The following is a 144,179-nucleotide window of genomic DNA, read 5'->3' on the forward strand; positions in this document are numbered from 1 at the left end:
AATAATAAAAAAATAATAAAGGTGGTTCTGAGTACCTCCTTCCAGACACATGATGTCTCCTCAAAGCCTAGAAGGACTAGGTGAAGTCCTAGCCTAGGGTCAATCACATTGCCATGCTGGGCCATACTGAAGCCTCGGGCCGAAAAACAATCAGCAATACTAAGCCTGCTTTCATTTAAAATGTTGATATTTTGTTCATGATGGATTTGGATTTTTTGGCCTTAGATTTTTTTTCTAAATATTGCACTAAAATATTATTTTGTCTCAATAACAGTTATTTTGGGGCGCCCCTTAAATTTTGCATCCAAAGCGAGTGTCTTATTTGCCTCATCTGCCTTTTACAGAAGAGCATTTCTACATTTCTTGATAACATTTCAGAGTTTTGAAGTTTTATGGGGGAAAAATGTTTCACACTCAAAGATGTCCATTACCTCTTTATTCAAAAGAGTGAAAAACTAGCAATAACTTTAATGTTCAACAGAGTGGAGTTGGTTAAAAAAAATGACAGTACATCAAATGAAGAAAGTGTGTACCATTAAAAGGATACTGACAAAGAGGTGTTGAAATGATGCTTAAGTAATAATGTAACGTGAAAAAAATTAATTTATATTTGCAGCATGATTTCAACTATGCTTTAAAAATAGAAGGGAAAAAAAAAGAAAAGAAAACACTGAGGGGGGAAAATGTAGCAAAAGGTAATGGTAGTTTTCCCTGAGGGAAACTCCAGGTGATTATTTTTTCTTTCTTCTTAAAGATAGGGTGGTGTCCTGAAAAAAATCAAAAATGGGCTTTGGAATCAGATACCTCTATGCTTGAATTCTGACTTCACTGTATACTTTGGGCAAGTCACTTAACTCCTTCCTGCCTAAAACTATCTACCTCAGAGATCTGGCATGAGGGTTATATATCTGTGTGTGTATGTGTAATATGTAAACACACACACGTATAATGATTTGCACAGTGCTGAGTAAATGTGACACTCAATAAGTCGTGGCTTATTAAATGTTATTTATACTTTTCCAGTAGTTGCCAAATTTTGATAAGGAACAAACATGATTATTATAATCAGAAGAAAATAAACAACAGAAAAGATTTTGAAAGCCCCTGATAAAAGAAAATCCCCTTGGTAGAGTCAGCTCTCATTTAGTGCTTTCACAGGATACACATCCTGGAGGGAACAGTCCATGTTGGAAGAGCCTCCAGACACCGTGGAGGGGAGGATGTGGGGATGGGAGGGGAGCAAGAACCCAGCAAGCCTACAGCCTGGCTCCTTAGCTATGAGCAGGCACCAGCTCTTCCTTTTCTTACAAGAAACGTTAGGTACCTTGTCCTGTTTCGGGAGCAGGTAGATGCTTTTCTCACCACCCCCACCCCAGTTGAATCCAGGTGGCCCTCCCTTTCTACTGACTAACAGCAGAACCCAAATAGAATTCACTTGCCCATCTCACTCCAGCTACTCCTGTAGCATTCAGGTCCCTGAGCCACTGGAGGAAGGAACAAAGACTGAGCTTTGGAAATTTAAAATGAGGATGAAAATGAGAAATTCTATTATTATGTAGCTCTGCTACCCCCACCCCAAGGATGACCAACGTGTCACTAAACCAGGGATCACAACCTACAGCCTAGGGGTCACATCTCACTCACTGCCTGTTTTTATAAATAAAGTTTTATTTGAATACAGCCACGAACATTCACTTACTGCCCACAGCTGCTTTCACTCTACGCCAGCAGAGACCACCTGACCCTCAAAGGCAAAAGTATTTACTATCTGGCCTTTTACAGACAATGTTTGCTGAGCCCTACACTAAACCAATGAATAAGTGAACGAAGTATAGTTTAAATGTTTTTATTATTTGGTGGTAAGCAATACACTGAATACATAAAGAAATTCATTGCTCGTTTCTTCTAAGACTGATCTTCTAAGAAAGACCACAGAGCAGTTGGCATTTTGTTTACAAAACACAAGGCCACATGTTAAGCCAATCATGATGGAAGTAAATGTGTCATTCACCTATAACAGTAAAGAATAGCACGAATTTTAGTCTATTCCTGTTAGTAATCCTATTTGGAAGACTTACTCATGTTTCAGTTGAGGATCCTGACCTCAACTGTGTTATTACAATGTGGTCAATACAGGAAAATACTGACTGAGCCTCAGTCCCTAATTGAAATTTACCTTAGTTTATGTGATTAAACCCATTGTCATTTCCTGTCTGGATTAATGACAATTACACAGACAGGAAGCCTGAGTTCAAACAAAGATTAACACTAACAATAAACTGAACAGACTAGGTCAAGGGTTTGCAGACTTCTGTAAAGGGCCAGAACATAAATATTTTTGGCTCTGCGGGCCATGTGGTCTCTGTCACAACTACTCAAAGTAGCACAAAAGCGGCCACAGAAAATATGTGCGTGAATGGGCATGACTGTGTTCCAATGAAACTTCATTTACAAGAACAGGTGGCGGGCCACCTTTGGTCTGCAGGTCATAGTTTGCCAACCATAGGAGTAAGGTTGCAAAATCAATTTTCCACAAGGTCCAGAAAAGTAACACACAAATGAAGTGAGTTTGTGTTACACAGCTGGAAATGGAGAGACTGTGGTGCCCTGGGGAGCACATGCCCTCTCCAAGGAGGGTGGCTTCTACTCGGTCATGGGGGATATGGACTTAGTGTTGCCAGATCCTTCTGATGCTTTCTAAAAAGTCTTGATTTCCTGCTTCATATGTGAATTGCTGGCAATTCATTCAAATTAAAAAACAAAAGCAAAGGGCTTCCCTGGTGGCGCAGTGGTTGGGAGTCCGCCTGCCGATGTAGGGGGCGCGGGTTCGTGCCCCGGTCCGGGAGGATCCCGCATGCCGCGGAGCGGCTGTGCCCGTGAGCCGTGGCCGCAGGACCTGTGTGTCCGGAGCCCGTGCTCCGCAACGGGAGAGGCCGCAGCGGTGAGAGGCCCGCGTACCGCAAAAAAAAAAAAAAAAAAAGCAAAAACGAAACTTGAGAGGATCAAAACAAACATGCTTAGGACTCAGAGTTTCTCAACCTCAGGAATATTGACATTTTCGCCTGGATAATTCTGTATTATAGGGGGGCTGGCCCTCCCCACAAACTGTGATGACCAAAATGTCTTTAGACTTTTCCAAGTGTCCCTTAAAAGGCAAAAGTGCCCCCTGTTGAGAACCCCTGTGACAGCTGAGCCTGGCCACAGGGCACCTCTTGCAAACTTGGATAATTATTAGTCTCTGCGTGGTCTTCATCTCTAAATATTGGCCTCCGCACCATCCTTTACCTTTTAAATATGTTTTGCCTTGCTTTGCTTTCAGTTCCTTTTTGAAGAGGAAGAAAATGAGAACAGGATGAAAGGCACAACAACAACAAAGGAAAAAAAACAGAAAAAATTGGGAGAGATCAAGATGACATGAAGGACTAGAGAGGAGAACTAAATGACAGTGGAAAATTGGAGATTCATGAGGGAAACTTAGAAGCCGGATGTTAAACACCCTAATCTCAACATATTAGACCCAAATGATCATAGGGAAAAACCCAGCCAAGAGAATTAAACTTTTTTTTTAATTTAAAATAACTCTGAGACCCTCACATTAAAACCTGGACACACATTCTTCATATAGTGATTCACTACTAATGAAATTGGGGAAAAGCAGTATTTGGATGCACCTTTATGAGGTTTCAGACAAATGCTATATAGATCATTCTCTATTCATCCTTCTTTATATCAATCACAAATTCATTTCTGCACTCAAAACGTTCTTGCTTTGCTTGGGAGCATTCATGACGCTTATTTAATATCACTGTTGCTCTTATATTGAAATACTCCATTTCTGCACTACATTTCAAACACTACAACCAGATGAACTATTTCAATTTTCCCAATGGTTGGCCAGTATCAAACAGCTTTCCCTCTCTTTCTGAACCCTGAACTTGCCTTACAAAACAAAGCTGTTGAGTTCTCACTATGAGAGCTGAATTCTTTCAAGGTGGAACTCACAGTCTTACTTTTTGGTGTTAGAAGAAGAAATCCCATCAGACAAACTACTGCATTCTAATGCAGGGGGTAAGAATTTTGAAATGTTACGTGAGGTTGTGTTTAATTCCTAGCAATTTATTCCTCACTCATATGGCTCTTCTCCATAGAGTTTGACATATCTAGTCCCAAACTAGGTTGATCATAGAGGACCTGAGAGACAAAGGTATCAGACTCTCAGGTTTTGAGTTTCCAAGGTCTAGGAAAAAAAAAACATCCTGGGCTTCCCTGGTGGCGCAGTGGTTGAGAGTCCGCCTGCCAATGCAGGGGATACGGGTTCGTGCCCCGGTCCGGGAAGATCCCACATGCCACGGAGCGGCTGGGCCCGTGAGCCATGGCCACTGAGCCTGCGCGTCCGGAGCCTGTGCTCCGCAACGGGAGAGGCCACAACAGTGAGAGGCCCGTGTACTGCAAAAAAAAAAAAAAATCCTAAGTCATAAAAGAACCCATGAGGGCTTCCCTGGCGGTGCAGTGGTTGAGAATTTGCCTGCCAATGCAGGGGATACGGGTTCGAGCCCTGGTCTGGGAAGATCCCACATGCCGCGGAGCAACTGGGCCCGTGAGCCACAACTACTGAGCCTGCACGTCTGGAGCCTGTGCTCCAGAACAAGAGAGGCCGTGACAGTGAGAGGCCCACGCACCATGATGAAGAGTGGCCCCCGCTTGCCACAACTAGAGAAAGCCCTTGCACAGAAACAAAGACCCAACAAAGCCAATAAATAAATAAATAAATAAATAAATAAATAAAATTTTTAAAAAAGAACACATGATTAGGTAGAGCAAGTTTTTCCCACCCAGTTAGAGGCTGGGGGAGAAAGAGCCAAAACAAAAAGCTTTACATGGTAGTGGAACTGTAGGTCCCTAGAAAGGGTCCCCAAATCCTAGGCCCACTTACCCACACACAGACATATCCCAGAATAGCCCCAACATGGATGGAAATGATAGAAACCCTAGAGAATTTCCAGGGGTCCAAAAAAGAGAGGGTGCTGGACTTTGTTCTCCAGGTGAAACTTAAAGAGATGGTGAGCTTTGTGGAGAAATTCTTAATACAGCTGGAGTGAGGGCCATGGAGTCAAACTGGTTAGGCAAGTCCCCAAAAGTCAGATGGGACCGGGGAATCTCCCAGTATGGTTCATGCCAGTGTGCCCAGAATGATGCAAATGAGGCCAACAGAGCAGATGAACCAGCCACATGGGTCAGGACAAACAGACTACGGAAGCAGTATGTGTGAACTGGACAACCAGAAACCAAGCAGCAGTATTAAATATTTCATCCACTGACAGCCTGGATACACAATGGAGATTTGATTCGATGTTCTGTCCTCACCCCAACCACCCACTGACTCTGGAGTCATATTTAGGTCGCTTTAGAAAGTACATGCATCTCCAGGATGTTATGGGCTGAACTGTGTCCCCTCAAATCCAGATGTTGAGGTCCTAAGCCCCAGCCCCTCAGAGAATGTGACTGTATTTGGAGATGAGGTCTTTAAAGTAATGATTAAGTTAAAAAATGAGCCCGTTGGGATAAACCCTGATCCACTCTGATTAGTGTTTTTATAAAACAAGGAATTCTGGACACATACACACTGGGGACACACACACACACACACACACACATAGAGGAAAGGCCGTGTGAAGACACGGCGAGAAGGCGGCCGTCTGCAAGCCAAGGAGAGAGGCCTCAGAAGAAGCCAAACCTGGCAACATTTCGATCTTGGAGTTCTAGCCTTCAGAACTGTGAGAAAATTAATTTCTGTTGTTGAATCCACCTTGTCAGTGGTATTTTGTTACGGCAGCCCGAGAAAACCTAATACACTGGGAGAAAGAGTCTGAAGCAGAGAAGACCCTAAGAAAATTCAGTGACAGAAAATTCGGTATATCAGTCAGGATAAACTAGGCTATGCTGGGATAACAAACCTTAACAACTGGACGGGAAGGTTTATTTCTTGTTCATGAAAAGCCAGCTACACGTCCAGCCAGCTCTCTGGGGCAGCTGACCTCCACACAGCAGCAGAGTACTTGAAGACATTTCCATCTTGCGGTATCTATGTATCAACACATCCGTCCACAACTGGAAGAAGAGAGAACATGGATAATTACGTATCAACTCCTAAATGTTTCCACCCAAGAGTGACCCATGCCTGCTCACATTTCATTGGCCAAAAACAGTTCTATGGTCACAACTAACTCCAAGGAGGTGGGGAAGTGCCATCCTCCTGTGCACCCAGGAGAGAAGAACTGGAAATAGTGGTAAATAGATGTAACATCTACCGTAAACATATTGACCCAGATCACCTGGTGTTAACCGAGAGTTAAATAACTAATCTCCCACCTCGTGATGGAATGGGGGCTCAGAAAAGGAAACAAATTTAGTCAAGGAAAATTAAAGTTACATTCCTTTAACACCTGGATTTGCCATCTGTGATTTAGGGATTGCAGGCACAAAATTAGGGTGAGAACAGTTAGAATTGCAGATTTATAGAATCTCCATCTTATATCACTATTTCCATGATAATCTTGTATAACAAAAAAACACAAGCCCGGTGGCTTAAAGCCATACCCATTTATTTTTAGCTCACAAGTCTGTGGATTGGCTTAGCACATCTTCTGAGCTTGGTTACGCATCTTGGTCAGCTAGCAGCTGGGTCGGGGGCTGGATGATCCAGGACGGCCTCTGTAGGAATGCAACTCTCTCCCATGTGAATGTTCATCTTCTGGCGAATTAGCCTGGGCTCATCTCATGGCTGTGGCGGGACCTGAGAAATTGAAAGAGGAGACAGAAAGAGAGGGGCAGTGCAGGGAGAGAGAGAGGTGGAGACAGAGACAGACAGAGAGAGAGAGCGGTAGGGGAGAACTGAGTGGCTTGGAAATAGCACCCATCATTGCTGCTACATTCTATTGGCCAAAGCAAGATGCAATGGGAGCAAATATTCACGGGTTGAAGAAATAAACTCTACCTCCAAAAAGGAGGAGCTTGCAAAAGGTATGAATACAACCAATGGAAAATTGGGGTCAGTTTTATACCAATCTACCACATGTGGAAGGAGAGCTAGTCCAAGCTCCGGTTGTTTTCAAGGTTTAGCATGCATCAGAGTCACCTGGCGCTCTTGCTCAAAACCACACTGCTGGGGACCATCACAGGTTTCTGACTCAGTAGGTCTGGAGTGGGGCCCAAGAACCAGCATTTCTAATTAGTTCCCAGGTAAAGTTAAGGCGGATGCTGCTGATCAGGGGATGGCCCTTTGAGAATCACTACAATAGCCCCACTCGCAAATCAGGGAAACCTGAAAACGTAAAAAAGAATTGCCTGGGTTGCATAGCAGGCCCACATCTCCAGCCTGGGCTTTCTTTCCATGACACCTCGCTCAACTGGATGACCCATTGCCTTGCCTTTGTGCACCTCTGCCTGGGATATTGTCATTATTTTTATTATCATCATTAGTAATGATTAAGAAGATTGAGGCACGACAAGGTGTTTAATATTCTGTCCAAGGCATATTAAAAGCTCTGGGACCTGCCTGAGAGGCAAAGTCTCAATCACAGCCAGACATGCAACACTCTGGCTGAGAACCCCCATAACATGACTGAAATTAAGCAGTCCCTGTCAACCAAGCCATTAATCTACACACAAGAGGTCAAACGTGTCCCTGTGAATCACCATGGGAGCTCAGTGTTCCCGGGTGAGAGCTCAGCCAGTCCATCCACATATTCCCCAGTCTAGACAGACGGTTTTCAGGCCTCTCATTGGCCAATGCAAGAGACAATCTCTGTAAAAATGACATGACATTCATTTCTGTAAGTAACTACAGAGCAGATTCTCTTAATTATTTCCTTGTTATTGGGCCATGGGACCTTTACGGAAACCCCTCACTGAATTGCTTTAATGGTGTTAATGTTCTTGGTTTTTCTTGAATGATACTACAAGGTAGTATCCCATGAAAATCACCATCTTATTTGTTACTTAATTCATCGATCCCTCCATACTCCTATGTCAGATGTCTTTACAAATACAGGTTTATGAAATGCTTGTATCTCCTAAGGATTAGAAATATTTTAGATTTCCTAGGTAATGAGGAATTATGAAACTAGTTGTGCTACCCACACCCTTTTTCCTTTGGCCACCAAAAGCTCAGAGCCAAATTTAAAACTCAGTTTTAGCTGAGCTTGGTGATATGCTTACTAAACTCTTTTTTATTTGTTCTCTATGTCATATTACATTTTCTATTTTCCCGGATCCTAAATTTCTATATTTACTTACGTCTATTATTTCACTTTGTTTACTACTTTGTGTAGTATAAACGCATTCTCCATTATCCCAAGTAAAATAAAATATTGATTAGACACTAACCACTAAACTTAAATCCTAAGTTAAATTTCTTGGCATGTGGGGGGAAATAGACACCTCTTTTGCGGGGTGGTGTGGAAAAGAGCTAAAGAAAAAAAACTTTTATTTTATAGGACTCAGAACATTTAGAAAAGCAAGAAGTCGGCACTGGAAGTAAGTCCATGTGACTCTGAAGCCCCTCTCTGCACCACGGCATGACTGAGGACTCACTGGAGGTGCTCCAGAAACCCCACAGGGTGTCCTACAGGCTCTTCCCCAGCCAGAGCTCGGAGGCTTTCTACCTTCCACGGAACTGCCAGTTGCCAAGATTCAGTGCCAGATCACTCAAAAAACAAAATGTTCTGGTTAAGAAGCAGTGTACAGTGTTATATTACCCAGATGCAAGATTTATGAAGTGCTTATGAGGTTAATTGGGAACAGACCCAGAGGAAAGAGAAGAGAAATAAAAAACAAACACCTTTATTGACACTTTAATGAAATCCAAAGAAGAACGAGGGGTTTTTTGGTCAAAATAATACTTTAGATAATCTTGCATGAAAAAAGTGAATATTTTAAGTACTGGATACTCTTATGATGGTTCCCTTTTAGATGAAAACAGTGACCACATGTCCGGAAGGTCAAACAGCCTGTGATTTTGGACCATCTAAAACTATTTATGTGCTTATTGGACCATTTAGTATGTGAGCCTTTCAAACATATTTCTCTCTAAACCTCACTCTGCCATTTCTCTGAAGATGGACAGATGATGACAGCCATGGAGTGAGGTAACCAGTGTGGAGCATCTCGGGGCGATGGAAAGAATGCAGATACTGCAAGCTGTGGGCTGGGAGGGGCCATCATTTCTGCAGGAAGAATGCGTACAAACATGCCCGGGGTGCTCATAGAAACTGCTTCCTTTTCATGTTACAATCCCTTTGGCTCATCCCAGCTGGGAATGCAGAATCACAGAACAAGACGTGATCAGCTTCCCCTTTCTGATGAAAAAGTCATTTTTGAAGCATTTCATTAAGAAGTGGAGGAGAAAAACTTCCCTCCCATTAAACATGATAGGAAGGGTTTAAGACAGCCTTTTTCCACTCACCTTCTCATTATAAGAAATGCTGCAGCCAGTGTCACTCAGATGTAAACTAAAAGGTCAGTTCTACAGCAAGGAGGGTTTGTAACAGGTTAGAAAACAGCATTGATACCACCCAAAGCAAACTCTGGACCCTCACTCGGGCTGGCCCACGGCTTCTGTATCTCTGCTCTCAGCAATGGAATTGCAATGGGACAAATGTTTCTCTTTTTTCTCATCGTTTAGATTCTTTCTATGCTTAATATCAGAAAACGCTAACTCCATCTCATCCCTGACCCAAGAGATCCAGCCTCATCTAAGCCCCACAGCACAGGTAGGCTAATTCCCACCATCTGTGCCTAAGTTTACCACCTCCACGGAACTTTCTCAGGCGCTCTCTTCAGCCTTCCTCACAGACTGCCAGAAGCCATTCTCCTGTCTCTGAATTTTTAAACCCCCAACTTGATACGCCAGTATGTTACCTGCATGTGTGTGTACAGATGAGTGAAAGTGGATGCAGGTAAGTGAAGGTGGGTACAGGTCTTGCCTCAGAATACTCATCCATTCATTCTATAAATGAATATTTATCGACTGCTATTTGCTAGCACTTTCCTAAGAGCTGAGGACACAGGTAAATAAGTGATACAGGAAGCTCACTCTTGGAAGCTTACAAACTATCAGAGGGGTTAGGCGTTATACCAGGTACTCAGTTATGTTAGTTATTTGCAGATGTAAGAAGTGCTTCAAAGGAGAACAAAAGCCTTGAGAATGTGTCCCAGCAGAACCCGATCTAGTCTCACGATGGGGGTCAAGGAAGGCTCCCTTGAGGAAGTATCAGATGAGCACGTGTTAGATGGTAAAGGGAGAGAAAGGAATGTTAGTGCACACAGCATGTGCAAAAGCCCTGGGGCAGCAAGAAGATGGAATTTGTTTTAAGACTTCAAAAACCAGGCGTGCTGAAGCAAAGAGAAATTGACTGGTAGAAGCTACATAGAGGTTCCAAATTCAAGTCACATTACTTGGAAAGTAATTGGAAGTCACAGAAAGTTTTGATTACTGATGTGATGTGATTATTGATAAGAAAACCAAATGTAGGAATTTAAAAGACATTTCCAAAATGTGAAGAATCACCTGGCTCTGGCTTAGCTTTTGATCTCATCTCTCCAATTTCACTCACTATGCTCACTTATGCCAGCCCCTCACTCTTCCTTGAACAAACCAGGGCCTTTGCACATGCTATTCCCCCACACCCTCAGATAGCCACATGGCTTCATTTACCCCTTCACTCCATTCACGTTTCTGCTCAAATGTCCCCTCTCCAGACAGGTCTCCTCTGAGGACCTGATCCAAAGAAACACCCACTGCCATTTCCTATCCTTTACCTTCCTCTGTTTCTCCAGAGCATCCACCCCTTCTTGGTATTAGAGTATATATCCACTTATTTATCAGTTGTGTTTGTTTTGCTAGACTCTGAGCCCCACCAAGGGGTGTTCCTTGTCTGACCTGTTCACTGCTTTAACACCAGTGCCCCAAATGCTGGCCCCCAGTGGTCAATCAGTGACCATGGTAGAAAAGTGAATTCATAGAGAATGGGTCAAACTGGGACCAGGCTGGTTTCAGGGCATCCATTCAGGAGGTGATTTGTAGTAATTGAGTCAAAAAGGATTTGATAAAGAAAAATCATTTCATACAACAAAGTTCCATCATGCTTTACTCCAATGCCAAGTACTGGGCTGGATCTAGAGATAAAACAATAAAAGGCAGAAAAGATTCCTGTCACAACAGAGTTTGCAGCCTAGGAGTTTATAATATGATGTCATATGACAGGATAGTGATATGAAATGATATGATAGGAAATGACAGTTTCGTTCATTGAACAACTTACCAGGCTTGCTGTCCCATGGAGTCACCCCTTTAACTTGGTGCATATATCAACTTTATCTCCATTTTACAGAAGAGGAAACAGAGGCACAGAGGTGAAGTCCCTCGAGCGGAGGAAAGAGGATTTAGAGCTAGGCTTCTATGGCTCCAGAATCCATGCTCTTAGCCATGACTTCTCCGTCCCCCAGGACAGCCTCAGGAAGGGGCTGCACCTTGTCCACGTGTGAGTCACCCGTGGCACAATTTCTGGCAAACAGATTCCCACTGATGTGACAGGCGTATGAACTGACAGTGGAGCTCTACAATCTGTCATCATAAACCCTTTTCAGGGGAGCTTCAATGCCTGAAAAAATAACACAAGTCTACATTTTCTCTTCCCAGGAACAACTAGAGTAGCTAGCACTAGTCAGGCACTTACCATCTCAGCGCTATGCTAAGGATTTCACATGGATTATCTCATTTAATTTTCTCAACCATCCCCAATCCCAAAGCAGGAGAACTACTACTATATCAGTAATGATTTTGATTTTTTTTTTTTTTCAGATTCAAGGGACTGAACTTGAATTTAAACTGGCTTACTGGGGGCGGGGGGAAGGAAACGCTTCAAAAATGACTTTTAAAGAGATGAAAAGTATTGGCTAACAAAACTGAAAATCCTCCATACAGCTGGCCTCAGGCAGGGATGGATGGGGAGCTTCCAACAACAGCATGAGACTCTGCCCATCTCTCAGCTCTGTTCCCCTCCACACTGGCCTCCCCCCAGCCCTGTTCCGTCTACCTGGTGCTCCCCAGCAGCTCCTGGGTTCAGCCAAAAGATCAGATCTCTTTTCTTCCCGACACTGGGATAAAAGTTCTAGAACTGCATCCCACTCTGCCCCAGATTGGCTTCCTGTGCACACAACCCCCCAACCAGTTGCTGAGACTGAGGGAAATGGGACACGTGATTGGTCAGGACAGGGCACATGTGATGTAAACACATCACAATGTCCAGGAAGGAGCTGATGATCTGATCCACTAGGCTCCGGGTCCCCTAGAATGGAGACAGAGTCAGTCCCAGCCAAACCCTGGGGAGAGGAGGGGATGGCAGTTCCAAGGGAAAACAGGCTTTGTCATGAGCTGAAGAGGAACAGGGAATATAGAGCAGGTAAAGCCGGAGATGTTCGTTCTACATCCTGTTCCCCTTTCACAAGTGAGGAATCTGGGACTTTTTTAAAATTTAAGATTCATAGCCATTATTTTAACATGAAAATCCAGGTTTCAGGGTTCTCTCAAAAAAGCAGAATCCCAGAGAATGCTGAGCCCATATCCCCACACGGCAACCACTGGCTTGAATTGAGGGCTCCTCGTTTTAGCAGGGGCCTGTCACCAGCTGTCCTGCCGTGGCCCCTGGGGGCTTTGGAGTCTGCAACCCCTGCTTTAATACTTCTGTATACATCGCGTGCTTGGGAAAAGGTTCTAGCTACTTTCGTCTGACTTTGCAGGGGAGCAGAGGTGACTGCCCACTGCATCTCCCACAAAAAAAAAAAAAAAAAAAGACCAGCTTTCTTGGACTCAGCTTCTTTCCAACCTCGGGGTACAGTGGCAGCCACCGTGCCGATACCCCAGATCCAAATACCCTGTGCTTTTGTACAGGACAAGGTGCCACCATTCTTGGTTCACCCCTGATGTCGTCTAAAACCCTGCTGACCTTCTGTTTGCCACTACCACTCAATGGCCCAAGGGTTTTGTGTTAAAGAATATTCAGTGCGTACAGAACCACAGGATAAAAGTACTGCTCTCTGTCTTCCTCTCAATCGTTCTAATGTCAACAGAGGTTGCCCAAAGTAACCCTCAGGGGCCTGGCTGTCTTGCTTTATCTTCCTATCTTTATGATACCAGGCCTCCCAAACACACACATTTGCCTCTTCACTGTAATCCACTGAGATGGCTCTTAACTGCTACCTGCAAACACGCAGGTGCTGGAGATGAAGCAGCTCTAGTTAAAACGTTTGTAATTTTAGGCCCGTGTGGAAGCCTACAATCAGATAATCGGGCCCGTGTGGAAGCCATCTTCGGGGCTGTGCATCTCAGACGTGAAAGGACAGGAATCACCCGAGGGTCTTGTAAAAATGCAGATTCTGATTTGGCAGGTCTGGGGTGGGGCCTGAGATTCTCCCAGGTGATGCTATTGTTGAGAGTCACGGAGGACCAGCTACATAATTCGTGAGGCCCAGTGCAAAATGAAACCATGGGGTCCTCCCCATACAAAAAGGACATAATCTTCTCCTTTCTTCTCTTGTCCCTCTTTCTGTCGGTCATGTTTTCTAATTTGTGTTTTAATGTTGTGCCCGCTTGAGCATGGGGATAACTCGTGGGGTGAGCCCACCGGGGTGAGGGGCAGCGGCCATCATCGGGCCGCGCCTGGAAGCGGGCCGCCAGATCCCACCCGGGGAGGCAGACAGGCAGCAGGAGCAGGAACTAGTGTAACAGCCGAAGCTCCAAGTCCCTGACGCGAGTGATGTCCCATCAGACTTACAAAACACAAATTTAAAGATAAAATTAAGGATTTGAATATGGTGGCCAAGAACATTAAACCTCAAGCACGGGGCCCCCCTCGGAGTGTAGAATCTTCTGGCTCTGCCCTGGTTACATGCCCAGGAAATGACCTCAAACCATTAGCATCCATAAAGACAAAGCATGCTCTGCTTTGGTTACTGATCCAACAAGGGCCACTTTGACAAATCAAAAACATTATCTTCTAGGGCTTCCCTGGTGGCGCAGTGGTTGAGAGTCCGCCTGCCGATGCAGGGAACACGGGCTCGTGCCCCGGTCCTGGAAGATCCCACATGCCGTGGAGCGGCTCGGCCCGTGAGCCACGGCCGCTGAGCCTGCGCATCCGGAGCCTGTGCTCCGCAACGGGAGAGGCCACAGCAGTGAGGGGCCCGCGTACCGCAAAAAAAAAAAAAAAAAAAAAAAAAAAAACCATTATCTTCTATAAAGGAGTCTTTATAGGTACTTGAAAGGCTGGAATGACTTTCTTATATGGAATAGCATTATCTGCACTAAGAGAAAAGGAGGTAATGTAGAATAGTGGCTAAATTTACTGACTCTAGAGCAGGTAGGCTGGGTTCAAACCCTGTTTCTATCACTATTAGCAGTGTGACCTTGACCAAATTACTTAATTTCCTTGTCCCTCAACTTCCTCATTGGTAAAGGTGTGTGATGAGGCTATCAACATACCTACACCTAAGATCCTTATTATGATTAATAAATGAATTGCCATAGGACTAACTATGAGCTTTATTAAGAGAGAGATGGTAGAGCAAGACTGACAAACTCTGGGCCCATAGCCTACCACCTGTTTTTGTAAATAAAGTTTTATTGGAACACCACCTTGCCCATTTGTGTACTTATCGCCTATGGCTGATTTCATGCTACAATGGCAGAGCTGAGTAGATGCAAGGCTAAAATATATACTCTCTGGCCCTTTACAGGAAATGTTTGCTGGGAGAGCATAGAGAGTGGTTTTCAAGATGTGGTCTTCAGGAGTCATGGGTTTCACGTAGGTGATTTAACCTGCAATTTGTTTAAATTATATCTAAGTCCTCTTAAAGTTGTAAAGAGCGAACACGCACTCTCAAATATGTTGTAGATCATCCTTTAACACCACTGAGGCCACCGTCTTTCTAATTTGAACAGCCAGAATAACTCAATTTTGTGCAGACCTTGGAATAAATCTTCTAACTCTGGGAACATATTTGGAAGTCCTTGTAAAGGCAACCTTGTTTGAGAAGGCTGTAACTCTGCCCTGCTCTTTTTCAAAAGTTCTGAGCTGCACATGTCCACCCCTATAACTTCGTACCAGTGAATGCACTGGCATGGCACGTGTAGGACATCAGGAGTTAAATGCCAGGCGAAGGTCAGGTGCACCTGCTCAAGGTGGGCACAAGGGTACAGGTAACAAGCCATTCAGAAGGAATAGTGTTACCTGCTTGTTATAGCTAAGGTGCTCATCAGACCACCACCAACTTGATAATATATAAATATTATTATCATCCCCGTTTTATACACGAGGAAGCCAAGGATCAGAGAGGTTATGTAATTACCCGAGGTTACTCAGCTGGTAAATGGTAAATTCAAGGTTGGAACTGGCAGTCTGACACCAGGAAAAACTCTCTAACCCAGGAGTTTGCAAATGTTTTCTGTAAAGGGCCACCACATAGTAAATATTTTCAGCTCTCCATGTGGTCTCTGCCACAACTCCTCAACTCAGCTGTTGTAGCAGAAATCAGTCACAGACAATATGGAAATAAATGGATGTGACCATGTTCCAATAAAACCTTCTTGACAGAAACAGGTGACAGGCTGGATTTGGCCCACTGGCCGTTGTTTGCTCATTCCTACTCTACCACTGCTGCTGATATGCATATTAGAACAAATAATCATTAATAGTATTGACTCCCATTATGAAAATAAGAACAACTGTGCGTGTCTCTGATTGCACAAAAACAGCCAACTCAAGCTGTCTTTTTTTCTTCCAGAGCTACATGCATATCTGAACTGAAAGGCCTCTTTATTTAACTTCATCTTGACGCCATCCAAGAGGGGGAAGCTACAACAGAATCCTCCTCTCCGATGGGATTTAGTCAATCACATCGACAATACAGCTTGACCTCTGCTTTCAACTAAGGCAGCTGTGGACATCTGGGACTGCTCTTGGGGCACACGGCACAGCAAGCTGCTGCCATGCCCCAGGCAGTCGTCAGCTCGTGGATTTCAACCCAACTCCTGGGGACTGGGGATGCCAAAGTCTGCCCCAAAATACCTGTCAGCAATTAGGAGCACAGGACACAGGGATCAGCTTTCCTGGGTAGGGAGATCTTTTAAGCATCAGGAAGGTTGGCAAAACCCATACAAGAAGGCCTGGTGTAGGGGTAGCAGAAGGGTGACCCATAACCCATCAGACGGCAGAGCCCAGTTTGCTCCATTAGGATGATGTGACGCATGCCTTCGTAAAGAGGGACCACGTGTAACAGGAGCCGATAGAAATTGAGAAAAACTTATTTTCAGATTGAAAAGCAGTGATCAGTCTCGACAGGGTCCCTTCAACTCAATTTTACCCCCTGAGCTTTCCGGAAGCAAACGCCAGCCAGCAGTGTATTCTCCTTCCCCCGAAGTTCAAAGGGTGAGCTGTGAACACAGCCAGTAAAAAGCCCTGAATGTCTGTGGCTTGTAGGGGTCGTAATTCTTTCCCGCAAAGTTACCTTTCCTGTTTCTATGAATTACTCTTACATTCTTGTAAGAGATATGGTTTGAGGTATTTATGGGGCATTCAATTCTGCTATCATTGATTTATTGAACGAAACCAGCTCAGGGATATGATGGAAAGGCCCTAATTCCAAAAACTCTTCCATCTCGGCACAAAGAGCGTTTTCTGCCCTGCTGGCCTCCTGCAGATGACCAGCGGAGATAAACAGAGGGCACTCCACTCCCTGTTGCAATGTGCGTGGTGATGTGAAGGAATCAATCAGACAAAAGCAGATTATTACAGTGTCTGAGAGAGATCAAACAGTGCTAGCATCCGCACCCACACACGCCTGATTTACAGGCTGGCTGATGAAGTGCTGCAGCTCACTGTCAGGAGAACATGACAACTCCTTGAGCACTGTGGATAAATTATTGCTGAAGCCCATGATAACATTTCTCCACCTAGCAACCAAACATAACAGGATGTGGCTTTTAGTACTAGGAGCCAAATGATACAAAGACGAGAGGCCCGGGAGCTCTCGAAGCTCTGAAAGCATATTCTAAGACGGAATAGGAAAATAGCAGCCTCATGAAAACATACATGAAATCTATGAGTAATTAATAACTCTGCAGACGATTTGCAGACCTTTCCCATCCAGGCAGGTGCACAAACGAACATGTTCTGTTTTATGATGAATATTCCTATAACCAAAAGGTACATTTGTTGATCATTCGCTCTGTGCCAGGAACAGTGCTGAGTGTATAATGTTGCATCCAAGTGGCGACTCCAAAGGTGGACCACATATGCCCGGTGGAGTCAACCTTGACCACAGAATTGAGCAACACTAACTCCCACACTGAGAAAAGTTACCCCTTTTCTGCTTCTCTATCCTGTTCCCAATTACATCGAGGAGAGACCTTGTATGGTACTAGGCTGTCTCAAACACCTAACAACTGAACATTTCTTTTTTGAACAAAGAAAGGGCAAACATATCAAGCTAGGTTCTGTGAGGCCAGCATTTATTGTTTTGCTTTTACTATTTTCATTTTAAATCTGCATCTTTTTCAACAGAAACAGACTCACAGACATAGAGACACACATAAAGACCACAATAGATTTGTGGTTGCCAAGGGGGAGAAGGGGTAGGGGAGGGATGGAGTGGGATTTGGGGATTAGCAGATGCAAATTACTACACACAGAATGGATGAACAACAAGGTCCAACTATATAGCACAGGGACTAACTACATTCAATATCCTATGATAAACCATAATGGAAAGAATATGAAAAAGAATGTATATATACATATAACTGAATCACTTTGCTGTACAGCAGAAATTAACACATCTGTCCGTCGATAAAATAAAATTTTAAAAAGTAATAAATAAATAAATCGTCATCTTTTTCAAGTGATATTGGTTTTTCAATTGATGGAGGTGATATCAGGAATCACCCTCATGGAGACATGCGCTCCATGAGGGCAAGGAGTTTTGTCTTATTTGTTCACCTCTGTATCTCCCAAACCTCAACAGTGCCTAGACAAGTAGACAATTGGTAAATGTTTGTTTAATGACATTAATTAAATAAAAATAATAAGCAGATGATAGCATAAGTGGTACCTAAATATAGCAAAATTTGCGATGAGTTTGCAAGATGGTATGGAGATAGAGCAAAATATGTGAAAGTGATATTTTAACAAATAATGTTTACTATAGCAAACAATTCACTATAATCCTACAAGATAGAAACTATTATTTACTTTTTGGGTAAGGAAAATGATGGCCCAAGACATTAGGTAACTCATTCAAAATCACAAACCTATATGCGGCAGAACCTGAACTCTGTCTGAGGGCTCCGTCTCAGAAGTGAGCTGCTCCATCCAACTTCTTCCTTTTCACTTACAGAACTACATCATGAGACAGCTGCCATTATCCTTTTTCCAAATGAAAGATAACTGATTTCAAGGAACCTGCCCAAAGTCATGCAAGGGTGCAGCAGCACTGGGATTCGAACCCAGGTCTGCTTGGCTGACCACTCTCCCCTATGTGACCCTGTCTCCAAAGAAACTTGTTCCAAATGATGATGCAAACTGCTGGAAATTAGATTTTAAGTGGAAGCTAATTCAGATTTTGGGTCACACTTGCCCTGGATGCTCTAAATATATTCCAGAGAATAGAACCATCATTTGGTCGGTGAAACAGAATATTAGCTCAGCACCTAAATGCATTTGAGATATCACTTACAATCACCAGGGACAGTGGCCAAAGATAAAATAATAGCCTCAATAGTGTTTACTTTAGAAACAAACAAACATACACTTGCATAAATGAAAAGATCGAGTTCTTTCCTTAACCTTTGTCCTGCAAGTATCAAGATAAGCAACCGTTACTGGTAAAGAGGAGGGAATTGTGCCATCCTTGGGAGTGAAGAAATGAACCAAAGGGCTAGGAATCCCATTAAAGATTAATCTTCAAAAAGCTGAAAGCATGACTGACATACAAGTATAGAATAAACATGTGTCAAAATTTTTACTCAACTTGTTAATGAGGGAACCAAAATGATGGCAGAGTGGTTCAAAGGAGGAGGCAAGGAATGCAGGTTTATACTGTAAGTTGTTCAAAAGGAGCCGACACGAATTTGCTAAGAGATTCAAAACGGGGCAAAGTCCTACAGTCACTAAACCGTAACTGTTTGGGGTTCTTTTTCTTTTTCTTTTTTAAACATCTTTATTGGAGTATAATTGCTTACAATGGTGTGTTAGTTTCTGCTTTTTTAACAAAGTGAATCAGCTATACATATACATATATCCCCATATCCCCTCCCTCTTGCGTCTCCCTCCCACCCTCCCTATCCCACCCCTCTAGGTGGTCACAAAGCACCAAGCTGATCTCCCTGTGCTATGCGGCTTCTTCCCACTAACCATCTATTTTACATTTGGTAGTGTATATATGTCCATACAACTCTCTCACTTTGTCCCAGCTTACCCTTCCCCCTCCCTGGTCCTCAAGTCCAATCTCTACGTCTGCGTCTTTATTCCTGTCCTGCCTGTAGGTTCTTGAGAACCTTTTTTTTTTTTTTTAGATTCCATATATATGTGTTAGCATATGGTATCTTTTTTTCTCTTTCTGACTTACTTCACTCTGTATGACAGACTCTAGATCCATCCACCTCACTACAAATAACTCAATTTCATTTCTTTTTATGGCTGAGTAATATTCCATTGTATATATGTGCCACATCTTCTTTATCCATTCATCTGTTGATGGACACTTAGGTTGCTTCCATGTCCTGGCTATTGTAAATAGAGCTGCAATGAACATTGTGGTACATGATTCTTTTTCAATTATGGATTTCTCAGGGTATATGCCCAGTAGTGGGATTGCTGGGTCGTATGGCAGTTATCTTTTTAGTTTTTTAAGGAACCTCCATACGGTTCTGCATAGTGGCAGTATTAATTTACATTCCCACCAACAATGCAAGAGGGTTCCCTTCTCTCCACACCCTCTCCAGCATTTATTGTTTGTAGACTTTTTGATGATGGTCATTCTGACTGGTGTGAGGTGATACCTCGCTGTAGTTTTGATTTGCATTTCTCTAATGATTAGTGATGTTGAGTATCCTTTCATGTGTTTGTTGGCAATCTGTATATCTTCTCTGGAGAAATGTCTGTTTAGGTCTTCTGGCCATTTTTGGATGGTTTTTTTTTTTTTTTATATTGAGCTGCATGAGCTGCTTGTATATTTTGGAGATTAATCCTTACTCAGTTGCTTCGTTGGCAAATATTTTCTCCCATTCTGAGGGTTGTCTTTTCATCTTGTTTATGGTTTCTTTTGCTGTGCAAAAGTTTTAAGTTTTATTAGGTCCCATTTGTTTATTTTTGTTTTTATTTCCATTTCTCTAGGAAGTGGGTCAAAAAGGATCTTGCTGTTAGTTATGCCAAAGAGTGTTCTGCCTATGTTTTCCTCTAAGAGTTTTATAGTGTCTGGCCTTACATTTAGGTCTTTAATCCATTTTGAATTGATTTTTGTGTATGGTGCTAGGGAGTGTTCTAACTTCATTCTTTTACATGTAGCTGTCCAGTTTTCCCAGTATCACTTATTGAAGAGGCTGTCTTTTCTCCCTTGTCTGTTCTTGCCTCCTTTATCAAAGATAAAGTGACCATAGGTGAGTAGGTTTATCTCTGGGCTTTCTATCCTGTTCCATTGATCTATATTTCTGTTTTTGTGCCAATACCATAGTGTCTTGATTACTGTAGCTTCGTAGTATAGTCTGAAGTCAGGGAGCCTGACTCCTCCAGCTCCATTTTTCTTTCTCAAGATTGCTTTGGCTATTCAGGGTCTTTTGTGTTTCCATACAAATTGTGAAATTTTTTCTTCTAGTTCTGTGAAAAATGCCATTGGTTGTTTGATACGGATTGCATTGAATCTGTAGATTGCTTTGGGTAGTATGGTCATTTTCACAATGTTGATTCTTACAATCCAAGAACATGGTATATCTCTCCATCTGTATCATCTTTAATTTCTTTAATCAGTGTCTTATAGTTTTCTGCATACAGGTTTTTTGTCTTCTTAGGTAGGTTTATTCCTAGGTATTTTATTCTTTTTTGTTGCAATGGTAAATGGGAGTGTTCCTTTAATTTCTCTTCCAGATTTTTCATCATTAGTGTATAGGAATGCAAGAGATTTCTGTGCATTAATTTTGTATCCTGCTACTTTACCAAATTCATTGATTAGCTCTAGTAGTTTTCTGTTGGCATCTTTAGGATTTTCTATGTGTAGTATCATGTCATCTGCAAACAGTGACAGTTTTACTTCTTTCCAATTTGGATTCCTTTTGTTTCTTTTTCTCCTCTGATTGCTGTGGCTAAAACTTCCAAAACTATGTTGAATAATAGTGGTGAGAGTGGGCAACCTTGTCTCACTCCTGATCTTAGTGGAAATGGTTTCAGTTTTTCACCATTGAGAACAATGTTGGCTGTGGGTTTGTCATATATGGCCTTTATTATGTTGAGGTAAGTTCCCTCTATGCCTACTTTCTGGAGGGTGTTTATCATAAATGGGTGTTGAATTTTGTCAAAAGATTTTTCTGCATCTATTCAGATGATCATATGGTTTTTATTCTTCAATTTGTTAGTATGGTGTATCACACTGATTGATTTGTGTATATTGAAGAATCCTTGCATTCCTGGGATAAACCCCACTTGATCATGGTGTATGATCCTTTTAATGTGCTCTTGGATTCTGTTTGCTAGTATTTTGTTGAGGATTTTTGCATCTATGTTCATCAGTGATATTGGCCTGTAGTTTTCTTTTTTGTGTGACATCTTTGCCTGGTTTTGGTATCAGGGTGATGGTGGCCTCGTAGAATGAGTTTGGGAGTGTCCTCCCTCTGCTATATTTTGGAAGTTTGAAAAGGATAGGTGTTAGCTCTTCTCTAAATATTTGATAGAATTCATCTGTGAAGCAATCTGGTCCTGGGTTTTCTGTTGTTGTTGGAAGATTTGTGTGTGTGTGTGTGTGTGTGTGTGGTACGCAGGCCTCTCACTGTTGTGGCCTCTCCTGTTGTGGAGCACAGGCTCCGGACGCGCAGGCTCAGTGGCCATGGCTCACGGGCCGAGCCACTCTGCGGAATGTGGGATCTTCCCAGACCGGGGCACGAACCTGTGTCCCCTGCATCGGCAGGCAGACTCCCAACCACTGCGCCACCAGGGAAGCTCCCATCTCCTTTCTTATACTTCTGGACATGTACTCATTTGGGAACGTATTGGTGGAATAAGCCACACGCTTTAAATTGTCCTCACTCTCATACTCTGTCTTTTGTTCTGAGCACTTGTCGATGAATTTAAGAAAGTTAAAAGCATTCAAGAAGGGATGAGAGTAGCATTGACACATATACACTACCAAATGTAAAACTGCTACTGGGAAGCAGCTGCATAGCACAGGGAGATCAGCTCGGTGCTTTGTGACAACCTAGAGGGGTGGGATAGGGAGGGTGGGAGGGAGGGAGGTGCAAGAGGGAGGAGATATGGGGATATATGTATACATATAGCTGATTCACTTTGTTATACAGCAGAAACTAACACATTATAAAGCAATTTTACTCCAATAAAGATGTTAAAAAAAAATGGCCAGTTTAACTCATTTAAACCAGAGCTATGGGGAAGTATTTCAGTTAAATACACTGTCACTTGCAAGAAATGAAAATTTGGACCCAAGCTGGTTTCAAGAATGAAGAAGTTTTAACCACAGAAATAGAAGAGGTAATGTGGGTTCTAGGGTGGGTTGAGTCTGCTCAGTGATGTCTGTATTAACAAGGTAGAATCTGTCCATTTCTCACTTCTCTGCATCCCCATGGGGCTATTGACAAGATGGGCCTAGCAATTCCATGTCACTTCCTGGTTCAATATATAGAGGAATAAGAGAGGATTCCTATTCTGTGAAGTGTGTCTTCTCATAGGACTAGAGAATTCTTTTCCAGAAACTCCACCCACCCCCAACCCAACAGACTGCCCACAACTCATTGGCCAGAATTATATCAAGTGATCATTCCTGAGTCAATTGTTGGCACGTGGGATTTGAATAGAAAACCTTACACCAATCAGGTTTACTGAGAAACTGGAATGGGGCTGGCTTCCCCTAAGGCAACTGGTTGAATGAAGAAGGTATGGATATCTGAACAAAACTAGGATTCTACAGAAGAGAAGTAGAGGTGGCGATGGTGAGGAAAATAGATCAGCAACTAACAGGGTCCAGCATTAGGTGAGTTTAAAAGAATTACAATCAGCATCTTAAAATCAGGTTGCATTAAAGATGTGTGGGAAGTTGCCTTAATGCCCTGGTAACCTCCAAGCACATTGCCAGGGAAGCTAATCCAGTTATCACAGAACACGAAGGTTCACAGACCAAAGTAAGATGCTTGAATCACAGTTTAATAAATCAATTGAAAACACATATCCAGCAGTGAGGGTGGGGGTGGAGGAATGAATACTTGGAGCACAGAGGATTCTTAGGACAGTGAAACTACTCTGTATATACTGCAACAGTAGATATGTGTCACCATACAACCTGTCCAAACCCACAGAATGTACAACACCAAGAGTGAACCCTAATGTAAACTATGGGACTTTGGGTGAAAATGATGCATCAGTGTAGGCCCATTGATTGTAACAAATGTACCACTCTGGTGGGTGATGTTGAGGGGGAAGCTTTGCATGTTTGGTGATAAGGGATATATGGGAAATTGCTGTGACTTCTCTCTCAATTTTGCTATGAAAGTAAAATTTCCTTGAAAAAGTAAAGTCTTTTTTAAAAATTAATTTTTTAAGAAAAGAAGAAAAGGGAAAGAGATGGGGTATCACACAGAATAAAATGCAAGCAAGTGGAAGCACCACACCACTTTAGTCATAGATTAGGAAACATTCATGCATCCTGTGTCTCCCTCCTGCATCAGCCTCGCCCAAGCCCATAGTGGGGTTATAAGGACCAAAGTTGAGGTCTGAGCAAGGGGACCACACAAATGGAGGATGCTTGCGACCAATGACACACACTTGCTCTATCCTGGCGAATACATCTGTCCACAGCTATCTCTAGCCAATTAGCCTGCTGACTCACTATGGGTTTTATCCGCATTTCTAGGTAGAGCACATGCAGGGACAGAGCAGGACCCTACTGGGGGTCTCCAATGGGGGCTGATTTAAGGATGACATAGCTGTCGACCCAGAGCTGTCATGATCATTCATTCTGACTTGGTCTTTCTGTCCATTTCTGTCTATAAGTGAGACTCTTGTTTGTTCCACAAAGCATTCCATCTATTCCATGTCTATCATCCTTATGGATTACCAATTTACTCTCTATATTTAGCATATCTCATGAATTCTACCTTTGTTCCATAAGATTCTTCCTTACTCATTATTCATTCTTAACACAGCCTGGGAGTATCACCTATACCTCATAAGGCACTAGATTACTTATCATCAATGCTTAAAATTTCTTATGAGTTTCATCCATCCCATTTGCTTTCTTGTCTTGTCTAGCAGATTTGAATATACTCAAATAATACAGCAAACCTACATTACAGAAGACCTAAAGTGTTGTGATGAGGGTGAAAGAAAGAGAGAGAAATGACTAATAGATTAAAAGAAATCTAAGAGAAATGGTAATCAGATACAATTTCTTAAAAACTATGAGACGGGCTTCCCTGGTGGCGCAGTGGTTGAGAATCCGCCTGCCGATGCAGGGGACACGGGTTCGTGACCCGGTCCGGGAAGATCCCACATGCCGCGGAGCGGCTGGGCCCGTGAGCCATGGCCGCTGAGCCTGAGCGTCCGGAGCCTGTGCTCCACAACGGGAGAGGCCACAACAGTGAGGCCCGCATACCACAAAAAAAAAAAACCAAAAAAACTATGAGACAACTGGGGGAATTGAACTCTGGCTGGATACTTGATACCAAGAAATTATCATATATTTTAGGTGTGAAAATTGTATTTTTAGGTATGAAGAAATAAAGAGTTTTTATGTTTTAGAAATGCATACTGAGGTATTTATGGATCAAATTACATGATATCTGAAGTTTGCTTCAAAATAAGCCAATATTTTACAATTCGGATCAACAAATAGTTCTTGAGCTTATGCTAAGCACAGTTTTGCAAATTGAGAATCATGAGTCATTAGTAAGTTTTTTTGGTGGGCTTTGTCCAGAACATGTGAATAATGAATAGAACAGAATAGAAAATATCAGAGTGTGTGGCATTCTGTCATAGTAAATTTTGTTCCATGAAACTTTTGTTTCAACTATGTGTGTGTGTGTATGTTATGAACATATATTGTATTTCTTACTGTGAGGTTACAGTTAATGAGGTTTGAAGATCACAGCTGAAAGCAGAGTCCTGATCACTGATGGACACAGAAGATACAAGAAGAATAAGACATGGTTTCCACTTTCCTGAAGAGACAGACATGAATAGGCAAACAATGTGGAATGCTACGAGCTCTGCTAGCAGTGAGCTCCGAGGACTGTGGGAAGACAAAAGAGGCATTGACTAACTCTGGCATAGGCTTCACAGAACAGGTAATATGTGAAATGATTGTTGAGGGATGAAAAGGATGGAAAAGGGTGAAAATGGCATCTCTCAGGAAGGGAACAAAGTAGCACAGAGTTGTAAACACACAAGTGGTATATTTAGGCAAAAGAAAGTAATTTGGTAAGGCTGTGATCTGGCTAAGAAATGATGGTGGCTTGGAACAGAGCAGTGGATGAGCAAATGGGTTCTGAGTGTTTCATTCTTCCTAAAAATCCAGTGGTCATGACTCATCATCTCCTTCCCAGGACCCCTCCCAAATTCCTTTTCTCTTTCAATGAGATGTATAGGTCAAAGCACTCAAGTCACCTTGATGCTTTATTTTTGGTGATGGACACGGTTGGCACTGCACACAGATGTCCTTTTGTCGTTTCTGTGCACTTGTTCCCTGGCTTATGGGTGCTGTAGCTTCCAGGCTGTCACCTCTACTCTTGACTTCAGAAAGCTGGATGTGCTGGAATGTGGCAGCCCTTTGACAATGATTGGCTGGTGTAGGAATGTCAAAGCCCAGCTCCCTTAGTTCAAACTGAGATCGACTTGGAAGTATGACCTACATTCCATGGTTTCCCAAACTGAAGTGGGGTCAGGCTTCAGCTTCCCTCTGGGGGACTTCACCTGAAATCTCTCCTTGTTTCACCTGGAAGCACATCCCTAACAAATCACTTGCCCTTGAACTCTTGTCTTGGGGTACTTCTCCAGCAGACCTGGAACTAATGCATATCCCATATACAAAGAGCCACGAATATGTATAACTGATTCACTTTGCTGTACACCTGAAACTAACACAACATTGTAAATCAACTATACTCCAATAAAATTTTTTTTAAAAAAGAAAGTCATGAATTTCTTTTAACTCTCCATTTTCTACTTGCAGTAAAAAAAATATATATATATATATATATTACTGTATAGTTTGCTGCAGCAGAGCTCTAATTTGGTTTCATTTATTTATTCAGAAAACAGTATTGTGCCTCTCCTGTAATCCAGGCACCACTGCTTTCTACTTAAACTCATCTTCCATTTATCTGTCTTGAAACATCATTTTCACGAGGCCCCTTTATTGATCAAAACCTTCCAGGGGCTCCCCAATCACCTCAAGAGGTTTTTCCTTAGGCTCAAGTAGTCTCCTTTATAAAGGAAAATATATATACTCTCACGGACCCTCAATGTAATTTTAAAAATTCATTATAATTTAATTTCAATATGTATAAACCTAAAACTAGTTATCAACTCCTTATGCTGACAGCTTTGATATAACTATAAATCCAGAATAAATTTTCAAATTACATTCAAACACAACTACAAAACCAATAAAAATTAAATTCCCAGCATTAATTTCATGTGACAGATTATGTTATTTGGCTGGAACAAAAATCACTGATACTTGGTTTAATAGCAGAAGTATGTAATCTCGGGTTTGTTTGTGTATTTCATCTGTTTCTGTATTTCAACTTCAATAATGCTAATGTAAGGAATAGCCATTCTCACAAGCATGCTGTCTAAAACTGTATTAATGGCTGTAATTTTTATTTCTAATTCAGGATAATCAGAACCCAAATCTAAGAATAACCCTTGTATGTCAGTTGTATTAAGGCATATATTGATAACTCAGCAGAACTATTTTGTTCACTTAAAGATAAGGTTAGTATTGTGTTCTTCTGGGAATCTTCATCAAATGAATATTTCTTCCAAATGCTTTGGAATCAGGATCAGGCTAGGTTGCCTAGAAGCAAACCTGAGACAAAGATTTGGATACAGGGGTTTGTTTCGGAACTGATCTTAGTAAGCAGTGGTAAGCAAAGTGGGTACGTGATACAGAGAAGGAAGGGAGGTTAATACAGCATATGCAGTGATAGGCAGGTTACTGCTGCAGGCGACTGGGGCTCAGTGGCAACTGGAAACCTCAGAACTGACCCACCAAGAAGGGAGGCGACTGGGGTATTTATCGTCCAATTCCCATTTGTCATTGGTGGATGGCTGCTCCCCAAATTAACTCCCCAACACATCTGGCCTGGCAAGAGAAAGCCCCTAAGACTCAGAGGTGTTTGTAGCTGGACACCTGGGCACATGCAAGAAGAGTGAGTGCCAACCAGCTATGCGCAGGGCACCAACAGCATCTGTCTCAGAAGCAAGTTAATCCTTCCTTGGGTGTTAACAACTGTACTGTCCAATATTGAAGGGTTTCAAGTTGGTAAGTTCCATAATGAGATCTGCTCACACAGGTAGGACACTCACTCTGTAGGAGAAGTCTGGTATGTCCATCCTACTGCATGTTGTGTACAGATTCAGTGGCCACAACTTTCCTCTATTCAAACAACTGCAAGATTCTGATGCATGCGGCTGCTGTGACATCGTTTAGCCTCCACTTGGTAACACCGTCACGAGATAGTGCACAGTGATAAGGTTGGTCTTCTACCATATGCTTATAATATGTTCTAATTATCATTAAAAATTTAGAAAATAAAAAGTAAAGTTTCACGTGGAACTTCATAACCCCTGACAATGTGTCGGGACCCCCAAGGTGGTGGGGCAGGGGGTGGGGGGATAAAGGAAGGTCCAGAGAAAAACTGACCTCCGACATAAAAGTGTAGATAACCTGAAATTCAAGGTCCATTGAAGTCTACCCTCAAGCTTCCTTCACAAACTTTTCATAGTCAAACAGGTCTATTAGCAATGTGATAAGCATACCTTGCGTTTATCACCCACAAGATTCATACCTTTCAGCCTGCCTACAATTCACCTGGACCTATTTACTTAAGTCTTACAGAGAGACCAGGCCTTCCCAGATTGCTCTGGTTCATAACAAGTTCACAGCTCCTAACTCTCACTTGTCAATTAACCACAGCCTGCATTCTCCTCATGTCCTTGGTCTTGTATTCCTTCTTTTTTTTAGATTTGTTTTTATGTGGACCATTTTTGAAGTCTTCATTGAATTTGTTACAATATTGCTTCTGTTTTATGTTTTGGTTTTTTGGCTGCGAGGCATGTAGGATCTTAGCTCCCTGACCAGGGATTGAACCCACCCATCCCCTGCATTGGAAGGCAAAGTTTTACCCACTGGACCGCCAGGGAAGTCCCTTTATTGCTTTTTAACATTGCACATGTTCATGTCATATATCCCCAACAAGGCTGTGACACCTACAGTGAGACTGAGCCAACACAGCTCAATAGAAGAATACAGATTCGCAATCTACCCAACTGTTCACGGATGTGTGCTCAGCTGTGTACTAGCTGTGGTCTTGAACCTCCATTCCTCCATCCGTAAAAGAGAGACCCTAGTACCTTCCTCACAGTGTTGTTGAGTGGATAAATATCTGAAAGCATTTTGCAGAATGTCTACAGTTGAGCAGGTACCCAACAAAAGGAGTTCCCTTTCTTACTTTGCAAACACAGTTCTTTCCAACAGCCTTGAGAAATTTCCCATATCATCTTGAAGGTCTGGCCCTTGTGATGAGTTGAGAGACCTTTAGTTGCACTGTGGTTTGCTAATAATCTAAACAGCCTGAAAACATATTTTTATAAGACACTATTCTAGGGAGAGAACATCTGGATCTCTCTCATCTTTCTCTTAAAAATTTTCCTGTCTGTGTCTGTAGAAAGATAAAGAATTGATAAAAAAGATTCTCATGGACATGGTTACATTTTGTTGATAGGAAAGTTCTTTATTTGGCTGAAACAGATGTTCAGCTAAGAATTTTTTTTGCCAGTACTAACACTATCCCACAAGCATGTTATTGATTCTATGTAGCCGGGATCATGTAGACTTAGGTCTGTCCTCATCATGGGCAAGTAGAATTAAGAAACTTGGTTTCTATGACCCTGACTACCAATGGCAAGTGTTAAAAATTCTATGAAGTTGACTCAGTTATCAGTCATGATTTTTGTTTTCTATTTAATATAGACTGTTCACTTTTGTCTCATCTTGGTCTTATTCACAAGGCCAAGACCTAGGGCTCTACCTGTTGTATCCCAAACCAACCATTCACTGAGTGCACCATCTGCTGAGGTGTGCTGAAGGAAAACATTTTAAAGTCATTTGTGGGGACTTCCCTGATGGTCCAGTGGGTAAGACTCTGTACTCCCAATGCAGGGGGCCCGGGTTTGATCCCTGTTTGGGGAACTAGATCCCACATGCATGCCGCAACTAAGAAGTCCACATGCTGCAACTAAAAGGTCCCTCAGGCCGCAACGAAGATCCCACATGCTGCAACTAAGACCTGGTGCAGCCAAAATAAATTAAAAAGAAAAAAAAATAAATCTTTTTTTAAGTCATTAAAAAAATAAAGTCATTTGTGTTTCTTAAAAGGATCAATAATAAAACTACAATTAATAACAGGGAACTTTTAAGAGTAAGATTCTCCTTGCACAAATGAGTTTTTAAATCTGCAGTATGGGGCTTCCCTGGTGGCGCAGTGGTTGAGAATCCGCCTGCCGATGCAGGAGACACGGGTTCGTGCCCTGGTCCGGGAAGATCCCACATGCCGCGGAGCAACTAAGCCCGTGAGCCATGGCCGCTGAGCCTGTGCGTCCGGAGCCTGTGCTCCGCAACGGGAGAGGCCACAACGGTGAGAGGCCCGCATACTGAAAAAAAAAAAAAAAAAAAAAAAAAAAAAATCTGCAGTATGTGACACAGTCTCCTTTTCTTTTGAGATGAAAACCAGAAACAGCAAGAGGTGTCTATAGATCACTGAGTATTTATATCATTTAAACTGCAAACAAAAAAAATTCCTTCTCAATGGAATGAGCCTTAGAAGTTGGGGTTATTAGGACTTACAGGTGAACTGCTGTATGATCAGCAATCAAGGTCTATTCATGAGGCTCTAAGTACAAGGCATTATGTTAACACTGCCACTTCATCTGGGGCCAGTAGCTGAAAAGGAGCAGAGCACTAAATGCCAGAGGTGAATTTTTGTTTTAGAATAATGGTATGGACCCCTAGAGTTCCTTCTATTCTTGACACTCTCCCAATATCCTCTTCCAATATTCTCCCAAACCTTACAAAGAACTTTCATGGACATATACTTTGAAAATATATGCTTTTAATATGCTGAATAAAACATGGTCCAATAGGATACATCAGTGTCCATTGCAGCACAATTTACCATAGCCAAGACATGGAAACAACCTTAATGTCCATTGACAGATCAATGGATAAAGAAGATGTAGTACATATATACAATGGAATGTTACTCAGCCATTTATAAAGAATGAAATAATGGGATGGACCTGGAGATTATCATACTAAGTGAAGTAAGTCAGACAGAGAAAGACAAATACCATGTGATATCACTTATATGTGGAATCTAAAAAAAATGATACAAATGAACTTATTTACAAAACAGAAACAGACTCACAGACTTAGAGAATGAGTTTATGGTTACCGGGAGGAACAGTCCAGGGGAGGGATACACTGGGAGTCTGGGATTGACATGTATACACTACTATATTTAAAATAGATAACAAACAAGGACCTACTGTATAACACAGGGAACTCTGCTCAGTGTTCTGTAATAATCTAAATGGGAAAAGAATTTGAAAAACAATAGATACATGTATATGTATGTATAACTGAATCACTTTGCTGTACACCTGAAACTAACACATTGTTAATCAACTGTACTCCAATACAAAATTAAAAAAAAAAAATTTTCAAAAGAAAATGCATGCTTTTATATGACCAGTCTTGTTAACAAAATTTGTCCTGACGGAGCTAGCTCCACCCTGTGGCACAATTTTCTTCTTTTTATTTTTAAATAATGCCTGTGTATTGATTCGAAAAGTGTTTAGCTGCAAGTAACAAAAAAATCAAATAACACACAGGTCTATTTTTTTTCAGGTAACAAGAAATTCAAAGGTAGACAATTCTGAGCTGCTTCAGTTGCATGTGTATATCAGCAAGGATCAAGGCTTCTACACCTTGCTTCTTCATTCTTAGAGTGTATGTTTTACCCTCATGGCTGCTGAATCTCCAGGCATCATATCCGTGTTCTAGGCAAAGAATAGGGGCAAGGGCCTATAAAGAATGTGCCAATCAGGTCTAAATCTTTTTGCAAAACCTTTCCCATAATCCCTGCTGCCTATATCTCACTAGATAAAACTGGGTCAATTGGCCGTCCCTTGCTTCAAGGAGGTCTTGGTTTTAAGTATTTTTTAGCTGGGCATATTTCTTCCCCAAAGAAAATCAGAGTTTTATTAGTACAAAAAAGAGACTATAGGTAATATCCAGGCGACCAGCAATATCTACTATATCTGGGTCTAGGGATGAGAGTCATCTCTTAATAGAAAATCACTTGCATTAAAAATACTAAAACCTCTTTTTCTGGAGACAAATCTACTTTTAACAAGATCATAAGCAGAGTTAGCCAAAACATCAAAACAGGAACACTAACTTGGTTGAAATCAATGAGGCTTGACCATCAGTGAAGTAATGAACTTTGGATTGTATCGCCTTTCCTAGAGTCATAAATATATTTCTGAAAATATTTTAATTTAAGTTGGTCTTTTCTATCATAAAGCAAGTTCTTTCCTAAAACCACTCGCTTTAAAAGCAAGATCCTCTGTGTTACATCCTATCATCCTGCTGTCTTCCATTTTAAAATTAGAGCTCCATTCTTCTAAAACGTATGTTGGCCACCTGCAATCACATCCAAGAAAGAAGCAAACTTCAAAAATCACACTTTCTTTTCTGTTTTCCCCCACTAGATTATTAAATTCATTAGAGAAAGAACCATTTCTTTGTTCTCGGTTGTATTCCAGACATTCACCACAGGATCTGAATATAGAAGATAGTCAAGAAGTGCTTTTTAAACAAGTGTTACATATTCAAAATAAAAATTATTGTTTGCCTAAAAGCATTATTATTGGAGCACAAAATAATTTTAAAATACAAATATAAACCATAAAAACATCAGAGTTTCAATCATCTTAATCTGAAGAGACATTAGATAAAATTCAGAATGAACTTCTGAATGAACAGTAACAACTAACTCTTAATAAACTTGAGATAAAAGTGAACTTCTGAAACCTAATGAAGAATATTATCTCAAATCAACAGAAAAAGAATATACTTTAGAACGACTAAAAGCCATTCCATCAAAGCCAGAAGCAGGACAGAAAAATAAAAGACTCTCTTCTTGCCAATATTATTCAATTTTTAACCTGGCTAATAAAATTAGACTAGAAGATAATTCTAAGTAAAATTAGTGGAAAGGGTAAGACAAAAATGTTGGCTGATTGTATGACCATCTTGTAGAAAACTCAAGAGGATCAATGGAAAAGCAATTAGAAATAAAATTTCAGTAAATTGATGAGTTACAGAATAAATGCTGAAAATATACCAGCAATGATCAGAAAATGTTTGTGACATAATGTTGAGGGAAGAAAATGCGGGCTTTAACACACACAAACGTCTATCTCTATTTGACATAAAAATGGAAATAGATTTATAGATATTGACAGATGTAAGTAAATTACTTAACCTCTCCAGTGTCGGACAGGCAGCACTAAATTAAGAAATCTCTGCTTCTGTTCACCTGTGAGCATTCCATAGAGTAGCCCATGTAAGAAAATGTAATCAAAATAATCAACACAGAGCACAGAAGCGTGTATAACTGAGACGTTCAGCCAGGGACCCATATTTCCATGTTTCCTCTGCCCGTGATATCTTAATAAATATGCATCTCTCTTAGTCAATGCTCACTCAGCTGTACATTCTACCAGAGTTTCAACTCTCCTAAACCATGACCACCAGCTTTGTTGAGCTGTCCTTCAAAAATGGATTTTGTAAATGGTACATAGTCTTTATTTTATGGGAGGTCATCCTAAATCCACCCTCCAAATCTGGTTTAAATCAATCCAGACCAAGAGTCGGAACCTTAATTTTATTTCCATCGATAGATGAACGTTTAAGAGGAAATACACTAAGGTATTTTTAATGGGATAAGAGGGTTTTTTATGCTTTTATTATATCTTCAGATTTTCTACAGTGAATAGGCATTACTTTAGTTGTTGTTGTTTTTTAATCTTGATTCAACACTTTTCCAAATCCTTCACTTCCTATCTCCCAGTAAGTCTTTCTAGGAAATATCTCAAACCTCAAATCTGCAAAATATATCTCAAGTCTGGGCCAGTGCTTTTCTCTATGGCTACCAGCCTCATCCAAGACATTGCCATTTCCTTCCTGGGTAACTGTACTACATCCCAGGTTCATCTCCTGCTGCAATCAGTTCTTCATCCAACATAGATCAAAAGAGGCCCCATGCAGGACATCCGTATAAGTTGATAGGAGGTAATCTTAGTGAGTGGGCAGCTGGGGCAGCTGTAGGTAGAGCAAGGACGATCAATTCTGCCAACAGATGGAGTGTGAGACCCAGGGAATGGTCACGACCAATTCAGTTCCAACTCCAAGCCACTGTCACCCTCCTCATCTATTCCCTCATTCCCGGCATAATTTCAGTACACCTCTGAGCCCAGTAAAATCAGTCTAGAAGAATAAGGCAATGAGCAAAGACCAGATGTCCTTGAAAATAGAAGAGTAATAAGTGAGTACAAAGAATAATCTGAGGTGACAGTTGTTATCGGGTCTGAATAGGCATCCCATGAACAACTATAGGCTATGGAAGAAGTTAGTGTACAACTAGGCAACATTTAAATCATTTATCCAGTAAATGTACCTGGGGAAATTGGGAAGAGGAGGCAATTTCAAGTTAAATCCATTCAGTAAAACAAATTTGAGATTTTTTGACTTTTAATTTATATTTATTTTAAAATTTATAATTGTGTGATTTGACTAATTAAAGAAGTATATGTCAAAAATACCGTAAGTAAAAATAAAATGCAAACTGCCAGGTATTAAATGGCATTGCAATATTGTGATAAAGATTATGATCTTAATAAAAAGGGTACTCTCCCTCATCATCAACTAGAAAAAGAATGCCTCCCTTTGAAAAATGAGTAAAGAACATGAGCAGACAATTTATAAAAGAAAAAACACATGTGGCAAATAAACAGGGAAAAGCTCAATTTTATCTGTAGTCAATAATTACAAAATAAAAGAATGTGAATAAAATTGTCATATCTGAACAAAAATGATATTTATCACTGTTGAGGGTGCCATAGTGAGACAAGTATTCATGCTCTACTAATGGAAGCATAAATTGGAACCATAATTAAGTATCACTTTCCTTAAAACATGTTAAAATATTTATATCCACTCCTAGAAACTTGTGTGTGTCCCACACGCACAAGGATTATTCACAAAGATGTTTATTGCAACATTACTTCTAATGGTAAGAACCTGGCAACAATCAACAAAATTAGTTAATGAGACCATTTGAAATATTCTAAGTCTATTTAATGACATTGGAAAATTATCATGAATAATTTGTTGGATTTTCAAAACAGCTTACAAAATAAAAAATTTAGTATGATGCCAATTTCATTAGGTTTTATGCATTCCTATGATGATAGAAAAAACTTGGATAGAAATAAAATATTACCAACGGCTATGTGGCGATATCATGGGTAAATATTGTATTTCTCGTATTCTTTCTCATTTTTAATAAAAGTAACACATGCTCATGATAACCCAGGAAAAACACTACAGACACACATGGGTGTATATATGTGGGTGTATGTATGTATGTATTCCTCTAAAAATCAATAGAAAAGATTGTTGGGAATGGTCTCGTGAAGATCAAATAAAGTTAAGAAGTTTTTGTTTAAAAAAAACAGCTTTGTTAAAATTCTCTCCCATACTCCTGACCCCCTCTTATTTTATTTTTAAAATTCTTTTGATGTGGACCATTTTTAAAGTCTTTATTGAGTTTGTTACAATATTGCTTCTTTATTGTATGTTTTGCTATCTTGGCCGCTAGGCATGTGGGATCTTAGCTCCCTTAACAGGGATTGAACGCACACCCCCTGCACTGGAAGGCGAAGTCCTAACCACTGGCCACCAGTGAGCTTTGCCTTCTTGTGTGGTCTCCTCTCACACAGAATAGGGCTGACCTGTGTAACCTAAAAGATATCATAGAAATGATGGTGTATGACCTCTGAGACTAGACCCTAAAATGCTTCTCAGTTTCTGCTTTGTCCTCTTGGAATATTTGCTCTGTGAGAAGCCAGATGCCATGTTGTGAGGACACTCAAGTACCCCATGGGTGTGTGTTTCAGAGGGCGAGAGGTGGGGGAAAAGGGAGGCTCCATGATTGAGAACCTGAGGCTTCCAGCCAGCAGCCACGTGAGTAAGCCATCATGGAAGTAGCTCCCCCAGCCCCAGTCATATTTCAGATGACTGCAGCCCTGGCCAACATCTTGACTACACTTCATGACAATCTCTGAGCCAGAATAGAAACTGAGAGATATAATAAATTTGTTCTGTTTTGTCTTGAGCTGCAAACTCTTGGAGTAATTTGCTGTGCAACAATAGATAATCAGTGCATTCCTTCTAAGAAAATTCACTCCAGTTAGTGACTAATCTGCCATATCAGGATTTAAACTCAGCTACTTCCAGATTCTCTACTTCATTCTCTCTGGGGATGGGTTGGACTCTAAATTCAAGAAGACTTTGGGACGACCCTGGCGGTCCAGTGGTTAAGACTTCGCCTCCTAATGCAGGGGATGCAGGTTCGATCCCTGGCCGGGGAGCTAAGATCTTACATGCCTCGTAGCCAAAAAGCCAAAACATAACAAAAAGAAGCAATATTATAACAAATTCAATAAAGACTTTTAAAAAATGGTCCACATCAAAAAAAATCTTAAAAAAAAATAAATTCGAGAAGACTTTACCTAACTAACTTCCTAATATTAGGGAAAGGGACTCCTGGCCATTAATTTCTGTATCAGTAAGATGTTTTTGGCAATACACGACAGAATGGTAGAATCAAAATCGCTCAAATAATATGCATTTTTGTCTCACACAACAGTAAGTGGGAGGTGTGTACTTCCAGAGTCAAATAATTCAGGGGCTCCACTGCCTCAGGACTTCCGTCAGCTTCTATTCTCTCAGCTTTCCCTTTATCATATTCTTTTTTCTGTGAACAGTCTGTTCATATCTTTTAACCATTTTCCTTTTAGGTTGTTGGTCATTTTCTTATCAATTTCTAGGAACTTTTCATATATTAGGAGGTTAGCTTTTGGCCTGTGTTCTAAGTTGAAATATTTTCCAGATTGTCATTTGACATTTTACTTTGCCTTTGGATTTTTTTTTCTTATTTTTTAAAATTATAGTTGATTTATAATGTTGTGTTAGTTTCTGGTGTATAGCAAAGTGATTCAGTTATATATATATATATATTCTTTTTCATTATGGTTTATTACAGGATATTGACTATAGTTCCTTATGCTATGAAATAGGACCTTGTTGCTTGTCCATTCTATCTTGGAATTTTTGATCATGCATATTTTAGTAATATGCTTAATTTATCCATCTTTTTCTTGTATGGTTTCTGGATTTCAAAGCTCTGCTCCTAGCCCAAGTTTACAAAGCAACTATCTCATGGTTTCTTCTAGTGCTTTGTGGGTTGCTGTTTTTGGTGTGTTTTTGTTTTTTTTTTTTTTTACATTTAACTGTTTAATCATTTGTAATTTCTCAAATTTGTAATGTGAGATGTGGATCCTATTAATGTTTCCTTCAAAGCCCTCACACCATTTATTGACTAGTTCATATTTCCCACCACCCTCCCATTTGATCACATTCTACTAACCTATAACACTACCTCATTCCCCTATAGCAATCTGAGGGGCTAAATAAATGAGCAGTGGTAATCCTCCACTTCCAATGCATTATTTGAACTCAACAAAGCTGCATCATATGCTTTAGAACAGGAACTGGCAAACTATGGCCAGTGGGCCACACTTGTTTTTGGAAATAAAGTTTTATTGGGACACAGCCATATTCACTCACTTATGTATTTTCTCTGGCTGCTTTTGCACTACAAATGCAGAGTTGAGTAGTTACAACAGAGATCATACAACCTGCAAAGCCTCAAACATTTACTATCTGACCCTTTCAGAAAAAGTTTTCCAACTCCTGCTTTAGAATTTACAGAACATTTTAACATACAGAAACTCCATTAAAGCCTCAATAATCTAATGAGACGGTATTATCCCCATTTCATCTGTAAAGAATATGAGACTTGGGGAGGTTAAATAGCTGGTGAAGGGCAGACCCCAGATCTAACCCAAGTCCCAGGACTTAAATTCCACAAATGTTTCTTCTGTCATTTATACTGTGCTTTATGGTTTTCAAAGTCCTTTTGCACACCTATTCGCTTGATATTTCCAATACTCCTGTGAAGAATATATGAATCTCATTTTACAGATGTGAAAACTGAGTTACAGAGAGGGCAAGTAAAATTCTGACACGTTCACAGCTTTGAAGTGGTGGAGTTGGTATCCAAATCTAGGTCTCTAGTAAAAAAGAAAAAAAAAAAAACAAACTGCTTTCTCGAAAATATCTCATTGCTGGTATCTTAATTCAAATCCTTGCTCACTCCGGCCCAAAATGCTCTGAGCATTCCAGCTATTCTTTAGTTAATGGTAGTATACCTATCTTTTTTTAATGCTCATGATTTGTCAAAAAGAAAACAAAATTAAGCCCCCAAAAGGGAGGAAATGGCAGGAAGGACAGGGGGGAGCCTGAAACTCAGATTTTTAAATACAACTAGATTAAATATGTACCTACTCTTCAAAGCAAATAGGAATCTTTCGAAAGGAAAAATTGGAAAAGTGGCACTGAATTTCCTCTGGCTTGGGATGCCCATTAGCACGGATGTCAAATGCCTCCCCATTCCTTCCAGCCAAATAAAGGAAGATCACTGTACCACTGTTTACTAAATTCACTTTCTCAAGGCAATGTTTGTCTTTTGCAGGAACTAGGAGGGTTCATGCTGAGACCAGAAGGAGGGATATTAAGCACATTTTTTAAAGCTATCTTTTTAATATACTGTATCCACAATATCTAAGCAATTCACACTATTCCCCCACAGACTCTGTTTCTACTCCACTGGCCCACTGGCTCTGTAAAGTCACATCTTTCTGTTATTACTAAGGCAGTTCACCTCAGGTACTTCTTTAATTTCCTGTATTTTTTTCCAACATAAAGTTAATTTACTTTATCCCTTATCCCAAGAATGATAACAGGGTTTCTATAAAAGTGAACATCCATGATCAAAGAGAGGCTTGTATTATAAACAAATTATTACAACTGGGCTCCGTTTGAAATATTTTAACTTAATTAAGCTCAAACACTTTTGGCAAAGGTTTAAAAACTTGAGAGTAATTGAAGAGCCATTCCAGTTTGGCTGGATTTTTCTTTTAATGTTGGGGTGGGGTGGGGGCAGTTTACATGGTTATAGCCTAAATGTTGCACTGATATTGTTTTTTAGTTGTACTTTTTCAAACAAAAGATATTAGGCAAAATTGAACTTGTTCGGGGAATGATGGAATTGTTACACAGTTTGATGACAGTGATAGTTACACAACTGTACACATTTGTCAAAACATATAGAAATGAACATGAAAAGAGCTGAATTTCACTGTATGTAAATTATTCCACTGTAAACCTAACTTTTAAAAAAAACTGGATTCTTTCTACTCAGCTGAGTCGAAAATATTCTCAAGATGTTTTTTGAGGCATTGTCTGTAGTGACCAAAACAAAGAAAAAAGTAACTAGATACTACATAAATGTTGAGCAGATGAGAATTTGATTGGTCTTTTTAAAATAATTTAAATCTATGTATCTTGACCTGGAACACTCTATGTAAAACATTGTTAAATTGGAAAAAAAAGACAAAAAGGCAAGCTGCGGAATAATGGGCCTATAAAAGCAGTAATAGCAATCAGTAGCTGAAGTAGTGGTATATTCTCATTTAATAAATAAATAGGAAAAAAATCTTGGGAAGATTAACAGTAACTAATATTTACTGACCACTTCAACGTGTTAGGTATGATTCTAAGTACTTTACAAGCATTATCTCATTTAATTATTCTAAAAACTCTACAAAGTAGGTAAGGAAGATCTGCTTCCAACCAATCCAAGAGAGGATGAGGGCACCCAAAACAGAAGTGACGCCCCATCTAATCTAATCTTGGAAGTGGCAGTCCTTCACCTCTGCTAGATTCTACTTGTTAGAAGTAAGTCAAAACGTCCAGCCCACATTCAAGGGGAGAGTCTCCACAAGGGCCCGATCACCAGGCGATCGAGGGCCCGCTCGGAGGCTGCCACCCCGAGAAGCTTAACCATGGATTACTTAACAGTGGGGTCTGGGACAGCACCTTTTATTTAAAAAAACTGATGTTTCTGCATCAAAACATTTGAACACTCATGCTAAATGGGATAAATAATGACCATAAATAGCCTCACGTCAGTACAGGGCAGGTTCTGCTTCCGGATGAATGATGAAAGTACTTTTAACTTTCAAAACCTTTTGAGGTTCAGAATTATGGAAAAGAGATTGGAGATCCATCTATCCCCTGCTCTACAGATGATGATACTGGGCACAGAGAGGTCAAGTATGTGTAGATTTGTATGTGCCCAGGCACATACAGACCCATAACCATCAAGCTTTTAACACGATGTTCTCAGAACACTGACAATGAAGAGGACAGGGGCTTTTAAACATATCTCCATGACTTCACTTATTACAAAACATGCAGTAGTACTCATTAATTTTTTAATTAATAAAATTAATTTTTAGAAAAGTAAAATAGTATTTCTCCCATAAGGCAAGGAGTTTACATTTATGTTACAAGAGCCAAAGGTTTTGTTCATATTATGTTGGCTTCTAACATGCAACTGTATCTGTGCACACATGCTGCTGTGATTTCACAAAATGAAAGAATTAGAGGAAGAAGTAAGAATAACAGAAAGAAGGAAAAAAGCAAAACTGTAATAAATTAGATTAATTTCCTCAGCTTACCTATAGTTGGGAGTTGTCAGGGGACAGAAATGAGCCTCCAGGATTAGAAAACGGCTAGGTATGACCTGGGCATGTGAGGAAATTTTTCGATTTGATGTGTTTTGGTGTAAGTTAATGAAAAACACTGCCTCATTTAAAGGTTGACCAACCTTGACTAGAACACAAATGCTGGTCAGGCCGAAACTTTATTTCTGCCCTGTAAGTTATTCTCTCTCTCTCCTGGTTTGCACTGATTCCTAATCAGAATTTTGAACAGGTATTAGATATAACAGTGAGGAGAGAGTTAGTCCTTTATTTCAGATTTTACTTTTATTACGACCTGTTTAAACAGATAAAAACTGACTTTAATAACTGTAGGCAGTATTAGATATACGGAATGGCCTTACTTCTGATGCTGTATATGTTTTACAAATTAAGCATTTCATCATGATGACTAAAAGTAAAGTGCTTAGCAAGGCAAGCTGAGAAATTCTTATCTACTTTAAGAGGTACTAATAAGCCTAAAGGCCATTGGCATCTACTGTAATACGGTAACTTTCAATATAACACCTCAATTCCAGGTACGTTCATGTCAGAATCTGAAATGGCTTTGAAACTATGACATGGCAAACATCTTTTTTAAAAGTGAATTTTAGGAGCCGGGATGGAAAAGGAAAATCCCAGCAAATTCCAGAAGGCTAGCCAATGCTGTCTTGTCATGACTCAGCCTTCCACTTGGCGGCGATGCTTCTCAATGGCTATTAGATATTTTTTATAAAATAAAAGGGGCTTTTCTTTGCATTTGTGATATGGTTATTGTTGGCCTGGAAGAGTTCACTAGGCCTGCACCCCCAAGAACCACCTCTTTCCCCAAGGATAAATTATTCCTGAGTGGGATCACTTTAGCAATATATTATTAAGACATCACGTGGAATGAGACTAATAATAAAAGCCAACAATTTACTGAGATGGTTCCGTCCAGTGGTAAGAAGGCAAACTCTAGACCCAGATGCCTGGGTTCAAATTCCAGCTCTGCTGCTTGTAGATGTGTTACCTAGAGCAAATTACTTGACCTGTCTGTGTCTTAGCTCCCTCATCTATAAAACAGATACAGTAACAGTACCTAACTCAGAAAGCTGATGGGAGGCTTAAATGAGTTGGTCTAGGTAAAGCCCTTAGAATACTACCTGGCATATGACAAGCACTACTTAAGACGTAGCTATCATCCCTATGAACACCCCCAAGAATGCACTGCTGGCTATTACACTGGTCATATTTCACTGAATCCTGTCAACAATACTGGGAGTAGATTGGATCTAACCAGCATTAGATCCATTTTACAGATGAGGAAACCAAGGCCAGATAAGTGAAATGAATTTCCCAAGGTCTAAATTAAGGGAAGAACTACAACACGATCCTATGCTCACCTAGAACTACAACACGCACTTACACTTACTTAACTCTAAATCCACATTCTTAACCACTGTAATGTATTATACAGGCCAAATACTATAAGCAGTTAAAAAAAAAAAAATCACAAAACGTGTAGCTCAAACTAAGAGATAGGAGCAATTGCATTCCACAAAACTGTGTTTTCTCTTTGCTTTCTCCTCTTCAACATAATTCTATTACCTTTCCTTTACATGGTTTATACACCCCCAAAATTAAATTTTTACCTTAATATTTATTTCTAAACCAGCAGGAGGTACCTATAACCTAAATCTTTTAAAATTCTTGAGATATGGTTTTGAGGTGAACTTAAGAGATACTCCACTTTAAAAAGTTAGATTATTTAAAAGTCAGGAAAAGATGATTCCGCAATTCTGCCCAAAGATAAAAATAGAATTCCAAGTACTCTACCCGAAAAACTCCACCACCTTCTAACTGCTGTTTTTCCCCTGTCAGTCCTTGAAATGACCTTGGTTTAATTACCTGCATCTCAATGAGTGAATCTACATAGAAAGTGAAGGTTAATTAATGAAGGATCATTTCTTTTGCTAAGACCACCAGGCAGTGGTTGACAGCAAGAGTCGTCCACACGGTATTATCCTAGATCTCATTAGAAATGGTCAGATTGATGTGCTCACTTCGGACCAGGGAAATGAAAGAAAATAGTTTAGTAATGATGACCACTCACAGTGTTGGTCACAAAGCTTCCCACCTGCCACCTCCAACCTTGAATGGCACTGCTCCTAAATTCACAGAATCCAAAATGTTAGACCCAAGTAGAAATGCAGAGACCAGATTCTAATGAGGCTTAGACACTTGCATGCCAACTGCACAATGATAGTCACATAGCTCCTATACTATTACTTTTCTTAACATTCTTTGTTTTTATATATTATTTTAAAACTGAGTCATTCTAGAACGGGGTTTATAAAACTCAGCATTAATGACATTTTGCAACTGATAAATTGTTGCTATAAGCAGCTGTCCTGTGCATTGTACGATATTTGGCAGCATCCCTTGACCTCTGTCTACTCGATGACGGTAACATCCTCCTCCTAGGTGTGACAACCAAAATTGCCTCCACATATTGCCAAATGACCCCTTGGGTACAAATCTGTCTCTACTTGAGAATGACTGACCTAGAAAACATGTAGTTCTAGAGTTTTGGCTTTTCGTATTGAAATAACTTCAGACTTAAGAACAAAAGCTGCAAAAATAGTATACCTGTACCCTTTACCCAGATTCCCCAAATGTCTCCATTTTACACAACTATAGTCCAGTTACTAAAAGCAGAAAATTAACATTGATACAATACTATTAAGCAATTTATTAGATCTCTTTCAAATATCACCTGTGTCCCCTCAACATCCATGCATCTTGGTCCAAGATCTAATGTGGGATTACATATTTCAAGTAATTGTCATGGTCTCTTTAGTTCCCTCCAACGTGACAGTTCCTCACTTTCTTTCTTTCATGACCTTGATATGCTCGAACAGCACCAACCAGTTAGTTACTTTGTAAAAGCATTCCTCGATTTGGGTTTGTCGGACGTTTTCTCATGATTAGGTTGAAGTTCTGCATTTTTGAGAAGAATACCACGAGAGCTTCGTGCCCTTCTCAGAGCATCATATCACAAGGTACATAATATGGGCTATTAACTTTGATCATTAGGTTTGAGGCAGTGTCTGTGATTTCTCCACTGACAAGTTAAACTTTTTCTTCCTTCGTACTAATAAATGTTTTGTGGGGAGATTCTTTGACAGTGCAAATATCTTGCTTCTTATCTTATTTTTGCCCACTAACTTTAGTGCCCATTGATGACTCTTATCTGCAATAATTATTACTGTGGTGTTTGCCAAATGGTGATTTTCTATTTCCATCATCCTACATTTATAATTGTCATTCTACTGCATGGAATAGCTGTTCCTTTTCCTCCACTTTTTAGTTATTTTTAAAGGAAGTTTTGTCCCACTACCACGAATGAAAAACCGGGATTAAAACAAGAGTTATAATAATGAATAGTAACATTAAAACATAAATTCAATGAAAAAAATTGACAGCCATTTCTGGCTGGATACTACAGCCTTTAAAGGCTCCCAATCTGATGTCTCCTTTCTCTTCATTAAAAAGAGCAATTAACAGGGACTTCCCTGGTGGCGCAGTGGTTAAGAATCCACCTGCCAATGCAGGGACCATGGGTTCGAGCCCTGGTCCAGGAAGATCCTACATGCTGCGGAGCAACTAAGACCGTGCGCCACAACTGCTGAGCCTGCACTCTAGAGCCCGCGAGCCACAACTACTGAGCACACGCGCCACAACTACTGAAGCCTGCACGCCTAGAGCCCGTGCTCTGCAACAAGAGAAGCCACCGCAACGAGAAGCCCATGCACCGCAAGGAATAGTAGCCCCCACTCGCTGCAACTAGGGAAAGCCTGCATGAAGCAACGAAGACCCAACGCAGCCAAAAATAAATAAATAAATTTATTTTTTTAGAAAAAGAGATTAACAGGCATTAGAAAAGTATTTAAAATGTACTAGAATCAAACTAACTTTCTCCTTGATTGGATGAAAATTAGAAAAAGAATCACTATGTTATTCAATATTATTTGATATTAGCTCTAAATAAGACTTAAGATCTCATCTTTCTCCAGTGATTATCCTGCACTTTGGAAAACACTAATCAGCTTCCACCATTTTATAGATGAAGTGACTGAGGCACACAGAAAGTAAATAACCTGCTCAATATTCACTGATAGAAGGTCTTTGTTACAAGGAACAGTAATAATTCAAACAAGCCTATGACTACAGCGCTGGAGGTGAAATGGGTTAGCAGGTGGGGATTCAGTATCAGGATGCCAGGTGTTTCATAAAGCCCAAGGGTAAAAATTCAGCCAAACCAGGAAGGGACTGGAACCTGGAAAACAAGAGTGACCAGGGCCTTCTACCTCTCATTTCTATTTTTCTCTGTGCATCTACGTTTTTCTTTTCTTCCTGTCTTCCTCTCTCACAGCTAACTCAGCTTCTCCATCCCATAGCAAAATATAGCAACCCCAAAACAACCAAGTTCATAGTCCAAACCATACTCAGAACCTCGTTGGGTCTCCCTGGGTCCCTAAACTTTTAAAGGAGAATCTGATTGGCCCAGCTTAAGTCAGGAGTACAGCCTTGAGCCAATCAGCTCTGACATGACAGAAGCTTCACATAATTCAAAAATGAAGGATGGCCATCGTCAACTGAGCTATTCTAAGCGAGTAGCACTGTGCAAGCTCGTGCATCCAAAGAGCTAGAGGACTGGTTTCTCAATCACTGGTCCAGGTCCTTAAATTAATGTTTCCCCAGCATCAATCATGAGTATACCAGCCACCTAAATACCACATATACTATTTTTTCACACTTTTTCTTTGACCAGATTCACTTTTTTTTTTCTTAAATAAAAGCATTGAGTCAGGAAACTTATGATAGCATGAGCTTAACTAGGAAAATCAGATGTTTTCCTAATATTCATTCAAATACATACATATTACTAAAATCAAGAATGCACATCCCTGTGCCATATAAAACCCCCAGTGTTATGAATCCTTTACTTCAGTAGGTACCAGGCACTTTATACTCTGGAGCCTGTCCCCTGTTTTCTCTGTCCCCTGCAGTGAAATATTCTATGTTCAAATCATTCATTCAGTTCTCAATCCATCCCTGCTTTATTCTCCTTAAAATTAAATTTTCTGACTTGAAGAGTTGCACGTTGTTGAGAAATTGGCTTTCGATGTTTCTCTGAGCTATTCACACCAACTATTTTAAAAAATAAACCCTGCTCAGTTTTTTTACTTATTTTTACTAGTATTGCCTTTAGTGGGGAATTCTTTTTTTTTTCGGTACTCGGGCCTCTCCTGTTGCGGAGCACAGGCTCCGGACGCGCAGGCTCAGCGGCCATGGCTCACGGGCCCAGCCGCTCCGCGGCACGTGGGATCTTCCCGGACCGGGGCACGAACCCGTGTCCCCTGCATCGGCAGGCGGACTCTCAACCACTGCGCCACCAGGGAAGCCCGGGGAATTCTTAAGGATGGGTTTAGTTCAGGTTTTCAACTTCGGTTTTAATGGTCAATGCAGATAATTACCTAATGTGTACTTTGGAAGGTCTTAAGCTCTGGGGATACAGACCTGCCCTCAAGGAGCTCCCAGAATCTCGAGGGGGAACAGAAGTGTAAATGGACAATCACAGTGAGCAGCTTGGGTTCTGGTGGTACCAGTGGAGATGAGAATAATTTTTGGATTCTGGGTGTATTTTGAAGGTAGTGCTAACAGAATTTCAAAAGTTTAGATGTGGGGTCTGAGATAAGCCAAGGCTATACATAAAGTTATGACTTGAGCAACAGAGTGGATGGAGTTTCCAGTTACTAAGATGAGGAGAGATTCCTGGCGCTGTTACGAGGAAGACACAATCACATGTTCTTTCTGGACATGTCCAGTTTGAGGTGTCTGTGAAATGTATCCACATGGAGATATCAAGGGGGCAGTTGCAGACACAATGCTGAAGTTCAGGTTCACACCGAACATATTGAGGGGTGTAGACTCTCTTAGTTCTGTGCCTGACATATAGCAGGAATTCAAAAACTGGTAAATGCATGAGTGCCATGGCTTAGATCAGCAGAAATATTTGCTTACTGTTGGAAAAGAACTAGGCTTTCACATCCTACTTATGGTGGGTCAATAAGATTTTTCACATGAGAAGAAAAGCATGTTTTTCTTATTCCAAATGATCAGCAAGATAGTGTGGTTTCATTTAGGTTGTTTTTATCTCCAAGATAACATTAATAAACAAATCTGAAATCACACAAGTATGAATGTGAATTATTTACAGTGTGCTTGAAGAGCTCAGAAGGGCTTTGTAAGATAAATAATTTATAAACTCATAGAAGGAGTTTCTTTTTTTCACTAATTAGGGTGAAAATTTTACCAATAAATCATGAGAGGTTTCAGGAAGTATGCAGAGTAGAGATCAATTCAGGGCAATAAACATTTACTGAAAAACTACTATGTGCCAGGCACTTGGCCGGAGGTGGGTGGTTCAGAGAACTGTATATGGGGTTTCCTCTTTTAAGGGGCTCCCTGTGCAGTGGGGGAAATGGCATCCTGAGCGCCAGGTCATGGTTGGTGGGACATTGGTGCTGCTCACCACTAAGTTCTGATGCTCAGCTTTGCAGGCGTGCAATAGGATGGCAATTCCCCACCCCTCAAGGGCAGGCACGACCATGTGGCTTGCTTTAGCCCATTAAATGTAAATAAATGTTACCTATATTACTTGCAAATGGAAGATTTAAGAGGTCCTAAGTGAATTGCCATTCTTATGGACTGAATATTTGTGCCCCCCCAAATTGAAATGTTGCCATCTAATCCCTTGTGTGCTATTATGAGGAGGTGGGGGCCTTTGGGAGGTGATTAGATCATGAGGGTGGAGCCCTTATGAATAGGATTAGTGCCTTTATAAGAGGAGGCCAGAGAGCTTGCCTGCTATTTCTGCATTGTGAGGATGGGACGAGAAGTGGGCAGTCTGCACCCTGGAAGAGGGCTCTCACCAGAACCTGACCATGCTGGCACACTGATCTCAGACTTCTAGCCTCCAGTACCATGGGACATACAGTTTTATTATTTATAAACCACCCAGTCTATGGTACTTTGTTACAACAGGATGAACAAAGACAGACATGTTCCAATCCACAGTTGCAGTGACAACAGTCAGTGTTGAAGTGTTGCTTCCTTCAATCTAGGCCCATGGGTGACCACTGTGAGCAGGGCTTCCCCACCTTCCCCCCCAGATGACCTGCTGGATTTATAGCATGAATAGGAAATAAGCTTTTGTTGTGTTAAGCCATTGATATTTGAGTGTTGTTAGTTACTGCATAATTTAGCCTTGTCCTAAATGATACAAACCCTATATTGATAAAAGATATATCCTTTGTGAATTTCCATGTCCCAAATGCCCTCTGTATCCCCCATCCTTTGAGCTTTTAGTAATCTACCTCTTTTTTTAAACATAACTTCTGCCCTGACTAGGTTTCCAAAATCATTTTTCTATGATCATTTATAGAAACAAAGTCCTAGATCCAAGCCATCATTCAAATACTTTTGTCCACTCCTCAGTTTATTTAAAAATTCTATTTTCCAGCTAGAATCACCTCTTTCTACCTCCAATTGCCCTTGTACATGCATCACCTGTAGGCTTTCTTGGCTACATCATATTTGTCACCAGAAGCAAATCTGTAGTTGTTTTTACTATTGTTAATTTTACAAGCATTTCCGGGTATGTAAGAAGAGCAGAGGTCAAGAGACTCATGTGAAACGGGATTGTAACTGACTATGTGGCTCCCTTCTGCACCTGACCTGACTTTAATAAATAGAAATTAGACCTCTGTGAAGGTTGTAAATGACTATTCATTAAGGACCTTCCAGGGGCAAGCAAGTTGCAAAACTATGAAATGGCTAATGTTTTTGTGTGTTTTGTTGACTGCCATCTTTCTAGTGACTGGAAAATGTGTAGCACAGAGTAGATGCTAAATAAATATTGTGAGTTGCAGAGGGAAGAGGCACAAAGTGTGAAGGCTTCCTGAAGAGCACAAGAAAACAGAGGCCAGGAGATATTTTGCTCAAACAGTTCTGGGAAAGTTCCACCATCATTAATTTCAGACCATGAGAAGAATTTCTGTATAGGTCAGCAGTGGTTCTAATGGTTTGGAAAATCTTCTCTGAATCAAGGGCAAATGCTACCTTATATCAAAGGTACTGGGTGTTTCCTTAAGAACAACCAAGTGCCATTTTGATTGCTTTGGTAGACTTAGCTGGGAAAGGTCAAGGCAAAGAGAAAGAAGAGAACATATGCTTATAGCAGTGGAGGGGCCAAGACAGGGGAGGGGAGGGAGCCGTGGAGGGCTTGAGCCTGCCACCCCACACAAAAAAATCCATTATCCTCAAAAGTCACCACAAATAAACAGTAGTAAAATATCTTGGTTTTCATTCATTGACATTTTCTTGATCTTAAGAAAATATGACTAAAAGCTACTTTTCAAAATAGCTATCATATTGATTGTAATGCAAGTTAAATAACAGTATTCTTTCTGTACAAATCCAGCTTTCAGCCAAATCTCACCACCGTTACCAGGTTGCTCTTGTACTGAATTTTAGAACAGACCCTGGCTTAGAATGTACTGTTCATCTCCAGCATCAGCACCAATGAATAAAATGGTCCCATCCTCAGTTACCCCTCCCAACTCCAACATGGGAGCTGGTATTATTACATGCTGACTTCCACCACTGGCTTGTGCACTGCTGATTGCAACACTCAATATCAATTTTCATGTGTTTACCTGGAGATAGTAGAAAGCCACCCTGTCTTAGTCAAGATGAGTTTTTGACTAGAAGGATAAGAAACACAAAATAGCAGTGGGGGAAGTTTCTTAAGTCTGGCACTAGGAAGCTGAGGGTTGACATGGAGCTACCTAATGGTTGGGTTCCAGGCTTCCTCTGTCTTGTTTCTTCACCAGAAACAGTTTCCATTCTCATGATCACTTCATGGTCCAAAATTGTTGCTGGAGCACCAGCTGTTGTAGCCACAGTCCCACCATCAGGAAGGAATAGGGGGAGAAGGGAGGCAAAGAAGTACACATCACCTCCTTTTAAGTGCATTTTCCGGATGCTGTCATTTCCTCCTACAATTAATTGGATAAGAACTCAGGTTCACAGTTCCACTTAGGAGCATGGGGAACTGGGAAATCTTGCTGTATTGGGGGCTTACATGTACCACTGAACAATTAAAGGTCATTTATTAGGAAATAAGAGGGGAATAGCACTGGGGGATAATTGGCACTTCCACCCACTCCAATATGGTTTATGCCAGATTTTAATTTGTCTTACTCTGCCTCTTCTCAAGTGCTAAGAAAAATAATGAGATATATAAAGTTTTCTGAAACCATGAAACCTAACTCATTTACCTTTATAATTTTCTATTAATCTACTACCAGAATTCATTTTACATTTAATTCCAGCCTCTAACACTTTAATGCCATCTCTTTAGTCTTTACACATTAGTGGTCTCAGTCATGTCAGACTTTTCATCTCCTTTATGTTCATTTATTTTAACTTTTAGTGGTCTTCTAGCCAATCCTTTATCCTTTTTATTACAAGAGCATGAAATTTTATAATCCCCTAGAGCTTTGTTAGTCAGCTGCTACAAGGTTCTTAACCTTCACTAATTTATTCCCTCTTTTTTGACTTTCAGATCTGAAGCATGCCTTAATATTTTGTTTTCGAATATGAAAGTAACTTTTATTAAGTAGGTTTACTGCATTAATAGATTTTTATTTTAGTTTTTATGGTTATATTTTAAGTTCTCTGCTAGTTATGCCACAGATCCCTTTAATAACAACTTATAATGCTATGTTATATAATTTATATTTTAATATAATAAAAACGTACCTAATGTAATAAAGCAATGGTAATTTTATAAAATTTTACCTGGAAATCATTTCTAATAAGCATGTATTTTTAAGCTCCCTAACAAACAATTTTATTGATGTTTATTATAATAGAAACTCCCTAAACAAGCATAGCTTCTCTTTTTAAGGAAAAAAATAACAATAAAGACAGTGCCTCTTAAAATACCACGTATGTTTTGATTTTTTATTTGCCTTATCCTTTCTCCTCACTGTTTTGATTTCTCAAAGACAGAGAGGGAATTGTTTTTTCTTCGTCATACAATTACCTGAATGATCAATGCCCGCCATGAAAATTACTAATGCAGGTTACCACAGCAAGAACAATCATGTTGGCATTAACAGATATATATGTGACAATAAAATAATAGTAATAATTATAAAACACTCTCCTCCTCCATTGAAAATCTCGCAGGGAAATATAGAAAGACTGATCAAAATGCAAATGTTAGACATATATTTGTGCACTGAGGGAAGGAAAAACTGAAGTGTGAACCTGAGGACGTTAAACCTTCTGGGCTTTTTTTTTTTTTTTTTTGCGGTACGCAGCCCTCTCACCTTTGCGGCCTCTCCCGTTGCGGAGCACAGGCTCCGGACGCGCAGGCCCAGCGGCCATGGCTCACGGGCTTAGTTGCTCCGCGGCATGTGGGATCTTCCCGGACCAGGGCACGAACCCGTGTCTCCTGCATCTGCAGGCGGATTCTCAACCACTGCGCCACCAGGGAAGCCCACCTTCTGGGCTTTAAAGTAAGACCAACACAAGAAAAAAAAAAATGGTCATCAGACTGTTGGACTCTGATAATATTTCTCTTTAGGCAAGGCCCTAACTGACCATATCAGTGAGTGTCTGTTGCGTAATAACCTCCCCTCCCCCCAAAAAATAACTCAGTGGTTTAAAAGAAGAACTTTTAGTTCATGAGTCTACAAACAGGTTATTGCACTTGGGGGGTTCTGCTGATCTAGGCCAGGCTTGTTTGATTTGGCCGAGTCTCACTGCAGAGTCCGTGATTGCTTTCTGAGTCGGCTGGGGGGCTGGCTGGCTGTTGGTTAGGGCACCCAGCTCTCGTCCATGTGGCCTCTCACCCCCAGCAGGTTAGCTCAGGCTCCATCAAATGATGGCTGGATTCCAAGAGCAGCAAAGAGGGCAAGCCCAATGAATGGGTGCTTTTCAAGCTTCCTCTTGTTCTGCTTAGTGTTTGCTAATGTCCCCTTGTCCAAAACAAGTCATATTCCCAACCCAGATGCAAGTGGGAAGTGGGGAAACGTACTCCCCCTCTTTATGGGAGGAGTAGATGACTGTGGGCATTTTATAATCTACCACATCACACCCAGGATTTCCACCCTCTTTGCTATCAGTTCTTGAATTCCATGGCTCATTGAACACTCCATTCTCTCAATTAATGAGTATTTCCTTTGTCCCAAGCCCTATTTTAGAAGTAGTAAACAAAATAAACAAAAATCCTGGCCTCATGAAGCTTACCTTCCAGTATCAAGAGAGGTCCCCTGTTTTCTAAATCAATATCTTTTTTGACCCCAGCCAAAGTCTCTGCTTCCTATACCCAAAAATAGACCTCTCTAGGTTTTCCCCATTCACTTTCCCTTCCCTTTTCTTCAGGCGATAGGCTCTTCCCTTTCCTTTTGGGAATTTCTCCTTCTACCTCCTAGGGGACTGTCAAACATGGGCTTTTTAATTTATTTATTTATTTATTTGCCTCACATCTGATCATGAAACCCAGTCAGGTCAATCAGAATACATCATCCTGGACATAATTATTGGCCCAGGGTTGGGCAAATGAGCCCAACTCATTATGACATTACGTAATGTAATATTACGTTACATTATTTAATGTTATATATATTTATTAACCACCCCCCTTGTTTTTAATAATTTCTTACATAAAACCTTCATTCAAACCCAAAAAAGATGTAAGACTAACTTAGGGGGAGGGGGCAGATAATCACTTTGTCTTTGAGGACTAATCAAAGACATTCTCAGGAATTTATGTGAAGTTGTTTAAGAAAATCAGGTATCTCTACCTACAGACAAAATGTGAACTAGAAATGCCAATAATCTTAGATACCCCGTGAGAATAAATCAACCAGAGGAAATCAGAACAAAATAATGAAGAGAGACAGAATCCTCATTCTGTCATTTGCACTCCTAGAAACAGCTATACCTGAAGCCACATCCACTTCCACTCTCAGTTATGTAAGTCAATTGCTTATCAACTTTGAGTTGGTTTTTTGTCATCCACAACCAAGTGAATTGAGATTCACCCAGTCCTCCAGCACTGAACACTGCTGTCTCAACCTCCTAAAGCCAGCTAGAGCCCCTGAAAGCCCTGTGTACTATTTACAGAACACCGTGAAATACACTATACATAATTCTACCGTACAAAGAACAATCCATTAGGCAGAAAATAACTACATGATACAACTACAATGTAACAACCATAGACACATCTTTTCTCTTTTTAAAACATGTTATTTAAATAAGTCCTGCCATTTCCAATTTTTTATTAATAAACATTTGATTTTGTTTATCCATTGGATCACTGATAGTTGGTACTCACAGGCTCAAGATTTATAGGAAGGAAAATAAAAATGAACAGAATTCTATCTGACGGGTCATTTTTTTCCTACCAAGTCAAAAATGATTAGCTTCCATCCAGGTCATGGAAATTTCCAATGATCTTTTGGACCACAGACTGAGAACCTTTTTCTAAAGTAATATTCGAGATTATATTAGAATAATCAATTATAAGTTATAAACGGTAAATTCTGATCCTCTCTAGCCACCTTCCCAAAGAACACCCAGGGATTCTAATGTCAGTCTTTGGGAAGTGTATTCCCCAAATTATTACCCAACTCAGTCTTTCTCAAGTGTGTCCTGTGAAATGTTACACACACAGAGTTCTGAGTTCAATTATGCCACAAACTTTATCACCTTCTTGGAGAGAAACTGTATGCATTAAAGGCTCCAGAGAAGAACCAGTTTAACTTTGTCTGACCTAACATTTCTCAAACTTGCTGGATCACCGACTACTGGGTGTTTTTTTCATCATATCATACTTATTGTTTATTAAACCAGTTATCCATGGAGTCACTATTAGCCTACCACCTAAATAGGGGTCAACGAACTTTTTCTATAAAGAGCTAAAGAAAAAATAGTTTAGGCTTTACAGGCAATTCAACTATTCAATTTGGTCATTGCAGCATGAAAACAGCCATAGACAATGTGTAAACAAATGGGCATGGCTGTGTGCCAATAAAGTTTTATTTATAGAAACAGATGGAGGGCCAGATTTGGTGGTGTGGCATAGTTTGCTGGCCTATATGGGCACCAACAGGAGATTTCAAGTCTAGAATAAAAGGTGAGACCATGAACTTAGTTGATGTTGGAATCCCAGCTCCATGAACAAGCTGCATAGCCTTGAGCAGCTTCCTGAACCTTTCTAAGCCCTGTTTCATAGCTGTAAAATGAGGATTAAGTGTACATTAATACACCTATTGAATTTGCATTTCTACATGATTTCTCTGAGTGGAGAGTGTGCATGTGTATGTAATTCCAAAAAGTGGTTCAGTGTAAATCATGAGCTAACATGAGTCAAAACAAGGTGGAGAGATGAAAAGATTCCTACACCAAAGTCATACAGCAAACACAGAACTCAGATCCAAGGATGACAGATTTAAAAATATAAGCCTCCTGGGAATTTGTTAAATTTGGGGAAACAGCTCTGAACTTCTAGTGTATGGACTGAGGTTTACGGCAATTTTACGTAGCTCTCAAGGGCCAGGGAGACCCAATTAACATCTTATTTCCATAAACCTACCAGAAGCTATATTTGGGTTTATAATGTGTCTAAAGAGACAAAAGAAAACTGCCATCCAAGTCACAAACACACATTTTCGCCATTTAATTTTCAACCCAAGCCTCTGATGACCAAATAGACCATCAAGAAGTTCTGTTTTCCTTTTATTGGTAGGACAAAATGGAGATCCAGCCAAACAAAGAGTTAGGTTATAAACTGTGCTATGGTTCTAAGAGATTGGAATGTTTTACCCAAATGTTTGCTTTCATAAAATCTTCTTTACACTCATACTAGCAAAATTATATTTTTATTTTGCCACACTGTGTTCATAATTTCAATTTTTACTACATAATGTAGACAGACTTTTTCCATTCACTTTATTTTTTACACACAGAGGAGACGGAAGGGAAAAGAACACTCAAATCCCTCCAGAATTCCCCTTTTGCTCCATAGGGACCTAACATTTATCATGATTAATTTTTTTCTTAACAAAAAAAGAAACGAACATTTCTTTGTCAGGTAGAAGCTTTTAGTCATCCTGACACCAGGCTTTCATGCAGCAAAAATATTACTAATACTATTTTCCCTCTGAAGTGCATTTGTTATCAATATGCACTTAAACTGGTGATCAAGTCTTGCTAGGAGAGACACCTGCTCTGCATTTTCTATCTGTTTAATACCTTAGGGATACATCACTTAATAATTTAGTGCTAAACCATTTAGCATTTTAGCCCATCATCGCTTATATTACACACAGGATTTCAGTAATGTCTGATAAAATTATGTGTTAGCTGCCTTATGTGTGTGTAAAACTTAATAAGTCTTCTTTCCCCCCTCAAGTTTAATAACTGATTTTCTTACATTTATGGATGTGAAATTTTATTGCTCATGGATATAGTTTGAACCTAAATCTTCATATCTTATAAATTGATTTTTAGTTTCCTTTTTGACCTTATGAATTTCAATCAGACAGTGACCTCTTGTTGCTCATGAATCTGACTGATTTAATGCCTTATAACAATAATAGTGGAGAAAAAGCATTATCATAAGAGCCCACAGGGTTTGCAGAAACCCATAACTAGATCTTGGAGGCCTCAAGCAATAATAATTCTTGACCTAAGACCATTCTCTAAAGCCGGCATTCTTTACTGTATGTTAAGCTACAACAAGGATGGCCCATCCTTGTTGTAGCTTAACTAGGCTGAAGCAATGGCACAGCCCCAAAAGGAGACTGGCTAAAATTGTTTCACAGACACAGGCTTGACCATAAGCCAGTAATAGGAAAGGCTCAAGAAGCTAATTTTATCACAATTTTATCATGATTGGAAAGAAAAAAATAATATACTCGTGCTGTCTTTTGGGGGGAGAGGCATTTTAAATATTTTAGCTTGATAAAAAAATGAAAATTTACTATTAATTGTCTTTACAGACTGTACTGTTACTACTCTGTCTCATATTGTGACTGCTGAGTCGATAGTATAAATGGAAGAATTGAAGGATTGTTCCTTTGTTTCCCTGGCTATGCTAATTTAATTTAATTGGTTTACTGAATAACTGGGTGTTGATGCTCATTATTCCTTATTAAGAAAGACTCTTAAACCCAAAACAAAAGCAGCTCTTTTTCTCTTATTCTTTCTTTTTTTTTTTTTAATGAACACAGGGGTGCAACTTTTTCCTGCACGGAGATCAACAATTCTCAAAAGATAAAACAGCTAAAATGTGGGCTTACCCACCAGCTTCCCCTTTATGAGTCATTCTCTCAAAAATTTAAACATCCTTCCAATTACTACAACAAAATGCTGGCAATGGAATGCTGGCTAAAACCGAAATTACTTGTGAAGAATAAACCTTTTCTGCTGAGAGAACTTAAGCAGATGCCCTATTTAACTCACTTGCTTGGTAGGTAGCTGCTTAAAAAGAAGAGGAAAGCAGACCTTCAAAAATCTTACTCTGAATGAACGCCCCCCTCAAGTCCCATGTGGAGGTCAACTATTGGGATTCAAAAGCACCTAAGACACTAATACTCATCTCCCATTTCAACCCATCATAATACAAGAGACTAAGAATGGGAGCCGTTGGTTCTGTTCACCAATATTTCCAATACGCCTCCTTCCAGGCATTTGACAGGATTAACTTTCCTGCCGCCTTGAAGCTAGGTGTGCCTATGCGACCATGAAATGTGAGGGGAAAAAAAATGTATCTGAAAGTGGATGTTTGATTCTACAATGTCCTCTTTTGCCTAGCCGAGTGCAGACGTACCTCTTGATCTGCAGGTGTGGAGCAGGGTCACTGAACGCTGCCCTGAAAAGCTGTACGAACCATGGTGGGCCTGACTTGAGCACAAAATAAATTTTTTCATTTACGGCAATGAAATCTTGGGCGTGAAAGCCTGTTGTGACTGATACACCTACCCTTGGTTATCTTCATTTTGGGGAGGAGGTATCCTCTGGATAAGGGAAGTAGGAAGGAGAAAATATGGAATCGAGGTAGAAATGACTACCTGATCCCAAAGAGCAACCTTATCTGTGACACATCTTTAAGCTAAGGCATTGCCAGAAAAGGATCCTATGGAAGCAAAATACAACAATAAATACTTACTTACCAATGAGTGGTCACTAACACATCAGAATGCATTAGCAAAGTTCTTCTATAAAAAAGGGTTAGGGTTCTAACATAAAAAGGGCAAAGGAAGGTAATGTTGTCTTTCAGTTCAGAAGTTGAGGAACCCTATTTCTAAAAAAAAAAAAAAAAAAAAAATCAAAAGAAAAATGAAAAGGAATGGAAATAGGAGGTTAAGCCATTCATCATTTCATAAACCTAAATTTTGAACGGTTTTTCCAGAAATTTTTTGGTAGCCTTTTGTGGTGAATGTAGACTTAGAGTTACAATGTGGCCCCTGAAAGAGTGAGTAGCAGTCAACGGTTCATTTCTTCCTTGAACAAATATTTATTGAACAACGAGGAGGGCTGCACAACTTCCCACCATGCTGTCAGGGTCTCTCATACTGACTCTGGCCTCTACCGTGATATCAAGGAAACGTATCAGTAAGGGTTTTGCGCTAAAGAGCTAGTAACATGTCACCTCATTCCATGGTGTCTTGAACAACATAAGAGAGTCTCCCATATCCGTTCCATCTTTGCCCGTGATGGACCATCCACGGGGCTTAAGGGTGACCCAGCTCCTCAAATGGGATCAAATTAGGCAGAAAACAGCTCCACAAGAGGAAACCTTTGTTTTTAGACAGGGCAATAGCACAGGGCCACCACAAATGATCCTCAAAACCATTAACATTGTCAACAGTGACAAAGGATAACTTCTTACTTCTATATTTTTCTTTCACTTTCTAATTGTTATATTTTTCAGAAACACACATTGCCTTTGACATTATATGTATAAAAGGAAAAATACTACATTTAAAATCATGTTATCTTCTTATATCCTCAATTGTTTTCATCACTAAGATTATAGTCTAAGATAAAAAAATCTCAAATTCAGAGAAAGTCAAACCAATGGCTTGATATCCTGAAATGTGACCATCTATTCCAAAGTTATTTGAATGCATTGGGCAATAATATCCAAAATAAAAAGAGAGAGAGATTCAATGGCTTTTCTAAACCACATCAAATTATTTACAGAAGATAGGACACAAATTATGAACAAATCTATCAATATTTATTTCTTCTGGTCTTCCAAGAGCCTTTCCTGGTTCTATTTTCCAGGGTTCATTGGAAATAAGTTCTTCAGGGGGACTCTCATGGTGTCTGGGATCTTTTCTTTTTCATTTCCTTTCATGTTAAGCCATATTTCTCATAATGGCAGAGTGCTAGCTGACTATATAAATCTGCCCCTTTCTGTTTATCCTGTAGTTGCCTGTCAAAGCAAATAAGCCTGCTTTGCATTAGAGCTTGGAAATTAAATTGTGGGAGGCTAGGTCCCTCCAGTTAAGGTAAACCAGAGTGGTGTGAATTCATACCCAAAGGAACATACAGCCAGAATATCTGCATCTGTGACAATGAGGCAACCTCAGGGGTGGGAAGAAAAATTTTTCAAGGCACATATATATACCAAATAAAGTCAACCAGTTTTCTTAAATATAAAAACACCTGCTTTTTAAATATCTTACCTTATCAAGATTGTGACTGTAAAAGTTAATTCTCACTGATGCTATTAACGTAACTAAGAAGAAAATCTTATTTCCTTCTTAGCTTCCTCTACCACTGGGTCATAATCTTAAAAGGAACTCGAATCACTTAAAGAATCTCCCTTAAAATATAGAAAGTGCAGAAATAGTTGCAGGTGATTATGGTTCCAGTTCTTAACCTTGACTATTTCCCAGAATACTTTACATTTATCACAGGTTTAATAGTAATAAATATTATTGAATGCCTGTTATGAACTTTAAATTGCTTGGCCCTTGATATACATTATCTTTTTTAATCCATACAACTCTAAGAAATTAGTATTTGTATGCTTATTTTATGGATATAAAAACCAAGATTCAATTAAGTAAGTTGTCAATTACAATTCATAATTTTTTTCCAAATATACATTAAAATACATACATAACTCATAATTTAAAAAACACATCTCATACATGCACTATGTAAAATTTCACTCATACTACCTATTACATAGATACCCTCGGTTTAGATTATTCAAGAAGAAGAAAAAAGAAAAAAAATTTTGTGAAAATCTCAAAATGCCAAGAACTGCCTTTGTGCTTTCCAAATCGTTACTGCGTTTGGTCTGTGCAAGCGTAATCACGTTGCATTACTAAACTCAAGTGCAAGCAATGGGAAGAGCTAGGATTTGAACTCAGGTCTCTCTAAAGAGGGTATGGGAGGCAGTGTTAATCTACAGGCTCTGAACTCAGCTATGTAAATGACAAGCCCAGCTCCACAACTCACTAGCTGTGTGACCTTAGACAAATCAGTGGAACTAATTTGTTTTCATTCCTCATATTAGTAGTAGATCCCACCTTGTATTGCTGCTGTTCCTCTGAAGATCAAATGAGATAACGTTCATAGAGGTAGTATCTGACGCATGGCAAGCTCTTATGGTAACCAGCTTCCAAGATGGCCCCAGTGATCCCAGCCTCCTGATAATCACAGCCTTGTGCATGCCCCTCTCACGTTAAATAGGGCTGAGCTATGTAGAGTATTACAGAAATGACTATGATTTCTGAGCCTGGGTCATAAAAGACTTTGTATCTTGTGCCTTGGTCTCGACTCACTGTGGGAGAAGCCATCCATCATGCTGTGAAGACACTCAAGCAGACCTCTGAAAGGGCCCATATCAAGAGGAGCTGAGGCCTCCCACCAACAGCCACCATCAGCTTGCTGGTGCATGTGAGTGGGCCTTCTTAGACGTGGACCTGCCAGTCCCCTGGATTCAAGCCTTCAGACTACAGCCCCAGCCGACATTCTGACTGCAATCTCATGAGAGACCTCAAGCCAGATCCACCCAGTTAAGCCACTTCTGAATTCCTAACCCATAGAAACTGTGAGATAATGAATATTTATTGTTGCTTGAAGCCACTAAGTTTTGGAGTACTTTGTTATACAGCAATAGATAACTAATACAGTGCTCAAAAAACCCTAAGCTCTTAGCAGAAACCAAAGTATGAACTTCACCGAGTTTCACTCTGCTTCACCTTTCACAAAGGAAAGACTACCACTGCAGCAAATTCTAAACCCTCTAGCACAGGGTGGGAGATGCAAGTAACGAGGAATTTTTTTTAGGGATGGGGGCTTTGGGTGCTACTATTCAGATGACCACATGCCTTATTCACATGTTCATAGCATCATATCCATTGAGAAGTTCAAAATTCCATTACTAATACCACCAGCTGGGGCAACTGCCCTAATACAATCACAAATCATTAGGCTATTTTACATTTTCAATATCCATTTGCAGACCCCAAATATGTCATCTTTCCCCATGATTCCCTCTGTTCACTGCCTTGCTTCTTTTCTGATTTGTCCCAGCAACACAAAACAATAAAAGAGAAGCATGCAAAGCAATATTTCTAGTAAAGAATGTTGTTTTCCTATATGTTGTATCTTTCCCATCGGAGGAATGCAGGGAGCAGGAACGGGTTTAATATTTTTGTATTAACAAGACTCATAGTAGTAACATCCCTCTGCAGCCCTCACCATCACATCAAAATAAATCACCATCTTATCAACCTGTCCAAACACTGCAGGTTCCGTCACCCTGTACAAAACTCCTCATCTATCATTCAAGAAAACGTTTCAGAACAATAGAAGAGTCCTTAGCTTTTTCCCCAGGTTCTATGATGAATGGATCAGCTTCTCTCCTGTTCTGTCCTAAATGTTGGGACGTATATGAATAAGTGGTCAAAATTCTGGAGCTTAGGCACTCTCTCTGCAGATACACTGTTGATGGGAATGTCACTGGGTACAGCCATGTTAGAGATGATTTGGTGACACAATGATTTTGCATCAAGCACTAATTTAAAACTGACTTTAGATCCTAATGCACATGTCAGATGCAATCTCACTGTAAGATAAGGTGTCATGAGAGCAATTCCAGGGGCATGAGAGTGATGGGAGTAGAACAGGAAGTGCCAATTAGGAAACAGGTAGCCACATACTTTTGGATCGAACATATGTCAACTAGAGCATTAAACAAAGCAAACATATGCTGAGCACCTACTATATGCCAAGCTCTGTGCTAGGTTGCTTTTGCATATGTTAGGATGCTCTCAGTCCTCAGAGTAAACCAATCTACTAACACATGTTACATTTATAGAATGGCATAAACCGGGGGTGAGCAAACTACAGCTGTGGAGCCAACTAGCCTGCTGCCTGTTTTGTAAATAGGTTGCGTTGGAATATAGCCACACCTGTTGTCTACACGCTGTCTATGGCTGTTTGCACCCTACAATAGCAGAGCTGAGTAGTTGGGACAGAGATTGTGGCCCATGCAATGGACTGACTTGTGTTGAAGTCCTAACCCCTAATATGACTGTATTTGAAGATAGGGTCTTTAGGAGGTAGTGAAGGTTAAATGAGGTCATAGGGCTGAGGCCCTAATCCAATAGGACTGTGGCCCTATAAGAAGATCTCCCCTAACCCCCCATGTGAGGACACAGTGAGAAGGCAGCCATGTGCAAGTCAGAAAGAGGGCCCCCACCAGGACCTGACCATGCTGGCACCCTGATCTCAGGCTTCCAGCCTCCAGGACTGTGAGAACATTAATTACCATTGTTTAAGCCACCCAGTCTATGGTACTTTGTTATGGCAGCCCTAGCTGTCTCATGCAGCCCACAAAACCAAAATTACTTGCTATCTAGCCCTTCACAGAAAAGGTTTACAGACTTATGGAAAACTTACAAACAAGCAGGAAACCCTCTGAGAACCCTCCGCCCACTCTCTATTCACTGTAGGGAAATATATAATTCTCTCAAATTAGGATGGTTGGGTTTGAAGGTCCCAATATACTGTCACGCGTTTTCCTTTTGCTTCTGCCTTTAGCCCACAGCAGTTCCAAAAATTCAGTGAGCATAACAGAAATCTGAAATGTGACGTGGCCAGAACTGAACTCCTGGTTCCCAGGCCCTTCCCAAACCTGCTCTCCCGTCTCAGTCAACTGCTTCATCTTTTTGGTTCTCTAGACAAAATCCTCAGTGTCTTCCTGGACTCCTCTTTCTCTCTCAACCTACCCCTACCTACCCATCCAATCCATCAGCAACCAAGTCTCCCTTCAGAGTCCACTCAGAAATCCACCTTTTCTCACACAGCCACTGCTACCCCTCGCATCCACCTGGGCTCCCTGCTCCCACCCTGGACTCTCTCAGTCTGTTCTTAACACAGAGCTCGTGTTTTCTGTTAAAACCGTTAGGTCAGATCATGCTGCTCCTCTCCTCAAGAACTTCCACAGCCTCGTGTCACAGTCAGAGCGAGAAGCTCTGCCCCATCAGCTCCTCTCCCCACGGCATGTGACACTGACTTTGCCGGCCTCTCGCTGTCCCTCAAACACATGAGACATCTTCCTTCTGCCGAGAATGCTTGTCCTCCGACGTCCACGTGACTCCTATCGTCACTGCCTACAAGCCTCTGTCGCTTCTCAGTGAGCTCTTCCAAGGGGACCCTCTTTACAAAGACAGACTCCCTGATGAGACGACCACCCTGATCTGCAGAGTGCATGTGAGCAAGTCATCCCACCTCTCCAACTCTCACCAGAAAACACAAGAGCAAACAACTCTTTCACAGGGCTGCTTTGAGGAATCAACAAGGTCATGCACGCATATACATTCTGTGAACTATAAATCTCTAAACCAGGATTTAGCAAATGTTTTCTGCAAAGGGACAGAGAGTAAATATTTCATGTTTTGTGGGCCACAGAGTCTCTGTTACAATTACTCATCTCGATCATTGTTGATACAATACAAAAATGGGCATGGCTGTGTGACAATAAAACTTTATTTACAAGAACAAGTGGTGGGCCAGATTTAACCCTTGACTTAAGTGTGCAGATTCCTGTTCCAAACCATTGCTCACTATTACTATTGGTGATGATGAAGAAGATACGTTAAGATGTTACGTGCCCAGGGATACAAAACATACTATTTGTTGTTGTGGTTGTTTTTATTTGTTTTATCCTGGTAGGATGTAAGCTCCAGGGGCGACAGAGATCTTTATCTGTGTTTTTGTGCCTTGTATACTGCTCCACTTCCAGCACCAAGAATAGCACATGGCGCATAGTAGAGCTTCAATAAATATTTTGGAAGGAATGAATGAATTCTATATTTTGTCAATGATTTCATGTATTTTTCAAGTGTGCTTTTTGACTATATGTGATTTTTGCCTTACTCTGATTTTAGGGCAGTGATTCTCAACAGTCTGGCAATGTCTGGAGATATTTTTGCTTGCCACAATTGGGAAGGGATGGTGCTACTGTCATCTGGTGAGTAGTGACCAAGGATGCTGCTAAACATCCTACAATGCACAAGATAGGCCCCCATAACACAGAATCATCCTGCCCTGCATAACAAGAATGTTGAGGTTGAGAGACCCTGATTTAGAGCTTAACATCCCACGAAATCTAATTCCATTGTATGTACCGACATTTAAATGTACATACTCTGTATCTGTTAGAAGCTTAAACAAATAAGGCATTTTTTTCCTTTCCATAAATAGAAGCTGGTGTAGGGAGTCCAGGGCTGCTAAACATCCTATAATGTTCCTTAATGTCTCCTGCTCGGACAAAAAGACCTGTCACCTCACAATCACAAGATGGCTGCACCAGCTCTAGTATCACATCCCTGTTCCAGGAAATAAAAGGGAGAGGGGCAAAGAATAAGTTTGAGGTGAATGCTGCTGTCACTGTCTCCCACCCTTGTGGAGCCTTCCTGGAAGCTACATCCAGTAATTTCCACTTAGATTTTATTGATCAAAACCGTGCCTCTATCTTCACAGAAGGCTGAGAAGTATGATTATTTTTTAGAATTAGGAATGTGGATGTAGCCAACAAATCGTTGTTCTATCAGTAAGGAGGAAGGAACCACGGACATTGTGTGGGTATCTAGCATTCTCTACCACATCCTTTGGTTTAGAATTTTCACATCTAAGAATTTCTCACAGCACATAGAGACGTGAATATGAGAGTGTTCATCACAACAGTCTAATACAGAAAAAAGAAAACTGGCAACCACATAAGTATATGTACCTGATGCTGTTGGTGTCCCACCCAGATCCCTTTAATGAGCCGGTATCCCTCCACCTAAACAGCAGTGACAGCTGGCCACTGATGGCTCAAATCTGAGTCTCTTCTGGAAGGTTGCCTGGGTTCCTCTCCACTGATAAATCATGTGTATACAAATGCCTACCATGGGCACTGCTTCTAGGAAGCCAGAGCTAAGGCAACATACATCAACAGAAGACTGACCATTTACATTAAGATATAAGCATATAATAATGAGTGCCAGTTAGAATTAAACAAAGCTATATACAATGATATCGACAAGATGTCTGAGAGTTTTCATTAAATGCAAGAAAAAAGCACGTTGAAGAACATTATGTGTAATCTGCTCTGATTTGTAGAAAATAAGAATATACCTCAATATGCTTAAGTATATTTAGAAAATTACTAGAAGAATACAAAAGAAACTGTTTGTTTCCTCTGGTTACCTTTGCTTCTTCTATTTTTCTGTATTATTGGAATTAAGAAAAATACAATTTTCTTTTATGACTTGAATTTTTTTCCTTAAAACATCTCCATTATCCAACATGATCAGAGGTTCAGATTTTTGCTCTGTACCATATTTGCTACCAAAGGATTTCTAACTTTAAAAGCATTAAATAAAAAGGCTTAGGTTCCAGTCCAGCTCTATTTACTAGTTAACTTAGGTAGGTCATTCCACCTTTTAGATGCTGCCTATAAAATAAGAGTTGAAGTAAATAATTTAACCCATAGTGCTATTTGATGAACAGATGAAATAATGCATGTGTAGGTATTCTGTGAACTGTAAATCTTTATGCAATAGTTATGTTGTTATCTGTAATGATACCAACAGCACATCAAGACCTTAAAAATCCACAGATACAAATTAAATATTATTATGTGGTATGCCCCAGCCATGGTTCTGTGATGCAAATAAGAAAAATTGATGCTGGTTGATTTATACAGAAAAGGTTACTGGGAAGCTCACAGAAACATTTAGGAAGGCTAGATAACAAGGCTTGGAGAAATGGCAGTACAAAAGGTGGCTTTTCATCCAGAATTACAGAAAAAGCATGTTATAGCTTTTGTTATAGTCTGGTGAGGATGAGTTGTGGCCACACATGCTGGAGACAGCAGCTTGTTCTGCCAGCACCACGGACCCTGCCCACTCTGAGCCCTGGAGAGAGGCCATTCCTATGCACTGGCACTGCTGTACCAGAAACATAAATGTAGCTGCAGCATCACCAAAAAGATATCCCTCTGCCACTATTTCATGACCATCACTGGCTACCAAGGCAAAGTTCAGAAGGCGTTTTCCCACAGAGCGGTGCAGGACATCGTAGCTGCAAGAGAGTCTGGGAAAGTGAGCATTTGTCATGTTCAGTCTTAAATTAAAGAATTTGATTCTAACCAAGATTTATATGGTGGAAAAATTCCTTCCAACATTGGAAGGGAACTTCAGATACCAGAAATGAACACACAAACAGAGATAAATATTAACTATTTTGTATCAGCATAGAAGACCTTGTGAGTAGCCAAAACATACGTTGCTTGTATTTGTATATTTACAAATACATTCATATAAATTGTATTCCCAGGGAAGCTGACTCTGAGACAGAGATTAGCATGCAGGGATTTTATTAGAAAGTGCTCTTAGGATCAACATCCTTGAGGGAAGAGGAGGGCAGGAGGACTGGACAGAGGGAGAAGTTGAGTTGCAATTCAGGCTCAGTGCAGGACTTGCAGCATTGTGGTAACAGGAGGGCTGCCACATCCCAGCTATCACAACCACATGCAAAGGCAGGACACTGGAAATATAAAACACAGAAGGGAAACAGGTCTTTTCCTCAAGTGGTTCTTTTCTTTCCCAGATCCCAGGTGTTGTTGTTGTTGTTTCCCAAGAAGTTCCTGGAAGACTACATCTTACATTTCATTGGCCAGAACTAGATCACATGACAATTGTTAGTTAAAAGGAAGGCTGGGAAAGTGAGTTTCTGGCGAAGAGAGAGTCAGCCAAGTTTGGGTTAGACTCACTGGTAAATGCCAAAACACACACAGTGCCCGCCCTCACATTACTTAAACCCTGTGGAGCTCCTTGAGCACTTGCTCAGTGCTAACCATTGAGCTAAGACTTTTTACATTAAGCATCTTGTCTGAGTCTCACAATGACCATATTAGGTGAGTTTGGTCATCATGCCCATATTACAGATGAGGAAACTGACGTTCAGAGCAGTTAGATGTCCAATGTCACACAGTTAGTAAGCAGCAGAGCTTCAACTCGAACCCAAACCTGACTGACCCCAGAGTCTGTGTTCTTTGTTGCTTCCCAGCATATGACCACAGGTATAGTTATACTAGAAAAGTGGACCAGGGACAAAACCAAGCGACCTGAGGGATCAGGAAGACTTCACGGAAATCTGGGTTGGACCACATGTGGCAAAGAAGAGCAGACAGAAAGCTTTGCTTCTTCTCTGAACCTGCTTACGGATGCAAAGGAGAAAATCCAACTGAAATTAAAATGCTCGAGCCAAACTATCCAGTCCTTGCTACTCAGTGTGTGGTCCACAAGTCAGGAACATAAGCATCACCTGGGAGCTTGTGAGAAATGCAAAATCTCAGGCCCATCCCAGACATACTGAGTCAGAATCTGCATTCAGCAAGTTCTCCAGGTGATGTGCGTGCACTTAAAAATTTAAGGAGCACTGTTCTAGAGGCTTCATTGAGAACTCAGCCTGGGCAGTAAGCAGAACAAGCCCTGAATGCTGACTTTTAAACTAACTCTCCCGGTGAAATGGACTGGGTATAATTGTAATAAGCCAGTCACCATGTTTATATAGATTATCTCATTTTGTCACCACGGGCCATCAACAAAGCTATGGGTTAAGCACTATTATTATTGACAGAGGAGGAAACGCATTCAGTAACTTGAACCCATTTCACCAAATAACTTGGCAGAAACTAAGATATGAAACCTCCACAGTTTGATTCTTGAAGTTTCCTTCTTCTGCACCACAAAACATCCCTTAATTACAGATGGTTTGAGGAAGAAATGAGATCATCTTTGTAAAAGACTTAATGTGGTGCCTGGTACTTAACATACATGAATAATGAAGAGAAATAATCTGACTCCCTTTAATGAGATTTAAGCCAGTGAACTCTCAATCACCTAAAAGTGGCTATCTGCTGAAAACTTCTAATGCCAGCTTCTACCAACACTCGGAATACATTTCAACAAGTTTCCTCTCCCATCAGACCATGTTTTATCAAATGAAAATAAATTTTCCTACTAGCCTAAAGCAAAATGTAATTAGAAAGGTGAATCTGCAGCCCTGAGTCAAATATGGTCCTCCAAAGTCACACTTAAATGATTCTGGGTTTTCCACTGTTTTGAATTATCCATGCCATTGCTCCCCTTATTGGCACTGATAACAGAGTGTTAACTACATTACATGCAATTAAATTCAAAATATTTGTGCAGCAATTATATGGATTCATCAAACCTAATGGTGCAGTCACAATTTCATGTGTACTCATCAGTACTGCTCAGGAAAAAAAAAAAAAATTGGCATATAGAAATATATTCCCACAAGCTGATGATTATAAAATAAACATTATGTCTGATATCCTCATAGTAGCTGGTATCTGTCAATAATAAACAAATCAGAAGTTTCCCACAATATTGACCCTACTGCTATCAGTATTTTTACGCACCCTGCATTAGGGATCAGATACATCAGGAGGGTATTTGCTCAGCAAGCAACAAGTCACCCACACTTGTGTTTATTCTTCTGTTTAGAAGGTTATCCATTTTCTTTCTTCTTTTGAAGTCTTCTCACCTTCTTGTTTTGGGTTTTCAGGCATATGAACCCATTGTTAATTCCTAACCCCATACTCTTGGTCCACCTCCAAGTTGACCAGGAGCCAGAGTGGACATTTTCTGCCCACAATGACAGCTTCCTACCTCAAGCATTCATGACTCTTTCTCTCCCTGGGAGCTTTCTCCGGTACCAGGAAAGCTTACTCAGCTGGGCGTTTAAGGACCCTATTGGGACAATCCTCAACCAAAGAAGAATGGGAGTTGGAGGAATCGTACTCCAGCTTTCGCACCACTTGGTGAGTCAGTTCTGAAGCGTGTCCTACACCGTTCCTCAGAGGATTCCCAAAGGGATTGAGGCCCAGATGCCCACAGGGGTAAACCACTGGCTAATGCTTCTTTTACTGACTTTCCTCCCTTCTTTGTCTCATTTTCCCCACTCCTTCACTTGTGTTTCCTGGAATCATCTTCCAAATACACTCCCTGGACCCAAGCGCTTGGAAAAGGGTCTGCTTTGGGGAGAAACCCAGCCAGCACAACCCCTTTTGTTTAAGGACTTGACCTTCTTACAAAACTCCCATGGTAGAAGCTATATTCTCACTTTCCCGGACTCCTTTGTAGTAAGGATACATAACATAGGCTCCAACAATCAAGTGAGTCTTTGGGAGTTTATAACACAAAGAAGCAGAGCTTGTGCATCATCTATTCTAGCTAAGGTAGCAGCAACAGTGGCAGGGCTATATCTGGTTTCCAGAAATGGCACTAGCAGTGATTCTAACTGAAATCCCATTTCTGCCTGGTGTAGGACGAAGCATCCGGACTCAGGAGTGTCTTCATGATACCAGTTCTTCCCACAGACTGATTTTGGCCTTTTTCCTGGCTTCTCTGGTCCTCTGGCCCTCTGCAGATCCTCTAATAAATTCCTTTTCTGTTTCAGTAAGCCAGAGTTCATTTTCTGCGGCTTGAAACTAAAAAGACCAACTGATATGGGTTATGTTCTCCTTATGTATAAAAATAACAAGGCTACTCATGACATTGTCTGTCAGAGGCGAATACTAGAGACAAGCTAAATATCCATCAGGAGGAAACTGATCAATTCTGAAGTATCAAGTCAGTGGCTAAGAACTTACAAGATACCTCTGAATGTACATATGTGGAATTTTCCCAAGATTCAGTTAAACAAATCAGAACCATGTATGTGGTTTGCTACCCTTTCCATTTTTAATAGATAAGTGTGTATGTATAGTCTTTTATATAATAGAGATAGATAGGTAGGTAGGTAGGTAGGGTAGACAGATAGATGGATAGAATGTCCTATATACTTGCACAAGTATTGAATGTCTCTAGAAAGATCTGGTAACAGGGTTTGCATCTTGGAGGGAAACAAGAATCCTGAAAATCGGGTATGGAACCAAGTCTTACATTTCCCTATGTATCTTTTAAATATTTTGAGTTTAAACTTATGAACATTTTTCATCTATGCAAAAATAAATAAAATTTCAGTTTAAATGTATAAATGAGGACAACAAGCTGAAGAAGAAGAAAAATGCAGATTCCCAGACCCTCATACACTTGGTCTAAGGCGAGACCAAAAATGCTGCATTTCTAGCAAGTAGCTCCAGCGGCTCTGATTCCAGGTGTTTCTGAGACCCTGGTCTATATCGTCAGGGATCTGGAGTGGTTTGTGCTACTCCATATTGTCCAGATCTCTGCAATGAGCCCAAATTAATATTGCATTTTTAAGTCAATACTTTTTTTTAAAAGAGTTCATGCTGGGAAGATGCACATGCACCGGCGTCCACAGATTTCACCAGGTGTGCGAAGGCCTGCATCAATATACTGACAACCAGTGGAGTTTTCTAGACCCTGACCAACTGCCCAAGGGCAAGGGTTCTGATTTTTACCTCCTTTCCCATCCTTCTTGGAATAGTACGTGGCTATGATCCTATGTTCATAATGTGCTTTTATGTCTACATCAGCGTATACACACGCACAAACTCCTGCACACTGTTCTTAGCTCTCATAAACCTTAAAGTTCTTGGAGTGTTTTCCACCAGAATATATTTTGAGCATGAGGACAAAGGTCACTCCTTGAAAGTTGAAAGGTCACTATTCTCATCGTGTGGTTGCTTTTCTCGGCTAAAAGGCTTCTTGGCCTATCCCCACTTTTGTCTCTTTCTTACTTTTTTACTTTCTTTCTCTGGGCATCGTGCCAAACATGTAAGGAGGTGACCCACTTTATCAATCTATTATAATCTTTTAAAGCCTCTGCCATTTCAAACCAATTTATTTTTATATGGCATCTTCCATAAAAATTATCTCAAAATACTTTGAGAAGAAGTAAAGTTATGATGAAACAGTTGAAGCATTTCTTAAATTCTTGGTTGTGAGGATCAAGAGTTAAGCACATTTCAGTAATTTCCTGTAAGTTCACAGCTCTTAACTTAAGAGTTTTATTATTCTTAGCAATTCCTGTTTTAGAGAACAGTGGCTGGCAAAAACTGAAACTTAGGTCTAGATTACTCAGAGCGTGAGAAACGTGTGAGAGCGGCATCGGGAAAACACAATTGCATTTGATTCAGACCTGCGGCCACTCTGTTAAGCCAGCATCCCAGCCGGCTCCCCGCGCCTCACGTCCGCCCTCCTTCTTCCCCTCTGGTTCTCTCAGTGGCATTTGGCTCCAGTCCTTTTTTGTGGCTCTTCCCTGCTCTGTCCTCTATGACTCCAAACTCAACAAGTTCTCCTAACATTCTGGCCATTTCTTTTTCCTCATTTTCTGGAATCTCATTTTCTGGAATCTTCCACCTGTCCCTTGGTTTTCCCCCAAAACTGTTTTAAGGAATTTGTAGGAGATCTAAATTTACACCAAATCTGTTTCTGATCCCCTGTTCTCTCCTTGTCTCACTTTGCATCTTCAAGTCTGTGTTGTTGTTTTTATTCCCAATGGAGTCATCTATTCTGCTGACCAACATATTATTAATGGATTATTCTTCTTTAGTCCTGCTCAGAATCTACTCTCTTATGTTGGTAATTACCCCCAAGACCTCCTTTGGAAAACAAGACCTCCACCATCTGTGGTCTGCATGTTTCAAGTGGAGTCTCCCCGGGGCCCAGGTTACAGAGGTGGGCACATGACCCTGACTGACCCAATCAAAGCTTTCTGTTCCCCTGACCATGAGCAGTTCAAAGATGAGTACGTGGCAGTCGTTTATTTTGTATGTGATCCCAGGAAACACCAGTAGGGAAGTGGGGGACCTGAGACAGGAAAGGGGAGGCAGCCAATACAGGGTTTGTTAACAATGAAGGTACCACGTTGAGTACCTGGAGATCAGTCCTTCTCAGCCACACTGGCATCCAGTGTAAAACAGGATCCAGAAGTAAGAGAAAGTCCTTTGGAAAGGAAACGCAGGTGCTGAATGATGGAATTTGGGCCAGTGTCTAATGAAGTGGTGAGGGCATAGGGCTGGGACTCTGGGAGCACCCGCTACAGCTCATAGGACTTAGTGGCCATTTGCCATGCTTCCTTGCCAGTCCCAAACATGAACCCTCTTTCATAGACATGGGTGAATTCCTACTAATGAGTCTGGATGAAACATAGTGACCACCTACAACTATAAAGACTAAAATCTATTTATTCACATCCCAAGCCTCTCTTGCAGCTAGGGTACAGGCATATGACCTTCTCCAGCCAATGGAATGCACCCAAGCCAGATGTAAATAGTGATGTTTCGGGACTTCCCTGCTGGCATAGTGGTTAAGAATCCGCCTGCCAATGCAGGGAACTCGGGTTCAATCCCTGATCCGGGAAGATCCCACATGCCGCGGAGAAACTAAGTCCGTGCGCCACAACTACTGAGCCTGTGCTCTAGAGCCCATGAGCCACAAGTACTGAACATGCGTGCCACAACTACTGAAGCCCGTGCACCTAGAGCCCGTGTTCCACAACAAGAGAAGCCACAATAATGAGAAGCCCGCGCACCGCAACGAAAAGTAGCCCCCGCTCACCACAACTAGAGAAAGCCTGCTTGCAGCAACAAAGACCCAACGCAGCCAAAAATAAATTAATTAATTAATTTTAAAAATAAAATAGTGACCTTTTGGTACTCGGTAGCAGGAACATATTCTGGCAATATTGTCTGGGTCATAGTCTGTGTTCAACGAATGTTAGCTGATCTTATGATTGAAAGGAATATTTCCAATTATTTTCTTATATTTAAAATATGGGACCCCCTCCCTTTAACAACAACACAAAAAACCCATATGCCCTCCAAAATGTTATTTGATATTCAAAAGAAATTAAATATTATGGAAAACAAACCAAAACAATGGAATAAAGCACTACACTGTTGGCAAAACACGCACAGCCCAATCTCCCAGCAGTGTGCTGACATGCCTACCTCCAGACGCTTTTTCCCCAATGAAAAAAATGGAAGGATTGGAAAGATAATTTATTATACTGACTAGAATGTCTAATTGAGCTTCACCATGTTCTAGACTCTACAGATATTGGGGATAATAAGATAAAAGAAAAATACCCTGCCCTCCAAAAGAACACAGATTAGGTAGGGAGGTGCACTGGTAGAATAATAATTACCAAAGTGTTACCACCAAAATATTTCCAGAGGGCAATGAGAACGCCAAGAGGGGAGCACCTAATTGCTGGTTGCTTAAGCTGCACCTTGAAGTTCAAACAGGATTTAGCCAGAAAGAGAGAGGGCAGAAACATATTCCAAGAAGAGAAATGGCATGAGCAAAAGAGACAGATGTAAGAGGGTGTGAGCACTTTGGATATTACCAGTGGAGGAGTGAGTGAGAAAGGGTGCAGGAACCTCCAGGAGCCCCTGTATCCACTCCATGGTAAACAAATCTTCCTTTCTCCAGAAATTAAAGGAGGGAAGGAATTTCAGAGAAGAGATCCAGGCTGCTACTTACAGCCCTCTTTAGAACAAACGTTATCCAATACTAAGGACCGTCCCTGGATCAACACGTGTAAGCACGTTTCCGTGATTCCTCACGTGAGCGAAAAGGCAACTGACTAGAAGATCCCATTCATTAGGAAGTAAAGTTCTGTGTGTGTACATGTGTTTGCGTGTGTGTGTGTGTGTGTGTGTGTTTAAAGAAAGGTTCTTAATTATAATTTATTTCAAAGGAAAACCAATGTATAAATATGTAGATTTCAAAGTTATTCTTTAAACTAGTCACGATAACTACTCTACAGTTACTTCACAAATAGAAATGATCCCAATTAGAAACACAGATGTATTAGTCCGACGACTTCAGCTTTCTAAGAAATACCAAAACTCCACCTGGAAGCACATTTTATTCTAGTACTTAAGTATTTGTTACTATTAAGGAGACGAGGTGACAATTTCCACATCATACATGTGTCCTTGTTGTTTCATATTTGGAATATTGCTGGTCTCATTCCTTCAAAATATATATGCAATTGTCTTTTAAAGTTTGACCTTTATTCAGCTTCATCAGAAATTTCATTTTGGTCTTTGTGGTGGTCATCAGTATAAGAAATACCAACTATTCATTTCTCTTTTCAATTCAAATCGAATCAACAAGACTTATTGAACACTGGTGACTAGTTCAGCACTTAGTACAGAGAAACTAAACTTTCTTCCTGTCTATTTGTATTTACTACTTCTTTTTTAGCTATGAAATCCACTTAGGAGTCAAAAAAAGGAATTCTATTCAATTTATTACTTAATGTAGGTAAATCACAAATGGATGCTTTAATTCTGAAAAGCCCAGTAGAGTTTAGCCAACAGATCATACACATGATTTTGTTATTGACACATTCTGTTTGAAATCTACTTAAGGATCAAAATTTTAGATGGGGTACTAAGTTTAAAATCAAATTTGCCCAAAATATTGAAGCCAAAACATAAATAAATAAAAGATGGAGTACCTACCTCTATAATAGCCCTTGTTCTGCAAATAAATCTAAAATCAGTCTTCTGCTTCCCAATTTGTGAGACAATTTATCTGGATAAAAGTCTAACTTAAACTCCTGTGTAATTCTGGGTTTGTCTGCAAGTGGGAAATCCAGATGTTAACAGACTAAGAGATTCCTTTAGGAGATGCGAAATGAATGATCCAGATGTTGAACACACAATCTGTATTATTTCTACTCTAGGGATACAATGCTAGAAACCATCAGAAATGTGGGATTATCTTGGTTTATTATCATAGGAAGAGGTAGAATGATGAAATGTGGGGTTTATTTGGTCTAGAAACCAAATAACTAGTGACCTTAAGAAGAGGAAGATACTTTTGAATGGTCTCATATTGACTTTCATTTTCCTAGAAGGCAGCTTTACACTCCTCTCTAAATCTGAGTTATGTTAGTTAGCCAAGTACAAGATGCCAACACAGTCAAGAGACAACCTGCACAGGAGTTGGGCTTTAGAGGCAGCACAAAAAGTGCAAATTACAAATGGTCCAAATTATCCTTAAAAGGGTGTCAGGCCTACACCTACCTACCGACTACACCTATACACCATCTCCCAGCAAGCCCAGCGCAGACCCTTTCACTACAGAATTGAAACAGATGGTTGCTTTTCTGGTCCATTCTAGAGCTCACTAGCACTTAAAGGCCATGTTTTATGACCAATATGCCTCTTTAAATGCTAGAACCACAGCAAACAGGGTGAGATGCCCGCTCTCTAAGTGAAATGCAGGAATTGAGACCAACCGAAGGAAAAGCAAATTCTCACTTCCCATCTCACATCGTGTGGAGCATTAAGTGTTAAATAGACTGATGAGCGTCCTTATTTAGATCTTTTTTCTTGTTCTCCTTTGCTTTATATACTTTTGATTGATATATATTAAAAGCACATAGGATGGACTCCACTAGTCCCTAAGACAGCTGTGTGATTCAATGGCACAGGAGGTGCACCAGCAGCATGGGGTACATATAAGGCCACACTCAGCAGGCACACCCTGGCAAGGCAATGCCAACTGTTCACTTCCGGCACCTGTTCTGATTGACTGGGCTTCTCTTGTGATTGGTTGCTGCCTACAGTTTAGTAGTTTTAATACCGCCACTGTGTACAATTCCCTAAATACAAGGGCACAGAAAGTTAGACCACTGACAGAATTTGCAGGAGAAGTCTAGATATGTTCCGGCCTAACCAGTATACAAACTATTGAAACCAAAAGAAGTCAGGACTTCTAAGAAGAAGACTTTTCTGCCCTCTCTGACTCTCAAGGTCATGGTCAGGTAAGGCTTTTTTTTTTAGCTCTCCCCACCCTCAAAGAAGCCAACCTCTAAGGACGTCTGCTGCGCATCACGTGGGGTCCCGGCAGGCCTTGGGACATTGAGGATGAAGAGCTGTACGGTGGGAGCCTCCGACTGTGGGGAGATGCTTATCACATGCCTCGAGCAGCCCCGTGTCATGGAACTCACAGAGCAAGTGTAGGTGTTGAAGGCAGCAGATAACCCTCTCTTCCCATCGAAAGCACAAGCCTTCCTTTGGCAGTTGCACAAAGGCAGCTCGGGAGGAAAAAGCAAGATAGAAATGAACTCAAAAAGTGAAAGAAAAAGGCTGGAGTGAAATGAGAGGACAGGAAAACGTCGAATGTAAGAAGAACTTGCTAGATTCCTCCCAACTGGTCACATCACATATGGCAGAAAAACAACGGGGCCATCATCTCTATGGCTTTAGCTGTGAGGGCACACTTCCCCCACCCATGTCCCATATTCTGAGGGGCAGATAGGTTCCTCCTTCCTCCAGGGTCATGCAGAGTTTATGCGGTTTCCAAAACGTCACCTATCTGGGCTGGGGCAGGAAGGCACCAGGTGAGGTCTCCAGACTCAAACACAATTATCACAGTCAATAGGCTTCCAGTGGAACAGCAGTCTTTTTCACTTAACTCTTGCTAATGAGAAATTATTAGCTGGCCTCCAGAGGGAGGGCACATACATATGACGCTTCTGCCTCTGTCCTCGCGCCAGGGCCTGTATTGACGTAGAAATTAGGAATCAGCACTGGAAGTAAAGAATACATTTAAACTCTAGTTTACTTTTCTCTCCAACCACCAAAATCATCCTGAATGCTCTTCTCCGTGCTAATGGGTGAGCAGCGGGCAGCCTGCAGCAGGGACTTCCTGACCCTCCCCCTCCACGTCATAGTCCTATGACGCCATCCTGGGTGTTCATGATAATATCATGCTAGGGAGTCACATCCTACATGCATTCAACTCCTGCCAAATCTACAATATGTGCTGGGTCGAGCAAGCGAGAGGGCGAAAGGAAGAAAACCGTGCGTGCTGGCAAGTCTGCTCCCTGTTTTCCTCAGTGAGCGTGTGCCCGGGACAGCTGTGAGAAGGAGGTGTACATCTGAGCTCCCCTCTGCCATTCATCACCACGTGCCTCCCACAGGTGAGCATCTCACCCTGCTGAGCGTAGATTTTGTGCCTCTAAACACAAGCCAGCTCCTTCATCTGGAGTTCCACCAAAGAATCTGCGATCCTGTACTGACCCTGGAGGAAAGCCTGGCTGGCTTGGACTTACTGAAAGATGCTGCATTGTCATGTAATTCGTTTGGGGATTTTCTGGGGGTCTTTTTTGTTTTTGTTTTTATTTACTTAGTTATTTTTGGCTGCGTTGGGTCTTCGTTGCTGCACGCGGGCTTTCTCTAGTCGTGGCGGCGAGTGGGGGCTACTCTTCGTTGCGGTGCGCGGGCTTCTCACTGCGGTGGCTTATCTGGTTGTGGAGCACAGGCTCTAGAGCGCAGGCTCTGTAGTTGTGGCACACGGGCTTAGTTGCTCCGCAGCATGTGGGATCTTCCCGGACCAGGGCTCGAACCCGTGTCCCCTGCATTGGCAGGTGGATTCTTAACCACTGCGCCACCAGGGAAGCCCCCAGGGGTAGTTTGGACTATGAGAATTTTCCCGTTGAGGATGACTTGAGAACCAAACTGATGTATAGGATGAGCATCTTCCTCGTGGTTGATGAGGATTTGAAGTGTGACCCAAGGTGGCCTCCATGGGTAACGTTTCTGAAGTTGGGACTCAGGACCCATCCTGTGTTGTCCCCAATCTATGTCACAGTTAAAGGAACCCGTTGCACGCAAGCAAAAGTGATTTCAGAATTATGCCAGTCCTTTATATTTGACTGCAAGAAATAACCCTTTAAATATTTCTCCCGTGTCCCCCACGGCCTTGCACAGCCCAACTTCTCACCTCAAACCACTCAGAAACCATCCTCCAGCTCAAGTCACCAAACACCTATTTCAATCTTGCTCCTTTTCTTCCTTTTTATTCTCCACCGCAAAGACCTATGGGGCATAAGGCCCTCTTTGAAGGGTAGAAAAGGGGAGGAGATAGAATCAAGCCAAGCCACAGTCTTCTTTAGCGGGCAAGGAATGTGGAAAGGATGGGGAACATTTTATAATCAATATAATTTTTATCCTGTCACACATTTGCAGGCTCTTGAAAATAAATGATGTTAAGCCCTGAGGGCTTAAACTATGCTGGTGGGAATGCCAGGTGGTAAAGGCATCTACCTGGTACCTCTTCAGTCTACACAAACAGAAGCTACTGAATATTCCAAATCACTCAATATGGTCAGCTTGTTAAGTCCCAGTTCTTTAGTTTGGCATTTGAGGCCCCCCAGAAACTACCCCATTCAACTTCCTCCATCTTCTCTCTCACTGTTCTTTCTATGCAGGAAGCACTCCTGCAAAACTCACCTACTCACTGTTTCCCATACACACGCATGCTTTCCTAACACACCTTCTTGCCTGTACTGTCCCCTCCACCCAAATGCTCTTTCCCTCATTCCCACATGTTGAAAATCTGCCCAATCTTCAATACACCATTCAAATACCACCTCCTTCATGAAGCCATTCTTAAACTCCTTGGCCCTCTTCTTCCACCTATTTGATGGCACTTACCAGTTTTGGGGAGACTCATTTAATACTGAATGAGTACAGCTTAGCCCCAGCATAGACCTAGACAACTAAATGGGCATCAGTCAAATGGACAAATAATGTAAATGTAAAGAGAGAAAACAAAACATGCACCTGTCAAAGACTACAAGGGAACGTATTTATGTCATCCCTAAACCACACCTCTAAATTAGATTGCCAATATATAAGGACGTGTGTGTTCTCTTGCATAACTCCTATACTCATAACAGACATTAACAATCAATCATGACTCTCTGAATCCCAGCACACTATGTCTCTAAATCAGAGGTTGTAGTTATGTAGCATGTGTGCTGGTTTGTATATATTCTATACCCACGGCAGACATTACTAATCAATCATGAGTCTTTTTCTCCCTAAACCCTCACAACCTCAGCAGCCCTCCAACACAGAGCTCCAGGCAGACACTACTAAGCAATTTGGATCACCATGAAGCCCACAGCCCCACAAGCTCTCCTTCTCTAGTCAGAACTGCTTATGCCAATTATTTTATATAACACATTCCATTCTTCTCTTAATCCTTCTGGGTCCAGACTTGTGCTAATCGCAGCCTCAATTTCAAGACCTAGCACTGGGGACTGTTTCCCACACAACAAGGTCAGCAAGGCATTGTCCACAGTTCTAGCTTTCTAGCCAACTGGCTGCCTCAAGTAAGCTGGCCTCTAGTTCAACCCAATTGTAGGACCCTCACCCCTACTTTGGCACTGTTCTTACCCCAGAAAGAGAAACTCCTGTTATGTGCCCACCCCAGGAGCAGGAAATAGACAACTTAGGTCAGGAAGGGCAAATACATAGCATATAAACGGCAACTACCCTTTCCCATGCCCATGGCAAACATTGCTGGTTGAGTAAGATACTCTCTCATATGAGTCCAGAGGCATCCTCAGAAGTTTTCTTAACACAGGACCCCAGAAAACCACTAAAAAACAATCTCAGCTTGCATTTGAGATGAAATTTATTTGCCAGTCATGCCATATGGACCAGTGGGGACTCCAGTTCCAAAATCATATAACCCCGTAGAGTGGTTTTGTTACAAAGATCTCTCTTCATTTCCCTCTTAATCCTTGGGAGATTCTTAGAATAAACCTAAAATTCAAAAGAACCACACAAGGGCCACACCAAATGAACTAAGGACTCAGCTGGAATCTGCTGCCCCAACATCTGAGCAGTGGCACACTATCGTGGCCGGCTGAAATGTGGCCCAGATTCTCAAGTCCTGGGCAATGAAAACTTTCTCAAACTCACTTCCTGCTTTACATTAAGGAAGTCTTACAAAAATTACAACCTGTCACATTGTATCACCTCAAAGCATGATGTAACATCATAAGTTTTTAAAAAGCATTCGTTTTAATTTATAGCATTGCATTATACTACAGAAATCTTGATTTTCCCCTGAGCACCAATACATTTTGACAGTGATGGTTTATCCCAAAACTTTGCCAGACTACAACACAACGAAGGTTGGCCAAAATCAGGTATTTAACTGCTACTGAAGAACTGCTTATGAGTCACCAGGGCACTATTCTGTCTCCTGTCCTGAATCAAACTCTATTGTCCTCTGCTGTCTACTATATAGTAGCCACTAACCAATATGGCGATTGAAGACTTTACATGTGACTTATTCAAACTGAGAAATACCACAAGTATAGAATACACATCAGATTTTGAAGGCTTAGTACCACAAAAAGTGTGTAATACCCATTTAGTAACTTTTAAAATATTGATTACATGTTAATATTATATTTTGGATATATTAGGCAAATAAAATATATTATTAAAATTAACTTCACTTTTTTCTTTTTACCCTTTTAATATGGCTGCTAGGAAATTTTATGTTACATTTGTGACTTACATTATATTTGTGTCATTAGTGTTACTACAGAACATTCCACTGTCTCCATGAGCAGGAAGACCAAACAGCTGAAATTTTAAGTAAAAGAAACCTTAAATCTCCTTTGTGGGTTCAGATAAGAGATGGCAGTCTGATTCCAAAGAGCAAAACTCTAAGTTTTGCTCTATTTATGCAGTCAAAGAGCATTTAATGAACACCTACTATACACCAGGCACTTTTTTTTTTTTTTTTTTTTTGTGGTACGCGGGCCTCTCACTGTTGTGGCCTCTCCCATTGCGGAGCACAGGCTCCGGACGCACAGGCCCAGTGGCCATGGCTCACGGGCCCAGCCGCTGCGCGGCATGTGGGATCTTCCCGGACCGGGGCACGAACCCGTGTCCCGTGCATTGGCAGGCGGATTCTCAACCACTGCGCCACCAGGGAAGCCCCCACCAGGCACTTTTCTAAGCACTAAAGATAAGACAGAAGTGGAAAAGAAAACTAAGGCCTTCCCCTCATGGAACTCTCACCCTAGGAGAGAGATAGACAATAAATATGTATGACAAGAAATGCTGTGAAGAATAATAAAGCTCAGTAAGGGATGGTGCCTATCAGGACTAAAGGTCTTGCTATCTTATAGGATAGCGGAGAAGACATCTCTGAGGAATAACAGACGAACCTTAATGCAAGGCAGAGAGAGCTAAGGGGATGCCTGGGGAAGAGCATTTCAAGCTGACACAGCAGCAAGTACCAAATCCCCAAGGTAAGAGCTGGTCTGGCACACCCAGCAAGCAGCAGAAGTCCTACAGGGACAGAACAAATTGAGAGAAAAAGTGGGAGGTAGATAACATCAGAAGGGGGGAGATAGGCATGTTTAGATCATGTAGGGTAGGGACCAGCAAACTAGGACCAGCGGGCCACATCACTGTTTCTGTAAATAAAGTTCTACTGGAACACAGCCATGCCCGTTTTCAAATGTCAGGGCCAAGTAGTACCAACAGAGACAGTATGCGTAAGAAGTCAGGTATTGGCAGGCTAATTCCTATAGAGTTAATCAAATCAAGTCCTCAAATATCCAGGGTGGTGTCTTTCACCTTAAAGACAGAAAAGTAGGAATTTATGGGATTTTTATTTGGAGAGGGTAGGGTTTCCCTCTGTCATATTCTAGGTAAGTGGTGGACAGGTCAAATCCAGCCCATCATCTGTTCTTTTATGGCCTAGGAACTAACGATGGTTTTTACATTTTTTAAAGGTTGGAAAAATTTTAAAAAGGATATTTTCTTATACGAAAATTACATGAAATTCACATTTTACCATCCATAAATAAAGTTTAATTGGAACACGGTCATGCCCATTTGTTTCCGAATTGTCCATGGCCGCTTTCAAACTACAATGGCATAGTTGGATAGTATCAACAGAGACCATGTAGCCCCCACAGTAGAAAATATTTATTCTCTGGCCCCTCCCAGGTGAAGGTTGCCCACCTCTGGGGAGGGCATTATATGCACTCTGGCGTGTATCCTCAGTTTTGTGACCTGACCAGACATGTGGTTTAAGGAGGAGTACTAATAAAAGTAAGGGTACCCTGTTTGTCACGTGGACACTTCTGGGATGGCCCACCCGTCTGCAATCTTCTCGTAGACAAAGTTCCTGTCTAGCTCCAAGCCTCAGCAGAGCCTCACTTTACTCATGAGAGGTCCTCTGTAAATGTTTGTAGAGCGGCTGAACAATTGAATGGGAGGCTAGCCCCTACCTTTATACATCATGAGCTGGGATAACCTATGTGGCCCTTCTAGGGACAGAGACACTCTACATGTGTGCCTGTAGAAACATTCCCTCTGCCTTGTCACACAGCTGTTCCACAGCATGTAGAATTTCTGCCCTAAACACCAGCCACATCTGCTGGCCTAGGAATTCAGTCTTACCTACGTGAGGGACTCTAGTGCTACCTGCCAGGATAATTTTTCACCTTGTTGCATTATTTGTTTAATTCCTGATTATTTTAACCCAAACAGAAAAAAAAAGAAATATATCTCCTTCAATGTGAGTAAGCAAATAACCCAAACAATTATCTTTTGACTAATGGTTTTAAATGTTCCCACTATTGCAGACAAAATTTCAAAATATGAGAAAAGATATATGAAAGAGATACCCCCAAAATCATACAATTAAAAGTCTAGTTTCTCAGATTAGGAAAAAGGGGGTGCGAATAAGCAATGCTTTGGGACACGTAAAATCTTAGTTCAGCACAAACAAAATTTCTGGAACGATGAAAATAGTGTTCACAGTGATCATGATAATAATACTAAAGTAGCTAGCATGTATTCAGCACTTGGAGATACCCGGCACTCTGCAAACCTCTTTAATACATATTACATTTAAAGCCCTAATTCAATTAAAACTAAATTAAAGAGCACAATTATTCCCATTTTACAGATGCAGAAACTACAGTTGAGAGACGGGAAGTCGCTTGCTCAAAATCACCGAGCCAGTGAAGAGTGGAGCTGGGATTCAAACCCCCTTCGGGGCTTCCCTGGTGGCGCAGTGGTTGAGAATCCGCCTGCCGATGCAGGGGACGCGGGTTCGTGCCCCGGTCCGGGAAGATCCCACATGCCGCGGAGCGGCTGGGCCCGTGAGCCATGGCCGCTGAGCCTGCGCATCCGGAGCCTGTGCCCCGCAACGGGAGAGGCCACAACAGTGAGAGGCCCGCGTACCACAAAAACAAACAAACAAAAACAAACCCCCTTCGGTCTGACTCCAGCCAGACTGCAAGCTTTTCACCCTCACTTCATGTTGTCCTTATTGTCCTCACCTCTCTCCTGACAGGTTACCATGTCCACTCATTCCTGCATATTTCTGTCAAGCCAGGTCACCTTCCAGTTCTTGCAAAGACTGGCCCTGTACCTGGGTCTTCGGAAAATTCATTGCGTTTCCAGGATGACTCCATGTCCCCAACCTGTTTTCTCTGTCTAAATGCCTACTTCTGGGCACAGAGCTGTCCCTTTAAAATTCCTGGCAGTGCATGGATCACCCTTACAAACAGAGTGCGTGCAATTTCCACTCTTCGCCCCTACAAGCAAATCATCTTTGGAATGTTTGAGGATAGGAGATTTTCATCAACGGTGTGACTTTTGATTCTGGAGCAGGAAGGAAAGGAAAATGCATTATGATGTATTATGCAAAGCCAGAAACCTTAGAACAAGCTTTCTCCTCCTCAGCACTATTGAGATTTGGAGCCTGAGAATTCTGCATTGGGGGAGGGGAGGGGTTTGTCATGTGCACTGCAGGATCTTCAAAAGCATCACTGGCCTCTACCTGTAGCACCATCCCTGCTTGTGACAACCAAAAAATGTCTCCAGTCGTTGTCAAATGTTTCCCTGGGGAACAAAATCACCCCTGGTTGAGAAATGCAGCCGTAGAAATATCCAACCCAAGTCAGCCATTTGCAAGACATCCCATTTTGAGAACCTTCCCAAGAGAATGTTTCTGCACTGGCACATCAGCATCTCTATACTGAACCTGCAGTTTAAAAAAAACAGCATCTGGAGGCCCTGCATCTAGGGAACTGCAGCAAAGACCAGCCCCGAATTCACAGCAGCATATAAAAAGGCATTCTCCCACCGCTCAGCAAATCCACCTCAACGACTCAGTCCCCTTGCCAAGCGGGCTCACATTTGCTTGGGTCTCAGAACTTAACACTTTTACTAGGAAGCATAAGAAAAACAATCCTGAATATCACAGACTTCCTGGCTTTTCATCTTCAGAGTCTAACACACTGAAAATAAACTAGATTTTCTTTAGTGTTCTATAATCTATTTTCACAATCCCTTCCTGGCTACCCGATTGTTTGTATCAGGGTTTCTCAAGCTCTGTGCTACTGACATCTGGGGCCAAGTAATTCTTTGCGGAGGGGGCTACCCTATGCCTTGCGGCATCTTCAGCAGCATCCCTGGCTTCTACCCACTAGATGCCAGGAGCACCCCACCTGTGACAATCAAAAATGTCCCTAAATGCCCCTGGAAGCAAAAGTGCCCCCTGGTTGAGGACCACTGGGTTACATGAACTTCTCTTTCCCAGCTATTCCGTCTTGATTAACCATTCCTGGTTTTACCCCGCCATCAAGGCACCATCCCAGGAGCCATTTAATTTTTAAATCCTTTGTCAACCATTAATACATATATGTTGTATCAATAGTTACACTCTATTGATAAATCCATTAAGGGATTTAAAGGGGGAAATATTAAAATATCATCTTGGAGGACATAAGTGGAGGCAGCAGTGTTTCCTTTCTGGAGCGTTCGGCAGCTCTCTCCAGCCCAGGAGCACGTGCTGCGTTCCCTAACCATGGCAGCTGCAAGATGATGATCTGTCATTTCAGAAAAATACTGAAAGAGCCTCGAATCCTTACTGCCCTCTTGAGAAATTCCAGCAGAAGAGCTCAATCTGTCGCAGTCAGCAGAAAAACAACGCTGCCCGTCACAACTGCGCCTGAAGTTGTAAAGCAATTTATTTGCTGAAATTTTTGAAAGACGAGTCTACCAGACCCTTTCCTTTACAATCTCACACCTGAACCATGAGTTGATGTTGGCTCACGCGTCGACGCAATCGTAATTTTCCCAGCTCCAGGTCCACCCTCCAACACAAAGATTTTATGCCCACAGATGAACCAAATTCCGATTGTTGACAAAGTCACAGGTGACCATATTTTAAATGCAAATACTCAGGTTTGTACAAATGTGTTCTCTGGCCTTTGTTTACTGGCTTACCAATGGTCATATATACAGAGATTTCTTTTTTATGCGTCTCAGAAAAACCAGGACTGAAAAAGTTATTCACTAATTCTTCACGTTTGCATTAGATTTTGGGGGATAAGAGCTTTCCAGCACATCTTGGAGCTAATCATAACTCGTTTTTCATTAAAGAAATTTTTTTTAACTTTGGATATTGTTTTGATGAAGACCCATTATTTACTGACCATCTGTATTCCAATGAGTGCTGCGACACAGATTCAAGAGGGCTTTCCCTACCAAAGTCCTAAAAAAGTTATCCCAGCTCTAAACTCCTGTCTCTTTAGTACAGTTGGAAATTAAAAGAGATAACTTTAAGAAGCATATGCTTGAAGACATACACTAGATAGGAAATCTTGCAGATTTAATCAGAACTTTCAGATCATTGTTTCCATTATGACAGGCAACAGCAAAAAATGCTGAATGTTTATGCCTAATGGGTTTGCCCTTTGCCAGACAAATCCTTTTAGCTACGGCAGGGAAACGCATAATTTTTATGGGCTCTTGGAGAGAGTGCACACTGCCCTCTGATGGTAACACATGCTCATAATTTTATGTGGTCCCTTGATCAGGTTCCAGAAGGCTGAAGGATGTTACTACCAAAGGCAGATCAATAATCCCATAGATTAATGGGCACCAATGGTTATCTTTACTTTTCCAATTTTGTCCATCCTCTTGACAAGGAAGTAAGATATTGGATCCTTTCCTTTTTTACCAATAGCTGTGAGAACTATTTTGCCAAGAAGAAAATGTGTCAAAAAAGTAATACTTAGAATATTTAAACACCATCAGACACAAAATAATATGCACATATATAGCACAGCACAGACATAAAGCCCCAATGAAATAATGTTTTACTGCTGAATAAAAGAAGTTTCTCTCTGATTTCAAACTATCAATAAGTAAGCCACCTAACGTATCAGAAACTCAGATTCAAAACTAGCCCCCCTCCCCCCAAAAAAAAACAATTGAAAGGCTTTTGAGGGCTTGAGGGGCCTTTAGCTAGAGTTCATAAAGGTATTTTTTAGATGAATGAGACAGAAACTATAGTGTAGGATAAATTTTCCCCCAAGCCCTTTTGAAAGTCACCATACTGCACTGTGACCTCTTTCAAAATGTACAAATTTATCATATTCAGTTATTTTTATCTACCAAATTACAGATGCCTCCGAATTTCGCTAATTCCCAACATCTAAGAAAGGGGAACAGCGAAAAAGAAAAGCCAGCATTTTCCCTATCACAGCGACGCTCTTGGAACTATACCCAAACGGGGCTGTTGATCTGTGGAAATGTAAATGTCACTTCTAAATATAGCATCAGGGAGCCAGAGAATCAGCATTTCTGCTGATGAAACACCTTTTTGGGAGGGAGCGCGTGCAAGGCAACGCTTCTCTCCACACATGGGAGAGTCACGAATCTTCTGCCCTACGTCCCACCCAGAGGCGCTCCAGCACAGGTCTGTGCTCAGAAGCCAGCGCATTCTCACCAATTTCCTTAACCTTCTACGGCACCAGATTGTGAATCAAAGCAAACCATTTCCTGTGCCTCTCTCCTCTTGTCTTAAAAATAAAAAAGTAGTATTTCATTCTGCCTGATTAGGATTCCTTACTAGTTAGGGATGCTCGCAGTCTCACAAAGGAAACCAAAAATGGGGCCGTGGGCCGAACTGTGCAAGCGAGCTTATACTGGGATTTGGGGTTGACCGCACAGCCACCAGCTGCCGGGACACAATTATGACCCGCTTCTCAGCCTTGACCCCTGCTGTTCTTCCTTCCCTAAACCACTCTGGAATGTTTTCAGGTTTGGGAATATTACATCTTTCCCACCTCGGGGGCCTTTGTATAGGCTGTTCCCTTTGCCCCAAACCTTCTTTTCCTGTGTACTCTGCATTTCTAGCTCTTTCTCATCTTTCCAACTCAGATTGTCACTTGTTAGTAGGAGCATTTGTGACATCCTTAGTGCCCCCCTTGATTTTAGTATATTGCAGCCCCGTTGGGTGTAAAACTTCTGCTCAGAAGGGCCCCATACTTGGTTTAATGCTCTGCTATAGCTGTTTGAAATTCTTAATGTTTTTCACAAGAGGCCCTGCATTTTCACTTTTTCACTGGGCGCCACAAATCATGTAACAGTCCTAGTCACAGCCCTTCATTTCCTTCATAAAACAGAATTTGTAGTTGTTGATTTTTCAGTTTATGGGGGGAGTGGGGACTGATCTTTTTTCTCCATTAAGGCAGAAATTGTGTCTATTTTGTTTACTGTCTAGTCCAGTATTGTCCAATAGAGTTTTCTGGAATGATGAAATGTTCTACGTCTTTGCAGTCCAATATGTTAGCTACTAAGCTACATGTGGCTATTGAACACTTAGTGGCTAATGCAATTGAGGAACTAAATTTTTATTTTATTTCATTTTAATTAATGTAAATTAAAATTGAAATAGCCTCATGTGGCTCGTGGATACCATGCTGGACAGGTCTAACCGCTAAGGCCTAGCACAGCAGCTGGTAAATGCATCTAGAATATGATGAGGACTTTTTAAAAGAAGCTCCTTGGCAGCAACATAGCACTTTGGTAGGACCCATCAGAATTCCCTGAGGAACTTATTAAAAATGCAGGTGTCTCTGCCCCACCCTCCAAGACTCTGATTCAGCAAGTTGACAAAAGGTCTAAGCATCTGGTATACCCCAAAATTTGAGAAGCACTGTGTATAGTTTACCGAAGAGGCTTGTCTTTACAACAATTATTTAAATCTTAACTCTTCCTAGTCAAATATTGTTAACACAAATACCATTTCTAGAATTTTGTTACCCAAAAAGTGTCCCAGTTACAACCAATGGCTGTTTCAAGCGATATCTAACCCAGTAAAATTCCAGTGGAGAAAATAATTTTGACTTTTGGTTTTTTGTAATGAACTTTGATCTATGACCTTGACTTTCAGTGCCAAGAGTGATAGAGAGCTCTTTTTTCAAGACTCGAAAATTATGGGTTAAGTGTATGTGTTTCACCCAGCACTAGATAAGTAGCACAACTTTATTAAGGAGACACATAGACTTCAACTAGGAATTATTTGTGGAGAGGGACAGGAAAGTCTTTGTTCATAAATTTGGAGTGCATCCTTTTTTGATGACTTGATCTAATCTTACTCTTCCTTTTCACACACAGACACACAAAAATGCAAAAGGCTGTTAATGTCCAACCCTCTCTTTATGTACCTTTGTCTTTAACCATTACTGTAATTCAGGCCTCTAACATGAGTCCTTTTTCCTCCACTGAGCTATCAAAGACACCTTCCTAATCAACATTACACACAGTAGCATAATAGATGGCACCACAGTGAATACAAGGATAAGCTGTAATTCACTCTGGGGCTCTGCTGATGTCATAAACCGCACGACCAGCTTTATGGAGAGTGGCTGAGCCCAGAAAGTGAATTCCGATCTCAGCTCACTCTGGGAGCCATCTGTTAAGGAAACAGATTTAAATGCCGACCTTTTCATCTCTGTCGTTTACAGAGACTTCAAACTTTTGCTGTAAAATTTAAACTTTTCAGCCATGAACAGATTAAAATTCCTTTCTAGAAGCACTTTTTGTCGTGTATTCCCAACTTTAACTGACAAAGAGATTGGTGGTCTTACCAATTGCCACAAAATGTTTTAAAAGGGGGAGGTGCACCCAGCTATAGTGAGCATGGCAGCTCTGTATGCCTGTTCCTAATGGCCAGACCCGCCTCCCACCCCAGAGACTGAAAAAAACCCAATGATTCACGTTCCCAGCCTCCTTTGCGGCAAGTGCAGGTCATGTGACCCAATTCTGGCCAATGAGACACAAAGGGGTGCCTTCTGGGAAACACATGTTTTCCTTGTTTCAAAAACAAGAACGTGTGAGGAGAGAGACCTTCACCTGCTGCTCTTCCACTCTTACCCCCAGCCCAGCACTTCCGACTTCGGTTGCTCAGGTGCGAGTGCATTATCTGAAGCTACAGTGGCCATGTTGTCATCATGACGGAACATGCCTGAAGGTACAAAGCCACCTGCTGCAGAGGGGGGAAGGGAAGGATAGAAAAGTCTGGGTGCTTGACCACCTTGCCGAGATGCTGAGTGAACCAGCCTCAGCACTGTCCACCTCTGGGCTTTCTGTTAAGTAAATATTTCTATATTAGTTTCCTCCAGAAGCAGAGCCTGAGATCAGCATTTGGGTGCAAATAATTCACATGGAAGGTGACCCCAGGAAGTACCAGTAGGGAAGAACAGGGGAGACAGGGAAGGGAAGGAAACCAATTCAGAGTGTTAATGAGCAGATAACCCCTTTGGCCATCCAGGGCCCAGTCCAGAGATAGCCCTGAGGCAGAGAATCCTGCTTTGAGTAATAAGCCAGTGACCTACGTGAGAACACTGTGTGTGTATGTCGGGGAGGGGAGTGATGGTGGGTAGGATTCCAATAGCACAACATCTTCTTCTAGAGTAAACCATAAAGGTCTTAGGTTTTGAGTTACTATTTGTCAGTAGTCTATTACAGGTAACACGTTGTTCCTAATTGACATCACTGCAGAATTGTTGCTCTAAGTCATTTGTACCCTACAAATTTCTCTACAATTCCATGCCAGTGAAAAGCCACAAATGCTAATTTGTTTGGCAGATTCTTACTGAGCACTGCCCTGTGTCCGGCATCAGCAGTGCAATGGTGAACCAGACAGACGTGGTCCCTGCTGGTGTAGGTCTTCCTCTCCAATGGGGGAGCTGGACATGGAACAAATCCTCTCTCTCACGCTTCCCACTGGAACACGACAAGCAGTGCTAAGCACTCTCAAGAAACGGTGAAAGGATGATAAGAGGGTGCCACAAAATTAGAGTGTGGAGTCAGGGAGGAGTTCATGAATCAGAGACTGAACAGAGTGGGGGCAGCCAGAGGGAAGACAGAAATATTACCCCTAATCCTGGCACAAATGGGGAAGATGTGCTACTGGATAGGACATCATAAAAGCCCCAGCTGGAAGGTCATTCAAATAACATCTTTCATGGGAAAAGAAAACAAGAATTTGACCCTCACCCAAAAACTGACACTGGGTTGGTCTGACTAAAAAGCAAACTGAATCATTACAAGAGCCATCATTTTCTCTTGAAACCAACCAACAGTCATGTCCAGACTAAATAAATTCTGATCTTCCTGCTGCTTCAGACTAGAAGATAACTCCTTTGGGATTTTATCCTTATAGAAATAATAAAGTTATTCACAAAAGTGCAATTTTCCTGTGGAAAATAATGTCACCATTTCTTTACCACCACGCTTAGGCATTTGTATGCACGCACGTATAAAGAAGATCTGATTTCACAGATTAGTCTCGCAAAATGTCAGGTTCATGAACATGCCCATTGCCCTGGGGTCAGGCCTCCCTCTCTTGGCCCTCATCATTCCAACACCTCCGCAGACTCTTACACCAGGGGTCCCCAACCCCCAAGCCATGGTCCCACGGCCTGTTAGGAACCAGGCCACAGAGCAGGAGGTCAGCGGAGGGCGAGGGAGCAAAGCTTCATCTGCTGCTCCCTGCCGCTCCCTGCCGCTCCCCGCCGCTCCCCGTCGCTTGCATCACTGCCCGAATCATCCCTCTCGCCCAAATCCATGGAAAAATTGTCTTCCAGGAAACCAGTCCCTGGTGCCAAGAAGGTTGGGGACCCCTCTCTTACAAAATTCCATTAAAACACCAGACTACAAAGCAGTTTGGAAAACACTAATAGAAGGTGTTTGGGGTTTTTTTAACTAGTAAGTCAAGACATAGATAAAGATGTTGCTGATCATCTAAGTCAAAGATCAGCAAACTATGATCCTCTGGCCAAACCTCTTTCTAAATAAAGTTTTAACAGAACACAGCCACACCCACTCATTTACACACTGCCCAGGGCTTCGCTCTAATGACAGAGTTAAGTATTTGTGACAGAGACTGGAATAGCCTGCAAAGCTTAAAATATTTACTCTGGCCTTTTACAGAAAACAATCAGCCAACCCTTGATCTAAGTCATAGTTTACAGGAAATAAGCATGATATTAATTCAAACTGTAATCCTGGCCTATACCCTAACAATCAGATTGTAGTGAAAGCAAGAAGGAGTAGGAAGAGCAAAGGGAAACCACAGTGGGATGTGAGGCTCTGAGAACGCCTGGAGGCCAACCTGCCTCCTCCCATCTGAGAGAGAGAGAGGACCAGGGGCCTGGCCCGGCCTCCAGGGGGATCCACCATAGCTGGGCTCTCTGACAAACTCAGAAATCCTCTCATCATCCCTCATCTCTCAACTCTGGGGCTTGCAAATGCTGCTGCCACAACCAAGAACATACTTCCCTCCCTTTAGTTGCCAAATCTGCATCCTTCTTGTGGCATCTTTGATATCACACCCTTTCAGAGGCTTCTCTGAGCTCCCCAACCTGATCAGGTGCCCTCATCTCTGGTCCCACATTGCTTTCTCTTTTCCTGCACCTCCACCTGTCATTCTGTGTTATAATTGATGGATTACTTGTCTGCTGCCTCCACTGAATAGAAGCTCCATGAGATCAGAACTGCACCTGTCTTGTTTACTTCTGTCTTGTTCTCAGACTCTAAAACAGTTCCTGGCACATGGTAATACATAAATGTTTGGTGAGTGAATTCCTTTGTATGAAGGTTTGTAGGTGAAATCTGTAGAAGGGGAATGTGATGCTTATGGAATAGGAAGAATTACACACTATCTGTCTTAGATAATAATCTCCAGAGAGCATGTGCAAAGCCCCGGAGGCAGGAAGAAGCATGGGGCACTGGAGGCATGGAAACTAGACCAGCATGGCTGGAGCATAGAAAGCCAGGTGTGAAGAAAATCAAGGCCAGACCATACAGAACCTATACATCAAGTTAAGGATTTTTTTTCTCTCATCTTAAGAGAAATGGAAGAACCACAGAAGGTTTTAAGTAAGGCAGTAGATGATTTGATTTCTACTACCAACAGTAGAATTTGTAAATTCACAGGTAGTAAATAACATACTTAATTAAGTGCCTTTCATTGTGCTACATATTAAAATAAGATACTTAAATCATCGTCCCTGCACTTGACATATTTCATATAAGGAAAACATAATCACAGTTTGACAAGGGTTTCAATAGAGTTAAACTTAGAGGGCCATACGGCAAGCACCTAAAAGGGCTCTACATTTTACTCACATGCATAAAAAGAGTGGATTCCTACAGGAAACCTTTAGTATTGCTCTCTACCTGGGGGCATATAACTAAAGGAGAATCACTCAACCCAGTGGAAGTATTTCTGTAGCCAAAATTTATAATAACAGATATAAAGACTGAAAACATGAAATTATTCACAAGAAACTGTTCAGCCGGGACTTCCCTGGCGGTCCAGGGCTTGAGACTTCACCTTCCAGTGCAGGGGATGCGGGTTCGATCCCTGGTCAGGGAGTTGGGATCCCACACGCCTCGTGGCCAAAGAACCAAAACATAAAACGGGCAGTGTTGCGGAAAATTCAATAAAGACTTTAAAAAAGATGTTCCAGGGCTTCCCTGGTGGTGCAGTGGTTAAGAATCCGCCTGCCAGTGCAGGGGACATGGGTTCAAGCCCTGGTCCAGGAAGATCCCACATGCCACGGACCAACTAATGCTATGCGCCACAACTACTGAAACTGCACTCTAGAGCCCGCGAGCCACAACTACTGAGCCCACACACTGCAACTGCTGAGCCCACGTGCCACAACTACTGAAGCCCACGCACCTAAAGAGAAGCAACCGCAATGAGAAGCCCGCGCACTGCAACGAAGAGTAGCCCCCACTCCCCGCAACTAGAGAAAGCCCATGTGCAGCAATGAAGACCCAACACAGCCAAAAATAAATAAAGTAAATAAATTTATTTTAAAAAAGATGGTCCACATTAAAAAAAAAAAAAAATCTCTGAATAAAAAAGAAAGGAAGAAAGAAACTGTTAAGTGGAAAAAAAAAGCAGAATTCCAATTCCAATATATACCAGGGATGGCAAAGTCTTTCTGTAATTGGCCAAATAGTGAATATTTTTAGGTTTCAAGGACCATGTGGTCTCTGCCACAACTACTAAACTGTGCTGCTGCAGCATTAAAACAGCTGTAGACAACACTGAGTGAATGGGCGTGGCTCTTTGCCAATAAAACTTTATTTACAACAGGTGATGGCCAAATTTGGCTCTTGGGCTGTAGTTTGCTAATGCCTGGTCTATTCTACATTAAAATTATTACTAAATAAATGTGTAATGTTTATGAACATAGACAAAAGGAAACACAGAAAATGGAAGCCCTTATTGTGTTTGGAGAATGCAGTTATAAGTTTGGTGGCTCTCTATTGATTTTCCTTACTCAACATGTATTTATCCTTCTGGGAACAACACTCTAATTTAGGGGAGAGAGAACTACCTTTCTATCATCTTTAATCCATGTGATCCCTGGAGTTAGCCCACCCCCAAATCTAAAGTAAGGCACATGCCCCAGACCTGGCCCCCATAGGTCATCACATTGCCTTGGCCATGGTAATTCATTCAGAGAGAAGCATGGGCCCAAGCAGACCAATGAGAATCACTTCCTTGGATTTTTCTTCTTTAATATCAAGAACAATGAGACCTCCTACTGCTGAGGTTGCTGAAATCATGGTGTAAGAAGCTGGAGCTGCTCATGACCATCTTGCCACTCCAAGGGTTGTCCTGCTCAAGAAGAATGCCCGCACATTGAAAACAGAACTGAGAAACAGAGAAATGCTGATGGATGTTCGTGGACTCTCAGGATCCAGCCTTATCTGAAACCAGCCCTATTCCTGGATTTTTCCATGACTTGAGTCCATATGTGCTTTCTCCATCTCAGTTTGTTTCAATTCAGTTTTTGTTTTTGTCAACCAAAAACCTAGAGTGAGGTCATTATGAATGCTTTTTCTTTCTTTCTTTCTTTCTTTCTTTCTTTCTTTTTTTTTTTTTTTTTTTTGGTGGTACGCAGGCCTGTCACTGCTGTGGACTCTCCCGTTGCGGAGCACAGGCTCCGGACGCGCAGGCTCAGCGGCCATGGCTCACAGGCCCAGCCACTCAGCGGCATGTGGGATCTTCCCAGACCGGGGCACGAACCCGTGTCCTCTGCATCGGCAGGCGGACTCTCAACCACTGCACCACCAGGGAAGCCCTTTTCTTTCTTATTTTAAAAAATTCTTTAATGAACAAATAAAAAACATGAAAAGGCAACATGTTTTAAAATTTTATTTCTCAAATGAAAGTCATGCTCTATTTTTTTGCTTTTCCTTATCAGTTGAGTGACTGAGTCAGTTGCAGTTCTTAAATTTGGCCAAGAAAATCTAAACACTCTCTCCAAAAATTGACTTGGATCCTATTTTGAAGAAAATATATAAAGACAGGGCTATAGTGGAGATCACAAATGATGACAATAGAAAATATTTCAGGAAAGACCATCTGACTCTGCAAAAATATAGTGACATATGTAGGACAGCTGAGAGTCTCCACGAGGGGATGAAAGTGATCTGTGACCATCACGTGGTCACAACTCCGTAGAAAAAAGACTTTGGAAGAAAACACAAATCTGACAGTGTCACAGCTGTGCTTAAAACTCAGCAATGATCCCCAGTTGCCTACCTGAGCCCAAACTCCCCCAGTGGATATAATTTTCACAGAACACAAATATGAACATAAAAGAATATAAATTTTTTTGTAACTATAATTTCTTATTTTTTCTCAAATCTTCTATCTACCTAATAGAAAATGTAGTCACTTCCAGGTAAATGCCATCAGTTGGGGCTAAACACAATCAATTCAGGATTCTACATACACACACACACACACACACACACACACACACACACACACACTCTCACTCTCTCTCTCTCTCACTCTCTCTCTCTCTCTCTCCCCTTCTCCCTTGGGCAGCCTCCAAAGACTAAGAGATTTGGGCATATAATCAACATGAGGAGGTAGAATCTGGTCTATCACTGTACTCTACTCTCCAATAGCGTCTGGTAATATTTTCGGGTCTTTGGTGGTGCTGGCTTTTATCTCCTTGCCTTACTGAGATACCCGTGTTAACCTGTGTCCCTGGTTATCAGGTCTCCCAAGGTCAAGACACGGCTTCCATGTCCAGGTCCAAGGGAGCTGCTCTGCCACCAACCCTCATAACCAGTTCCAGCAAGCAGTCAATGGCCTCGATGCGCACAAGTGCCCCCAAACAGTGGCAAAAAGCACTTCTACTCACATCCATTAGGCCAGAAAGAGGTGAAGTGGTCTCCTTAGTCCCACAAATGCTGGGCTATGCCATGTTATTCTCAGTGACACATGCCTGGAGAACCTTTGGGGTTCTCGTTCCTAAGAAACAAAGGGACATGTTAGGAGAAAACAAGTGCTCTCTGCCTCAGATGTTTAATACGCACCTCAAAATTGTTCAAGGTATAAAGACAATCGCAGAGAAGCAATAGGTCAGAGAGACCGAAAACAAAGAACAAAGGAGCAAAGGAAGACAACAAAATTAAAAGAGCAAAGGGAATACTAGTAATCAAAAAAGGAAAGGGGGGCTTCCCAGGTGGCGTAGTGGTTGAGAGTCCGCCTGCAGATGCAGGGGACGCGGGTTCGTGCCCCGGTCCGGGAGGATCCCACGTGCCCCGGAGCGGAGCGTCTGGGCCCGTGAGCCATGGCCGCTGAGCCTGCGCGTCCGTCCGGAGCCACGACAGTGAGAGGCCCGTGTACCGCAAAAAAAAAAAAAAAGGAAAGGGTTTAAGAGTCAATGTGGCCAAAAGCTGAAATAGGAAGGAAAAAGCCAGAGTCGAGAACTGGGGGGTAGGTGGCAGATTCCAGAGAAAAGAATTAGAAGAACTGAGGCCACCTCAAAACGTGAACAAACTTTTCACAGTCATTTCTTGATCTTTAGGGGAAATAAACTGAGCGTGAAGCACAGAAGGTGAGAAAAACACGGCTTATAAATGGAAATGCACCAAACAAAGTGGAAAATTCACATCAAGCCCATAGATAAGTCTCAGAATAAAAGGGACCTTTATAGGGTCAAAAAAAAAAAAAAAGAAAATGAGGTTCTCACACTGTAAAATGTGGGTTGAAGAGGAACGGAAGCTTTGGGAAGAAACTAAGCACGTGCTCCCACCGAAACCTGACCCTCAGATTGGTGAAACTTCGTTACTTGGTTTTATAAAATAGAAAATTACATGCAGGTTTTATCCTGGAATTTGGTACCTGGCATTTCTCATTCTCTGGTTTTGCACTGGTTCTAATTCTGTGAGAGAGAAGGACCTGCCTGCTCTAAACAACACGCAAATTAAGGTGTGACTTTTGGCTCCCTTTTTCGTTATATATAGCTATCGTCTGCTCTGGAATAAGCTGGACTTCTTCCACTGAGTTCATATCTCCTTCTGTCTTTTCTAAAATGCATTTTAAAGCTTCGTGTTTCTTTCTGGAAAATCTACCATAATGTAACAACAGATTTTAAAGCTTATATGTATATTAATCAGGACGCCAACAACCACAATCTAATATAGTCCTTACCTTTTACTCACGATGTGAATTTTAATTAAGTGCATAATTAAGATCCAAAATGCAGAATATATTTTTGGTCCCGTTAACTGTGTGTAAGAAACTCTAACATAGAAAGAACTTAGCCTCCCTGCTACAAAGACTTAACATGTTACAAATTAAGTGAATGGCAGCTACAATTGGGTTTTCAAAGACTGCTGACAGAAATCGTAAAGAAGTTTTATGTTCATCAGTGGAGTGGGGGATGATCAAATAAATTATTGTACATCCATACCATGATTCCATATCCTTTCCTCAAAATAACAGTAAACTTATAGGCACTGATATGGAAAAATTACCAAGATACATTATGTATAACAATATACATAGTATGACTCCTTTAAGCTAAAATATATGTGTGTATGTGTGTACATATATATGCATTCATATATGTGTGTGTTTATGTGCAAAGATGTGTTTGTATAATTGGATACATATTCAGACTTACTCAAAAACATGTAAAGGAGTCTGAAATAACAGACAAGAAATTCAAACATTGATCAGCTCTAAAGCAGGGCTTAGCAAACGATTTAAGTACAGGGACAGATAGTGAATGTTTCTAATTCTGAGGCCATACAGTCTCTGGCACAACTATTCAACTCTGGCCTTGTAGGACAAAAGCAGCCGTAGACAATATGAAGCAAAGTTTGTGTCTGGGTCCCAATAAAATTTATTTACAGAAACAGGCAGGGTGATGGGGCAGCTGGCGGTAGCCCATGTGTCATACTTTGACAAGCCCTGCCCTGGAGGAATGAGTGTAAAGAAATGAGGAAACAAATGATTTCTTTCGTTCTGCTAACATTGGGGGTTTTTTGTTCTTCTTTCTCTAATTGCTTTAGGTGTAAGGTTAGGTTGTTTATTTGAGATGTTTCTTGTTTCTTGAGGGAGGACTGTATTGCTATAAACTTCCCTGTTAGAACTGCTTTTGCTGCACCCCAAACCCATAGGTTTTGGGTCGTCGTGCTTTCATTGTCATTTGTTTCTAGGTATTTTTTGATTTCCTCTTTGATTTCTTCAGTGATCTCTTGGTTATTTTGTAGTGTATTGTCTAGCCTCCATGTGTTTGTATTTTTTACAGATTTTTTCCTGTAATTGGTATCTAGTCTCATAGCACTGTGGTCAGAAAAGATACTTGATATTTCAATTTTCTTAAATTTACCAAGGCTTGATTTGTGACCCACGATATGATCTATCCTGGAGAATGTTCCATAAGCACTTGAGAAGAAAGTGTATTCTGTTGTTTTTGGATGGAATGTCCTATAAATATCAATTAAGTCCATCTTGTTTAATGTATCATTTAAAGCTTGTGTTTCCTTTTTTAATTTTCATTTTGGATGATCTGTCCATTGGTGAAAGGGGGTATTAAAGTCCCCTACTATGATTGTGTTATTGTCGATAACCCCTTTTATGGCTGTTACCATTTGCCTTATGTACTGAGGTGCTCCTATGTTGGGTGCATAAATATTTACAATTGTTATATCTTCTTCATGGATTGATCCCTTGATCATTATGTAGTGTCCTTCTTTGTCTCTTGTAATAGTCTTTATTTTAAAGTCTATTTCATCTGATATGAGAATTGCTACTCCAGCTTTCTTTTGATTTCCATTTTTACTTATTTATTTATTATTAATTTTTGGCTGCATTGGGTCTTCGTTGCTGTGCGTGGGCTTTCTCTAGTTGCAGCAAGCAGAGGCTACTCTTTGTTGTGGTGCAAGGGCTTTTCATTGTGGTGGCTTCTCTTGTTACAGAGCACGGGATCCGAGCACGTGGGCTTCAGTAGTTGTGGCGCACAGGCTCAGTAGTTGTGACTCATGGGCTCTAGAGCACAGGCTCAGTAGTTGTGGCACACGGGCTTAACTGCTCCAAGGCATGTGGGATCTTCCCAGACCAGGGCTCGAACCTGTGTCCCTTGCACTGGCAGGCGGATTCTTACCACTGCGCCAACCAGGGAAGTCCCTTGATTTCCATTTGCGTGGAATATCTTTCTCCATCCCCTCACTTTCAGTCTGTATGCGTCCCTAGGTCTAAAGTGGGTCTCTTGTAGACAGCATATATACAGGTCTTGTTTTTGTATCCATTCAGCCAGTCTATGCCTTTTGGTTGGAGCATTAAATCCATTTACATTTAAGGTAGTTATCAATATGTATGTTTCTATTACCATTTTCTTAATTGTTTTGGGTTTGTTATTGTAGGTCTTTTCCTTCTCTTGTATTTCCTGCCTAGAGAAGTTCCTTTAGCATTTGTTATAAAGCTGGTTTGGTGGTGCTAAATTCTCTTAGCTTTTGCTTGTCTGTAAAGGTTTTAATTTCTCCATCAAATCTGAATGAGATCCTTGCTGGGTAGAGCAATCTTGGTTGTAGGTTTTTCCCTTTCTTCACTTAAATATGCCGTGCCACTCCCTTCGGGTTTGCAGAGTTTCTGCTGAAAGATCAGCTGTAACTTTATATTTGTTGCTTTTCCCTTGCTGCTTTTAATACTTTTTCTTTGTATTTTATTTTTGATTGTTCGATTAATATGTGCCTTGGTGTGTTCCTCCTTAGATTTAGCCTGTATGGGACTCTCTGTGCCTCTTAGACTTGATTGACTATTTCCTTTCCCATATTAGGGAACTTTTCAACTATAATCTCTTCAAATATTTTCTCAGCCCATTTTTTTCTTTTCTTCTTCTGGGACCCCTATAATTCGAATGTTGGTGCATTTAATGTTGTCCCAGAGGTCTCTGAGACTCTCCTCAATTCTTGTCATTCTTTTTTCTTTATTCTGCTCTGCAGTAGTTATTTCCACTATTTTATCTTCCAGGTCACCTATATGTTGTTCTGCCTCAGCTATTCTGCTACTAATTCCTTCTAGAGAACTTTTAATTTCATTTACTGTGTTGTTCATCATTGTTTGTTTGCACTTTAGTTCTCCCAGGTCCTTGTTAAACGTTTCTTGTATTTTCCCCATTCTATTTCCAAGATTTTGGATCATCTTTACTATCATTACTCTGAATTCTTTTTCAGGTAGACTGCCTATTTCCTCTTCATTTGTTTGGTCTGGTGGGTTTTTACCTTGCTCCTTCATCTGCTGTGTATTTCTCTGTCTTCTCATTTTGCTTAACTTACTGGGTTTGGGGTCTCCTTTTTGCAGGCTACAGGTTTGTAGCTCCCATTGTTTTTGGTGTCTTCCCCCAGTGGGTAAGGTTGGTTCAGTGGGTTCTGTAGGCTTCCTGGTGGAGGAGACTGGTGCCTGTGTTCTGGTGGACGAGGCTGGATCTTGTCTTTCTTGTGGGCAGGGCCACATCCGGTGCTGTGTTTTGGGGTGTCTGTGAACTTATTATGATTTTAGGCAGCCTCTGTGCTAATGGACGGGGTTGTGTTCCTGTCTTGCTAGTTGTTTGGCATAGGGTGTCCAGCACTGTAGCTTGCTGGTTGTTGAGTGAATCTGGGTCTTAGTTTTGAGATGGAGATCTCTGGGAGAGTTAGAGTCATTTGCTATTACATGGAGCCAAGAGGTCTCTGGTGGACCAATGTCCTGAACTCAGCTCTCCCACCTCAGAGGCTCAGGCCTGACACCTGGCCAGAGCACCAAGACCCAGTCAGCCACACAGCTCAGAAGAAAAGGGAGGAAAAAGAAAGAGAGAGAGAGAGAGAGAAAGAAAGAGAAAGAGAAAGGAAGGAAGGAAGGAAGGAAGGAAGGAAAAAAGAAAGAAAGAAAAAGAAAGAAAGGAAAGTTATTAAAATTAAAAATTAAAAAATTATTTAAAAGAAAAAAGAAAAAAGCAAGCAAGAAAGAAGAGACCAACCAAAGTAAAAAACAAATCCACCAATGAAAACAAATGCTAAAAACTATACCAAAAAAAAAAAAAAAACCAGGCAGAACGCTAGGACAAACAGTAAAAGCAAAGCTATACAGACAAAAATCACATAAAGGAGCATACACATACACACTCACAAAAAGAGAAAAAGGAAATATATATATATACATATATATATTAAAAAATAAGAGAGAAACCAAATCAATAAACGAATCTAACAATTATAATAAGCTCTAAATAGTAAATTAAGAAAAACATAAAACCAGAAACAAATTAGATCCAGAAAGCAAGCCCCAAGTCTACAGTTGTTCCCAAAGTCCACCACCTCAATTTTGGGATGATTCATTGTCTATTCAGGTATTCCACAGATGCAGGGTACATCAAGTTGACTATGGAGATTTAATCCGCTGCTCCTGAGGCTGCTGGGAGAGATTTCCCTTTCTCTTCTTTGTTCGTACAGGTCCTCAGGTTCTGCTTTGGACTTGGCCCCGCCTCTGCATGTACGTCACCTGAGGGCGTCTGTTCATGCCCAAACAGGATGCAGTTAAAGGAGCCGCTGCTTCAGGGGCTCCGGCTCACTCAGGCCAGGGGGAGGGAGGGGTACAGATGCGGGGCGAGCCTGCAGCGGCAGAGGCCGGCGTGACATTGCACCAGACTGAGGCGCGCTGCTCGTTCTCCCGGGGAAGTTGTCCCTGGATCACGGGACCCTGGCAGTGGCGGGCTGCACAGGCTCCCGGGAGGGCCGGTGTGGAGAGTGACCTGTGCTTGCACACTGGCTTCTTGGTGGCGGCAGCAGCAGCCTTAGCATCTCATGCTTGTCTCTGGGGTCTGCACTGATAGCCGCGGCTCATGCCCGTCTCTGGAGCTCATTTAGGCGGTGCTCTGATTCCCCTCTCCTCGCGCACCCTGAAACAACGGTCTCTTGCGTCTTAGGCAGGTCCAGACTTTTCCCGGACTCCCTCCTGGCTGTGGAGCTCTAGCCCCCTTCAGCCTGTGTTCACGCAGCCGACCCCAGTCCTCTCCCTGGGGTCTGACCTCCGAAGCCCGAGGCTTAGCTCCCAGCCCTCGCCTGCCCTGGCAGGCAAGCCTCTCGGGCTGGTGAGTGCTGGTCAGCACCGATCCTCTGTGTGGGAATCTCTCCGCTTTGCCCTCCACACCCCTGTGGCTGCGCTCTCCTCCGTGGCTCCAAAGCTTCCCCTTCACCCACCCACCGTCTCCACCAGTGAAGGAGCTTCCTAGTGTGTGGAAACTTTTCCTCCTTCACAGCTCTCTCCCAGAAGTGCAGGTCCTGTCCCTATTCTTTTGTCTCTGTACTCACATTCTATTGGCTAGAATTGTCATATGGCCACACCTCACTACAAGAGAGACTAGGAAATGTAGTGCAACCATTGCCCAGGAATAGTTTTGAACAATTAGCAACTGCTGCTACAAGTGCTATGTGAGCCCCTGGAGGGCAAAGATTTTTGTCTATTTTTTTCTGCCACTGTGTTCCAAGTATCTAGAACAGGGGTCAGCAAACCTTTTCTAGTAAAAGGCTAGATAGTAAATATTTAGACTTGGTGGGCCACATGGTCTCTGTCACAACTACTCAACTCTGCTGTTGTAGCATGAAAGCAACCACAGTATGTAAATGAGTGAGCATGGCTGTGTTCCAGTAAAACTTTATTTACATAAACAGGCAGAGGGCCATATTTGACCCTGATTTAGAGCAGTGCCTGACACAGTGGGTGGTGCAGAATAAATGTTTGCTAAATGAATGATAGGGCATAAATAGTCCAGTTTCACAGGTTTGTCCTGAGGAATAAATAAAATATTGCATGAAAAGATTTAGCAAAGTGCCTGATGCATAGTAAGTGCTGGATAAATGCTATGCGTTCATTATTTGGAAATACGAAAGAGAAATAAGATATATTCCTCAAGGAACAGCTACTATAGTAGAGGAGATAGATATTTCCAGGAAAATAATTAAAATGGTGTTTGTGTGAGGTTATAGGAGTATGTCCAGGGCTCAGATATAGTATAGGGTGGTTAATTCTGGGGAGGAGAGAGTTGGCCAAGGGGAAAAATCACAGAGTGGGTGAGACCTAAAAAGGGGTTGAAGAAATAAAAGCACCTGCACAGGCATTCCAGGATATGAAATTTTCTTTCACCTTTCTGAGCCAGAAACTCATTAAAAGAAAGCTGACAGCAGACGCCAGAGTCTGTGTAGGAGATGTTCTGTCTGCCTGTACCAGTCCTCCCCTCCCACGTTTTTACCTTTAGTTCCCATTCTCCCCTCAAAGTATCAGCTCAAACATCACCTCCTAAGGGAAATGTTTCCTGCCCGCCTTTCCCCGCCCCGTGCCTCACAGACCAGGTCAGCCTCCACTGCTGGATGCATTCAGCATTTGCTCCTTGTAAATTTATACTCAGCTGACTGTGCACGTGTGTGTGTGTGTGTGTGTGTGTGTGTGTGTGTGTATAATGTCTATTTCCCCAGAGTACAATCAGCAGGACTGCATTGCTCACCACCTGGTCCCTAACTCTATGCGAGGCACAAGGAAAGCACTCAGTCACTATTTGCTAAATGAAAGAATAAATTTTGCATCATGTCCTCCAATGGGGTCTTGAATGTAGTTAATCAGGGCCTGTAAGGTCAGAACTGCAGTTAAGAAGCTGGGTGAGCTGGTGATAAAGTTGACATGATTTGGTAAAATCTTGGGAGTCTCAAGAGACAGTAAAATGCAATGGTGAAACAGTAGGCTTGTACTATCTCTGCAACTCCTCGGGAAATCTAAAATTATTCCAAAAATCAAAGTTTATTTTCTTAAATGGCAAGCTCTAGAGCTGAGCATCAGGGCTGCAGTCTTGGCCCTGCCGGGTATTCAGCATCACTGGGCCTTCACTCAGCCAGTCTCCTTATCTATCAGTTAGGGACGGCAGGAATAAAGGCGTGGGCTCCACAGGGCAGTAAGGAATTTGCAATGAAGTGCTTGCACATGGGGAGTTTTCAGTAACTGTCAGCTACTCCTATTGTCATTTTTTTTTCCTCCTACCTCTTCAGAGTTAAACAGGAAAGCCATTCCCCTTCCCCAGGGGTGAGCCACAGCGGCAAACGGAGGTGACAGAGTACAGGACCAAAGAGATTTAGTTCAGGGTAATCATCTCATCACATTCTCCGGACGTTACTATGACTTCATTTCCTTGAGAAGATTCACAGACTTTCACACACCAATGCAGGGAAACAGAGCTACTCAGAATAAAATTAGGTCAATATTGATCGAGAAGGCCGAATGACGCTCAGACACACTGCCATGTGCACCCATTTAGCTGTGATATAATTGACGTTTCAGAGTTAAGACCACAGGCAATGGGATGAGAACATGACTCACAGATATATGTATATACAGTTGTTTACCAACTCCATGGTACATATATATGCACACAAGCCATGAATTAATTACCTGATAATTCAATATTAGATGCACATACAGACTCACAAGCATACAATGTCACTTCCATTTAAATAAAACGTGTGTGTGTGTGTTTTGTAATAAAAGCTTACATTGATCAAGTGTTTACTATGTTATAGGCATTGGACAAAGCATTTTATATATGTTAAGTCTGTTTAATAAATATAGTGATGTATAAGTTGGGCTTTATTATCATGCCTGCTTTATATATGAAGAAAACTGATGAGAGGTAAAGCAACTCATCCCAGATAACACAGCCAAAAGAGGCAGAACAGGAATCCCAACATTTGGAAACAGTGCAGCACTATCTAATACTAGCTACTCTTGGTGTTGGTGTTGTCAGCAGTTAGTGTATAGAAAGGAAGGCCCAGGGACTTCCCTGGTGGCGCAGTGGTTAAGAATCTGCCTGTGAATGCAGGGGACACCGGTTCGAGCCCTGTCCGGGAAGATCCCACATGCCGTGGAGCTACTAAGCCCATGCGCCACAATTACTGAGCCTGCCCTCTAGAGCCCATGAGCCACAACTACTGAGCCCTCGTGCCACAACTACTGAAGACCGTGCACCTAGAGCCTGCGATCCACAACAAGAGAAGCCCATGCACTGCAACGAAGAGTAGCCCCCACTCTCTGCAACTAGAGAAAGCCTGCATGCAGCAACAAAGATCCAATGCAGCCAAAAATAAATAAATAAATAAATTTATTTTTTAAAAAAAAGAAAGGAAGGCCCAGATTATAACAGTAAAAAAATTAAGTAAATGTTCAGTGTTTAGGTACTAGAACAGAACTGGAATGATTCCAAAGAATGAAATTTAGCTTCATTTGCTATCATGACCCATTTGCCTGATCTCTGAAATGAATTCTAACCCACCAGAACCAAGCCTGGATGGCACACACTGACTCAACTGAAAAAAAAGAATTCTTTTTAGCTTATTAGAAACTCTGTGCATTCCTGAGCACAGCTTATAAAAAATTCCATAGAAAGAAAATAGGTTCAATAAAAGACCAAATTCTAATTAAAATAAATAGAAACACCAGTATAGCAGAGGTAAGAGAAAAAAATAGGCGAAAGAAAAAAAAAAACTAAAGCTGTGTGATTTAATCTTCTTATTGTCACATGGAAATAGAGAAACCATGACAAATGAATCTAAGCAGTATCTACTAAAGAAGGGTAAGAGAGGAGGGCACAAGAAAATGTCCTTTTACTAATTTGAGATATTTGGCCAGATAGTTCCAGAAAAACACCAAACACTACTCTTGGCAAAACAGTTTTGCATTAACGTTTTCTTCCAAAATTTTCTTGACTTTGAAAGAGGAAGATGGGTAATATGGAATTTCCTGAGTCAAGGCCATGGACAGAAACATGCAAAGCTCCCTCTGATAAGTGAAATGGGGAGCCCTGTGGCATCTGTACCTGTCACTTCAGGGCCAGGTTCTTATCACCTGAGTGAATAACACTGACATCCAAAGCCAGCAGCACCTACATTTCTTTGCCTGGGAGATTTCTTTGGCCTCTGGAGACAAGTTGGCCAATGGCACAGTAGATCAGAAGGACCAGAAGGACCTCGGGAGGCAGCCTTCAACCACCAACTGACAGTGTTGGTGTATAAATACCCCAACTCCCTCCCTCCTTGGAGGGAGCAACTGTGAGGTGTTTTTCTACACTGGCTTCCAGAATTTTCCAGGAGGCATTAAACTCCAGTTGCCGGTGGTGGTAGCTGTCTTGATGACACAACTTTCCTTCCCTGTCTCACTCCTTACCCCTTTTTTAGTATTTCCTGGTACCACCTCCCAAGTAAACGACCTGCACTTAGACCTTTATCTCAAGTTCTGCTTCTGGGAGAACCCTAAATAAGACAGAATCTATGTACATGTTGAGGGGGAAGAAACTTGCAAGGACCCAGCTTTGTTCAGGTCCCCAACGGGAGCTGGAGAGGGAGAATGGGGAGATACAAGGAGATCAAGAAGAGAAAGTAAACACAACCCACATCCTCTTGTCTCAACCCTTTCATGGGAGTATTTCCCACAAACAGAAGTTGGGATAAATAGTGATCCTATAGTTTTTATGTACATGGGAGACCCCACATGGGAACTCTCAGAAATGCCTGAGAAAAAGGTGGGTTGCAGGATCTGTGGGGCAGTGTTACCGTGCAGGTAAAGGCTAAGATGCAGGTCAGTGATCAGCACTCTATTACTGCCCCTGGTGGCTGAGGCCTGGGAATCTGGGATCTCGGGGTGGTTGAGAAAGACAAGGCTGATAGTTGTCCTAAACTCACAGATACACTTAAATTGCCATATTCTAAGCAACGTTTTTAAAGTTCTCAATTTCTTTCCATAACAGATGGTAAACTTCTAGAAATTACATCCCAAAGGTAATACTGCTTGTAAATTTCAGTAGTTATGAACATTTTTGTTAAAAAAAAACTCTTGGATGATATATATATATATATATATATATATATATATATATATATATATATATAGGGAATGTTTTTTAAATAACACTGTAGGAATTAAATGAAGAGGTCGATATCAAGAGCAAAATGATTTACCCCTCAGCATAGGGTATGTATTTTGACACAAATGTAAAGGTAAATTTAAGCCTTCTATACTTCCTAAATGTATTTTTAGATTTGGTGTTTACAAAATTCTATTTTTCAGATGTTTGTAAGCCTGGTGTCTGAGGTGGGTAGTCTGGGTTCAAATCCTGGTTCTGTCACTTACTGGCTCAGAAATCTTAGGCAAGTTACTTAACCTCAGTAGGTCTCAAGATTTTCGTCTCTATGATAGGAATTAGTATAACGTTGTTGTGACCATGGGCAATGTATTCAGCCTCTCTGAGTCATTAGATTCTGTTATTTGAGGAAAGGCTGTGATTCCAAGTGAAGATGTTCATTGGAGGGCTTTATCACCTCTTACTGAATTTCCCTGGTGGCCCCCTCATGTAGGGTATGTATTCCACAAACGCACAACTACAGAAAGGCAAATAGTTAAACAGGGCTAAGGGCTTTGGAACCAGAGGTGATGTGGCCCCTGAGCCTGAGTCCCTACCTCTCCTGATCTTCTGTGAGAAGCCAGTATTCTCTTAATAAACTCAGGCTTTGTCTAAGTTAACCAGAGTTAGTTTCTGTTGCTTACAGCCAACAACTCTAACTGATAAGATATTTCATTCTATTTCCGGGCTGAACTCTCTCAGGGCAGTTTCTCTGCCTTAATCACCAGTATGACCAAGAACTACTGACCAAGGACCACAGTATTAACCAGGGGCAGAGTACCAGCACTTTGGCAATGTGTTAGGGGGGTGGGGGAAAGTGTAGAGCAAATCAACTTCTACACATCTTCCTGGCTCTAGAGACGCCACAGAAGTCTACAGGGCAAATACAAGACTGGGAGAGGTGAAGAGCTCAAAATCTATAATGAGGGAGATGTGGGTCAAATTCAAGCTCCACTGCTTCCAAGCAAGAGGGTGCCAGGGAATTTACTCTCTGGGTCCTCAGCTTCCTCACTGGCAAAAGGCAGATAATCATTGTTCCCACCAGACAAGGTTATTGTGAGGATTAAATGAGAAATGGTGCTCTTTGCACTCAATAAACGTGGACCAGTAGTGATGAAGGTGATGAGGGTGATGGGTATGTCTGGTTCACTGTGGTGAAATCTGCAGGGAGCCTGAAGAGCATCCTGGAAGAGAAGTCATCCCAAGGGAACAAGGATTCAAACACAGTGAGACTGGCCTCATACAAAAGTCTTAGTCACCTAAAAGAAGGCGTGATTCTAAATATAACATGGTTTGAGGCTCTTGGGTTTATCTCCTGGCCAAGACCCTATTGGATTCTTGTCCCCAAGTCTGATGCAGAACTGGGAAAATGTGAGTAAACACTGAAGATGCTTTAGGCATGGGACCTCTGTAAGACATGGGGGTATCAGCAGATTGTCTGGGGCCCCTTTATCAAAGAGTATTACAGGGGGCACCTCCACATACTACAGCACACCTTGGAGCCTTGAGAACCCAATTTCTCAGTATTCTCCTCCATAAGATGGATATCAAAATTTTAAATAGAGATAGAATCAGGAATAGCACTACAGAGCCAAGCCATATGGGAGCCTGAGGCATCAGGAAACAACAGCTGTACTGACCCTGTCTTCATTTTAAATTTTTGATATTTTGTTCATAGTGGATTTCTTTGCATTCCTTTGGATTTTTTTTCAATGTTCCATTAAAATATTCATCTTGACAATGGAGTTTGGGGGTACCCTTTAAATTCTGCACCCCAGGCGAGTGCCTCACTCGCCTCGTCCTTCAGCGTACTCCAAAATATTCATTAAGGAGAGCGGCCACTTGATGGTGCAGAACTGGGCAGATGGAACCAAGGGGCAGAAAAAGGTGGGTTATTTCTGTCACTGTGCCCCCAACCCCCATTTGCACTCACCAATAGACAACGGCTATGCTGGAAAGCATTTCAGAACAACTGATACTTTGGTAAAGAGTTGAAAAATTACCTTGTCAGTTAAATCTGCTTTTTGGTGCATGGTCAGGGCCTGGTTCCCTTTCCTACCCTGGCCTGCCCACCCCCCAACCCACTGCCACCACACTCACAACACAGGACGTTTGTCAGCAGCTAATCTGAGTCCATCTACTACTGCTCTTTTGTCCGTAATGGCGTATCTCCACGTGGGGACACAGCAGTACATACCAAATAGGACCTGCCCTCCTGTCCAGCACTCACACGCGGAGGCTGAGGCCAGTGCTAACAAAGGCTGATTGGCAGGCTCAGCAGTCAGTTTCTGATGACACAGTCGAAATTATAAAAGACAGAGATGGGAACAAAGAAAGTTTAGAGGGAATAATAAAGGAAATAGCTTTACCATGAACATTTGCCAACGAGAAGAGAGGGCAATTTGAAATAGAGGGGAGGAATAGCTCTCAGGAAAGAAGAAGGAATAAGAAACAAAGACGTGGAAATGCCTTCCTTGGTAGACCATGTTAAACTAGATCAATGCACCAACCAATACATAAATCGACAGAAGCACAGATGAAAAAGATAATTTGGCATGTTATATATTCTGATCCTGCCATGTTCTTGAATTCAAGGAGAGACACACATATACAAGTTAAATTTAGTAATAAGCAGAGCTCAAATTATAAAGTCAAATACTGATGCGACTTGAGAGAATGGCTACAATATCTGTTTACATACCCGCATTTGCCCTAGAGTTTTCCAGGAATATTTTTATCTCCTCATTTGTTACTTCACCCATTATTAAACTCTATAAAATGGAAGAAAAAAAAACCTACAAACTTCTGGAAGGGAAGGAGAAAAAATAAAAACAAATAACTACGTTCCTTGTAGAGGTCAATGTTGTCTTAAGGGAAACTAAGCAGTTGATTTGTGTTCTTGCAGGAAAACCAATTTAGGATTTCTGCTTAAAGTGATTAAAAATTTTAAACTGCATGAATTTAGCATTTTGGTCTGATGTGGGTTTTTTTTAATTGTATCAAACTCTGTGTATGTTTCGGGGTGGGGGGGAAGTATATACTTCTTTAGCAGGAAAATGATGGATTTTTTTACTGCTTTTGTTTCAGAGAATTTCCCTGTCCAAGGAAATGACCTAGTTTATGGCTTTTCTGCATTCAGGGCATGTTACCAATGTGCACACAAAGACAAAAAAAAATATATATATATATATATATATATATATATATATATATATATATATATAGTAACAATGGGAAATATCTTTGGGATTATTAAAAGAAAAATTATAAGCCCAGTTTTATGTATGGAAAATGCTCCAGATTTCTTTGACCAAAATTCAATTCCATTCACATCTATCTGCCTATATTCTGCTGGGAGGTCACAGTTCAAACCCTAAAACAAGCTATAAGATGAAGGAGAGGTTGCAGATGGGTGGCCTGGGGGCCAAGCTGAGCTAGAGATGCAGGGGTTTTTTTTACCTTCCTGTTGTTGCACTGCAAAGGATATTAAATTTTACTTATCTAGCTGCCAACATTTTAAAATTAGGAGACTTCATATAAGATTTCAGTTTTGGCTTCTCTTTAAAAACCTGACAATCCCATAACATAAGGAGGTCTGCATTCCCACATGAAAACAATTCTCCGGAGTAGTGGCTGCCCCCTGAGACTGCATGAGCTCGCTCCATTCCTTCCCAGGCCCTGCCACTCCCTAACGTCCTGTGCATAGAAGCTGAGTCTCAGGTACCATTTATCATCATACTTATGCTTTTGTTTTCCTTATAGTGAATTTAAGAAATATGAGTACTATTCCTTATACCCACATCTCTATCTAAAGTGGGAAAATTAAAACAGATCAAGCAATTCATGTGCTGCAAGGAAAAAAATTTTCTCAATTTCAGCTTGCTGGATTCACTTCACTAGTAGGACCCCATAAAAATAACAGCTAACACTTCTACAACTCTTGCTATGTGTCAGGCAATTTTCTAAACCCTTTACATATTTAAGTGCATTTAATCTGTACATCTACTCTCTGAAGTAGATGTTGTTATGATCCAATTTCACAGATGAGGAAACTGAGGCTCAATACTCTCTGAAGTAGATGTTGTTATGATCCAATTTCACAGATGAGGAAACTGAGGCTCAAAGACGTTAAGTGACTTGCTCAAGGTCCATTGCTAGGATTTGGGAGGACCCTGTGGGCATCTGAATGCATGCCCCTTGGCATAAATATATGATACCAGCATATAATAAGAATAAGCTAGCATGTGTTACCTGCCTAGTATGTTCTAAGCACCATAAAAGGCTCTTAAAATACAAATCGGTATAGAAAGAAACTTACGGTGGGTTGCAAAAAAGGCTACAAATAAGACGCTTCGAAGGTTAAAAAGAGAAAACTGTTACATTGAGTGCCCATAGGAAGCTCAGAAGTAGTTTCCATTGAGGAAGTGAAAGTTGTAATGGACCTTAAAGTGTAAGAAGGCATAAAATACATAGGGATATGCTTGAACACAATTGTCTTTAGTTGGAGAGAACTGACTAAATGGCAGATTATAAATGGGAAAGTACAGGACAAACAGGGGAGAGGCCAAGGTCAAGCTGGGTCATATTTCTTCATGTTTCTTGACATTTCTTGAAGTAGCAGCAATGCATCATGCATTTTGGAGGAGACGGGGATGAGCAAACCTTGACACTGCCTTCACAGAGTTAACACTCTGGTAAAGAAGAATAAAGTGTGTGGAAGCATCTCCAATTCAAGGGGGAAAGTGAGAAATAGCCTAGAAGAGTGGCCCACTAATCCAACTGCCTGAGCAACGTCTTCACTTCACTGTCCTGCAGGCACTGCACCCCAACATAGGACAACGAGGACCCACATCTCCTGCCACACACCCCCTTTCCAGTTCAGCGAAGGATGGCTTCCTTCCAAGAGGACAGCTCAGATAATTAGCACCATCCTTCTCTTCTCCTTCATCCTCACTCCCAACAGCCCAGTCACCCAGCCCTGCCAATCCTACTCCTCAAAGGTCTCCAGGATCCATCCTCTTCTCTTCTTGCTTCTACCACTGCCTAGCCCAGGCTGCCATCTTCTCTTATCTAGACCGTTCTAACAGCATTCTCATTGGATGTCTCCCTTTTCACAGTCTAGCCATTTTCCCTACGTTTATAATATGTATTTTCATTTATTCATGGCATATTTTTATCTGCTACAGTTCACTTGATCTTGTGAAAAGACATATCATGAATAAGGATACAAAAACTGACACGTTATCAATGTAGAAAATCTATTTAACACGAAGAATAGCAATTCAGACCACATAAGGCTGCTAATTATCTCTGCAGAGAGTGATATAATGGTTATGTTGCATTTTGGGAGTCTACCAGGTCTGAGTCAAAGGCCACCTCCACCACTTACTAGTAGTATGTGACCTCAAGTAGTGTGCCTCTCAGTTTCCCCTTCTATAAACTGGGGTTAATAATAATACCAGAGAGGCCTTCAAGATGGAGGAGGAGTAAGACGTGGAGATCACCTTCCTCCCCACAAATACATCAGAAGTACATCTACATGTGGAACACCTCCTACAGAACACCTACTGAAAGCTGGCAGAAGATCTCAGACTTCCCAAAAGGCAAGAAATTCCTCACGTACCTGGGTAGGGCAAAAGAAAAAAAAGAAAAGAAAAAACAGAGACAGAAGAATAGGGACGGGACCTGCACCTCTGGGAGGGAGCCGTGAAGGGGGAAAAGTTTCCACACTCTAGGAAGCCCCTTCACTGGTGGAGACAGTGGGTGGGCGAGAGGGAAGCTTCGGAGCCGCGGAGGAGAGCTCAGCAACAGGGGTGCAGAGGGCAAAGCGGAGAGATTCCCACACAGAGGATCAGTGCCGACCAGCACTCACCAGCCCGAGAGGCTTGTCTGCTCACCTGCCGGGGCGGGGAGCAGGGGAGTTGGAAACTGAGGCTTGGGCTTCAGAGGTCAGACCCCAGGGAGAGGACTGGGGTTGGCTGCGTGAACACAGGCTGAAGGGGCTAGTGCACCACAGCCAGCCGGGAGGGAGTCCAGGAAAAAGTCTGGAGCTGCCGAAGAGGCAAGAGACCATTGTTTCGAGGTGCGCGGGGAGAGGGTATTCAGAGCACCACCTACATGAGCTCCAGAGATGGGTGCGAGCTGTGACTATCAGTGCAGACACCAGAGACGGGCATGAGACACTAAGGCTGCTGCTGCTGCCGCCACCAAGAAGCCTGTGTGCAAGCAGAGGTCACTCTCCACACTGCCCCTCCTGGGAGCCTGTGCAGCCCGCTGCTGCCAGGGACCCGTGATCCAGGGACAACTTCCCTGGAAGAATGCACGGCACGCCTCAGGCTGTTGCAACGTCACGCCAGCCTCTGCCACCACAGGTTCACCCCACATTCCAACTATAACTACAGTACCCCTCCCTCCCCCCGGCCTCAGTGAGCCAGAGCTCCCGAATCAGCTGCTCCTTTAACCCCGTCCTGTCTGAGCGAAGAGCAGCTGCCCTCAGGCGACCTACGTGCAGAGGCGGGGCCAAATCCAAAGCTGAACCCCGGGAGCTGTGCAAACAAAGAAGAGAAAGGGAAATCTCTCCCAGCAGCCTCAGGAGCAACGAATTAAATCTCCACAATCAACTTGATGTACCTGCATCTGTGGAATACCTGAATAGACAATGAATCATCCCAAAATTGAGGCGGTGGACTTTGGGAACAACTGTAGACTTGGGGTTTGCTTTCTGCATCTAATTTGTTTCTGGTTTTATGTTTATCTTAGTTTAGTATTTAGAGTTTATTATCATTGATAGATTTGTTTATTGATTTGGTTGCTCTCTTCCTTTTTCTCTTTTTGTGTCTACGTGTATGCTTCTTTGTGTGATTTTGTCCATATAGCTTTGCTTTACTATTTGTCCTAGGGTTCTGTCTCTTTTTTGTTTGCTGGTTGGTTTGTTTAGTATAGTTTTTAGCGCTTATTATAATTGGTGGATTTGGTTTTTGTTTTTTGTTGTTTTTTGTGGTATGCGGGCCTCTCGCTGTTGTGGCCTCTCCCATTGCAGAGCACAGGCTCCGGACGCACAGGCTCAATGGCCATGGCTCACTGGCCCAGCCGCTCCGCAGCATGTGGGATCTTCCAGGACAGGGGCACGAACCCGTGTCCCCTGCATCGACAAGCAGATTCTCAACCACTGCGCCACCAGGGAAGCCTGGTGGATTTGCTTATTGGTTTGGTTGCTCTCTACTTTCTATTTTTTATGACTTTTTAATTTTTTCTATTTTTAATAATTTTTAAAATTGTTTTATTTTATTATATTTTTCTTTCTTCCTTTTTTTTCTCCCTTCTGAGCCGTGTGGCTGACAGGGTTTTCTGCTCCAGCCTGTGCCTCTGAAGGGGGAGAGCCAAGTTCAGGACACTGGTCCATCAGAGACCTCCCAGCTGCATGTAATATCAAACGGCGATAACTCTCCCAGAGATCTTGATCTCAGTGCTAAGACCCAGCTCCACTCAACGACCAGCAAGCTACAGTGCTGGACACCCTATGCCAAACAACTGGCAAGACAGGAACACAACCCCACCCATAAGCAAAGAGGCTGCCTAAGATCATAATATGTTCACAGACACCCCAAAACACACCACCAGACGCAGTTGTGCCCACCAGAAAGACAAGATCCAGCCTCATCCACCAGAACACAGGCCCCAGTCCCCTCCACCAGGAGACCTATACAACTCACTGAATGAAACTAGGTCACTGGGGGCAGACACCAAAAACAACAGGAACTACGAACCTGCAGCCTGAGAAATGGAGACCCCCGAAACCCAGTAAGTTAAGCAACATGAGAAGACAGAGAAACACACAGCAGATGAAGAAGCAAGGTAAAAACCACCAGATCAAATCAATGAAGATGAAATAAGCAGTCTACCTGAAAAAGAATTCAGAGTAATGACAGTAAAGATGATACAAAATCTTGGAAATAGAATTGAGAAAATACAAGAAACATTTAACAAGGACCTACAAGAACTAAAAAGCAAATAAACAGGGCTTCCCTGGTGGCGCAGTGGTTGAGAATCCGCCTGCCGATGCAGGAGACACGGGTTCGTGCCCTGGTCCGGGAAGATCCCACATGCCGCGGAACAACTAAGCCCGTGAGCCATGGCCGCTAGGCCTGCGCGTCCGGAGCCTGTGCTCCGCAACGGGAGAGGCCACAACAGTGAGAGGCCCGCATACCGCAAAATTTAAAAAAAAAAAAAAAAGCAAATAAACAATGATGAACAACACAATAAATTAAATTTAAAATTCTCTAGAAGTAATCAATCGCAAAATAACTGAGCAGAAGAACAGATAAGTGACCTGGAAGATAAAACAGTGGAAATAACAACAGCAAAGCAGAATAAAGAAAAAAGAATGACAAGAATTGAGGACAGTCTCAGAGATCTCTAGGACAACATTAAATGCACAAGCATATGAATTATAGGGGTCCCAGAAGAAGAAGAGAATAAAAAAATTGGACTGAGAAAATATTTGAAGAGATTATAGTTGAAAAATTCCCTAATATGGGAAAGGAAATAGTCAATCAAGTCAAGGAGGCACAGAGAGTCCCATACAGGCTAAATCTAAGGAGGAACACACCAAGACACATATTAATCGAACAATCAAAAATAAAATACAAAGAAAAAATATTAAAAGCAGCAAGGGAAAAGCAACAAATATAAAGTTATAGCTGATCTTTCAGCAGAAACTCTGCAAACCCGAAGGGAGTGGCACAGCATATTTAAGTGAAGAAAGGGAAAAACCTACAACCAAGATTGCTCTACCCAGCAAGGATCTCATTCAGATTCGATGGAGAAATTAAAACCTTTACAGACAAGCAAAAGCTAAGAGAATTTAGCACCACCAAATCAGCTTTACAACAAATGCTTTTTTACAAAGGAAATGCTTTTCCTTCTCTTGTGTTTCCTTATCTCTAGGTAGGAAACACAAGAGAAGTAAAAGACCTACAATAACAACCTAAAACAATTAAGAAAACGGTGATAGGAACATACATATCGATAACTACCTTAAATGTAAATGGATTTAATGCTCCAACCAAAACACACAGACTGGCTGAATGGATACAAAAACAAGACCCATATATATGCTGTCTACAAGAGACCCACTTCACACCTAGGGACGCATACAGACTGAAAGTGAGGGGATGGAAAAAGGTATTCCACGCAAATGGAAATCAAGGGACTTCCCTGGTTGGCACAGTGGTTTAAGAATCACCTGCCAATGCAAGAGACACAGGTTCGAGCCCTGGTCTGGGAAGATCCCACATGCCTTGGAGCAACTAAGCCTGTGCACCACAACTACTGAACCTACACTCTAGAGCCCACGAGCCACAATACTGAGCCCGTATGCCACAACTACTGAAGACCGCGCACTTGCAGCCCATGCAACAAGAGAAGCCACCGCAATGAGAAGCCCGCACACCGCAACAAAGAGTAGCTCCCGCTCATCGCAACTATAGAAAGCCTGCACGCAGCAACGAAGATACAACACAGCCAAAAATAAATACTAAATAAATAAATTTTTAAATAACAATGGAAATCAAAAGAAATCTGGAGTAGCAATTCTCATATCAGACCAAATAGACTTTAAAATAAAGATTTACAAGAGACAAAGAAGTACACGACATAATGATCAAGGGATCAATCCAAGAAGATATAACAATTGTAAATATTTATGCACCCAACATAGGAGCACTTCAGTACATAAGGCAAATGCTAACAGCCATAGAAGGGGTAATCAACAGTAACACAATCATAGTAGGGGAATTTAACACCCCACTTTCACCAATGGACAGATCATCGAAAATGAAAACAAACAAGGAAACACAAGCTTTAAATGATACATTAAACAAGATGGACTTAATTGATATTTATAGGACATTCCATCCAAAAACAAAAGAATACACTTCTGATGTGCTCATGGAACATTCTCCAGGATAGATCATATCTTGGGTCACAATTCAAGCCTTGGTAAATTTAAGAAAATTGAAATCGTATCAAGTATCTTTTCTGACCACAATGCTACGAGACTAGATATCAATTACAGGAAAAAATCTGTAAAAAATACAAACACATGGAGGCTAAATAATACACTACTAAATAACCAAGAGATCACTGAAGAAATCAAAGAGGAAATCAAAAAATACTTAGAAACAAATGACAATGAAAACACGACGACCCGAAACCTATGGGATGCAGCAAAACAGTTCTAACAGGGAAGTTTATAGCAATACAATCCTACCACAAGAAACAAGAAACACCTCAAATAAACAACCTAACCTTACACCTAAAGCAGTTAGAGAAAGAAGAACAAAGAAACCCAAAGTTAGCAGAAGGAAAGAAATCATAAAGATCAGATCAGAAATAAATGAAAAAGAAATGAAGAAAACGATAGCAAAGATCAATAAAACTTTAATCTTTGAGAAGATAAACAAAATTGATAAACCATTAGCCAGACTCATCAAGAAAAAAAGGGAGAAGATTCAAATCAATAGAAATAGAAATGAAAAAGGAGAAGTAACAACTGACACTGCAGAAAAACAAAAGATCATGAGAGATTACTATAAGCAACTATATGCCAATAAAATGGACAACCTGGAAGAAATGGACAAATTCTCAGAAAAGCACAACCTTCCAAGACTGAACCAGGAAGAAATAGAAAATATAAACACACCAATCACAAGCACTTAAATTGGAACTGTGATTAAAAATCTTCCAACAACAAAAAAAGCCCCAGACCAGATCGCTTCACAGGCGAATTCTATCAAACATTTAGAGAAGAGCTAACACATACCCTTCTCAAACTCTTCCAAAACATACCAGAGGGAGGAATACTGCCAAACTCATTCTACGAGGCCACTGTCACCCTGATACCAAAACCAGACAAAGATGTCACAAAGAAAGAAAATTACAGGCCAATATCACTGATGAACATAGATGCAAAAATCCTTGACAAAATACTAGCAAACAGAATCCAAGAGCACGTTAAAAGGATCATACACCATGATCAAGTGGGGTTTATCCCAGGAATGCAAGGATTCTTCAATATACACAAATCAATCAATGTGATACACCATATTAACAAACTGAAGGAGAAAAACCATATGATCATCTCAATAGATGCAGAAAAATCTTTTGACAAAATTCAAAACCCATTTATGATAAAAACCCTCCAGAAAGTAGGCATAGAGGGAACTTACCTCAACATAATAAAGGCAATAAATGACAAACCCAGGGCCAACATTATTCTCAATGGTGAAAATTGAAACCATTTCCTCTAAATCAGGAACAAGAAAAGGTTCTCCACTCTCACCACTATTATTCAACGTAGTTTTGGAAGTTTTAGCCACAGCAATCAGAGAAGAAAAAGAAATAAAAGGAATCCAAATCAGAAAAGAAGAAGTAAAGCTGTCACTGTTTGCAGATGACATGATACTATACATAGAGAATCCTAAAGATGCTACCAGAAAACTACTACAGCTAACCAATGAATTTGGTAAAGTAGAAGCATACAAAATTAATGCACAGAAATCTCTTGCATTCCTATACACTAATGATGAAAAATCTGGAAGAGAAATTAAGGAAACACTCGCATTTACCACTGCCGCAAAAAGAATAAAATACCTAGGAATAAACCTACCTAAGGAGACAAAAGACCTGTATGCAGAAAACTATAAGACACTGATGAAAGAAATTAAAGATGATACAAACAGATGGAGAGATATACCATGTTCTTGGACTGGAAGAATCAACATTGTGAAAATGACTATCCTATCCAAAGCAATCTACAGATTCAATGGAATCCCTATCAAACTACCACTGGCATTTTTCACAGAACGAGAACAAAAAATTTCACAATTTGTATGGAAACACAAAAGATCCTGAATAGCCAAATCAATCTTGAGAAAGAAAAATGGAGCTGCAGGAATCAGGCTCCCAGACTTCAGACTATACTACAAAGCTACAGCAATCAAGACAGTATGGTACTGGCACAAAAACAGAAATATAGATCAATGGAACAGGATAGAAAGCCCAGAGATAAACCGACGCGCCTATGGTCACCTTATTTTTGATAAAGGAAGCAAGAATATAGAATGGAGAAAAGACAGGATCTTCAATAAGTGGTGCTGGGAAAACTGGACAGCTACATGTAAAAGAATGAAATTAGAACACTCCCTAACATCATATACAAAAATAAACTCAAAATGGATTAAAGACCTCAATGTAAGGCCAAACACTATAAAACTCTTAGAGGAAAACATAGGCAGAACACTCTATGACATAAATCACAGCAAGATCTTTTTTGATCAACCTCCTAGAGAAGTGGAAATAAAAACAAAAATAAACAAATGGGACCTAATGAAACTCAAAAGCTTTTGCACAGCAAAGGAAAACAAATAAGATGAAAAGACAACTCTCAGAATGGGAGAAAATATCTACAATGAAGCAACTGACAAAGAATTAATCTCCAAAATTTACAAGCAGCTCATGAAGCTCAATACCAAAAAAACAAACAAACAATCCAAAAATGGGCAGAAGACCTAAACAGACATTTCTCCAAAGAAGATATATAGATTGCCAACAAACACATGAAAGGATGCTCAACATCACTAACCATTAGAGAAATGCAAATCAAAACTACAATGAGGTATCACTTCACACCAGTCAGAATGGCCAGCATCAAAAAAATCTACAAACAATAAATGCTGGCGAGGGTGTGGAGAAAAGGGAACCCTTTTGCACTATTTGTAGGAATGTAAATTGATACAGCCACTATGGAGAACAGTATGAAGGTTCCTTAAAAAGCTAAAAATAGAACTACCATCCGATTCAGCAATCCCACTACTGGGCATATACTCTGAGAAAACCATAATTCAAAAAGAGTCATGTACCACAATGTTCACTGCAGCTCTATTTACAATAGCCAAGACATGGAAGCAACCTAAGTGTCCATCAGCAGATGAATGTATAAACAAAATGTGGCACATATATACAATGGAAGATTACTCAGCCATAAAAAGAAACGAAATTGAGTTATTTGTAGTGAGGTGTATGGACCTAGGGTCTGTCTTACAGAGTGAAGTAAGTCAGAAAGGGAAAAACAAATACCGTATGCTATCACAATATATGGAATCTCAAAAAAAAAAAAAAGGTTCTCAAGAACCTAGGGGCAGGACAGGAATAAAGACACAGATGTAGAGAATGGACTTGAGGAGATGGGGAGTGGGAAGGGTAAGCTAGGACAAAGTGAGAGAGTTGCATGGACATATATACACTACCAAACATAAAATAGATAGCTAGTGGGAAGCAGCCACATGGCACAGGGAGATCAGCTCGGTGCTTTGTGACCACCTAGAGGGGTGGGATAGGGAGGGTGGGAGGGAGACGCAAGAGGGAGGGGATATGGGGATATATGTATAGGTATCACTTTGTTACAAAGCAGAAACTAACACACCATTAGAAAGCAATTATACTCCAATAAAGATGTTTAAAATAAACAAAAATAATAATAATAATAATACCAAACTTCCAGGTAGTTGTAAGGATTGAACTAAGTAGTCATAATGCTAAGGGCTTTGCACATACTTAGTGCTCAAAACTGTACTGTCTTTATTATAAAGGTTATTTATTTTAATTAGGTAATCCAAAATGTTGACTGTTTAATAAACCAGGTAAGCTGCATCGCTGCTCCCTTCCAGCATATAATCAAGAATTCCAGCATACCTGCAAATCCTCAGGGCCTTGAGTACTCTGAAGCTAACCAGTGTGTGTTGCCTCAATTAAGAGCAGAGAAATGGTTTCTTCTCTGTGCTGTGATTTTAAGTAATATCAATGTTTCATAAAACTTATTAGTATAAGTCTAGGTGAAACAAAAATAAGATAGCACACTGGGAAATTAATTTTAAACAAATTACATGTAAAATGTGAGGATTCATAATATTGTTTCTACAGCAGTCTCATCTTAATATCATATATTTTGGTTTATGAAATTCCTAGTTTTAGATTAATCATATTTTTTATTTACTACTTCATATAATAATTGGCTTATCTGTGATATTAATATGCATGAATTTTTTGTTTGCTTCTTCAAGAAAGCATTCAGCCTGATGTTTATAATATGTTGATTTTAATATGCAATTGATGTGTTTATATACAGATTAAACTGGATTGCATTGATACTAAACAAGAAAACCAAAATGTAGAGAGGTGCTGAGACCTGAGTAAATCTCATTAAAGTATGAGAATCCATGATGGAATTTTAAGCTCATTCCCTTCTTATAGCATAGCAGTAGATCAAAATTTACCCTGGTTACTTTCATGATGCTCTACATATTTTTAGAATGATGAAGAGGTACTTGACTCTGGGTTTCTCCCATAGCAGTGGTACTCAGTGAGGGAAAGAGGAAGGATTTTGACCCCCAGAGGACATTGGGCAACATCTGGAGATATTTTGGGTTGTCACCACTGGTGAGGGGTCAGGGAGGGAGGAGTTACTGGCATCTAATTGGTAGGGGCCAGGATGCTATTAAACATCCTACAATGCACAGAACAGCCTCCAAAACAAACAATTATCCCTCCCAAAATGTCACAAGTTCTGAGATTGCACACTCAACCCTTAACTACACAAAAGTAAAATTGCTGTCTGTTTACAAGCAAATGATTTCTATATATTTACTCATTTATTCAACAGATATTCATTGAATTCCTATGGTGTGTCAGAAACTCTTCTAGGAAAAGTCTTCACAGAGTTTACATTGATAGATTGAGATAGATAGAAGATAGACAGATCATTAACAGACATGATACAATTTAGTGGGTAAGTGCTATGAAGAAATATAAAGTAAGTTAAGAGATGAGGACTTTCAGAAACACCTTTCTGAAGTGATGACATTTGAATGAGACCTAACTGAACTGGAGAAGGGACTCATGCAAATACCTGGGGCCACAAATGTAGGCAAATGCAGACTGAAGTGGAGATGTGCTTGGCATGATGAAGAAGGAGCAAGGAGGCCACTGCATTGCAGGGAAGTGAACAAGAGGAAGAAAGGAAGAAAATTAGCACAGAGAGAGTGAGGGGTGGAGTCAGGTAGGGCCATGAGAGCCCTAACAGGACTTTGGATATTATTTTAAGTGTGACATCTTAATAGGGGTGTGTGTGTGTGTGTACACACACACACACACACACACATATATATATATATACATTTTTTTCTGGTTCCAAAATACATACTTATTGTTTTTAAAAATATTGTATTTCAGATATAATACTTGAAAATACACCAAAACACTAAAGTTCACAGTTTGGTGTATATTCCTCCAAATTTTCTTCCATGAGTATACTAACACTGCCATATGTACTCTGTTTATTCATTCACTTTTTTACAAATGAATATACATATACACATCCTTTTTGGCATCTTTCTTTTTGCCCACTTACTTCTAAAACCCAAATGGTCTTGCTTTGTTGTTTTCACTTTTTCAACAACTCACTGAAGAGGAGCAGAGAAGGGAGGAGGAAACATGTAAATAAGTTTTGTTTCCATTCCTGACCTTTCCACATCCAGCAGAAAAGTAATCAAGAGAAAAAATAGACATGAAAATCAGACCAATGAACAGCACAACTATTGGGCTTTACAACGGCAGATTTCTCTATTTTTCAAGTGCCTGCTTTGTTTCTGTAAATTTCTCCATAGATACCTTACGTGTCTTTTGTTAGTTTTTTCCTATAGGTGTCACTGTCTTTCTTGAACACCTCACTTACCTGTTTACAACATTCCAGAGAGTCCCCAGGGGCTGCTGGGTACATGGCAAAGCCCCTTCGCTTGACACACCAAGTGCTTCTTCATGAAGGATCTTCCATTTTCACACACGTGCTATGTACTTTCATCAGACACCTTCCCTTTGGGGCCCTATCCTTTCTGTCAAGAACATCCTTTTCCTTTACTTTACCTCAGAGACAAACTTATCCTTCAGTACCAGCAAAAAATAACACCTCTTAGAAAAACCTTTAATGACCCTTTAATCAAGGTCTGTGGCAGGAGTAGGTCTTGAACTATATTGTTCTGTGTTATTTCAGCCTCACTCCCTCCCCCACTGTTGTCACTGGCATTCCAAGGAACATTTTCTCCCAAACCAAAAACAGACTCAAAGAAGCCACAAGACTGATTTTGAGACAGAAAAATTTAGATGCATGTTTCCAGGGGGAGTTTTTGTCTCTCAATAAATAGGGCTCAGACTTGGATAGCAGGAAAGGGGGGTGGGGGGTGCAGACAAGTGGCTCAGACTGGGGAAGGAGTAAAGACCTTGGAATCCAGAAGCTGCAAGAGAGAATTCATTACTGATGGCATTTTGCCTCCAGGACCTCAGAGCAGAATATGAGACCTAGTGCCAACACGCCCCCATGTAGACAGTTCAATGCAATAATGCAAGGTACTTGTAAACCCTCTGAGCAAAGAGTTGGAGGATGTGTATATCTTGAGTAGGGAGAGCATCATCAAGGGAAACCCTTGTCCCCTGAGCAAGAATTAATGGAAGAAAAACAGAAAGGTTCTTATGCAAGTTCTCAGCAGTGGAAGAAGAATCTCCAAAGAACCCAAGACAATGAGAGGGAAAAGAGTCAGCTTACACGTCTGCTAGTGCCAGACTGTGGAGGCATTTCACAGCATTATCAGGAACGTGGACACTTCCATGCTTACCCAGCCTCAACTCCATCCCCATTCTCTGAACAAGAAGGTCAGAAACCCCTTTGGACTGTCTTGTATCTACAGAGTAAAGGAAGAAAGAAGGTGACCACGTCCCTATTTAATGGATGTAGGCTTTCCTGAAGAGCATGTCTAAGGGAAGGAGATTTCAATTTAAGACACGTTCAGAAATTGGCTTCTTATATGGTGCAAAACGTTCTAATTTCTGAACTAAACCTGTGTTTAGTAACAGAACAACTGTAGAAATTTCTATTAAAATGAGTGATCCAAAGAAAATCATCTAGGGGCAGAGGAAAACCCCTCCCAGTTCAATAAAGTTTTAAGTGATAGTGGGAGATAAAATAAAATTGCTTTATGTTTACACCCCATTATTCCTAACTTGTTTAATGTTCTATTATATACATAAAGCCACTGCTTAGCATAATGTCTTACACATGGTAAATTCTCAATAAATGTCCTTGAAAGAATGAAGACATCCTTGAAAATTACCATTTCAAGATAAAAGAGAAGGAAGAGAGAGAGAGCACAAGAGGATGAAATCCACATAGGTAATTTCTAGCCCACTTAAATTTAAACTGACATTAAAATTATCATTCCTGAGCACGTGAAAATTTCTCCTCTGCATCCATTCCTGTTATTAAGTCAGTGAACAAATGAGGTTGATAAGAACCCAGAGTTCCAGGGAAGAAGGGGCTTAGGAAATGTATCTTCTCCTTGAAGAAGAGCAGTATGGTACTATCCCAGAATTTCAAAAGCTCAAGTTTTCAACTAGCTATTCTATCAAAACATAAGCCTCCATAAAATAAGGACTCTGTCTATACACATTTCCCAAAACGGCCAAACTATTTCTTGAAACACTTATTCAAATGGTATCTCTGCCTGCCAATGGGGATTTCCTCTCTTCACTTTTTTTTTTCTTTCATGTTTATTAAGATATAATTGACATACAACACTGTATAAGTTTAGGGTATAGAGCATAATGACTGACTTAGAATCATGAAATGATGACGGAAATAAGTTTAGTGAACATCCATCATCTCACATAGATGCAAGATTAAAGAAATAGAAAAAAAATTTTTTTCCTTATGAAGAGAACTCGTGGATTTATTCTCTTTCATATACAACACACAGCAGTGTTAATTATATTTATCACGTTGTACATCCCTGGTACTTATTTATCTTACAACCGGAAGTTTGTACCTTTTGACCACCTTCATCCAATCCCCCCTCCCCCACCCCCGTACTCCTGGTAACCACAAATCTGATCTCTTTTTCTATGAGTTTGTTTTTGAAGAATAACTGACCGACAACACTATGTTGGTTCCAGTTACACAACATAGCCATTCGATACTGCTGTACGTTTCAAAATGATCTCCAAGGTAAGTCCAGTTACAGTATATGTCACCATACAAGGATATTATATAGTTACTGACTGTATTCCCCTCACCATCTTCATTTCTTCTTGAATGCAGTTAGGATTTGGTCTCTAAGAACTAGGAAATAAGGGACATGTCAGACGGAGATAGTAATTGTGCAGAGAGATGTGGAAGCAGATAATAATTGTCTGTGCAGAGAGATGTGGAAGCAAGGAGATATTGGAGACATGTTACCTGGTTTTGTTATGACCCTCTGGAGTCAGTCCCCAACAAGGGTCCTGCTGCCCAGTGTCCCTCAGGACAACAGAACGAGACCGAGGTCAGTTCAGAAGCAAAGGAAAGCTTCGTTGTTTCATCCAAGAATGCAGAGGCCCGAGCTCCCTCTCGGGAGCACACGCTGCACCACAGGCGGTGGGCAGGGCTGCTTTATAGGGTCTTGTCAGCGGGGAGGGGAGAAGGTGGAATTCTCGCGGGTCTAGCAGTGGCTCTGCTGCTCACGGCTCAAGATCGCAGTGCCGGGTGCAGCGTCTCTGCGCACTGCCCGCCGCCGCCATCTTGGATCGAGTGTCGAGTGCAGCGCTTGTGTACCCGGCGCCCCCCTGAGGTGCCAGCGCAGATGTTTTGCATCAGGAACTCTGGTCTGAAGCGCCGGTGCGAGGCCTCTGCACGTAGCAGCCTGTGAGCCAGTGAAACCAGATGAAGCACACAGGGAAAAAACGGTGAGGCTTTATTACCCAGATTCTATTTTTATTTCCTGGGAATTGTTCATGGGCTTTGCCGGTGACAGTTTGGTTCAGCGGGAACATAGGTTCTGTGGAGCAGGAGGAGGAATAAATGTCAGGACATGCGATCAAAATAGTAGAGACCGGGCTTCCCTGGTGGCGCAGTGGTTGAGAGTCCGCCTGCTGATGCAGGGGACACGGGTTCGTGCCCCGGTCTGGGAAGATCCCACACGCCGCAGAGCGGCTGGGCCCGTGAGCCATGGCCGCTGAGCCTGCGCGTCCGGAGCCTGTGCTCCGCAATGGGAGAGGCCACAACAGTGAGAGGCCCGCATACCACACACACACACACACACACAAAAAAAAAAAAAAAAAAATAGTAGAGACCAAAACTATGCCAGGCATTTGGAAATCTATTCTGCCAGAGGTCCCAAAACTCATCCTGTTAAGATGCTACCCTTTGGGAAAGGAGAGTTTTCTCCCAGCATTGTCCCCTCTCTTCCTCACTTTTTTAATCAGGTTTTCAGATCAGCACTCGATAGCTCGGGGCAGAATTCAAGACGTTCTCAAGGTTTTTTGGCTCTCTTTTCCCCAAATCCTGCAATTAACAAACGTGACTTTTAAATGACAGAGAGAGGAGGTTTGCAAACAAACCCAAAGCATATTGGACAAAATATGTAGGAAAGGGGGTTTCCCCAGAATAGAAGGAGAATCCTTCCAGGCTGGAGAAGATGAAGTTAAGCAAAAGAGAGAAGGAAGGTGGTCCATGGGCTCAGAAAGGTGGGAGGCCTGTATCTCATTTCTTGTAACCCACTAAAGAGGCAGCAAGCCCCCAAATGCAAATGATCACACAGCAAGTCTAGGCAGATGGGGCCATAAGCATCTCCCCCCAAAGTCCCTTCATCCCAAACATGGCAGAGTGTTAGCAGGAAGCTGCTGGGTTTGTCAGGCAAATTGGTCAGTGGACGTACCCTATGTGGTTTAAAGCCAGTAGATCAAGGGACCCACCTCTGATGCCTGGACACAGTGCAAGGTCCCCAAACTGTGGCACAAATCAGGAAAGATCAGGACTCATGGCTGCAAGCAACAAAAGCTAATTCTGATTAATTTCAGCAGAAAAAAAAAAGTTTTAGAGTACTCTCTGTAGCTCACCGAATCTCCCAGAAGCTCTGAAGAACCAGAAGCTCTGGAGATTTTGCAGTCTTAACAATGCCTAAAACTGAGCTGTGAGGCTGGTCCCATGGTGATACCCCCTATGGCCAGCATTGGGCACAGACCCTGTCATTTAAACAGTGCTGGACATTGAACACTGACATCAGAACAACTTCTACCTCTGCCTGGACATGCCCATTGCTATTGCTACAGCCTACTGCCAGAATGGATCCTGTGCAATCTCTGCTTTTCCTGTCACAAGATTCTCAACAGAATCTGGAACTTCCAGGGAGACTGGGAAAGCACCTTTCCATCACCAGAAGTGGGAGGTGAGCTCAGCTTTGTAAACATGAGGGCTCCTCAGACTTGAGGGAATTCAGATGCTCAGCAACCAGAAACAAGGACAAATGTCCATGACAGAAGGGAATCTCCAGGAAGAACTTAGTGTAATTTTTCTGCCAACTCAGCAGAGTGGGAGCTCCCAGTTAACAATTAGGTTGAAATCTAGAGACTACAGTTCCATTGTGCATTTCACTTTGCAAACTAAAATTGATACTCACTCCACCATGGTGGTGTGAGATTTTCAAAAGCCCAAGTCAATGAGCTACAGGTTTTGTGTTGGTTACAACCAAACTGTCTACTACAGCAGCGGCAAGAGCCCAGACTCTCTCAATTTCTGGCTGGAGATTTTTTTGTTGTTTACAGCATTATTTAAGCACCCTATGCATTAATTTCCTCTGTTGCAAAATGGGAATAATAACGGTACCTACCGCATAGTGTCATGGTCAGGTTTAATGAGCTATATGGGGGATTCCATTACAGGCCCCAGTTCTTTTTCATCCCTGTGTGTACACCCTTTGCCAGATCACTTTACAGTGTTTCTCGATAGAGAGGAAGAATCCCTTATACCTGTGTTGACCTTGTGACTTGCTTTGGCCAATAGAATGAGACGGAAGTGATAGTGTGGCAGTTTGAGTCTAGGCCTCAAGAGTCTTGTGTATCCTGCTTGGCCTTCTGCCACTATCATGAGAACGCACCCAGGCCAGCCTGCCAGAAGATGCAAGATGTGGAGCAGAGACAAGTCATCCGTCACCCAGTGGCCCCAGCTGACACCCACATATGTGAGCAATCCAGACAAAGACCACTTAGCTGGCCGCCCTCAATCAAGAGCAACAAATGCTTATGTATATATTGCTGAGCTTTTGCAGCAATACCTTAATGATACAGAATGGTTAAAAGAAAAAAAAGAATGTTTAGCAAAGAAAAAAACCAAGCACATCGTTAAGAACTCTATAAATTTAACAAGCATATCAAAAAGAAAGCATCCTATTAATGCTAGCAGCTGTGTAATTTGACAGAGCAGGGGCTGATAGTCCATATAAAATCATCAACGAGATTTTTCAGCCCAGGGCACCACCCAAGGCATAGATATTCTTAATGTCACAGGTAGAAACTGTCGACCCTCTCGCTAAAACACAGATCTGAGTGAAGGTTAAAAAATAAAGAACTTGCAGACCCTAGCTATCTAGATTTGATGTCTACTAGAAGTGTATTTGGCCTTGCTGACTCAACACATAAGTTACATGTGATAAAATAGACAATTGAAGCTCAAAATCCTATTTAAGCCCCAGATCAATGGTTTAACTCTTATGTCAGGACAGGTAGACACCGCTATGTGATGGAAATGTTGTTTGGGAAAAAATGATTTTTAGTGGTAAAAACCAAGATGACCACATCTGTTTTTACTGGTTTCATGTCAAACCAACACTTCAAAAGGTAAATTCCAGGTACATGTGAGTGGATTGTGGTGCAAGCAGATTGTTTTTATTCTCTATTATTGCATGTTTCATCTTACCCCAGTCCCTTCCCTTACAAACTTGTCATCTCCCCAAAAATCACTATAGGAATCACAAAATAGTTTTACTTTGCAAATCTACCGAGATTATCAGAAATCTGTTCCTTGTGCTTCATTGTACAATGAAGTCGAAAATTCAGTAAATAGAGCTCAGTGGGCCTACTTTTTTCTCCTGACTCCAGTGATTATCATAATTTGATTTTATAGTTTTCTGTCCTAAGCTACCAGGTAGGGAGTAATCTTTACTGAGTCATGAACTTTCCCATCATTAAATGTCTGCACCTATTTTCAATGTATCAGAAGTGTCCAATAACTACGTTTTATCTGCCTTGAATAAAGTTGAGTTGGGACACAGGGGAGCATACACACAATAAAGTTTCCTTAACGCATTAGCAAAGTCCTTGTGGTTTGGAGTTCCAGCTTTGTCTGTGACTACTTTTTCAGGAGCATAAATATCGTATAACACATCTTCCGTAGAGACCAGGACATATGTTTACAAGGACAGAAATCTGAGTAATTTCCCACCAGTCCGAAGAGAATATTAAACTCTTCTGTCGGTCTGTAGTATATTATTTATGTTCCCTCTTTTGTTGGCTTTTTTTTCCATTTGTAAGTTCAACTCCATGTCCTGATAGAAGGTGATAAAATGCGCCATATGTTTAAAAATCTTACCACTAAATCAGGAACAATACTATAAATTTTGGCCTTTGAAATCAAACTGACTGGTGAGGATCATTTTGCTCCTGAAATATTACAGTAGTGATCAATTTGCTGTAAAACTAAGCAGTTTAGCTCAGCAAACTATAGTTGGAAAGCAAGTTGTTCAAGAGGAAAGTTTATACCCAGCCCAAGGGATAAGTTAAATTTTATGGGGAAAATATGCATTATTACGTGCTTATCTGTTTAACATATTATTCTTTTCCACATCAGTATAATAAATATTTTTAATCATATATTTTATCTCACATACATATAGTGATGTGGTAATTTTATTCCTCCTGTATTGGCCCAAACATGTTCAATTAATCACAGAATAGAGAAGAGCTTTCAAATCTTTTTTTAAAATTCTGATGCGCTTAGCAAATGGACATTCCAAGTGAGATGGAGTTGCTTTGCCGTAGGAGAATAGTTCAAATTCTATTGCCTTGAAGGGCAAGCATCGATTGATCTATTTTATCCTTTTTCCCAATTTAAAACCCCTTCTCCCTGCATAGCAGCTCTCAGCCAAAAATGCTTTGGCCTTACTTGATTCCATTCATAAGGAGTGATTTCACTTTGAAAATTTTTGCCTCAGAGTACATATTGGTTGTAACAAATCAAAATCAGAGAATATGAATTCAGGGCCTGTGCATATAGAAGTGGTAAATCATGAGAACTAACATTAGTTGAGTCTCAGTACTTGTCAGGCTGACTTGCCTCATTCCATGTCATTCTCACAAAAATTCTATGGGGTAGGAATGTTGCTATGTCCATTTCAGAGATAAGGAAACTGGGCTTCAAGAGTCAGGCTAAGCAGTGCCTGGAGCGGAAGGCGAGAACCACCTAGGAAGCCATTGCTATAACCCCCAAGAGAGAAAATAGCAGCCTGCAACAAGATGGCAGCAATGGAGGCGAAGACAGATCAGTGAATTCAAGAAATATTTGGAAGCTGGAATCAACAAGACATGATGGTTTGGTGGCTTGGGCCATTCCCAGAGAAATGCATTTTCGAATGTTTGCCAGCAAGCTCTCTCTATGCATGTACGAGAATAACTTAATACAGAAAAACCCAGGCATGTTTCTACAGTTTCTCTTCATCCCGTCGATCTTGCATGTAAATGAGTATACAAGGAAATGTTACCTCAAACTTCAAAGGGTAGAAAAGAGGTTGAGTCTGAAGCTTATTCTAAAAGCATGAACAGTTCAGTGCGTCATGGTGACTCTCAGTGGGGAGGGGGTGATTCTCCATGGTGTTTCTACATGTCTTGTGACAGGTTTTGTCCCAGACTGTCTTCTCAAGGATGTTTGTATAGCATATAGCCTTGAAAAATAGAAAGTGTCTTCCTCCAGAGCAGAAAGCAGATTTGTCTCCTGAACTAGAGACTAAAGGTAACGCCCCCCCCCCTAAGGCAAAGGTTGAGCAGATATGCCAGTAGCCCCTGTATAATGATATTGGAAGTTTCTTAAACATGGGGGTCCTCAGCTATAGCATAAACATGCTGCATGTGCAAAATCTACGTAGGCCACTCCACAGTGCTCACATGGGACTTGCAGACAAGGAGAACAGATACAAATAGGAAGCCCATGCCTTCTGCTGTGCTATGGAGTAACAAAATCTTTTTTCTCTGACCCAAGTCTTGTGTCTTCTGCCAGCATGCATGAAACTGTGGCAGGCTGACTTGTCAGCTGGGAAGCAAAGTAAAATCTTATACCCTCCACAGATCTTGACAGTGACATTGCCCATTATCTAGTGATTTTTTTAATTAATTTATTTGTAAAACTTACTAAATTAACCAGTATTCCTCCAGCCTCTCCAAAGGACCTAGAACAGCCTATTAATTTACACTGCTCAGTTTCCACCCTTTTGGATTTCTGCTTCCTTTCTTCATTTTTCAGTTGGTAAAATTGCATGACACATCAGTATTATCACAACCCCAAAATATGAATTATCACAACTATCTATACTTGTAAATGTCTTAACAACATTCTAAATAGACTGTTTCATATAAACAAACTAGCGTAAGCACTCCATCCATCAATAAATGTTTACTGAGAGCTTTCTGTGTGCCAGACACCGCACATGTCATAGTGAAAAAGACAGACAGGATCGCTGCCCTGGGAGAGCCTCAAGTCTAAATAGAAATGCAGATAATTGATCAAGCAATTACAATGAAAGGGATTAAGCATCATGTTGGAGAGATGGTAGCTGCCATCCAGGGGAGCTAACCTGTAAGCTGATATTTGATACCACTCATGCATAGCGGGGTCAGCCAGGAAAAGGTGAAGAGGGTTGTGGAAAAGTGACGCAGCTTTTGGAAACATTTTATGCAAAGTCTGTAGGAAAGCAAGGACACAGTGCATTTATAAAGTAAGAGTGGGACAAGGAAAAAGATGAGGGGAAAGGTAGGCAAAAAACAGACAAGGAAGCTTTGTAATCATGAATAAGGATTCAGGTCTTACCCTACAGGCAATGAGAACACAATAAAGGGTCTTAAGCAAGGAAATGATGTCATCAGATTTACCTTTTTTTTTTTTGGCTAGTCGCACAGCTTGTGGGATCTTAGTTAAACCCAGGCCATGGCAGTGAAAGTGCCTAGTCCTAACCACTGGACCACCACGGAACTCCCCAGATTTACATTTTAGAGAGTAAAAGTCACTCTGGCTACTGAATTGAGAACACATCAGAGGGAATGACTAGAGCAGGGATTCCGGGTACTGTTGACATTCTGGTCTGGAGAATTCTTTGTTGGGGAGGGGGCTGTGCATTGTAAGATTTTATCACCATCCCTGACCTGTACCCATTAGATATCAGTAGCACCCTCGTGATTATGGCCAAAAAAAAATCCCCCGGTAAGCAAAATCACCCCAGTTGAAAACCACTGGGGGAAAGGAGACCAGGTTGGGAAGCCATAGCAGGAGAGAGGAAGGCAGCCTGGACTGTAGGAATGGGGGAAGGAGATGGATTGAAGAGAAATGTAGACACACCCTTTAGATTTCCCAGCATCTGTTTATACATCCCTGAGAAGGGTCTGCTGCAATGACCCACCCCTCCACTTGTATAAGGAAGTGAATTTTACTACTTGCTCTGCCTCTTATTCTAAGCAAAACCTACTGTTGTGAGTGTGTGTGTGTCATCGCTGCTAAGTTGTATACTTTCATACATATGTATGCATAAGTTAAGTTTTTGCAAGCATAATTTAGACTTTTCAGAACAGTGACACAGTAACAAAGAAAAATTGAAACATGCATGCATTTTGAATATTGATTCCAGTTTCTCACATACTACCCCTGGCATTTTCCATGCTGCTTTGTTTTTATGCATTTGTTTTCTCTGCTTTCCCATGTCTTGCCCACCTTTAAAGGAATCTGCAGCTAACAGGCAATTAGGCCCACCATTAACTATAGAATGTAAACACTATACCAGACCAACCCACCAGAAAAATCTGGTTACTAAATAGGGTTTTCATAGGCTAAGGAACAACTTAAATAACAATATTTTTATAAAGTTTACTTTGGTAGAAATGGAAATTATGTTTACAGGAAGTGAACTGTATGCTAGGAGCTTTGCAAATATTACCTCAAATGTTAAATCTTCACAAGTACTATAAGGGAGCAATTATTTATCGCATTTTATATTTACACAATCTGAGGTGAGACTCAGACAAGTAAAGGAACTTACCTAAGGCCACCCAACTAGTAAGCTACAAAGCTAGAATAGAAAGGCAGTAGAGCAGGGCTGAGCAAACTTGTTCCATAAAGGTTTGTAAATATTTTTAGCTTTGCAAGCTATTCAGTCTCTGTCACAACTACTCAACTCTGCCCCTGGAAAGCATACGCAGGTGATATGTAAATGAATGGGCACGGCTGTGTGCCAATAAAACTTTATTTATAGACAGTGACATTTCAACTTCATATTTTCACATGTCAAAAAATGTAATTTTTCATTATTATTTTTTGACTATTATAAAAGATAAAAATAATCATAGCCCATGGCCAGACAGAAAAAGGCAGTGAGCCAGATTTGGCCCACAGGCCAGAGTTCACCAAGCTGTTGGCAGAGTGTGGGAAAGAACACAGACTCTAGAGGCTGGCTCCCTTGGTGTGAATTCCTACTCTCCCACATCATCTTAAATATATAAACTTAATGAGTTACTTAACCAATATCTCTGTACAACAGTATCTCAGGTTGGGTTCCCCCAAAACAGACCCTGAGACAGGTTTTGAGGACAAGTAGTTTATTTGGGAAGTGATTCCCCAGAAGCACTGGTGGGGGTTGTAGGAAGCAAGACAGGGAAGGGAGGGAGCCCAATATGGAAAGTGACTGCTCATCAAGGAGCAGGTTACTACTGGGGACAACTGGACACAATCCTGCCAGGCCCTCCAGGAGACAAGCCTCGGTACTGCCCCACCTAGCAAGGAAGGGGGATGGGGGGATATTCATCCTCTGCCAGCCGGTGGTGGAGGGCTGCTCTCAGGGGTAATGACAGGGCAGTACCTTCACACCCATGTAGATAGACCATTCACTGGGGACCAGAGAAGGCCCTGGGGCAGAGTCACAGAATGCCTAGGGAATGGGGCGGGGGGGGGTGGGGGGGGGCACTGAAAGGTCCCCTGCCACTCAGCTTCCTCATCTGCAAGTAGGCATAATAATAAGGCCTACCTTGTGGGTGTATTGAAAGATTAAATGAATAATATATAAAGTGCCTTAAGTCTGAGACTAGGAAAGGTGGGTGAAGCACTTGCCTCAGGCATAGAATTTAAGGGGATGCCAAAAAACTCAGTAATCAAGATCAATCATATTTTGGGACTTCCCTGGAGGTCCAGTGGTTAAGACTCCATGCTTCCACTTCTGGGGGTGCAGGTTCAATCCCTGGTCAGAGAACTAAGATCCTGCGTGCCACACGGCACGGCCAAAAAAACAAAACAAAACCAAAAGAGTGTTAACTTTATTTTTTTTTAAAAAAAAAAAAGATCAATCATATTTTGATGCAACATTTTTTTTTAAAACCAAAGTTATTGGAAAAAATCCATGATGAACAAAATATCAAAATATTACATAAAAGTAGGATCAGTAATAGGTCTGTGTGAACCCATACTGGATTCTGAGTCAAAACAAAAAAATATACATTACCATAAACATGCTTTTATGTATTTTTAGTGGTTAATTGTTTTCAGAATTAGATTTTGAAAATGCTGATGATGGTTTTGCTTCCATTCAAGGAGAAAAGTGAAATTATCATCAATTCTGTTTGGGGTACAAATAAAATATTTAAATTTAAAATAATGTTATGCATTTTAATACAACTGCTTGTCAATTTTTCAGTATTTTTTTTCAACTTCTTTAATGTTCTGGAAAAAAACTAACCATTAAAAAAATACATATGAGCATCATATGGGAAATGCAAATTTTCCTTTTTTGCCTTAGGTTTCAATATGGCTCTGCACAGCACTGTCTTTATTTAAATTTTTGATATTTTGTTCATTTTGGATTTTATGTTAATTTTGATTTTTTAAAATATTATGCAAAATATGAGTTATCTTGATAACTGAATTTTCTGATGTGCCTTCCCCCCCTAAATTTTGTACCCACAGTGAGTGCCTCACTTTCCTTACCCTAGTCTTGGCCCTGGTTAGTATATACCTGGCAAATAAGTGCTTAATAAATATTACAGCTCATCTTCAAACCCGGTTTATGCAGCACTACTATCAGTGTTCTTTTTTACAGCCCCCATGCTGCTTCCTTGGTCTATCAGGATAACCACATATTCACATCGTTATATCTTTTTTTTCTATCATGGCATGTGGGAAAAAAATGCAGCCTTTTATTGAATATTTCTGAAGCATATGTGTTGGTAACTACTCACATAACCTGTTACGGAGGGGGAAAGTTAGCAAAGCCAAGGCAATTATGGCTGGGTAATTTGAAGGACCCACTTTTTCTTGACAGCAAATTAATTGATGTTATAATGGGTATGTCACCCTGTCATCCATCAACATTTAGTGAGTTCTGACAATGTGCTAGGTTACACGTGAAACAGAACACACACACACACACCCCAAAATCCCCAACTCATTCCTTGCCAGGTGTGATCCATTGATGATATGGTTTGTAATGTATATTTTTTTAGGTAAAAGGGAACTAATATTGCCTGTGCTGCCTGTTTCATCTTAGCCTGCCTCTCATCCCCTCCCTCTCTGTGCCCTCCCCGCCTCTTCCTTTCCCTCTTGCCTCCACCCTCCCAGACCACATTTATCTTAGCACAATGGTTCTGCTTCGTTTTGAACACGAGTTGTAATCAACTTCTGAAGGGGAATAAAGAGAATTCTGATTTGTGGGAGGAAGTAAATTTGTCTGATAGATGCATTTTAATGACTTCTGCTTATTAATGACCCAGGCTTTCCAGAGCCACATTCAAGAATTGAAGCTGTAATCGGCTCTGCTGATGTGGCCTCACAACATATCACTGTAGAAGCAATGAAAAGAATCAGCAGCAGCTGCCTAACCAACTAAACCCCTGTGCTCTCTTCTCGGGGCCTGTTAACAGAGAGATGCTGGGGTCTGGAGAAGTAAATAAACAATAGCTTTGTTGAAAGTGCTCCTGGAAGAAAAAAAAAAAAAAAAAAAGCCTATGACTCAAAAGAAAAAAAAAAAATACACCAAGTAATTACAAAAGAAACTCCATTTCCAACTGCTGAATAAGACATTAAAGAATTGCAGGAAGCAAAACCCAGTACAAAAACAGCTATTTAATTTTTAGAGTTGTGGTTAGAAATCAAAATGGAAGGATGCTCTGGAGTGGATTTATAACTTTGTCTGCAATTCCACACGCCCATTTTTTTAATTTGCATATTTGTACATTTGTTTTGGGCAACACATTCCAGTATCAGATTGAGACCTACAATAGTGAAATTTCATCCTTAACCCCACATTTCCTTTATTCCAGCAGCTCTAGTTACAACCTAATGTTATTTTAACAGTTTTTCTTTAATTTAACGATATTTAATTTGCATTCGCTCAAGTGACATACAATAGATCATGCTATTACCATGATTTATATCAGATGAACTGGCATAAATTCAACATTATAAATTGCGCCTGTAAATGAAACTATTATTTTACAGGAATTACTGAGCAGAAAGGGTAAGGACCCTCCAGTCAACCTTAGTCAAACCCACTCTTTAGAGTTTTATATTTTATGCCTGCAATAAATGCTTTTGTGAAAGCCCATAACCCACAGAAAAGTCATCCGAAGTACATTAATTACGATAATACTATCCAAAAAGCTGCAAGGGCCTATTTTTGTGACATCATTCTTTGATTTCTTGCTGCCTTAAATTATCCCTCTGATGGCTGTGGAGATTAACAGTCATACTTTTGTCATTAAATATAAGGCATTTTAAAGCTTAATCCACCGAAGTTCTAATTGATATTGCTTTCAGTTGGCAGATAGCAACCTAATTTATAATTTAAATATGCGGCATTATATGCATCTCTTCAGTATAATGAAAAAGCAAAGTTCCTCTCATCTTTCTCAGCAATGTTAAACATCAAGGAAAAGTCACTTTCTTTTTTCCTTTTATATCCTGAGCCTAATTGAAAACTGTTCATTGAATTTCAACATGATAGAAAAGTCTTTTTATCTCTCAATTTGTCCATTAGCGATTATAATTGAAGTATCTGCTACACAGCTGAATTGATATTGTTCTTGTTTAAATTCTGAATTACTCTAAATCTTTCAGAAGACATCAAAAAATATATATGTATATGTATGCACACACACACACACACTTGCATATGTATGTGGCTGAGGAGATATCAGCTAACGACTTTGCTTAAATGGAACATTAGACTAGCTCACTCTCCACGTGGATAAAGCCACACAAAGAAGGAAATCATCTAATTTTGCTGGAAAATGTGTTGCATAATAATCTTACCGGTATGACCATAAGGTTTGCTAATTGCCACATCTGTTTAACATCTGTCAGAGGTTTCCCACATGTTGCCAGCAATATTACAACACAGTACATTACCACGAATTTTATTGTTTTCAACTGTTATTTATCTGTCATAGACATTACTACAGCTAATGATGTCTATTTATGTTATACCACTAATTATTTTCTGGTTTTTTAGAAATCTCTATTTAATCTACTTTCTCAGTTTGTATTATGCCTTTCTTTCCTGCCCCCCATCCCATGACCCCTGGCTTCCTGTAACCTCCCTGACAACCCCTTCATGTTAATGATACTAATTCTTCTTCATCCAGAGTCATAAATATCCTAATGGGTTTGTAGAATTGTAAAAAAAAAGTTTGCAAAATGTCTTCATTTCTTAATGGCACTGCTGAATTCTTTCACTAAATCTCTAGGCTGAGCCCATGTTAGTGATGATAAATGTATGAATATATCACTGTTTAGGCTGCCTTTACAGAGGCAGAGTGAGTCTTGCTGATTTTTTAAATTACTTTTGTATCTCACCTGGTTCCTCACTACAGTGCCTCTTTTTTTTTTTTTTAAGCACAGCAAACCACGATGTCTATTAAGCAGAAAGTAGAGATTGACAAACTGCAGGCTGAGCGAAGTACGCATGACCTGATTTAAAATGAATTGATAGGTGTCACTGATCTCTGTTACACATAGCATATGTGAATGCCGTATGATGTATTATTTATCCATAGTAGATGCCTTTTTGTTTCATTAATAAACCTGTATATCAGAGATATACAGTACCAATGATTAGTGTGAGGCAGTACAAGATGACATGGTATTTGCCCGCCACTGCTCAATTATTTTCCTCATTTTCTCCTTGTGTCTTTGCATGAATTATTAAGACCTTGGCTGTTTATTTAAGAATCTAATTTTAGTGCATGTGTCCAACTGAATTCTGTTTTCTCCTCTAATGAAGGAAAGCAGTGTGAGAATTTCCAATCTTGGTCTCTGATTTTAGACATGCAATGCACAATGCAAGTCGTAAAGGCCACTCTGCTTTTGAACCATGTAGTATAGACATTTGATGGGCCTAAAAGTCCATTTTGGTTACGCATCACATCTTGCCAGCAAATTAAAGCAGAGCTTCTTGGTTAAGTCAAGCACAATTTGCATTCGCTTAGAGAGAAAGAGATTAAAGGAGCAAGGATCTGATTTGAGCAACCCTACAGAAACTCTCTTCTGTAAAAGGAAGGTAGGTGATTGGAGATAACTTCTTGAAGTTGCTGTGAGTGACCGTCGTTCATATCATGATGTCTAACGTTGCCCATCCTAGTCACCACATTTGGATTGCTTTGGTTTTCACGTCTAGTAATGCACATTCATTTACAACCAAATCATGCCACAACCTGCATAGAGATCTTTGAGAAGCCTTATTGAGAGAGTAGATAGAGATGACCTTACACATAAAATTTGCTTTTATACACATGAAATTTGCTTTGCTTTTCTAAATATGAACTGATAACATTTTGTTATGGATTAAAAGTGATTGAAGATGATATATAGATGTATAGTTGGGGGGTTTTCTTAGATTTTTTTTTCATTAAATGACTTTTTCAAAGATAAGTCCGAAACCAGTTTCTTTAACTTGTTTGTTCAAGATCTAGTGGGAGGCAAATGATAAGTTTTCAATGTCCACATTGCTTTGAGAGAGTAGTAAGTGCTGCAGAGTCTGATAAGAAATCTCACATGGTGTGAATCAAGCAGCGTCTGGAAGCATACAGTCCTGCCACGGTCATATTTAAATTAACTCGGGAAATGCAACGTGGCAAAATGAAAAAAACCACCACGCACATCAAAAACACCTTTTTCAGAACCAGGCACACTCCTTCATGGCTAGTGGGAGTTTAAATAAATTCAAACTTTTTTAGGGCAGTTTGGCAATAGCTTTCAAAATGTATAATGCTGTTCCATTTGATCCCAGTGTTCTTCTGATAGGAACACATGCACTATAGATATTCTTGCACAGGGGTACAAAGTTAAATGTACAAAATCAATTTTGCAAAGTTGTTTGTACAATTAAAGATTTTTAAATAGAAAACTGGAAACACTTCAAGGTTGATCAATAGGGGGATATTTTCACAAATCATGCTTGATCCATTGTTTGTAACAGAAGAATATTGGAAGTAATCTAAATGATTATTATTATTAGGAGAGTAGACAAATGATGGGTTCATATAATGAGATACCACACAACCATTAAAAATAATAAAGAAGATCTATGGTACTAATATGGAAAGATGTACTAGATGATAAGTAAAAAACAAGCTATGTATAATATGGCCAGTGAGTGTGTGTGTATTTGTGGATGTAAGGTGTGTTGGATGTTTAAAGCTTTACACATCCACTAAAATGTACATCCCCAGAACGGAAGAGATTTGGCCTGTCTTGTTCACCAACATATTGCCTACATCTCTATATCAGTGCCTGGCACAAAATAGAGACTCAATAATTGCTTGTTAAATGAATAAATGAATGCTCATATGCTAGTACAGGCATAAAGGTCTGCATTAAAGATATGGAAGGACACAAACCAAATGTATAAAAGATAAGGCACAGGATTAAAGGAGACAGACTAGGGAAGGTTGTGTTGATTCTCTACGCTGTTGAAGTATTTTTAGAATGAGTATTTTTCAAAAGGCTTTATCAGAAAAAAAAAAAAGCCTTTCAGAATATAATAAAACCGGGGCTTCCCTGGTGGTGCAGTGGTTGGGAGTCCGCCTGCCAATGCAGGGGACGTGGGTTCATGCCCCAGTCCGGGAGGATCCCACGTGCCACAGAGCGGCTGGGCCCGTGAGCCGTGGCCGCTGAGCCTGCATGTCCGGAGCCTGTGCTCCACAGCAGGAGAGGCCACAACGGTGAGAGGCCCATGTACCGCAAAAAAAAAAAATAATTAATTAATTAATTTTTAAAAATATATATATATAATAAAACCAAAAAATGGAAAGCCATGTTGTGGCTCCCATTTGCATTTTTGTATGACTGTAGGATGTGTCACAAAGATCACAGTCTCTTCTGTCATACCCCATTTCCCCCTTCCGGTTAAAAAAGAGGGCGGGTGAGGACATGATGGGCAGCATTTACAAGGAATAAGATGCTCTTCTAAAGCTCCTGTGATTGCACATTGGGGGGCTGACCTCAGCTCTGTGGATGCTGACCTTGTGAAATACTCAACAGGAAAAGACTTGAACAAAGCCATCAAGGACAGCTCAATCAAGGTGTCCGACTGTCTGGAGCAGCAGTGAAGAGAGAGGGGGATGGATGGACATGTTAAAAATTAACAGAAAGTATATTAAAGGACTTCCGGTTTAAAATGGTGGGTTGAATCCACCGGTTTATCTTCTCTTCTTCTCAAAACCTTGCTAAAATGATGGTAAAGGGATAAGAGTTATAAACTCCACAAGGACAAAGAGAGTGGGAGAACAGACAATGACAGGAGAGAAATGTCAGCCAAATTTTGAAAGATGGAAAGTGAATGAACAAGTGGTAAGTGACTAGGTCCCAGTACTTTCCCATTAGCTCAGGACTGGGTGGTGGGAAGGCATCGTGAAGCCAGTTCAGCTCCAGCACCTGGAGAACTTTGAGACTGGGAGGCACCAGTTACTTCTGAAGGCGGGAGTGCAGGCTTGGAGTGAAATCAGGAAAACTCTAAGGATTTCCTCCCCCACCTTCCTCCTACAGAAAGGAAAGTTATTAAGGGCATGAGTTTAAAGACTCTGGAGGGAAGGACACCCAGCACAAAGGAGGCTGAGAGTGGCAGCCCTTTATGATACAAGCAGGCATAGTGACGAAGACCCTCACCATCCTGTCTCTGCTCAGCTCCCAGTCTGGGCTACCAGGTCAGCCCTCACCTCCCTCCCAAGTGAGAGGCTCACTGTTTCCTCTATGAAAAAAACTCACCTAAGAGAAAGGAAAACTATAGATACTGACATCCTGGGGGATTTCCATGAAACAGGCAAGTCACAGCCCATTGCTCCCACTCAGAGGCCCACCTGTCAACAGTCCATCCCAGAGGTAAAGCATTGAGTGTGCTTTTAGTGCCTCACTTCAAAACACAAATGGACATCCAAGCATCACCATGTATTTGAGAAAAACCTCTAAGATAAAATTCAGAGATGAAGACATGGGGAAAAGGAGGAACGCTAAGGATATAGAGACTGTGTAATGTGCAAGAAAAAAATGTCAGAAATACTGAAATATCTTCAGAGTGTTAAAGCATTCATAAATAAAATGCATACAATGATAAATAGCTTTTGGAAATTAAAAGATAGAGTGCAACATTTAAAAATTCAAATGATAGTTTGGAAGACGATGGTGAGATTTCTCCCAGAAAGTAGAACTAAGGAAAAAGAGGTAGACAATAGAGAGAAAATATTAAGAAGAAAATTAAAGATACAATATCCAAATAATAGAAGTTTTATAAAACAACAATAGTAAAAATTAGGAGTGAAAAGAGGGAAATAACATAAGAAATTTTGGAACCCATTAGTTACCCAGCTCAGTAAGTGAGAAAAGTCCACACCAAGTTATATCATCATAAAATTTCAAATCCTAAAAACTTTCCAGAGAGACAGAGATTAGAAAAGCATCATCACACATCACAACAGCCATGCTGAAAACTGGAAGACAATACATTTCTTCAAAATGCTAATGCAAAAGTATTTTTTTCAAGAATTCCATAACCAGCCAAATTGTTACTCAAGAATAAAAATATTTTCAAACTTGCAATCTCTCAAAAATTGAAATCTCAGATCCCCTTCCTTTAGAAAAAGGGGGACTTTTTTTCTTTTTCTCCAGATAAAGGAGTCATCTTTCTGAGAATGAAGCCAACCCAGAGGAAAAGAGAAAGGACAGTGGGGAGGGAAGATGGAATCTCACCATCATCATTTGAGCCCTGGACCCAAAAGTGACAAGGAGTGTGGGTGTGTGACCTGCACCGCAGTTTTTGGTTCATTCTGACTGATGCAATCCCTGCTAGTTAGAGCCCATCCCTTTCATCCTCATCCATGAGTTTTTCTGAATTGTGCCAACCAATATGGATCTCTCTTCTTCTGATCATGAATCATTTTAGCTTATGATATTAAACAAATAAGACATTTTATTTCTAAGGCATTACTTCCTTAGCATGTAGGTTTTACGTTTCTCTGCTACATATAAGCCTGTCTTTCCCAGTGGGTTAAAGCTACTCTTGGACTGAAATGGTGAGTTCCTGGATCCACCTCCCCCTCACACCCAATGGGCCACCAAGTTGATTCCACTTCACCTCCTTGCTCCTCCCACCTTCTTTCACCTAAATTCCTACTGATCTCCTTGCTTTCAATTTCCCTCCTCTAGAATCAGTCCTCCACACAGCTGCCCAGCCATTCTAAAATGCCAGTTGGATCATGACCCTTCTTCCTGTTTGAAACACCTTAATTGCTCTCAATGGCAGCAGGATAAAATCCAACATCCTTAACACATCATGCAAGATCTAGCCCCCAACTATCCGCCTCCCCCTCCCACGTGAGTCATCTGAAACCACTTAGAGCTATTTCATACCCCTATGACTTTGCAAACCCTGTACCCTCAGCCTGGCATGTCCATCCCATGTCCATCCCTTTAGTCTGACAAGTTCTCACACATCCTGCTAGAAACAGCACAGATAAGTCCTGCTCTCTGAAATGTCCCCTAGTCCTTCCCTCCCTGTTTAGATTGCCTGCTCCCTCCACTAACACCTGTCCTATATTAGAGCACCTACCGTATCTTTTACCTCTTGTGACGTGTTGGCTTCCCACACTAGGTGATGAGTTCATTTCTGTGCCCCAAAATTGAGACAGGCTCTGTCCTTGGTAGATAATGAATACTTAGTGACGGATCAATGAATTCTCTTCTAGAATCCACTTCCTAGCACTTTTGTGGAAATACACCTCAATAGATATCTAGTAAAATAAATGGAAGTTTCTTTACTCTCTGTAGGACGCTTTTGTTGGCTTTGTGTGGCCCACCGTATTCCCCATCATCCCGGTGCTGGTGCTAGAATGATGATTTTTTTTTTTTTTTTTTTTTAGGAAACTATCTCTCTATTGGTGTCTGCCACCTCTCCCTTGTCTTACCAGCTCATGAAAGCTGACTCTTAAATTTTTAGTAACCTTCTAAGCCATTTGAGACTGTGCAGGTAGTCTGAAATCAGGCATGGTGGGAGTATTTGCACATAGAAATGTCCCCGGCCCCATCCCCAGAGCCAGTTACTAAATATTTACCAGATTTCAGCCCATGTGGTTTGACGGGAGTTGACCCCACCCACAGCCCACCCAAGGTGGGTACTTGGCTCAAGCCTGGCCACTCAGTGTGGGCCAAGCCTCCCACGGCCAAAGTGATTGGTTCACAGAGGGACACGTTATTTTTGCCTGACCAATGAGAATCTCTCCTGAGATGTTGCTCAGACTACTCAAAAGAGGTGCTCTAGGCACTGGGATGGGCATCTCTACAGAGGACAAATAATCCCCGAACTTCTGGGCTGCCAGGAGGGGAAAACCTGTCCGGGAATGAAGCCAACATGGGGCCGGGGTTGGAGGCGGGGTAGAGCGAGGGAGGTGAAACTAAGTCCTGACATAACCGTTTGAGTCCTGGATCCAGCAATGACTCTGCCGGTTCTCGTTCCTACACATTCCAGTTTTCCGAGTCAGTAAAGCCCCTTTTTTCCTTTGGGGGGTTTGGGGGGGGGCTTTTTTTGGTCACTTGCCATTGAACATATCCTGCCTGGTGTATGGTCTATCCCATCAGGTCATGTGAATTCTCCTGTAATGTGGAAGGCACCTCTTCAGGTGGTTACCTTGCTCCAGTCAATGACCTTGTGCTGGGGACTGCCCCTAGACATGGACCAGGGCCCCCAGCAGCAGTCTACACACCATGGCCTGCCTCTCCTGGCCACAACTGAAGCTCTTCCTCCCCTGTATTTGCAAGTTTTAATGGGAGGTGTTTTAGAGTTAAGCCACATTATTGGGAGCACTTGAGAGAAAAGAGCCGCAGCCTTCACTAAGTCCCAAGCTGCCCAGTGGCTGCCCTGCCCATGGCTGCTTCCTTGATTTTATGAAAAACCCCAATAAATTCCTTATTTCAGCTTAAGTTACTCAGACCTGCTTTCTATTAACTGCACTTAAAAGAATCTTAACTCAACCTTTCCCAAAAGGTAGTTCATGAACAGCTGGGGTACAGGACAGTTTTAAGTAGCATAGAGATGTCTACTTCTAACAATTGTGTATTTATTTTATGTATATTCAGAAAGATAAAACTAACACATCTAAAGTGATTCCATGGATACCATTACTTAAGATGAAGCTGAAACAGGTATTTTTTTAATCTGTCAATTTCAAGAAAACATTCAATAAATATACCCATCAGGGTTCTTGGCTACAAGTAACAGACCAAATCTAGTTAACTTAGCAGTAATTAATTTGTTGGCAGGAAATCAGGAAGTCCCGCAAGAGAGAAGAAGGCTGCAAAAATGAGCAGGAACCAAGCAAGAGAAGTTGTGTCAGAGGAACCACTTCAAGGTCACTCCAGAGGGACCTTAACTTTTGTTAATACACAATTACCCAAGTACCATGGCCACTGCTGCTACTGGATATTTCTGCCATTGGGCTCACAACACTGTCTCAATGCCTTTGCTACAAATACTAAGTGAAGTACCTCTACGTCCCTCAAGGTTTAAGTGCAACAGGGTATGATGCGAGCCAAGCCAAGATGCCACCCCTGTACCACAGTGGGGAGAGAGAGGGAGTACTTACCAGTGGGTCTCAAATGTGGCTGCTCATTGGAACCATCTGGGGAGCTTTACAAAATGCTGTAACCTGGTCCCACCCCACAGGTGCAGACTCTATTGGTCTGGAGTACAGCCTGGGCATCAGAGCTTTTAAAGCTGTCCAGGAGGTTCTATTGGGCAGCCTAGGTTGAAAAGCACTAGGCTAGGTCGCCCAGCTTTCATAGTGGGCAATTTTATTCACTGAAGGGAGCTCGGCCTTATCTGAACTTCTTTCCTACATTCCACAATTGATTTCCTTACTCTCCTT

Source organism: Kogia breviceps, chromosome 14, assembly GCF_026419965.1.
Source record: "Kogia breviceps isolate mKogBre1 chromosome 14, mKogBre1 haplotype 1, whole genome shotgun sequence".
Lineage (NCBI taxonomy): Eukaryota > Metazoa > Chordata > Mammalia > Artiodactyla > Physeteridae > Kogia > Kogia breviceps.